The following is a 144,179-nucleotide window of genomic DNA, read 5'->3' as shown; positions in this document are numbered from 1 at the left end:
CATTTTCTTCTCAGGTCTTTCTCTTCTTATCTTTAAGATTCATTATTTGTTTTCAAGTCAGAATTACAGAGAAGAGAGTGGAGAGAGAAAAAATGTCTTTCGTCCTCTGGTTCATTCCCATGATCACAACAGCTGTGACTGGACCAGGCTGAAGCCAGGAGCTAAGAGCTTCTTCCAGGTCTTCCATGTGGATGCAGAGGTCCAAGTACTCATGCCATTCTCCACTGATTTCCCAGGCACATTATCAGGGAGCTGGACCAGAAGTGGAGCAGCCAAAACTCAAACTCATGCCAGTGCCACACGTAGTGGCTTAAGATGCTACGCCACAATGCCATCCCTGTGATTCCTCTTCCAAAATGACACTAATTCCATTGCTATACAACTCTATCTAGCATAAATTTGGGGATTGAGTTATCAACATATAAACTTTTGGGAGACTCATTCAAACTGTAATAGACTGCAGCCCATTTCCTTCAGACCCATCATCCTGTAGTCTGTCACTGATGTGACAGACCACCCAGGCCAACATTTTCTCTTGATGTTACATTTTCACACTAGTTTGATATCCAGCTTCCAAATACAACCTTCCATTTAAGAGCAGTATTTGTGATCTCTGCTTCATCTCACTTGCCATCACAGGAGAAAGCAGCTGGCTAGAGTGTTGAAATGGCCAGCAAGCACCATCCCACCTGAGTGAAAGGGACTGTACTTCACCCTGCTTTGAAACTCCTTGTACATAAGTTATGCCGAAGCTCCTTGTCTGAAGCTAAGTTTGAAACTCTTTGTATATGAGTTATGTTATTAATGTAATTTGAAATCTTTTCATACTTGAACTCTGTATTACTTGTAGTAGAACTGATTAGGAATGTCAAAAACAGAATATTTCCTCATTCTCTGATCAATGGAGCAGTCCATGCAAGTCTATATTTTCTTCCTCTTCTGCAATCTCGTCTCCGTTGAGAACTTGTCATAAGCAACCTATGCCAAGTCCATTACATGTGAGATTCAATTTCTCTCATTAAAAAAAAATCAGACACTCAGGGTGGGCAATTCACTGATTTATTCCTCTAATAGCTGCAAAGACCATAGCTGTACCAATCCTAAGCCAGGAGCCAGGAGCTTCTTCCAGGTCTCCTATGTGGATGCAGGGTACCAGGGTTTTGGGTCATGCTCTGCTGCTTTCCCACATAAGAAGCATGGAGCAGGATTGAAAGTGGAGCAGCCAGGATTGAAACCAGTGACTATATGGGGTACTAGTGCCACATGCAGACACTTAGCCTACTGTGCCACTGCTGCGACCCCCTTTTGTGTATTTCTGAATCTATTCCCCATTGTGCTTTATCTGATTTATTTGTAACTCCTGATTTTAAATCTTGGTAAGAAGCAGTATGATTTATTTATTTATAATCTGTGAGAGTCCTTGGAATGAAATCAAGATTTATTTATTTTTATTACAAAGTCAGACATACAGAGAGGAGGAGAGATAGAGAGGAAGATCTTTCGTTCCATGATTCACTCCACAAGTGAGCGCAACAGCTGGTGCTTCACCAATTCGGAGCTAGGAGCCAGGAACCTCTTCCAGGTCTCCCACGCGGGTGCAGGGTCCCAAAGCTTTGGGCCGTCCTCGATTGCTTTCCCAGGCCACAAGCAGGGAGCTGGATGGGAAGTGGAGCTGCTGGGATTAGAACCCGCACCCATTTGAGGTCCTGGCACATTCAGGGCGAGGGCTTTAGCCGCTAGGTCACGCCACCAGGCCCTATAATGTAGATTTAAAAAACTTAAAAAGAAGAAAGAAAGGGCAAGACAGAGAAGGTGGAAGGAGGAGAATATATCATAATATTCTTAGAACTGTATTCGTAAACTGTATTGAATCTGCTAATAACTAAATAAGAATAAAAAGGAAAAAAAAGGTAGAAGAGCAGTCAGCATCATGGCATTGCTGGTTAAGCCTCTGTCTGTGGTGCCTCATCTCATCCTGACTGCTTCACCTCTGGTCTATCTCTCTCCCTGTGACCTGGGAAAGCAGGAAAGGGTAGCCCAAGTCCTTGGACCCCTGCACCCATATGGGAGACCCTGAAGAGGCTCCTTACTCCTGGCTTCGGATTCTCCCAACTACAGCTGTTGAGGCCATTTGGAACATGAACCAGTGGATGGGAGATTTCTCTGTTTGTGTGTAATTCTGTCTTTTAAAAACAAATAAACCAAGGAAGGAAGGAAGGAAGGAAGAGAGAGAGAGAGAGAGAAAGAAGGAAAGAAGGAAAGAAAGAAAGAAAGAAAGAAAGAAAGAAAGAAAGAAAGAAAGAAAGAAAGAAAGAAAGAAGGAAAGAAAGAAAGAAAGAAAGAAAGAAAGAAAGAAAGAAAGAAAGAAAGAAAGAAAGAAAGAAAGAAAGAAAAGAAAAAAACAAGCTGAGACCTAAATTTATTGCTTAACAGTTTCATGGCAGGAATGAGGAAATTTTATTTCTTCATTCTTTAAATATTTTTAGAAAATCATTTGTTTGCTTTTATTTTCACTTTACTTGAAAGGCAAAGATGTAGAAGCAGAAAGCACAATCTCCCTTTCACCGGGTCATTCCCCAGAGCCTATAACAGTCAGGGATGGCCACGCTGAAATCTGGAGCCCAGGACCCAATACAGACCTTGCATGTGAGTGGCAGGGACCCAAACACTTGAGCCATCACTTGTTGCCTCCCAGGGTATATATTAGCAGGAAGCAGGGTTAGAAGCAGTGTCAGAAGCTGTGTGTATGTCCCTGCTCCCAATTTGCCTTTTTTAAGTAGTGTGATTTGATGATTATGTACCTTGAAAAGAGAAAAATCCTATGAAAAAATGTTATTGAGAGCAGACCCCTTACACTCCCTGAAGAAAAAATATAACTTGCGAATAAAAAAGGGGAAGAAGAGTCCTCCACTTGGTCTTTATTCTGTTTTCCTTTCCTTTTTCTTTTATTCTGTTTTCCTCTTTTTATCTAAAACTGCTCTCTTTTTTGTTGATGATTTTTGGATTATGGGTGTGTTTTCACAATACATCACTTGGGCATGTCTGAAGGCCAAAGAATTTTTTTTTTAAGCTGAGCAAATACTCTCTCAGCTTTGCAAAAACAATAGTAAAACAGAAATGTGATCAAATGGCATCTTCCTCATACTATTTATTGGCATTAACGTAGCAAGAGGGAACTGTTAGCACCTGCTAGAGTTCTTGGCCAAGATTTATCTTAAGTGAGGTTTTTTATACTCTGGATCTTCAAAAAAGTTTACTGAAATTCTGTCTTTCAGAAAATAGAATCTGCTTTCAAGATTTCTTGCATCAAAATAACTATCTTTTAATTCCATTTTACAGAGCTTTTAGAGTTTCCTTTTATTTTCTGTGTTATGATCCTTTACTTGTTTCTAACACTTAGTAAAGAATTGTAGTACTACCTTTACATTAGGACAAATAAAAGTTGTTATCCTCAAATCTATGTGCTTAATATTTAGGAGGAGAAAAGCACAATAAAATCATTTCCGCTGTGTCAGGTTCGCTGGTGAGTCATGGGTCTGCGGAGCCAGATAAATGTAACAGGACATCCTGCGGTCACTGCGCAGTTTTTCCAGTGCTTCTAATTTTTTCTTTTCCTGGCTCTGCTTGAAATGCAAAGACAATTGTATTTTAGCCAAAATTTTAAACTTGTTATAATTATAGTTCCCATGTTATACACATAAAACAAATTTTAAAACAGTCACAAAATCATTTTTATGCTATTTATATTATTTATATAATGTCTTGGTTATTACTTGTGGACCTATTTTCCTGCCGATCTAAGGATGATCATTTTATTTTTTGTCTTTGTTTGCTGAAGCATTAAGTCATTGGCTATCACATAAATTTTTAAAAAATAAGTTATTTCAGATAACGTAAATAAAATACTAATTTGAGAAAAAAACAATATTGGAAATCTACCAACCATATTTCTGATAACTTCCCTATCAAAGAGAACCCTCTTAAGGCACAAATCTACTTTCTACTGAGTTAAATTCATTCTATTCTCTTCTTTTTTTTTTCACTCTTCACATGTGTTCGGTTTTGTCTATTATTTTTTACTTTTAATGGTGAAATAGACACTTATTTAGAAGGCTAAAGGACACAACATGTTGTTTTCATGACATAATGTTTTATACAGAATGAATCTCTCCTTTCTCAACAATTTTATTTCTTGCTAGTAGAATGATGAATCATTAGCTATTTTGATCATTGTATAAGAGTTGAGAATTTGAAAAATAAATAGTTAACTGATAGGCATAAGAATAAAACACAATTAGCAAGTTAATAAATAGTCTATTACTTAGATTTTACTTAAAGAATGAAATTTGTGTTTCTTTAGATATTAATGATTTCCTTAGCTATTAAAAATGACAAACACCATTAGTGTAAGTGTTAACAAGTTATAGTGTTTTGTATTCACAAATGTTCTCAAGTGGAAAAGGCCACTGCAGTGTGCAGTGACTCTTGAGGATCTAAGCCCAGTGCCCGCAGACCTCACTTCCCACCTCTGAGCTATAGACACCTGTTAGGCAGGTTCATCTATGCTTGCCAGACCTGGCTTGAGTACAGAAAAGAAACCGGTGCCCCCATCTATTTTTTAAGTTTTATTTATTATTTTTATTGGAAAATCAGATTTACAGAGAAAAGGACAGATCGAGAGAAAAATCTTCCGTCTGCAGCTTCACTCTGCAAGTGGCCACAACGGCCAGAGCTGAGCCAATCCAAAGCCAGGAGCCAGGAGCTTCTCCTGGATCTCCCAATTGCATGGTCCCATACTGATTTCCCAGGCCATATGCAGGGAACTAGATGGGAAGTGGAGCAGCTGGGCCATGAACCGGTGCCCATGTGAGATCTCAGCACATTCAAGGCAAGGATTTGGTACTGAGCCATTGCACTGGGCCCTATCTCATACTTCCTGACAGGAGAGTTTTGCCAAGGATGGTCTTAGCCTTAATACCTGGGCTGTGCAAAAGCAACCTGAATCCTGCGGCAGCTGTCACTTCCAGGAATACACCACGTATATGTCATAATATTGGCCATATATATATATAACACAGCCATATGCACAACATACACATAGGCATGGACAGTCATTTGCCACATAACGTTTCAGCCCAAGATTATAATGCAGCTGACAAGTTCCTACCACCTTGTAATGTCACAGCCATTGCATCACTGTATTGCCACATATGGCAAGTTTCTGAGGAGCCTGAAGAAACAAACTCATTGTACTGAGTACCACATATAACCGTATCCAGAGCAGGATACTTGATAATAATATTTATGAACTATCTTATTTGTTTGTTTATTTATGTATTTATGTACTCTGCTTTTAATAGTATTTCAATATTTTTAAAGTGATGCAGTTTACTCACTATGCCATTCACTTACAAAAAAGTTTATTTCGGGGCCCGGCGCGGTGGCGCAGTGGTTAAGGTCCTCGCCTTGCACGCCCGGGATCCCATATGGGCGCCGGTTCTATCCCGGCAGCCCCGCTTCCCTTCCAGCTTCCTGCCTGTGGCCTGGGAAAGCAGGCCCAAAAGCTTTCAGATCCTGCACCCTTGTGGGAGACCCGGAAGAGGCTCCTGGCTTCGGATTGGCATAGCATCGGCCGTTGCGCTCACTTGGGGAGTGAATCATCAGACGGAAGATCTTCCTCTCTGTCTCTCCTCTGTGTATATCTGCCTTTCCAATAAAAAAATAATAAAAATAAATCTTTAAAAAAAAGTTTATTTCCATCTACTGGAAAGGCAGAGCAAGAGAGAGAGAAAGAGATGTTTTTCTGGTTTGCTCCTCAAATGCTCACAGCAACCAGGGCTCGGTGAGGCCCGAGGCCCAAGCCAAGAGCTGTGAATTTTATCCAGATCTCCCTCCTGGGTGGAGTGACCCAAGCACATGAATCACGCTGTGCTTCTTCCCAGCGTTGAGTCAGCAAAAAACTGATCGAAAGTTGGGACTTGAACTGGCACTGTGTTACGGGATGCAGGCATCTCAAACAGGAGCTTAACTCACTGCTAAAATGCCTCTACCTATTTTGATTTGAAAAAGCTAGCATTTATTTATTTCAGGGACAAAGAGACAAAATTAAAGTGAGAGACATCCTATCCACTGGTTCACTCCCCCACCTCTCCAACCCCCGCAAATGTCTGTAATTGTCAGGCTGATCAGCGCTGAAGTTAGGAACCAGGAACTCCACCTGGGTGTCTGGTATGGATGACAAGAACCTGATGATTTGAGTGAATGCCACTGCCTCACAGGGTCTGCATGAATATGAAGCTGGAATCAGGAGTTAAAGCTAGAAATCAAATCAGGCTTTGTGATGTGGGATCCAGACATGTTAATCAGCATTTCACCACTAGGTTCTATGTCCACCTGTGCTGTTATTTCAGAATATGAGCCTTCTGCTTGTGTCTTTTAAGGAAGTTCACACTACAGCAGAATGCCATTTAGGACCAGCAGCAGTCTCATAGACTTTGTGTTTACCAGGTTTCTTAATTTCATCATTCTCTCTCTCTCTCCTTCTCTCTCTCTCTAAGGTTTGTCTTATATTTGAAAAGCAGAGTGACAGAGATAGAAGGAAAGGGACAGAAAGAGAAAGAGATCTGTTCATCTGCTGATTCCCTTTCCAAATGATTACAATGGCAGGGAGTGTACCAGGCCCAAGCCAGGAGTGCAGAGCGCCACCTGGGTCTTACATGCTGATGGCAGTGACACAAGTGCTTGGACCATCTTCCACTGCCTTCCCAGGTGCCTTAATAGGAAGCTGGATTAAAACTGGACTTGCTAGGTCTTGATCCAGCTTTCCAATATGGAATGTTGGAGTGGTAGGCAGAAGCTTTACCAGCTGCTCCATAATAATAGCTCCATCACTTATTCTTCTGTTGTGTTGTTCACCAAGGCCCTAGGAGTAATCCACTAATCTAGAATACATACACTATATATATTTTATAGCCTAGGCATGTAGCAGGTTCTATTGCCTTTGTTTTTTCAAGTACATTTTATGATGTTTGCATAATGACTAAACTAGCCTAGGTGAATTTTTCAGAACCTATCCCTGTTGTTAAGTGATTCATAGGTATATAAAGGCTGTATATGCTTATGGAATTAACGCTTCGTCAGCAATTTACTAAGTACTCTAAGATTTGAATTTGGGGCAGAAATTTGACGTGGTGTTTAAAATGCCTCTTGGGGAACCAGCAGTTTAGTGCAGTGGATTTAGTCACTACCTGTGATGCTGGCATTCCTAGGGGCACTAGTTTGTATCCCAGCTCCTCCATTTCCAAACCAGGTTCTTTCCTAATGTGTCTGGGAAAACAGTGGAATGTGGCACAGGTACTTGAGTTACTATCCACATGGGAGATCTAGATGAAGCGTGTATCTCCTGGGTTTGGCCTATCTCAATCCCAACCATTGTGGCCATATGGGTAGTATGAATCAACAGATGAATTCTCTCCCTTTCTCGCCTTTTTTTCTTTTTTTAAAGATTTATTTATTTTTATTGGAAAGACAGATATACATAGAGGAGGAGAGACAGTGAGAAAGATCTGTCCGATGATTCACTCCCTAAGTGAGTGCAACAGCCGATGCTATGCTGAGCCAAAGCCAGGATCCAGGAACTTCTTCCAGGCCTCCCACACAGGTGCAGGGTCCCAAGACTTTGGGCCATCTCTTACTGCTTTCCCAAGCCACAAGCAAGGAGCTGGATGGGAAGTGGAGCTGCTGGGATTAGAACCAGCGCCTATATGGGATCCTGGTGCGTTCAAGGCAAGGACTTTAGCCGCTAGGCCATGCTGCCGGGCCCTCGCCTTTTTTCTGTGTGTAATTCTGTCTTTCAAATAAATAAATAAATCTTTATTTAAAAAATAGAAAGGCGTGGGCCGGGCGCAAAAGCATAGCAGATAAGGTCCTTGCCTTTAATGTGCCAGGATCCCATATGGACACCAGTTCTAATCCTGGCAGCTCCACTTCCCATACAGCTCCCTGCTTGTGGTCTGAGAATGCAGCTGAGGATGTCAAGGACAGCCCAAAACCTTGGGCCCCTGCATTTGCGTGGGAGACCCGGAAGAGGCTCCTGGCTTCGGATTGGCTCAGTTGCAGCCATTGTGGCTGCTTGGGGAATGAACTATCGGATGGAAGATTTTCCTCTCTGTCTGTCCTATCTATATATCTGCCTTTCCAATAAAAATAAATAAATCTTAAGAATAAATAAATAAATAAAAGCGTCTTCTGAGATGCCCACATCTCCTAACAAGAGTGTCTACGTTGGAGTCCCTCCTCTGTTCCTGAGTCCATGTTCTGGCCAAGGTATACCCCGGGAGAAAGATGCAACTGGCTCAAGGACTTCTTGCCACCCACATAGGAGATCCAGATGGAGTTTCAGGGCTGACTTTGCCCTGGCCCAGGAGGCTGCTGCTCTCGTGGGTGTTTTGAGAGGAAAGTGAATCAGTGGATGGAAGATATCTCTCTCTGACTCTCGCTTTCACGCTTGCTCTTTCACACTCTCTGTCACACTGCCTTTCACATAAAAATCTATAAATGGATGATCAGATTAATTCTCAATTGCTTGCTGGTTAATATCTCTTGACCATTTTGTGAGACTTAAAACATTGAATATTGTCAAAAGAATAAATAACAATGGGAAAAAATCTCATCTCAGAACTATTTGTACTGAATAAGGAGTGGGCCTTCCTTGGATGTGTACTTCAACAGCACAGCATTTTCTATACCTGAAGATTCAGAAGATCATAGCATATCTTTACTTAGAGGAATGTGATGTGGGCAGGTGTCCATGTGCCCTTGCCCTTTGGCTTTCCTTCTTTTCATTTAGGAAAAGACTTCTATCTGGACCAGCTGGTAGAAATACAAGCTCCTTGATGTTGATGATCTTCTTAGCATGGCTATTATGTACAGGTGCCCTTCAAATGTCTTTACTTAGTAAAGTAAAATAGCTGCTCCTGAGTTGATCTAAGCCAAAATCCTGCCTTACCTGTTGCTCCAGATCAGAGTAAATTGTTTTCTTAGGCACAAAGTTTGGGATTAACAGCCACCATTCTCATAGTAATCTCACTGCAAAAAGCATAGAATCTGAGACCTACAAGTTACTACGGTTGCCATTGCACCCAATTCTCTTTTTAAAAAAATGAACCAATTGGGGTAGGCATTTGGTACAACAGTTAAGAGCTGCTTGGAATGTCTAGGTCAAGTGCTTGGGCTCAAGTCCTGTCTCCCTTCCAACTCCAGCTTCCTTGTTATGGACAAACTTGAATGATAGCTCAGTCCCATCCTCCTAGATGAGAGGCCTGGATTGACTTCCTAGTGCCTGGGCCTTTGGGGAGTGAACTAGTGGGTGGTAGGTCTCTCCCTCTTTTTCCTGCGTAAATGAAAAAGTAAACACATAAATTAAAAAGTGAATAAGCCAAGGTTTCCATGCTAGTGAATGGTGGAGTTATGATCGGCATTAACATCTTACAATTTCTTCACAATATTCTTTTCCCAAATAAAAGAAACTTTTATTGCCAGGTAACATCTTGGAGAACTCAGGCTACACTGATTCATGAGAGCATAAAATTTTAAAAGGCATTTACTCATTTATTAATTTGAAAGGCAGAGTGACAGATTCAGAGGGAGAAAAAGAAACACAGAGAGATCTTCCAAATAGCTGTAACAACCAGGGCTGGGTAAAGCTGAATCCAGAACTAGAACTCCTATATGGGGTTCCCAGGTGGGTTTCTCCTAAAGGTATTTGGGATATCTTCTGTTGCTTTTTCCGGTGCATCAGAAGCAGAGCAACTGGGACTCAAATTCACAGTTTGATAGCAGATACTGGCATTGCAGATGTCAGCTTAACTGGACAGGTGCTACAATTCTGGCCCATATAAGAATACACTTTAATATAGTGAGTGATTCACTAATCTAACAGATATTCACTATTTAGCTCCATGTTACTGGACTTGCTAGAAATTGGAATATAAAAGTGATCTAAGCAACTTTAACAAGATCAGTATCCTCTTAGGTTATGCCTTCCACATGAGCTGGGAATGTGGGCAAAGGCCCCCTCATGCAGGCAGAGATCGGACTACTGAGTAATAGTCATGGTTGAATGAGGACATGGAGTTCAATGGATAACACCCTGCATCTGGTACAGGAAATCTGGATTGCAAGCCCCTCCAAAGTCATTGGGTTGACCTTGAAAATGTCTCTTAATTCATCTGTAAAACTGAGAATCAGAGTTGGCGCAATGATATTACTTTGTGGATGAAATGTTGTAGCATATGAAATGTACCTTGAACTACACACATATCACATAAAACATGTTAGTGACTTTGATGAAAAATCATGGTGGAAATCACATCTAGCATCTCTGCTTTACAGATTTCTTGTCAATATTAATGAAATGATGAGTTCTAAAATAATTAGTGAAGTACCATAATGTGTCTGCTGCCCAAGTATAATCACAGCTATCATTTTATACCTGTTTCACTTTCCAGACCAAGCATTCCAACCACTTAATCAAAATCCATCTACATTATCCTAGGCACTCTATAGAACTCACCCAAACCAGAGTCAGTAAGGTGGAGAAGTTAATATTAATAACAATAAGAAGAAGACAAAGACGAAGAAGGCAGTTCAGGACACTTATTCCGGTCTTAATTGGTCTGGTTATTTTTTCATTTATTAAGCTTCTATGGAGGTTATACATAGTAATCCCATTTCTTCTACAGTCTTCAATTTTAACAGTATTTTCGTTTTTGTTTTATTTCTCAGGGAGCTTAGTGAAAGATTGGCCCATAAAAACATGCCCCATAAAGACTGTTAGCATAAGTACAATATTTGGAATTATGGGAAGCCATGTTGCAGATATTCAGCCATTTTTGACCAATAAAGTGACACTGCAGGTGTCTGCCACGTGCCAAAGCAGCTGAGTTCTTAAAACATGTCACTGAGGCCTGTTTCTCAAGCCGTTATGCCAGTACAAACGGTCAACACTATGTAACTGTGTAGTGCTGCTTGGAGCCCAGCAGAGAAGAATCCTGGCCTGATTTCGTGCTCTGCCCCACGCCCTCCTGCTCTAAAGGTGAGTCGGTAGATTCCCCCTCTCCTAAAGCCCACCCATGATCATTTCCAGACTATACTTTAAGTATCATAAACTCTAATGTTTTTTTTTTACATACAGATGAGATTAGCATTTAATTCAGTAGATTCTAAGCAAAATAGATAACTTTCATCATATATATGCTGGGTGTTTTGAAGTCAGTTGCAAGCATTAAGAAAAAAAAAGGATTGATGTTCTATAAAGAAGAGAGCATCCTGCCAATAGGTTGTTTTTGGGCTCGAGCTATAGCATTAACTCCCTCCTGGATGTCCAGTCTTATGCCATCCCTGCAGATTTCAGCCATGCCAGCCCCCATGACACAAACATATGAGTCAGTTCCTCAACCTCTGTGTCTATCTGTCTGTCTCTTCTCTCTTTCTCTGGAGGTGGAGCTTTTCTCCTATTGATTTTGTGTGGAGGACCTTGATTAATGCCCAGGAAAAGGATAAGCCATATTTAATTATTTGCTACTTGGTTTATATGGACAAGACACATGATGAGGAACTCCATTTGCCCTCTCTCAAATAGACCTACAAATATTAGGGATGAGCTGGAATACTTCTTTTTTACGAATTAAAGATGGCCCAGAGCATGTGTTCTCTGGTACCTACCTACGTGATCATGGTTATAGCAGGTTAAACATGCTGTAGGATGGTTGCTATGAAAGCTACATAGGAATTTTTGTGCTGGAAAGAGATAAAGAGAGGCAGTATACTACAGTGAGGTGATTACTCATTTGCTTAGCTAAACATAAAGTCAAATCTTGATACTATTGCTACCTTGCCATGAATAACCTGAGAGAACTTGCAAAATGTTCTTCCTTCTAAAAAAATTTGTGTTAAAAGCAGAGCTACAAAGAAAGAGGGGGAAACACACACACACACACACACACACACACACACACACACACACCACAGACAGAACTTCCATCTGCCAGTTTACATCCCAAATGACTGCAATGGCTAGATGGAACTGAGCCAGGACAAAGCCTCAGAATCTAAGAACTCCATCCGGGGCTTGCACATAGGCTTCAAGGGCCCAAGTACTTGGGTAATTATCTGCTGCCTTCCCATGTACATTAGCAGGAGATAGGTTGGAACTGTAGCAGCTGTAACTTAAACCAGTATTCTGATGTGAATGCTGACATTGCAAGTGGCAAATTAACCCACTGTACCATGAGGTTGGCACAAAAAGAGGTTAACGATAATAACAGAATAAAACAGAATCATTATACCAATATGCTGTAAAATCTTACATGAAAATGCCCTTTCCTTCTGAGCTACCAAGAACATATATCTATAGTGTGGACACAGCAGTCATAAGGGCAATTCACTTGTGGGGCAGGACAGGGTGGGGTGGCCCAAGATTTCATTATGGTACTCAGAATGGAATTTAAAATAGTGGCTAAATCCTAACCTGGCATGCACTAGGATCCCATGTGGGCAACAACTCATGTCTTAGCTGCACCACTTCCCATCCAGCACCCTGCTTGTGGCCTGAGAAAGCAGTAGAGGATGGCCCAAAGCCTTGAGACCCTGCACCCACATGGGAGACTTGGAAGAAGCTCCTGGCTTCTGACTTTGGATCAGTTTAACTCTGGTTATTGAGGCCACTTGGGGTGCAAGCCAGCAGATAAAAGTTCTTTTTCTCCATCTCTCCTTTTCTCTGTAAATCTGCCTTTCCAATACAAATAAATAAATCCAAAAAGGAAGAAAGAAAGAAAGAAAGAGAGAGAGAAAGAAAGAAAGAAAGAAGAAAGAAAGAAACAAAGAAAGAAAGAAAGAAAGAAAGAAAGAAAGAAAAAGAAAGAAAGAAAGAAAGAAAGAAAGAAAGAAAGAAAGAAAGAAAGAAAGAAAGAAGAAAGGAAGGAAGGAACGAAGAAAAAAGGAAGAAAGGAAGGAAGAAAGAAATTTGGTATAGTGGTGAAGATTTTGCCTTGAAGGTGCATATCCGATATTAGAAGGCCTGGGTTTAAGTCTTGACTTTTCTCCAGCTTCTGGATTCCTGTTATGCCATTCTCTGAACATCAGCAGGTGATGCATCAAGTAGTTGGGTTCCTGCCAACCATACGGAGACCTCAAAAGAGGTCCAGGCTCATGGTTTCAGCCTTGCCCAGCCCTAGCTCTTGTGGCTATTTGGAGAGTAAACTAGTGGATGGGAGATTACTGTCTGCCCCTCTGTCTTAGATAAATCAAATAAGCAAAGAAAAATTCAACAATGAGTATATTTCAGGACATGGTTGACTGCAAGTGACTAAAATCGTGGGGAATGAAGCCTTGGGTAAAGAAGACTATTGAATATATGTCAGTGACTTGTCCAGCAGATTGAGGATTCAGTTATCATTATCAGCTTTTCCCCTAATACTGAAGCCGAGTGTTGCCTTTGTAGCAATAGTAATACAAAAGCAATAGTAACCTCTTACATTACATTCATTCTGTACTGAGCAAAGTCATGCCAGCACCTTCTGATCCATATATTGTACTCAGATTGACAATCAACAAAGAAACAGCCCTAGGGCCTTCTACAAGAAATCCCTGTGTGATTCAGGAGCTCTGCACAAGATCAGAGTATATTTATAAGGTGACAAAGGTCAACAAGGTATAGAGGAAAAGTCCGTATGGTTTTCAGGAAAGGGGAAGTGAGATATATGGAAAAGTTATCTTCGATGAGGAAGCATTTGAACTGGTCCTTAACTTCAGACTTGGCCATGTGAAGGGGGCAGCATGGGAAAACAGAAGGTGTCTGTCAGCAGTGCATCCCACACCACACAAAATACCGCCCAAACCTTCAGCATCCAAATTATTTGTCAACCTACTTCTTTCCCTACACTAGACCATCTCCCCTTTATTCTTCCAACAAGACAAATTGTGTCACTTGACTGCCTTCACAGCATTTACACAGGCTAGCTGTCATCACTTGCTGGAAGACTGAAATCAAGCAAAGAATAGTATGACTGCTCATTACAGAAAAGGAAAGAAGCTCTTCTGACAGCCTTGGGCCATGTAAATGAGTGATTCAAGTTCAGGATTATATTAGATTAATGAAAGCAAGGATAGTAAGGCAGATTCTAAGGTTATGAATGCAACTTTTATCCTCTTCTACATATGAATATTCCTTACACTCAGACATGAAGACTCCCTAAGAGACAGATAGTATATATTACAGAAGAGTTGTATTTTTTAGGAGGGTGGTGCTCTCAGGATTTAACAATACTGTCAAAACAAACAGGACTTCCGAGGAACAGATATACCTCAGCTGTTTAGATCAACAAAAGTCACACCCAGAATCAGAGAAAAACAGTAAACCTACCCTGAAATGAGCTCCATCTTTGAGAAAGAATGGTTGAGATTATACTGAAAGACCTACAACAAGTCCTACATTTTCAAGATGTTTCTAGTGGCGGAGGAAAACTGCTGTGATGAAGCCAAGGGACCTTCTCACACATGGTTTGTTGCTTTGACCTGTCCTAGTCAGAGAAGGCATGAGGTTCATAGTAAACTATACATGTCCTTCTTCACACATGATTAGAATCTACAAGTTGGAGAGAATCAAGACTGTGGAAGGAAAGGTTTAAATATACAGAGAAACATTAGACAATATGAAGCAGAAAGGGCACATTCCAGGAAACAGGCGAGGTCAGAACAACAGCAGAGGGTTACCTGGAGACTGACAGACATGGGAAAGCAGCAGACACAACAATGTGCTGTTGCAGTGACCAATACTCCAGCAGCATTCGGCTAGTGGCGGTCCAAATTGTACCAGCAGCTGGAACTCCACCAGCAACAAAGTGGGAAGGGACGTTCACTGGGAGCTCAGGAGGTGAGCCCAGACAAAGAACTGCCCATCCTGCTGGTCTATTTGATTTGATCAGGAGCAGAGACAGAGAGGAAGATCCCAGATGGGCAGCATAGGAACAGGGCCAATTTCATAGCTCAGTCTTCCTCTAGAGCTGAATCGGGCACCATTTAGCTAGAAAGACAAAGGCTATGGGACAGGACTGAGCATGCACTGAGCTGGGAGTGAACTCGTATTTGGCTCAGTGAACTGCAACAACATGGCATCCTACAGGTTCCACTCAGACCTGACTGCCAGCAGATCAAGAACTCTAGTAGTGGTACATCAAGCACCATTTTGTACAGTGTGGCAAGGGCATTAACATAGCAGGGACAACAGGGTGCTGCACATGCGTTGAGCTGGGAGCAAACTCAGTGAGCTCAGGGCATTGCACTGGTCCCACAGGAAAAATAGTGCCATCTTTGGCATCATAATGGTCAAAACAGATCTGTGTGGCCCCTAGATTGAACAGCCAACAGGTTCCATTAAGAACAGCACCACCAACAACCTAGCTATATAGGACACCTGGTGTCACCGTAATCCTGAAGACTGCTTGAACCATAAGTGGGAGAAAGGTTGTATAGACAATGGTGCAGCTTCAGCAAATTGCACAGGAGGTGGAGAGTGGCGAGCCAGGAGCTGGGGCTAGGGAGACCATGGTGGAAGTCTAACATAAGAATTCAGACCTGGTATTCACTGGAGTGAGTGGCACACATGACTGCAAACAAAGAGCCATGTACCAACTGCAATAAGTAAAATCAAACTGTAGACCTGTGGATAACAGAGCTTAGAAACCTGCCCCAAGGAGAAGACTCTGCTAACCAGAAGTGCAATGACCAAGAGCAAAATAACAGAAAAAGGCACAATGAATATTCTTGAAGACTCCCCTGCAAAGAAGCAAAACCCTTTACCAACCTCAGAGTTAACTGAGGAAGGCACCGAGACAATGGGAGATAAAGATTTTAAAACACTTATTATAAAACTTCTTATCAACAATGAGAAGCACACAAAGCAGGCATTGAAGGAATTCAAGGATTATGTCACACTGAAAATGACTCAAATAAAAGCTGAGATATCAGAAATGAAGAATACAGTGGAACAAACTAAAGCTAGAGTGGAGAGGAGAGTCTCCAAAATAGAATGAAGGAGGCAAAAGAAAGAATCTCAGAATTGGAAGATATTTCCTGTCACCAGAGGTAAACAAACAAACAAAAAAAGCTGGATGCAGAGCTGGTTCAAGCTAAAAAAAATGCAAAAATTAACAGACACTATTAAAAAGCCTAATATAAAAGTTATGGGAGTCCCAGAAAGTAAGAAAGAGAAACTGGAATTAAAGGTGCATTCAATGAAATAATAACGGGAAATCTTCCTAATCATCCAGGAGGATGATTTCCTAAATTTTCCTAATCATCCAGAAGGAAACATCCAGAAGGGGCACAGAACTCCAAACAGGGTTAACCAAAAGTGATCTTCACCATGACAAATGATAATCAAATTCTCTTCAATCAAACATAAGGAAATGATCCTTAAATATGTATATGAAAAAAATCAATTGACATATAAAGGAATGACAATTAAACTCACTGGAGATCTCTCACAGAAATCCCTACAGGCCAGAACAAAATGGAGCAACATATTCCAGATTCTTAAAGCAAAAAAATTGTTGGCCCAGAATAATGTACCCAGCAAAGCTTTCCTTTGTCTTTCAAAATGAAATAAAATTCTTCCAGAGTAAAAAAAAAAAAAAAAAGGTTAAAAGAATATGCCTCTTCCAAACCTGCCCTACAAATGATATTTAAAGATGTTTTCTTGACAGAAAGGAGGAATAGCACCTACTAAAATCAAAGGCAAATGGGAAGAACATCCCAGTAAAAAGATAACAGAAACCAATGAACAAACCATTCCTAAAATGACAGGACCAGATAGCCACCCATTCATATTAACCATGAATATAAATGGCTTAAACCCATCAATCAAACATCATAGATAAGTAGACTGGATTAAAAAACAAAACCATCTATTTGCCTACAGGAGACACATTTCACCAATAGATTAGCGGAAAATATATCTCATGGATTTTGATGTTTTTTTGAGTCTTTTTTTTTTTAAGTTTCATCTCTTCAAAAACTTTTTTATTAAATTCTTCACTGACTCATTGATAATACAGCAGCAACATTTTCTTCAAAAGGTTCTTGATTTTCTTCTTCATTTCTTCAGCAACCCATTAGTCATTCAGTAGCATGTTCTTTAACTTCATCGCATTTTTAACTCCTTTTTTTCCTCCTGCTGTTGATTTTGTGTTTTGGTTTTTCATTTAAGGGAATGTATAGTAACTATATAATGGAGACTATCATATCCAGATGTGAGGATACAATGCAGTATGCATCTCTACTTCCAGACAAAGATGGACTCCCAATGAAACTGTTAGCTGTATCTTTTTTTTTTTTTCAAAGTCAGATATACATAGAGGAGAGACAGAGAGGAAGATCTTCCGCCTGATGATTCACTCCCCATGTGAGCGCGACAGCCGGTGCTATGCCGAGCTGAAGCCGGGAACCAGGAACCTCTTCCAGGTCTCCCATGTGGGTGCAGGGTCCCAAAGCTTTGGGTCATCCCTGACTGCTTTCCCAGGCCACACGCAGGGAGCTGGATGGGAAGTGGAGCAGCTGGGATTAGAACTGATGCCCATATGGGATCCTGGCACGTTTAAGGTGAGGACATTAGCCACTAGGCCATGCCACCAGGCCCCTGTTAACTGTATTTTGACAATAGGATGCTAGATTCTCTGTCATTGTCCATGCCCACAACGATGGACATATGACTGTGTATGAAGAACTATACTATATTAATAATACAGGGGAACTCAGTGGAGGTAGGGAGGGGATTTGAAGCGGGTATCAGGGAAATCCCAGAGCCTATGGAACTGTATCATAAAATGATAATAATAATAAAAAATAGCATGAAGTGGGGGAAAAATAATCTGTAAGTTGCTAAAAGCAGTTGTCTTACAGCAATGGTAATCATGTCCTAGAAATGATAAGAACCAAACCATGTAATCAGGCTGGATCGTCAGAGAATTAGTGGGGATTCATTTGATGCCTCCAAAATACAAGTAAATGTGGAATTAAATCCATTCACACACAGCATGGGCTGGGCTGGGCTGGGCTGGCATTGGGGAGCAGCAGGTTAAGCTACCATTGTGATGCCAGCTCAAGTTCCTGCTACTTAGCTCCCTGCTGATGCACCTGGGAAGGTAGCACATTACAGTCCAAATACTTGGGCTCTGCCACCCATGTGGGAGTCTAGGATGAAGTTTTTGAATCCTGGCTTTGGCCTGGCCCAGACCTGACTATTACAGCCACCTGGAGAGCAAAGTAGGGTGTGGAAGATGGATCTCTTGCTGTCTCTCCCTTTCTATACTCTGTCTTTTAAATACATACATACATACATACATACATTTTTTTAACAAGTAGTGTGGACTGAAACAATGAACATCCAAGATGGTCCACAAACCAAACACTAATACACACATACATACATATATCCATGAAATGATACAAACTAGCCCGGAGAGGTAGAGAACATTACCAGAATATGAAATCATCATTAACATCACACAAGCATTCCTGTTTGGTTATGTCTTCAACAACAGCTGCTACTACAACAGTTGTGTGGAATTGAATAGAGCACCCACCCTTGTGCCTGGCACTGATTAAATGGGAACAAGGGATCACGGGGTTGATGGAGGAATGAGAGGCGATGCCATTGGTTGCTACACAAAGGGTAGCTAAGAGTGATAGACAGCTTGGGAGCCCTGTAGCTGAGTGTTCACAGAGCCACACCACGTCTCTGTCCCCAGACCCATCTGCCTTCACAGGATTGCCTCAGTCAGTTGTGGGCTGAGGGTGACAGCTTCTGCTTTTTGACAGATGTGGAAGTTGTTATGAACACCAACAGTGACCAGTGGAGATGAATGAAGTAACACTGCCAGCTTCTGGGCTCAGTATCTGCAGAAGCAGCACAGACACCAGAAACAGGCCAAGGTTGTGATGGGGGAGCAAGGTCTCTTTCTGAAGCTCCCTGCTACTAAGACTCAGCACCTGCCTCTGCTCCAACACCTGGGACAAACCCATTTTCCTCCCTCAAAATTCACCTTGCTTTCTGATGTCCAGGGCATCCATGACCCCATGCCCCCTTCATTCCAGTACTCACTGATGGAAGTCACTGAGAATGTACACTAAACAAATTGCCTTGTGAAAATACTCTGAAAATACTCTGAAAAAAGTGATTTTTGTATTTCCTTCCTTGTTTCTTGACACTTAGCTTTCTAAAATGCTCTACCTTCTTTGGCTGATACACGCCAATTCCAGAAAATAATTTTCATTCAATAGTCATGGGATACCCCTTTGGCAACCACTGCAGTAATAATTGAGTCCTGCCAGAACCATCACAGGCATGAGGATTTGTAGGTAAGAGTTTACTGAAGGACAAGGAAGTTACAACATTAAAGTCCCTCCTTCAAAATTCTGATTCATTTTAAAAGGAAAAACAGTGACTGTTGAATGGAGAAACCAGACAGACATAGCCAAAATCATGTGATCAGAGCTAACCTTACCACTAATGGGAGAGATCGACCTACCGTGTCTTCTTAACATCAAGGCACCGAATCTCATTATGAAAATCCCCACACTAAGGGAGTTCTGACATCACTGCTCGTGTGTGTGTGTGTGTGTGTGTGTGCATGTCTCTGTATTTAATATTATGAAGCACAAAAAAAGGTGAAACGTTATTTTCAATTGAGACAAGACTAAAGAAGTATGAAGGTTAAATGCAGAATTTTACTTTGCTATTAAGTATATTACTATTGTAGAAAGTATATTTGCTGTTAAGTGTATTATTAGCAGGGTTTCCAATGTTTAAATATGATTTATATATTCATTAATAGTATTGTATCAATGTTAGTTTCCTGATAAGAGAATGGCTCTGCTTTTAGAAAACACCACTAAAGATGGTTTTCTTGTAATCCTGCAAATGACAGAGAGAAGGAAAGAAGGAGAGAGAAGCAGAGAGAGTGCGCTGGTAAGCACAAATATGTGGTTAAATGTTAACAGTTAGAGAATGTAACACTAAAGGAAATATGGTGACTTTTTGAGCTATTTTTGGAACTTTCTTGTAAATCTAAAGAATAAAAAACTAAAAACCCCTAAGGACATCTAGAAAACAGGTTTGGCAGTCCTAATTTTAGAACTCGATCCAGGGTGAGGTCAGCTTGATTTGAGGAACTAGGCATCCCTGCTTAGCAATCAGAAGGGAGAGAGGGCTGGAGGGAAACATGGCACTGGGGCCCTCCCAGAGAGACTGAAGTTTAGTCAAAATGATTCTTTTTTTCACCTTCTGGACATTCCCTAGCTGACCCCCAAGCCCCTAATCTGACTATAAGAGACAATTTCTAGTTTATTGGTTCGATCTAATGACTATGTCTCACAATTTTGTATGTCATTGTATGACAGATTTTTTTGCTGTGGATTTGATAAAATTCTATACCTAATTATGTCATTGGCATTATCAACATTACTGTATGGCTCAACGTTAGTACTTTATTATTTAGGCAGCTTGCTTCTTCCTTTATAGTATAAAGGAATTAAAAAGGGCTTGGACTAGATTTTCACCTATTTGACTTAGGGAACACTGTGCAATGTCTGTGACATTCTAGGCTGAGAAAACCAGACCGTCTCGATGTCATTGTCATCTTGGATGCCCGTCACTCAGTCAGAAAAAGGCACAGATCCTGCCTGTTTGCCTCAGCAAAATGAATTTGGGCAAGACACTTAACCCTTCCGTGTTTTTTTTTTTCTCCATAGAGAACTGACCGGGAGTCTTTGACGTCAAATGACTTGCTCAGCTCTTGACCTGTGGCAGTTCTGAGAGAAAAGCTTAGAAATGCTTCTCAGCACACAGAAGAGGCACCATTCCTGCTTCCCTTCCCACACTGCTTCTTCATTCCTCCAACCTTCCGCTCTCTGGAAAATGTAGACAGCTGTTTCAGAATGTTTTGAAAAATTCAGATTAAAAGATAAGTTTATGGCATGAACATTGTGGCACAGGGAGTGAGGTTGCCACTTGAAACAACAGCATCTCACACATGAGGACCTGTTTACGTTCCAGCTTCTCTTTCCCATCCAGCTCCCTGCCGATAAGCCTGGGAAAGCAGTAGATGATGGCCATGTGCTTATAGGAGATCATGATGGAGTAAATGGCTCTGGTTGCAGTTTAATCTAGCCTTGGCCAATGTAGCTACCAGGAGAGCGAACCAGTGTATGGAAGATCTCTTTCTGTCTCTGTCATTCTGCCTTTCAAATAAATAAATACAACTTTAACTTAAAAGATAAGTTTATTTTGATGCAAAAATCTTTGAAATCCATGCATGCTCTTTCACAAATTTTCTTCTCTATGTGAAGAGAGAAAGAGAGTGCCCCTCTACTGGTTCATGTCCCAAATGCCTACAATAGGACAGGGTTAAGCCAGAACTCAGTGTAATCACTTTGCTATGAAATGTAAGCCAATTCAACCAAATGTTCATCTTCCATGAACTGTTGGACTTTTTGGTTTTAAGATTTGTTTTTTTTACTTGAAAGTCAGAGTTTAAAAAGGAGACACACACACACACACACACACACACTTTTTCAGCCATTGATTCACAGGGGTGAAGCACTTGGGTCATGCTACATTGCTTTTCTGCAGCTCATTTAGCAAGGAGCTGGGTAGGAAGTGGAGCAGCCAGGACTCAAACTGATACTCACAAGGGATGCTAACATTACAGCTGGTGGCTTCACCCACTATACTGGGCCTCCATCATGAGCTGTTCTAAGATTCCCAACTAGACCCTTTTCAAAAGCCCATTGTTTTAATGCCAATTCTGACTGGGTTGCAAATATACAACTTAATTAAGAAAAAACATAAGTGAAAAAGGCACTTCTATGTAAAACTAAGCTGACTATTCGAAAAGAGGGACAGGTAGCATGACAAATGTAAGTTATTCCCCTGAATGAAGTGTGGATGAGCAACTGCAAATGAAAAAAGATGGATCTGCAGGCCCTTCCTCTGTTTCAGCAAAGTTGTCACTGGAAACCAGCAAGGAGGCAGCCTGCATGTGCTTAGGAAAGCATGATAGCACAGAATGCAGACGAGCACATCTTGGCCTTCCAGGAAAGATTGGCAGCGAGTGAATGACCTGGTACTGAAGATCAAGCAAAATGCTTACGACACATTTCCAACATTTTAGGATTTCTCTACTTTAAATGATTCCTCCCCCGCATATAGGGCTTGAAATTGGATTCCTCTCTCACCCCACAATTCAATGCATGTAGGTATGACCTACTAATGGAACATTTCAGCTGTACAAGAGATTTCCATCTGTCACCAGTATTGAGCTTCATTACCCAGTAGTATTTGTTACTTGAGTCTTCAATCTGTGGTCACGTTGGCCAGTCAGATGAACAGTTCTGGTGTTTAATCTGCTGAAAACCTCATTGGAGCCTTGGGCAAACAAGCTGTGGCAGTCCCTGAGTTGGGTTGAGGAGTCCGGATGCCTGGAATGTGGCTTCCAGGAGAGTCCACACCATGGCAGCAGGATGGACTGCACATCAGATGACCAATCTTGATAGTAAGCACCATGATCAGATGATGATGAGCTGAGTTGAAGGAGGATTTCCTCAAAGGCACACAGCTGATTTTCCTGTCAATGGACGGTGTCCTTATAGATGTATGATTCTCATTATTCACAATAGTTATAGTCTCTGCAGCTACTGTGAATATTGTATTCATTAGCTAACACAGACTCATGTGTTAGGTAACGGGGCAAATACATAGTTAGTGCCGATGAATCTTTGGCTACAACATTTTCTTCAACTGATCAACACTGATACTTCTTATCATACACTTTGGTTCAACAACACTTTATTCAGTGTGTTATTGACACTGAATCCACAGACAACCAAAGAATGACTCATGCTTGAGGGACGCTTCTCTAACATTTTCATTTTCTCCACAAGGCACCTTATATCCTCTTGCGCTGAGGATCACTAGGCAGCACTGTTTTGGGAAGTGGTTTCAAATAACAGAATCACCAACATAAAGCAAAAAGTGTACAAAAGATAGCACTGAATGGACAGCAAAAAGTGCACTGCTTGTTGTATGAAGGTTGAGCATAGGAAACACAAACATAAGGCTTTGCATTGTGGCATTCCTGTATTTAAAGAGAACATTATGTGATAAGAATTTTTCAGTTCCATTAGAATCTTACAGCACGACCCTGATAGGCCTGGTCTGTGGTTGACTTAACTGTCCTCATTTAGCATGTGACTGTGGTTTGTAAACCTTAGTACTCTTTTATTAGTAACAATGACTACTGTATCTGATTGTGTTACAGTATGGCTGCCTTGACCTGTTGGAACATAGCTGGAGCAGCCACTTAAGAACACTGGTAATGAAAAAAAGCAAGTGCTTAAGAGTATGTTTGGTGCCAGCAGGCCCCTATCTAAGCATTTGATGTTAATACAAAGACCGAATCTCCTACCTTGTCCCATAACCAGTGGCCTGGTAAACTTGACTGGGTAGTGCTCAGGGATCCGAGCGCTGGCTTTGAACAAGTGGGAGTCCCTCATGACTTAAATGTGTAAGTGGCATTTACTGAGTCAGAACAAGAACTTGAACATGTGGTTAGTCTATCTTTGAGCAAACACTGTTAGGCACCTGTTATGTGCCATGCACTGTGCTGCCTATGGGTATGTAGAGGGAGAGACAGTGAGAGAGACAGGGAGAGAGAAATGAAATAATAACAGCCATCATCAGTGCATGCCAAGTTAATAGGCCAAAGCTTTCTACAGAAGGCTGTCAGGGGAGACAGGTATCCAACGCCTTGAACTCCAGTGTGTCTTTGAGGATTAAGGGCACAGTGAGACCCATAGCATCAAGGACAGCATTTCTCACCTTCCAGTTTGAAATGTTGGGAGGGATCAGAGGACAAAGCCTACCAGGAGCACCCAGCTTCCTACTTGGAGAGTATATGAGAAAGAAAGAAGACGTTTCCTCCATATGTCCAGACACCAAGGCCTGTTTGGGTTCTCTGGAGACCTCTCACTCCTCTCTACCGAAGGACTTGGGAACCCAACCTGCTCCCCAACCTGGAGCCATAGGTAGGGTCTAGCGTCGATAGGTTTCTTTGACTGTAAAGCCCCAGCGACAACCGGAGCAAACACCCAAACCTTGGGCTGGGACCAAACGGTCACTTCCCCCGCCCTCTGGGCGCAGTATGCAAATCCCAGCACCAGGAAGTAGCTGGGACCTCACGGCCGAGCCCGGCGACAGCCAGTTCCTCTCCCACCGCGCCGGCCGCTTCGCCGCTCGTTCTCTGCCCTGGCGCTCCCGGACCCCACGCGCGCAGACCCTCGCCACGCGTCCCTCCTGCTGGGTCCGCTGTCCTTCCCCACGAGGGGCACCCGGGCCACCCAGTTGCGCCGCCTCCTGTGAACTAAGTCACCGTGGAGCTCCACCGCCACCGTCCCGAAACTTTCACCGCGAGCGGGTGAGTCCCTGGCGCTGGCCCCACGGGTGGGCGCGGGTGCCGGGCCGAGGCCTGCGGCTGTGCCACTGCCGGGAGTCCCCAACGCCGGCTCGGTTCGTTAGGGAGGCTAGGGCGCAGGCCGCCTCAGCGGTCCCGCGCGCCGCTTCCTGGCCGCATCAGCGGCCGGTGCTAGCGGTGAAGGCACCAGATGACATCAGCCCGTGGGTGACCCGCGAAGCGAAGGCGCACGGGGGCGGGAAGATCCTCAGGTGTCGCGGTGGAGGAGCGCAGGGGCGCAGTGGGAGGTGCTGGCACTGGCGTTCTGTAGCTGGTTCTCTAGCGCGGCGGGGAAGCCTTGGTCCACGCGCAGCTGGCTTGAGGAAATTCCTAACATTGCGCAATCTGGTCTCTCCACTGGGTCCTGGGTCCCCACGGGCAAGGGAAGGGGTTCGGCACAGACCCTCTTCCAGGCGGGCGAACAGTTGCGCTTCTCGGTGGCCCAAGCAGCGACGTGACGTCGAGGGGCCACAGCGAAGGTGACAGCCCAGCCTCCCGCTGAGCGGGCGCCTCTTGGCTGCAGACGCTTCTGGTGCCTCGGCAGATCGAGAGGAAACCGGAGTTATTTTAAGAATTCAGGGGTTGCCTTTCCTTGGCCTTTGGGGGAAGGGTGAGAGCGTCAGTTCCCACTTTTCCTGCCTTATCTAGGCCAGTTGGGGCCTTTTCAGACGCCTGCCGTGCATGCATTTGTGAGTCTACATCTTGTAGCCAGCCTGTGATCCTGTGTCTCCGTGTGAGTGTGTGAGTGTGTGTGTGTTAATGACCCCAATCCCAACAGCCCCTCTTCGCCCCACCTCCCCTGCTCAATCTCCTGGGCCTCAAAGGTTTGCTTTGGAATCCAGGCCTCAGCTATCTTAGGTAGTGCTGGATGGTCGAAATTTCCTTTTTGAATGTTCTCATCCTGGGGGAGAGCCTGTCTACCTTGCACATTCATGAACTTCATACATGGTGGTTAACTGTTGTTGATGGAAATAAATTCCCTAATCTTTGCCGGTTGGTGATTTTAAAGCAAAGATAGCATGTCTGAACCATCGGACTTTCCTGACAAAACTGCTTAATAGATACTGGAGGAGCTGGCTGGCCTAGAGCAGGTTCAGCTCTCTGAGTTGTCCTCAGAAGCAGCCGGGGAGATGTTTGGTCCATGAGCACCTCTTTCGGCCCCTGGCAGCGTGTCCAAGCCCCACTAACCCTGCTCCGAGTGGAAGCTCAGAGACAAGGAGTCTGCCAAGTGCTTCCTGGGTTGAGGTTAAGGTCTACAGGCGAAATGTGTGGTGCAGTTATTCCTTCGTTTCTCTAGAGGTAAGGTTTGTGCAGCTCTAAGAAACATAGCTAGATCACAAGCGCTTTGGTGATGCCTCTCTTTGCATGTAAATGAGGCCTCTGGATGAGAGGACCTAAGGGGAGGAAATGTAGGGGAAGAAAATAGGAGAGAATACATCTAAATTGTAGTTTGTCCTGTCATTTGCTAGAGTTGGACTTCAGAATAAGACATGGGGGCCATCCAGGCAGCCAGCGTTGCCTTCATAGTTGCAATAGACTTAGGTTACAGTATGTCCACATGGATACTGCATTCTCCACCACCATGGATACTGGGAAGACAGCTTAGTATGTCCAAAACCATAGCCCTGATGCCTAGCACATAGTGGAAGGAGGCATGAAGGCCTACTATGAGCCCTGTGCACAGCTAAGGACAGAGGGGTGACGCAGAATGGTCCCTGGGCAGTTGATGCCTGCATGTTTTTTCTGTCTTGGTTTCTAAGGCAGAGATTTGAGGGGCTCTGTTAGCCACAAAACTACTTAGCACTAGTGCTCTACACGGAAACCTCCACCCAAGACTGTCTTCTTTGCTGCTCTCTCCTGGGAATAGAGGACTTGCCATGGAGCTGTCTGCTTCTTGCAAAGGAAGCTAGCTCCATCTCTTTGTTTTGGGCTCACTGCTGCTGGTTGCAAGAGTGTGTGAAGACTTTGCAATATCTTCATCCCTGCCTTCAGTAACTTCCTTTTAGCAGGAAGATGGTCCAGGATCAATTATTTGTGAATCAAAGACTGTGGAAGACTTTTTATGCCACTGGCATTTGTATTCAGAAGCAAATGACCAAATGTCTGAGATTCCAGATCATTGATAGAAATATATAGAGTTGTAATGTAACAAAATTAAATATGACAATATGCAAATCCACATGAGTGTTACAAGTAAGAATGCAATGTGTTTTTGCCCAAAGCAGGGGTCCTGTTTGTAACTCACCACTACTGAAGGTCTCTATGCTGCGTAGGTTATTAACATTGGAAGGACCCGACAATCAGTAGTAAGGACATTAGTCAAAGAGCCACTGGATGAAGAGATGGCTTCTAATCTTTCATAGGCAGTCATGACCATTTGCTTGTCTAGGGCCCTGGAAGCTTCCTGCTTCTACACAGGATAGGCAGAAGAAAGTACAGAAGTACAGGTATCAGGGGCTTGTCTGAGGCCACAAGCTAAGTGGAACGATAGACATAGTTGTGATATCTTTGACATTTTCTACCTGTAGTAAGTACTTAATTACTTAAAAGAAAATGGGCTATTTTTAAAATGGGTAAACACATATTTTAAAAATAGCGAGGTGAACTTCTTTTTGTTGCTTGGCAGTTTTATGAACCAAATGGCTGCTGTTTGGGATGTGGAAACAGATGCCTGTTTAAGCAGGGCTGCCTGGAAAGGAGTTTCTGTGTCTGTAGTCATGGCTTCCTGCTGGGGGAGTGGATCTAGAGGTTGATCTACCATAACTGCTGTGGTGACACCAGCACTGGCTGCTTTTCAAGGAGCTTCATGGCAGCCTTGGGTCCCATTGGATGCTTATGGGTTAATACAGAAGTTTCCAAGGAAGGTGAAGCTAAAGGACTCCCTGCAGCCAGGAGTCCTATCCAAACCCCTCTGTGTGGTTGTTAAAACAATGAGATCATCTAAAAGGTGAAAACAGAAAGTAAGGGGGCTGAGGGCACAGGCCCCATGTTAAGCCCACGTCCTGTTTCTGATCACCAGCAATGGGCAAGGCAGCATCTGTCGCCAGTTTTCTGATGGCTGGGCATGCATTTTCTCATGTTCTTGAACGTCAGTAATGAAGAGAAGCACATGGAAGAGGAAGTTGGTTTTTTTTTTCTTCACTCACAAATACTGAAAGATTTCTTGTAGCTACATAGTTTCCTGGTACTTAAGTTGCGAAAATCTTGAGCTCACTCTGTCGACATTTCTAAAATGTCTTATAAGTTTGTAAGTTCTCGTTTGGGAGAGATAGCCAAGCCTAGACAACGCTATGGAAATCTGCCAATGAAGGAATTATAAGTTTGGCTTAAGGACTTTTTAGCAAATTTAATTGCTTGAGATATTACTAAAATAAAGTGTCAACATTCCTTATTTGCCACGAAGCTATTTCTTGAAAGCGGTCTACGTTGATGTAGGATTTTCTCAACATGCCATTTGCTTCACTGTGCTTTATTAACCCTCATGTATTTCCATCCTCTCCCTCACCTCCTTTCTAAAGCTCTTTCTCTCCCTATGTTACAAAGCCATCTCTATTTTTTAAAAAAGATTTATGTATTTATTTGAGAGGCAGACTTTACAAAGAGAGAAAAATCTTGCATCTGCTAGTTTACTCCCCAAATGGCCACAGTGGCTATTGCTGCGATGGTCTGAGTCAGGTGCCAAGGGCTTCTTCAGTGTCTCCCAAGTGGGTTCAGGAATCCAAGTTGTTGGGCCATCCTCTACTGGTTTCCCAGGCCACAAGCAGGGAGCCGAATGGGAAGTGAAGCAGCCAGGACATGAACCAGTGTCCATGCGGGATGCTGGCATCACAGTTGGTGACTTTACTTGCTATGCTACAATGTTATTTTCAAAGCCATCTTTAAACCAGGGGCTGATATGGCATGTGTTGACCATGGATAGGAAGAGATGAACTCTTCGCTCCAAGTGGTAACAATGGACAGGCTCCGTTTGAGTTGCTTGTTCATAGCCCAGGCTCTATGTGTTGAGTTTTAAAACATTGGGAAGAAGCATTCAGATGTGTAGCTCAGAGTGTTTTTTAATTTGTTTCACTTCCTTTTTACAGTTCATGCATCAGACAAAGTCAAATATTCACTACCTACCTACACCCTCATCCTTCTGTTAGTATCTCCGCCTCTCTCACTGCTCATTACTGACCTGAAGTGTACCTAGTGCCCTCCTCTCCATCTTGGTAAAACAAAACAAAACAAAAAAACCTGGTGGAAAACCATGAGGGTGGGAGAGAATACCAGGGAGGTTGGGGACAACACTGATTTCTTGTACCTCCACCCACGAGTAACGGCATGTTCTTGGGGGTTGGCACTTCTGGGTGGCTCCACTCTTCCTGTAAATGTTGACCTCCATGAGGGTGAGGGAAATGGAGAAGCAAGTCTCAGAGAGGCCCTCTGGGAGAGTGAGGACCACTTCTGCTTTCCACAGGGAAGCTGTGTAGAGGACAGCAGAACTGTAGCTGGAGGCCCCAGGGTGGAGGCTGAGGGAAGAGGCAGGCGAGGAAGTGATACTTCTCCGGATCATTTGCCTGCAGCCCCACCTTCTTGGTTGGCCCGAGCTCCTTTGCTCTCAGAGCTCTTTCTTCTGTCTTCCGGTCTGCCCATCCTAGGATTGTCTGGGTGGAGGTGGGAGAGTTGAGAGAATGGGAGGCAGGTGGTGAATCTACAGTCATCAGTGCAACACAACTCCTTCTCTGGGGAAGAATTACTGTGCAGTGTCTGGCTTCTTTAGCAGAAAGACGCACATTTTTAAATTACTATGTTGGAAACCTGTGAAATACTATGTATATTTTTTAAAAATCTAATGTCTAGGCAATATTGCCACTTCTTACTCCAAATTCAGTTGTTCAGAGCTACTTTTTTTTTAAAAGATTTATTTATTTTTATTACAAAATCAGATACAGGGCCCGGCGCGGTGGCGCAAGTGGTTAAAGGTCCTCACCTTGCACGCCCGGGATCCCATATGGGCGCCGGTTCTAATCCCGGCAGCCCCGCTTCCCTTCCAGCTCCCTGCCTGTGGCCTGGGAAAGCAGTCGAGGACGGCCCAAAGCTTTGGGAACCTGCACCCGCGTGGGAGACCCGGAAGAGGCTCCTGGCTTCGGATCGGCATAGTATCGGCCCGTTGCGCTCACTTGGGGAGTGAATCATTGGACGGAAGATCTTCCTCTCTGTCTCTCCTCTCTGTATATCCGCCTTTCCAATGAAAAAATAATAAAAATAAATCTTAAAAAAAAAAAAAAATCAGATACAGAGAGGAAGATCTTCTGTCCAATGATTCACTCCCCAAGTGAGCACAAGGGCCGGTACTGCGCTGATCAGAAGCCAGGAACCAGGAGCCTCTTCTGGGTATCCCACACGGGTGCAGGGTCTCAAAGCCTTGGGCCATCCCCGACTTCTTTCCCAGGCCACAAGCAGGGAGCTGGATGGGAAGTGGAGCTGCAGAGATTAGAACTGGCACCCATATGGGATCCCGGCATGTTCAAGGCGAGGGCTTTAGCTGCTAGGCCACACTGCTGGGCCCAAGAGCTACTTTTTAAAACTGCTTAAGCTATAACTTCTTGAATCTTGCGATGAAGCAGTAGCTGTTAAAAGTTACTTGGCCACAGCCTATATAAAGAAATAGGAGTGTACTTTGTGTGTGTGTGTGTGTGTATTTGAAAGGCAGAGTGACGAAATGAGAGCTTGTCCTGATGGTTCACTCCCCAATTATCCTCAACAACCCAGGCTAGATCAGGCAAAAGCAGGGAGTCGGGAACTTAATCTGGGTCTCCCACATATATGACAGGAACTCAAATACTTGAGCTATCACTTGAATGGTCAAAATTACAGGAAGTTGGACATAAAGACAGAGCCAGGACCTAAACTCAGGCACTATGGTATGGGAGCCTGCTTTCCAAGTTGTATTAGCAGGGAGCTGCATCGAAAGTGGAGCAGCCAGAACTCAAACTGTCACCCAGGCAAGATACCAATGCTGCAGGCAGCAGCTTCACTCACTATGCCACAGTCCTACTCCCCATCTTAATGAGATTCTTAAATATCCCTCCTAGGACACCACTGTGAAACAAAAAACAAACGGAAGCAGACAGGATAATAATGTGCCTGTGGACACAGAGCTGACAGTATTTAATTTACCAAAGCTTTCTGGATTGCCTCCTGGGAGACAGACACAGAGTGAGGAGCTGAGCTACCAATCAGCATATGTTGGGTCCAGCACAGTGCCTCAATGGCTAATCTTCACCTTGCAAGTGCTGGGATATCATAGGGGCCTTGGTTTGTATCCTGGTTGATTCACTTCCCATGTAGCCCCCTACTTATGGCCTAGGAATGCAGTGGAAGATGGCCCAAAGCCTCAGGACCCTCCTGGCTTTGGATTGGCTCTGTCCTAGCTATTGAAACCATTTGGAGGGTGAACCAGTGAATGGAAGATCTTTCTCTCTGTCTCTTCTTTGTGCCATAAATCAGATATGACTTTCCAATAAAAATGAATAGATCTCTTTTTAAAAATCAGCATATTTTGTTGGGAAATTTAAAGGGAGAGGACTGTACGTAATAGAAGGGGGGGGGGACTTGCTGAGAACTGACAGGATCTGACAGTGCAACAAGGATCTCTTTGTCGCCAGAACTCACTCCAGGGGGCTATGTCAGCCTAACAGGTAGGCAGGAAGGGCACTACTATAATAATAAATGATGGATTTAATTGTCCAAATGAAATGGGAACAGAAGCCTTTTAGTGAGAAACCATCACAGGCAACTTCTTACCTAGACTTTTTGATCTAATAAGACACTGATGATGTAGCCAAGAATGAGCACTCATTTACTGTTTTGAGTAGGTACATGATTAACACTGGTGGGAGGGGCTCAAAAAGACCTCCCCAGAGATTAATTAGGTGCCAAGAAATAACATTTTATTGCTGTTTTTCATGACAACAGATGGCTTTCCCCTGTAATGGTCACTGCAAGTAAACCCTCGACACCTGTCCTCAATGATGTTGCTCCCCTCAGATACTCACCTAACTGCTCCCGGTGATGGATGGTAACATTGTGGAGGACATGAGCAGATGGCAGTGGCAGTCTAAGTTGCTGTGCAGATATCAGTATGTCCTGTTTGATTTAAAAGAATGAAATCATTGAAAAATAATGTTTTAGTGTTGGGATTATTTTTGGAATATATGAGCAGTTTTCTTAAAACCGTCACCAGGGTGGGCATTTGTCCTAGCTGTGGAGAAATGGGCTGAGTTGCCTGTGTCCTAACTCTAAGTGCTCGGATTTGATTCCCAGCTCTGACGCCTCACTTTGGCTTTGTGATGATGCATACCATAGAAGCAGCAGTGATGCCTCAATTAATTGGGATCCAGCTGCCCACATGGGAGAGCTAGTTCCTGGGTTGGCTCCAGACCAGCAATTGCAGGCCTGTGGGATTTAACCAGTAGGTAGAAGTGCTTTCATTCTACTTCTCCCTCTGTCTTTCCCACTCTCAAATATATATATTAAAAAGTACAACTGTAACTGGGCATGAAAATATTTGGTCAATGACAAGCAACCGCCTCCATAATCTTGTAGAAAGTTGGTTGTGTTCAAGGTGCCTTTTTAGTGTGAGGAAAGGTGGTATAAATGGGAAGAAAATGAGCTTCTACATTCCCATCTAGGCTTTACCACTTGTGACTTGGGCCAGTTACTTATTCTCACTGCTTTTTCCTCTATGAAATTCTGGTAACACCACATCTCGGCCTAGTGCTGACAGTCAACAGAGCTCATGACTCATCCTGAGCATTGTTTCCCACAGTAGGTGGGTAACAAACGGAGCTGTTCTTATTGCTAGGGTATGTACTGCCATCTTAGAGGGTAGGCATGTAGTTCCTTTCTTATCGGCAACAGAGACCAGGTATGTTTATACATCGTCCCAGCCCCAGAGGCTCACAGTGGAGCACACAGTGAGTCATAGGCCATCCAGTTAGCCCGTCATGTGATGGGGCTTAGGTGTTTGGCGAGCCAGATTGATCTGCCTGTAAGGTCTCCAGAATGGCACTGAGTCCTAAGCCGTCCAGGGTCAGAAGGGTGGCCTCTGCTTCCCAAGGTGCTGAGTGGGAGCACAGTTCTCTTTGATGTACCAACAGTTCTTCTTGATGTACCAACTGCTCTGCATTGCAGATAATGAGAAAGTGCTGAAGCCAGGATGTTCAGAGATAAGATTTTCACTGTGGAAAATCGTCAGAGCAGGGCAAGATGTGATAGGACCGAAAACTTGAAACACACGAAAACCTGAGGAATTCCTTGACCTAGGGTGCATCTTTAATGATGGGGGGCTTTGTAACCTGGAGAGTGACAAACAAGCTTGGTAGTGGACACAATCCTTGCATTCACAATTTTTTTGGGGGGGGATGACAGAAATACAGAGAGGCTAACGAGGACAGAGAGCTCCCATCTGGCTTGTTCTAAAGTCAGTAGCTAGGAGCTCAGTCCAGATCTCCCGGGTGGTCACATAAGGAACCATATCAGCAGGAAACCAGAGGCAGGAGCCAAATGTGACTGTCAAACCCAGGCTTTCTGATGGAGGAAGTGGGCATCACAACTTTAAGGTTGAATGTCTGCACTGAAAATGTTTTTTCCCCAAAGATTTATGTATTTCAGAGAGTTGTAGAGATAGAGCGGTCTTCCATCTGCTGCTTCACTTCCCCCAAATGGCCACAAGAGCTGGGGCTGGGCCAAATCAAAGCCAGAGCCTCTTCCAGGTCACCCAGATGGGTGGCATTTGAACCATCTTTTGCTGCTTTTCCCAGGCTTCTAGCAAGAAACTAGATCAGAGCTGGATTCATTGCCTCTATGGAATGCTAGCATTCAATATGATGGCTTAATCCACTATGCCATGACACCAGCTTCATGAATTTTTTACATAGGAAACTTCAGAACACTTGTGGAAAAATAGAATGATAAAATAAGTTTATTATTTAATATGATAAAGAAATGTTTATTTTAGCATAAAATATTGGAGCCCTTACATAATTTTTTCATAAAACTCATTTCCACAAAGTTTTTGAAGATTAAGAATTTATAATAAATATAATCATTATGACAGAAATTAATTTTTTGAAAGATTTTGCTTTTATTTATTTGAAAGGCAGAGTTACAGAGAGAGAGAGGGAAAGATAAAGAAACACACACACACACACGCACACACACACTCATATACCCTTCATCTGCTGGTTCACCCTGCAGTGGCCATGATTGGTTCAAGCTGAAGCCAGGAGTCCAGAACTCTGTCCACATCTCTACATTTGTGGAAGAGGTTCAAATCCTTGAGCCATTTCCTGATGGATTCTCAGGATTGGAAGGGAGCTGGATCAGAAGTAGAGCAGCTGGGACATGAAGGACTGTTTTTCTATAGGATGTTGGTCTTGCATGCAGTGGCTTGACCTGAGCTGAAATGCCAGCCTGCAGAACTGATTTTTCTTTTGGGGGACCATATTGCTTTTGTGAATTGTTTCAAATTCAATCTTAAGGTACATTTTGTGACTATCTACATATGTATGACTATGATATTTCATTATTTTTGAAGTTTTCAGTAATTGAAGGCTATCATTAGTGGAGGGATTGACTAAATTTTCTTTAGATTCTGTTATAAGTAGGTGATTCTGAAGGGCCAGATAGAAAAAAATGTCCCACTGCTTTGGTGAATGTCCCTCGGATATTGTGTTTTTCTGCAGGCATGACACAACTTTAACTGAGATGCTGCTGTGAATTCTACATTCTTAGGTGACCTGTTGCCTTCTGGTGTCAATGGCCAGCCATTGACCTATTGATGTCTCCTGTCTTCCTTGATGATTGTTGCTGTTAGAGTCCTCAATGGGTAGTCACTTTCTTTTGCACATAATAGCAAAATGTTATTGCTTACTCCAGGTCATTTTAGCACAAGTGGTAGAGGTCACCTCGTGAGGCCCTGTTGACAGGAATATCACTGGGATTGTTCATTTGTGGACCATTGCATAGGTAACAATTTTTTTTCTCTTCACTCTTGTCCCTAGCTATTCAGTTGCTAGAATTCTCATGTGTGACTTTGATCTGAGCCTTATTTAAATACCTTTTATTCATCCATTAATTAGTAGTGTAGTTGGCAGAATCACATATAACTTGTTCCTCTTTCCATGTCTACAAAGCTAAGTAAATTCTTAAGTACAAATGTGTGGGTAGCATAAGAGTGGTTTCTACTCAGCTGCATGGGCTCAAACATCCTGTTCCAGGGCACCGTGCCAGTGCACATAGGCATTTCTCTGTCCTGGTTGGTTTTAGGGATCCAGCCGTACTACTTGTAATTAAACGGAGCTCATTTTGCTGATGTCAGGGAACCTACTGCATTGATTATTAGCTTCCACTTGTGCTTCACAGAGTTCTAATATTTGTTAGAGGGAGAGAAAGAGTGAGAGTGAGAGACAGAAGACTGGGGGACAATTTGGCCCAAGGAACTTGTCAATCTAAGAAGTAATGCTTTTTTATCCATAATTCATAAAACATCTCTTGGATGTTTGCCTGCTCATGAACGTGCATGCATATGGCGTGCAGTCACATCCATTAGTTCTCAGTAGCAGAACTGCCTACTCTACACAATCAGCCCTTAGTATTCTTGGATTCAGTCAACCTTGGATTGGAAATATTTAACAGAAAATGGATTTTGTATTGAATATGCACAAGATTTTTCCTTTTTGTTACAATTCCTGAAACAATACAGTACAATGCAGATCACTGCCATTGTTGAGGTTGTGTAGATATGATTTAAAGTGTACAGGAGGGTTGTGTAGATCCTATGCCACACCGAGTCACAGGAGGGATTTAAGCATCTGAGAATTTTGCTGTCTCTGAGGGACCTTGGGACCAACCTCCTGCAGATAAGTGAGGGGAGACTGTATTCACAAACAGAAAGGTCTTCCTTCTGGTTCACTCCTGAAATGACCACAATGGCTGGGGGCTGGTCCAGGATGAAACCAAGCTCTTGAGACTATTTCTGAGTCCCCCGCTTGGGTGCCAGGGTCCAGGCAGGTGGAGCATCCATCTTGTGCTGCCTTCCCTGGTGCATTATCAGGGAGCTAAATAGAAAGCAGAGTAGCCAGTAGCCAGGACTCAAACCAGAGCTCTGATATGGGATGATAGCACCAAAAGCAGTGGCCCACCCCACTGTTTCATAGAACTCAGCCCCTTGAAACATCTTTTACATGTATAAGAAAGAATGCACATTTCTGTTTTAACACAAAATATGAAAAGTACACTGATATTGGAGTCCCAAAGTCACAGAGGTGGCTTGGGTCAAGACAAGCCAGGAGTATCCACACCCCAGGAGGAGATCTGAACCTGAGTTTGATTATCTACCATTGAATTCTCCCAGCAAGGGTTTCTGATGGATGGTGGCCAGTTTGCATCTTCACTGTGAGTTCTTTCATTACCTCAGGATCAATAGAGGTTTGGAATGAATCCACGTATGGAGGGAAGTGTTGAACTAAGGAGTCTGATCAGGGTAGAGCAAATTCCCAGTGGAGAAGTGAGCTGCTCGGTTGGAAGTGGAAGGAGGAAAGATGGGGAAATAACCGACTGGCTGCTCTTTTATGGTGAGGAATGTAGGTCATGGATCAGTGACAGTGCTGCAGTCCAGGAGACACCCTGTGGCGTGTTGGGGAGGGATGTCACGGCGACAAATCGAGTCATGCCTGCTTTGTTCAGTGCTTGTCTGGACATTAGATGGTGTTTCTTAAACTTTCAGGCGTCCTTTTCTGTAACACATAAAATGGTACTAATGAACTGCTTGTCTGATATCTTGGCTATTTTTGTGAGGATTAAATGAGTTCAGGTACTTGAGAGCTCTTTGTTGAATCTGTCCCACAAGCCACTTTAGGCTGCTTCATTGCATTGAACTACAATACCGCTTTCTTGATTTCAGAGGGTACCTCTCATCCTCTGAGTTTATCACGCCTGACCCTGGCCTGTCAAGATTGGAACCCATTTACCCGTCATTGCCAGCTGGGGGTAGGGAGGGGAAACAGATTTGCTGCACAGATCAGATGCAAAGTCAGTTTCTGAAAATGCTATGGTAAAGCCAGAGAAAAATGCTTTGTTGCTTCGTAATAGTGCTCAAGCATCCTGTTAAAAAAATTGTATTCAATTAAATGGAGTAAAAATCATGTCTCATTTGGTAGAGGTGCGACCTCAGGCCTCCCATCTGTTTAGCTTGCAAAGAAATGCTACAATCTCATTAAGCGAATGGAGAACCAGGCTCCTGCCCAGAGAGCTGCTCCAGGCAGGTTCAATGCTCTCAGAGGTCTCCTGTTTGGCCACTTACTGATCTGGGGTTGAGTTCTCCTGACACAGACAGGATAAACAGGCATGAAAGTTTTCATTCCCTTGGCTCCTCATGCTGCTTATCTCAAAGGATACCCCAGGGACTTGTGTTTGTATGAGTCCAAAGACCTAGTAGCATTTACCTGGTAGCCCCCTCTTCTCACTGTTCAAATTTACCTCCTTCATATTGTCTTTCGCCCACTTTAATGGAAAATTTATTACTTTATACATGTTATGAAATACCTCAAAAATTTTAGTAAAGCAATATAGCACTTTAAGCCATTAGAATAGCTTTTAAGATTAATAATAAACTTATCTTCTGAAGAAAGTCAGAAACATTAAAATAGATTTAGACTTGATTTTAGGAAGCAACTTTCATTTATTTTTTTAGTTGGAAGGAAAAGTTACAGAGATAAGCATAAAAAGAGAGATCTTTTATCCAGTGGTTCAACTCCTCCAATGGCCACAGTGGCCAGAACTGGACTGATCAGAAGCCAGGGCCCAGGAGATTTTTTCTAGGTTGTCCACATGGGTACAGGGGCCCAAGCACTTGAACCATCTTCCATTGCTTTTCCAGGCACATTAGTAGAGATCTAGATTGAAAGTGGAGCAGCTGAGACTTAAACCACGCTCAGATAGGATTGCCAGTGTCACAGATGGAGGATTAGCTTGCTACAACTTGGCACTGGCCCCAAGAAACTATTTTTTTTTTAAATGAGATTTGTTTCATTTATTTGAAAGACAGTAACAGAGGGAAGGAGACACACAGAGAACTTGAACTCAGGCACTTCAAAATAGCATGTAGGTGCCCCAAGTAGGGTCTGAAATGCTGTACTGAATGACGCACACTGTCACTTAAATCCTATTCTTTATTAAACTGCTGTACGACCCCACCTTTCTGTGCTCTTCAGTTATTGTTGTTTTAAGATTTATTTATTTAAAATGCATAGTGCAAAAGAAAGCAGATGGAGAGAGAGAGAGACAAAGAAAGAAAGTTCCATCTACTAATTCATTTCCAAAATGGCCACAATGATTGTTATTGGGCTGATCCAGGAGGTCAATACAAGAAGCCAGGAATTGTATCTTGATCTCTCACACGGGTTCCAGGTCCCAAGCACTTGAGCTGGGTTCTGTTTTCTCAGAAATTTAGCAGGGAGCTGGATCAGAAGTGGAGCAGCTGGGAGTCAAACCAGTTGTCACATGGGACACCAAGAGTACAGGCATCCACTTAGCCACTGTGTCACAAAGGCAGCCCTGTGTATGTTCTTGTTTCCACGTGTCCACTTGTTATTGGTGATTAATAACAGAAGGTCGTTTCGAAGTTTCACTATGATTAGTTATGTGGATTTACTCCAAGCATAACAGAGGCTTAATGAACATTTAATATTTGCTTTTCTTTTTGTTAAGGTCATCATTTTTAAGTCTTAGAAGTATTTAAGAAGCTATTTCAATGGCAGTTTATTAAAATTACTGAAAGGTCATTTGCAAACCAACCTCCCCCCCTTTTTTTTTTTACTTGTAAAAAAGAATTTTGCAGAGGCTGAGGCCATCAGGACCTTGGTGCTGGCCTGGACCTGAGCCAGCACTGTATTTTGAAACATTGGTCAAAATGCAAAAGCGAAGTATGTTGCTAACGGCAACAATGGACAAGCCACACGGGGCTGATAAGCTTGCTGTGCGGGAAGCTGAAGCAGTTCACAGACTTAGATCACGCACCCACACAGCATCTCCCTCAGATAAACCTACCCACACTGCCCTGTCTGAGGATGCCTGGTCCCCGTGCTGTGCGTGGTTCCTTCCTGAACAGCAGCAGGTGGTGAGCCACATCATCCCATCTGAACTCGGGTTTCCTTCAGATAAAAGACTATCTATTCGGAGCAGCAAGAAAAAGGAGCTGTGAAATGATCCATTTGGGCCCAGAAGGGAAGGCAAGTTAGCTGCTTAGTTGAAAAGGTTTTCTGATATTGCCAGTGCAGTAATGACTTGCATATCATCCAATAATTACATTTTATAGAAAATATAATAAAAAATACCTTATTAATTGTGTGTCCTGTGGTAGGGAGAAGTTCTTCTGAAGGGGTATTTTTGATGTTCTCATTATTGATGAAGTTCAGCTATCACCACTAATTCGCTCATTTAGCTATTGAGTGGCACCCACATCAGCCTGTTTTCCAAACTAATGTGTTCTATTTAACTTTGAAAGTCTTTTCAAAAAATTATTTGTTTATTTGTTTGTTTGTTTAAATGTCAGCGTTACAGAGAGAGGCAGGGGAGACAGAGGAAGAAATCTTCCAACTGCTGGTTCACTCCTCACCTGGCTGCATTGGCCCTAGGGCTGGGCCAGGCCAAAATCAGGTGCCAGGAGCTCCCACATAACATGGCCAAACAACTGGGCCAACCTCTGCTGCTTTTCCTAGGCTATTAGCAGGGAGCTGGGTCACAAGTGTAGCAGCTGGAATGTACAAACCATTGCCCAAATTGGGTACTGACATTGCAGGTGGAGGCTTTATTCTCTATGCCACAATGTTGGCCCCTGAAAATTTTGTTTTTCCCCAAAATCTCATGGTTATAATATGCAGAAGGCAATATCCTTGACTTTGTTTATCAAATTTTCTTCAGTAACTGAAATGTTTTAGTCTTTTCTGAGACTAATAAAAATGATGTAGTGAAAACTTATTTTTTGTTGTTAAAATCTCCTTTAAAAATCTTAATTTCTTTGAGAGACATAGAAATAGGGAGACCAATAGATGTACAGTAAAAGAGAACCCAAGAACAAGATTAAGAGATAGTCTTCCATCTATTGGCTTACTCCCCCAACTCCAGGAACAGCTAGGACAGAGCCGTATATTCTCTTACCTCTGTGCTTAAAATGCTGCTATGGAACCCTGGGCTTTGAAATGACATAGGGTAGGCCCGGCGTGGTAGCGCAGTGGTTAAGGTCCTCGCCTTGCACGCCCATGATCCCATATGGGCGCCGGTTCTATCCCGGCAGCCCTGCTTCCCTTCCAGCTCCCTGCCTGTGGCCTGGGAAAGCAGTCGAGGATGGCCCAGAGCTTTGGGACCCTGCACCCGCGTGGGAGACCCAGAAGAGGCTCCTGGCTTAGGATCGGCATGGCATCGGCCATTGCGCTCACTTGGGGAGTGAATCATCAGACGGAAGATCTTCCTCTCTGTATCTCCTCTCTGTATATCTGCCTTTCCAATAAAAAAATAATAAAAATAAATCTTTAAAAAAAAAAAAGAAATGACATAGGGTTTTGATTAACAGTGAAAGGAAGGATACGTGGGGCTCATTCTCCATTGAGTATCTGTGACACTAGAGACAACGCATCCACAGTGCCTGGGAAGTGGTATCAGCTGGACAGCCAGGGCTCTTGCTCAGCCCTAGGGCTCTGCCTTGCTGGATGTCTTCTGTGTGGTATTCATTTCCTCAGCTGGGTATTTCTATCTGTGAATGATGGCTCCCTGAACAGAGTATGGGACATTCACATTCCCTTCTGGAGTGCCTGCTGAAATCCTTGCCTCACTTCCTGCTACTGTGCACCCTGGGAAGCAGCAAGCGATGGCTGAAGTGCTTGGGCCACTGCCACTCACCCAAAAGTCTTTTCTCCTGATTTTGGCCTTGGCCGCAACTGCCTCCCACCCCACCCCGACCTCCCGACTCCTGCACCACCTTCTCCCGTCCCCTATCCTGCTTTCCCTTTCTCGCAATCTCTGCACTGTGACTTTCACATAAATAAAAATAGTAAATGTCTTTTAGAAAGGAAAATGTATTCAGATTTCTTTATTTCCATTCATCATCGAGTCTTTATGTAAAACCCTAATAGTTTCATCTCTCTGAAGTAGGTATAAGTGGAAGTGTTTCACATAGACCTAATGCAACTGTTTAATTGAACTGTTCACCCTCAAAGGTAGGCCTTAGTGTCAAGCACAGAATTTATTTGTGGTGCACCTGTGGCCTGAAAGAGACAGTTGATGTTCTACACTTCATCACTGCAAATCAAGGAGCTCAAGCTTCACCCCAGACAGTGGAGCCGAGTGCTCTTGTTTTCTGTTGGGCTGTGAGCAGAACTACAGAGTCTTATCTATGCAGAAGGGACATGGGGCAAATAATTAAATAAACCTTCCAACTCACAGTGTGAGCCTGGTGCAGGACCTGTAAGAACCGTGAACCGTGGAACCACGGCTTCATCTTCAACAGGTTGCTTGGACCTTGTCCAAGTGGAGCTGGAGAGCACAGCACAGCAGGGAAGGCTCCTGGCATGTGCTAAGTTAGTGTAGGTTACACTTGCCAGAGGTTAACAGGTGAGGGAACCTAAGCCCAAAATGCCATTCAGACTCTGACTAGGACTAGCGGGGTAATGACTGACAGACACAGGAAGGATTCTGGTGGAGAAAGTATGTTGAGTCCCCAGAATCATTGAATCGTCTGTGCTTACCTGCACTCACAAACCTAGATGTTTTGTCCACAGCAGAGCTCATGAAAGAATGGAGTTCCTTCTTGGAAGTTACCCTCTGCTTCTCCCCTCTTTTTTCCCTTCCACTCTCCTTCCCTCCCTTCCCATCCTTTCTTACCTTCTAACCTCTCCAATCTTCTTCCTTTCTTTCATCCTTTTCCCCTTCTTGCCTTCCTTCTTTCCTTCTTTCTTTCTTTCCTTCCTCCCTCTCTCCCTTCCTTCTTTTATTTGTGAAGCAATCCCCATATGACTGCAATGACCTGAGCTGGGCCAGTCTGAAGCCAGGAGCCAGAAGCTTCTTTCAGATCTCCTGTGTGGGTGCAAGGGCCCAAGTGCTTAGGCCGTCTTCTGTTTTCCTAGGCACATTAGAAGGGGGTTGGAGGGGCCCAGAGCGGTTGCCTAGCAGCTAAAGTTCTCACCTTGAATGTGTGGGGATTCCATATGGTTGTGGTTCTAATCCCAGTGGCCCTGCTTCCTCTCCAGCTCCCTGCTTGTGGCCTGGGGAAGCAGTTGAGGATGGCCCAAAGCCTTGGGACCCTGCACCCGCATGGGAGACCTGGAGAAAGTTCCTGGATCCTGGCTTCAGACTGGTGCAACTCCAGCTGTTGCAGTCACTGGGGGAGTCAGTCATTGGACGGAAGGTCTTCCCTTCTTTCTCTGCTCCTCTAAGTATATCTGACCTTGCAATAAAAATAAATAAATCTTAAAAAAATAAATAAAAGGGGGTTGGATTGGCAAGTGTAGCAGCCAGGACTTGAATTGATGCCTGAATGAGATGCCAGTGCTGCTTGTAGCAGCTTAACTTGCTATGCCACAGCACCACCGCCAGCAGAAGACTTCTAATCTGCTTATTCCCTGAAAGACTGGTAGTCAGAAACATTCTTAGTAGTTCAAGCCATTGTCCTCTTTATGACATATATGCCATCTTTTCCTATTTTCTTTTCTCAGCCCTGATACTGATGACTTAATGATTTTTCACTGTTCCCACTAGATCATTTTTTCCTTTGTATACTTTAAATAGACATCTTGCGGCAAGAATTTGACCTCAGAGTTAAGATGCTCATGTCCTATATTGGCGTGTGTGGGTTTGACCCAGCTCCCACCTCTAGTTTCCTGTTAATGCGTACACAGGGAGACAGCAGTGGTAGCTCAAGTCATTTGTTTCCTGCTCCCCATGTGGGACATTTGGAAAGTTCCCAGCTTCTGGCTTCTGCCCAGCTCAGATTCCATCTCTGCAGCGTGGACCAGCAGTTGGAGTTTCTTTATGCCTCTGTCTCTCTTCCTCTGTCAAATAACAACAACAACATTTCGTAGTTAAGATCTGTACCTTTTGTCATATATGCAATTTTTGTTTTGGTGGAAAAGTCTATTTTGATTATTTTTAAATGATTTTAAAATTTTTATTGGAAAGCTAGATATACAGAAAGGAGCCGAGACAGAGAGGAAGATCTTCCATCCATTGATTCAGTCCACAAATGGCTGCAATGGCCAGAGCTGTGCCGATCCGAAGCCAGGAGCACAGAGTCTCTTTTGGGTCTCCCTCGCAGGTGCAGGGTCCCAAGGCTCTGGGCTATCCTCAACTGCCTTCCCAGGGAGTTGGATGGGAAGCAGGTCACCAGGATTAGAACTGGTGTCTATGTGGGATCATGGCACATGCAAGACAAGGACTTTAGCCACTAGGCCACCACGCTGGCCCTTGTTGTGTGGGCTGTGACGGAGAACATGGAACTTTTCTCACTGTGAAAGTTCCCGTTGAGGCTGTAGTAACCCCACATTGCTGGAGGCCTGCTTTTCCTTCCCCGGGGAGCACAGCATCATAATTCCAGGAGTCGCCTATTGTTCTGGACTTCTGCAGGGCAGCCTGTGGATGAGACAGGAGTGCACAGTAGCAGCCAGGAAGTGTGGCAGAACTCCCTGATCAGTGGTTTGGGTACTTGTGTTTTCCTTGCACGCACAGACCTTTGAGTATGCTCAGAAATGGGGCACCTTGAGTCAGAGGGCCAGGAGGGTAAGGCCACCTGTGAACTCTGACAAAAATCCCCTTTTCTCAAGTGCATGTTCACCATCTGTTAGCATTTGTATGAGAATGGAAGGAGGACCACTTGTGAAAGAGTATGTGAAAGTGCTTAGTTTAAAAAGCAGTGAAGCTCAATGAAGTAAGTGCAGCTGGGGAGGGTGGGTATGAAAGTCCTCTGGTTGGAGGTGAAAGAAATGGATAACCCTGTCCTCCTCCTCCAGAACTGTTTTCCTCCTTCTGCATCTTGAAAGCTTGCCGTGCCCCTTACAAAAGAGAATGACCCGAAATGCTGCCAAGGATATCAGGAGAAGGGAGAAGAAACTGGTCCAGCCAGCATGGGAAGCCCTTCAGCAGTTCCTTATCCTTACAGCCAGCACTCCTACATATTTATGATAGAAATATGAAAACATAATCTGTAAAAAGATACCCTGGGAACGTTACCAATGTCCATGTCACAAGAGTGGTTCAGTGGATTGTGATAGATGCATAAAATGAGCTGTTCCTGAACCAAAGAGAGGGAGGGAGGAAAAGAGAGACTGATGTTGGTTGAATCTCTGGAGTTCAGCAAAATAAGTGAGACAGAAGAGGATTTCTGTTGTATTGTTTTCATTTGTGTGAAGTTCAAGAACAGTGGTCATGGCCAGAGAGTGACAAGGGGACTGTGAAGTGATAGGAGTGCCCTGTGTCTTGTGCAGTGAGCTGCTTTGTGGGTGGCTGCTTCCATCAGCCCTGATCCCAGAGGGGAGCTGAGAGCTTGGTTCTGCACTGTGCTGTAGATGGTCCCAATTATCCACTGCTTTCATTAGTTTCAGTTATGTAAGGCCGATTGCACTCTGAAAATATTAGAGAATTCCAGAAATAAGCAGTTGGTAAATTTTCAGTGTTAGTACAGTATATTGTTATGATTGTTTTTGTTTTATTGACTGTTATTGTTACTGCTTTATTGTGCCCAGTTTATAAAGAAAACGCCATCAGTGGTGTGTCTGTACAGGACAAAGCAATCTGTGGAGGGTTTGGTATTATCTGTGGTCTCAGGCTCCACTAGGTATCTTTGGAAATTAACACCCCATAGGTAATAACTACTCTGTATAATTTTTTTTATGAAGGTAAACAAAATGCTTAAATTTTCAATTGTAGAATTCATATAGTATAGAATTTTCCACTTTCACCATTTTTCAATTTGCCATATTTAACCAATTTTAAGCTTGCCATGTTAGCATTTAAAAATATTCTTGATATCAAGTACACCCACACAGTTCTGTAACGATCACTGCCATCCGAGTCCAGAATACTGTATCTAAATTTTACAACTGTAAATAAAGCAAGCTAAAAATAATGGTAGACAAGGAGGTTCAATTAACCTACAACTGAGGCATTAGGCTTGTACTTGTGGGACGCCAGCTCTGACACTCAGGCCATCTGTTTTTGGCCGTGGCCCGACGGCATGTCCAGCACACCTCTGATGCTGCACCTGCTGCGACTCAGTGTTCATGCTGATTGGCAGGTTTCTCTCACTCGTTCCTGAGCGTGCAGCACTCTGAGGGCAGAGATGGTGCTGCTCAGCCTCTTTTCTGGAGATGTACTGAGTGCCACATGATCCTCATGGTACTGCTTGGCTCGTTGTGTTTCCAGGGTTTCCTTAAGGAAAAAAAAAATGTGCCTGTATTTTGCGTCTGTGAGAAGTTAAACACACTATGAGAATTTAGAGTCCTGGAGTCAGGACCGTTTGGCATTGGCATTCTTGGAATGATTTGTTTATGTTCAGCATATTGGATTTGTTCTTTTTCTTTCTTCTTGCTGGAATCAGTCTATGGGCTAGCACCCAATATGGAGATGACTGCCCTGTCTTACAGTTGTCAATCTCAGCAACAGAAAGGCCTGCATGACCATCACAGGCATTCTGTCTCAACAGCTCATGAGAGTAGAAACTAAAGCTTTCATCTTTTTTTAAAGAAAGCCCAGCAGTTCTCAGGAATAGGAGACAATGAAATTTTGGGGAAGTGAGCAGGAGAAATCAAGAAAGACTTTTTGGTTTCCAGACATCCGTGTCCAGAACACTGTGTCTAAATTTTACAACTGTAAATAAAGCAAATGAAAAATGATGGTAGAGAAGGAAGTTCAATTAACCTACAGCTGAGGCGTTAGGCTTGTGCTTGTGGGAAACCAACTCTGACACCCAGGCCATCTCCAAGCTGAAACTAGGAGAGAGGAGTTTCATTCAGATCTCCCACATGGATAGCAGGTGCCTAAGCATACAGGCCAAACTTTGATGCTTTTCCAGGTGCATTAGTAAGCAGCTGGATTGGAAGTGGAGTGGCAGGGACCTAAAACCATGCTCGCATGCCGCTGGTGTTATAGATCATGGCTTTACATGCTACACCATGCCAGCCCCTCCATCAGGCTCTTTTTACAAAGAATTTTGCTAAATAATTTCCCTTGAGATATGAATAGAAAACAAATCTGAGTACACTACTTTCTTTTCTTGCAGGGGTGGGGAACATCTGGTGCCTGCAAGCAGTTTGAGACCTGTGACGTCATTTGACCAGGCCCTGCCGAGGCAACTGCATGCAGGACTCAAAATTTAGTATACCTAAAACTGGCTACTTTTTAAGCTGATGCTTGTGTATGGCCTGCAAGTGGTGTTATGAATATCCAGAGAGTCCCTGGCAGAATAAAAAGATTCACATTTTACTGGGAGACAAAATGCAACTTAAATTAAGTCCATGTAAGAATTACCTGTATTTGCTGTGCATGCAAATATCTGCTACTCAGACACATGGAGTCTAATTCAGGGTTCTACCAAGTGCAGCACCCAAGAATCAGTATTTTCCTCAAGTCATTTTTGGCCACTGGCAAATCTGGGAAGCACTGATGTAAGCAAAAGGATGGAAAACGTGATGATTGAACGTCAAATATATTAAAGGTAGCAGCAAAAGAGATTTTTTTCAGCAGCTAGAGGAGCAAGAGGAGGAATCCTTTCATCTGCATTATTTTATCAATGAAATAATTCAGTAAGATATACCGAGTTCTTCTCATGGATATGACATGTGCTGAGCACTGAAGATAGTAAAAGGAACAAAGTACAAAATAAGCGCTCTGCCTGAAATCCATGAAAAGCTAGAAGAGGTGTGTTATTTTGCTGGGGGTAAGGGAGGAGTTAGGATAGTTTTTACAGAGCATGTCCCAAGTAAACTGGGTCACCTGAAAGAAAAAAGAATGATGTTTATGGGGGCGGTATTCAGCAAGCTAGCAGGTGTCAGGGCTAAGAGGAGATCTGAATGCTTTGGACTGTACAGTCCTCCAAGTGGCTGGTGTACAGGGTCTGTTGGAATGAGAGGAGCAGTTTAGGAAGCCAGGTTGATGCTAGGCTCTGTTGTCTGATCCACGAGCTGCCAGGAAATGGGAAAGATGAGCTGGGAGTTGTTTTTGGGAGGATAAAAAGATCACTGAGGTATGTGCATTTGTTAGCATTTAGACTGGGTCAGAGGATTTTCAGCATCACTATGGTAAAATATGGCAGGTCCTGCAGTAAGTCCACAGGATGGGGAAGTGGATGGGGAGGTGGATGGGGACTCCAGCACTGAATTGGAAAGGCATGGGAGCATCGTTGGTATGTACGGAGGAACCCAGACCTGCTGCTCCTAATACGGATTGTATGAATTTGCCCCAAAACATGCTGAGATGATTCCCATACTTTCAGATGGAACTATATCAAGTGAAAAAAGAGAATATTTTCACTTGCTAATATAAGTGTTGTTCCTCCAGCACTCAGAGAAGCTCCCTGCTATGGGTCTGGCCAGATCAGCTGCCAATCTGGGTCCCTGTGCAGGGACCTTGCTCTGATGTCCTCATTTCCAGGATTTGGGTGGACATCTAGACAGCGGCTTGATTGTGCTCCTTGTATCCTTGTCTTTCAACCTTACTGTCAGCTTCCAGATGTGAGCAAATGCTCATAGATTCAGATGAACAATAAGAAAGGCAAAGGAAATTTTTGTACTCTAAGCTCCCTCTACTTCTATTTGTTTTCTTTGTAACCTTGGAGGCAAGTTTCAAAGAAGTGTAGAAAAAGATGGATGGTGCTAATGTGTTTGTTTCTAATGGACTTCAGGATGCACTACACTTGAAGTCGGCTCTTGGGAGAGGGTATATAGCTTAGTGCTTAGGAAACTTGTGTACCACTTTCAAGTACCTAGGTTTGATTCCAGCTCTGGTTTCGGACTCTAGTTGTTTTCTAATGCAGTCCTTAGGAGGCAGTGGTGATGGCTCAAAGTGTTGGGGTCCTTGACTTGCATGTGCATTCCCACCTCTGCCCCTGGCCAAGCATTGGCCATTGTGGGCATTTGGGGAGTGAACCAAAGGATCAGAGTCCTTTCTGTCTATCCCTCTGTCACTCAAATAGATGATATTTTATAAAGTCATCTGTTTAATGTGCCTAAGGTCTCACCTATATTGAATTAGGATAATTTAATTATTCTATGTAGACTGGGAGAGTACAAATAGTTTCATTAATTAGATGAGAAAGCTAACGTTTTAGGATAATTATCATATTAACCATGGATCAGCAACTGTGACTGTATTCTGAAGTTTCATCTTTGATCTGTTCTTCCTTTTGAAAATCAGTCTTCTTATCTCAGTCTCCATCTTACTGTACTGCAGCTGCCCTAGCTTGCATTCATTATGCTGCCTGCCTTTTGTAGCCTGTCTCTTAAGTTCCTAACCCCATGTTTTGTGAGCACACATACTGAAATTCCACATATCGTCAAACCTTTGCTGTCAGGATTAATTATGTTAACCATAATTTGTTTGATATAGTTTATTAAGTCTGAAATCTTGGAAAATAGCTACTTCTGTGAATTCAGACACAACCTACAGAGGCATATTGGAGAGCCAAAGACCTTGGTGGCTGGAGTTGTGTGTTGCTCATATCACGGGACCGTGGCAGTCAGTCTTCTGAAGGACACTGCAAGAGCACTCGTCACATTTCCCTCAGGGATGACTGTACCATCTGTTGCCTTCTTCAACATACACCAAACGTATTCTATAATTTCTCCTTCTTATTCCTGTTGGCCTTCATCTATTTTCACTCCTGCAATCCTGTTGCTCTTTGCCAACAGCTAGACTCACCCACTGGGATGCCCACTCCCTGTTAGTGTCTGCCATTCACCTGTTGGAGTGGGTGGCAGTGGATATGATCTTCATTTCCACTGGGCAGCTTAATCTGTGGCCTGCTGTGTTTTTCTTCTTGCTTACTATATCATACATGTTCAAGGTCATGTGGTACTCACTGAAGAGCCCACATCCAGGGGGAGCATTCATAGTATGAGTTACGCCCTGTTTGGGGCATCCATACTGGAGTGTCTGGATTTGTATTCCTGCTGCGCTCTCAATCCAGCTTCCTGCTAATACACACCCTGGTGTACTTGGATCCCTAGACCAAGGTGGAGTTCCTGGCTGATGGCTTTTGGCCTGCCTTGCTCCCTGCTGTTGCTACCCAGGAGGTGATTACTTGAGAAGTGAACTGGTGCACAGAATATCTCTCTTTTCTATCTGAAGGCGTTTCTAGATAGAGATGATGATCTCTCAAGTAAAGGAATGAATGCTCAGTAAGCACTTTCTTACTGTATGTCATAGTCTCTAAGATGTGACTATTTTTATGTCCTAATGTCTTTGAACTCAGCCAACGAGACTTCAGTATTATAAAGAATAACCATTATTTTTCTTTATTAAAAATGATCCATAAAATAATGCTATAGTAACACTGGTCTCTTAGGTTCAGTAAATATTGAGTAGATCAGTCTGATAATTCAAACTTATAATAAATTATCTCTTAGATTATTCTCATTTGTAAGCTAATTCTTCAGAAAAAAATACTGAATTGATCATTGGATTTTTAAAAAGTACTATTTTGTTGGTTTTAAAGACACATTTTGTTTTGTGAGGATAGAAAATTGAAGAGAAACCATGGGTGTGTTCAATATTAACATACCTTTGCTGGAATTCAATCGGAGCTGATGAGCTTACGTTTCCCATCGTCTCCAGTCCCTTTCTCTAACTTAAAAGCAGGCTATATCATTGGTTTCTGAACTTTGTCAGATGACTTTGGGTGAGTGCAAAGGATGAAGCCTTGTTTCCAGACGCAGTGCAGTCAGGGAGGGCGAGTGGTCATGTGGACCACAGCAACAAGGAGGATGCGTGTTTACCTCCCTGGCAGTCGTGAAGATTGTGACGTGGGCACAATTGTTCTGGATGCGCATCCTGTCTTTGATGATGATTCCTGATGGCCAGATGTGAAGGAAGAGATAAATCCCTCATCGTGTTCTGCCTTGCGCAATGAGGAAGGAGAGAGCAGGCTGACCTCTCTCTGGCTGCCCTCTAGAAGTGTATGGGAATGGGTACAGTGCTCCCAAGCCCATGAAGGCCGTGTGTGTCCATCAGAATGAAAGCTGAGACTCCAGATCTCTGTTCATTTGGATTGATGATTGAGGTTCATGGAAAATTATTATTATTTTTAAATTACTCCTTAATAGTTCTTTTGTAAATTGTATTTTATTTTTTATTACTTGGAAGGCAGAAGCTAGGAGAGATTGAGACAGAGAGAGAGAGAGCCGTCTTTCATCTTGAGGGTCAGGGAGGAAAGGGTAGTGCTAATGAGCTGTGACTAGGGCTACCAAGAAGTAGCCCTGAGAGAGTTCCCTGAATGTGCACGCACTGGTGCCTCCATAACAAGGACGTCTGATGAACCCAGCACCTGCTCATGGTGCCTCTATAGGATCTTCCAGTGTCTGTCTCACACAACTCCCCAGAACTTGAGACTGAAGGATGGCTATTTTGCTTGACCCATTTGTGTGACCACTGGGAAGAAGCTGCAACTGCAGAGAAAGTGCAGGGGTGTGAGTGGGACACTCAGTGCTGGGGGCCACAGTAGATCCCTCAAGTTTCCTGACTGAAAGGGTCCAGATTTGGCAAACATAATGGTGCTTGAAAAACTTCATGGAAAATGTATTCAAAGTGTATTTTGGCACAAAACATTTTTTGAAATTGTTGTATGGCTTTCTTGAAAGCTTGCTTAACTGACCTACTGTGTTAGTAAAGCTCTTGGGGTAGCTAAGGAAACCTCCTGTTGCTGGTCTCTGCAGAAGTGGGGAGTTTATTGGGAGGAAGTTGAGATATTGCACAAAGTTGAAGGAAGAACTGACCCAACAGGCAGCCATGGTAAGGAACCAGGGTGGTGTGGGCTGGACAGAGACCTGAGCTGACAGTTCTCACCACTCTGTCTCTGATCCAAACGGGAAAGTGCGTGAGACTGCTTCCCTGCACAGAGGGACAGCGAAAGCCAGACAGTCTGAGACTTGCTGTCTTGTTGTCCTTGACTTTGTTGCATCTCTCACCACGCAAAGTTTGTATTTATTTGTTTTTCTGTAAGCTAACTAGCAGAAATCCTGATTTAATCATCCTGCAGTCGAAGCTAGGGCAGGTCTAGCTGCCTTACAGGTTCACATGTTGTTCTACTGTGCAGCCAAGGTGAAAAATCATTGCCTTCTACTGTGGAAAGCAAATACAGAACATGCTGTTACAACCAGTGCAGTTTGAAATGAGTTTAAAAGGACAAATGTAAGAAGGATTGTTAAGGAACTCTGAGACTTTTGTGATGATGACTAGAAAGCACCTCCAGCCTGAGCACTTGCTAGGTACCCAGGGTGTCATCTCTTGATCTTTCCTGAGATCTTGGTGTTGGTCAGCAGCCTCTTCATATCCAAAAGAAATCAGCTAATGCCAAAAAGCTCAGTACCTCTCAAGGTCAAATTCAGCCTTTGTCCACACTGTTCTTTGGCAAACAAAACCATCAGGTCAGCTGACTGTGCTGGGGATTCTGACCCATTCCTGGCTAAGGGCACCCATGAATGGCTGTGCACAGGCCCTGGCATGGATTCTCTACCTGCAATGGAGGCGGGAACCAGTGGGGTGGACTCCAGATGAAAGGATGCCAACCAGTCACTCTCAGCAGGAAGTTGCCGCTCTAAGTTGGGATTGCTTTCCTAAGGGTGAACATTTTAACGGAAGCAATGGGTGAGAAAGGCAGAGCTGGCTGTGCCTTCAGGGCTAATTAGAGGAAAGCTTAATAATGTAGGCGTGTCAGAGTGCAAAACTAACAACAATTCATTTAAAAGAAGAGAGAGAGAAGAGGCAGAGGAGGGGAAAATGAAATTTCGACTTTTCAGAAATGTTTACACTTTGGGAGTTCATGTGAAAAGAATGAGCAATGTGTAGCAGACAAGATCTGGAAATACAGTGCTACGGTGAAACAGCGGGCAAGGAAAGCAGGCTGGCCATCCTCTCCTCTGTTTGGTGATGTGGAAATGGACTGAGTTTCATACTGAGAGGAAAGTAGGGGGAAGGACCACAGGCCACAGCTAGGACCTAAAGAAAGAATCTGTAATCCTTTTGGGCTTAACCATTAGGCAAATGTAGCTTCCTGGTTTCAGAAAGAGAAAACACACTCACTCAAAGAAAAACTCAGGCTCGTGGGAACAAGTCATTTCCCCCTTCTGGGGCTGCTTTAAAACCCTGCTCTTCCCGTCCTGGGGCCAAGGCCTGTCCCACCCAGCATGAGGCTGGCTGCAGAGGCGTCCGACAGGCCACAGGGTGCCTTGGAGGGAGAACTGTGGATCTTCACATAGTGGCTGCAACTGAAGGTTTACAAAAAAGGCTGAGAGGGGGCCTGGGCCCTCTCTATTCACCTGGGAAAATGGGGCGCCTGCATGGCTATGTCTGGTGTGTGTCCCCACTCTTACCTTCTTTATCTTTTCTTTCTCAACTTCCAATATGCCTTGAACCTGAAAGGTTGAATTCTTCGTTTCTTTGCTTGTCTTGTGTGAAAGTTCTTGGAGACAAAAGTCAAAGTCCAATGAGAAGGAAGAAAATCTACAAATATGGAACTCCTTTCCCAGCCGTTGTGTTGGGGACAGGAAAACCATGCGGGGAGGCCATGGAGAGCCGAAGAGAGATCAGACACTGGGAACACGTAACTGATGACAGGGAAAATGATGAGAGGGCTAGAATCGAAGTGCAGATGGCAGGTGCATCAGGGGCCTATGGACACTGCAGACCGGTAGCACTTCGTTTGCTAACAGTGCTAAGACTCCTAAAGCTTCCTAAGCATATTTTATCTGACAATTTTGTTTGTGCAAAAGGTCACATGATCCTTTTCTTCTCCGTTAACGTCCCTCTAATCTGGCTTTTCCTTGTTTCAGGGTGGGGATGTGGGAGGTAGCACGTTGTTTACTTGCTCTGGGTAAAGCATTTAACATCTGCTATTTCATTTCATCCTCCCAGTAGCCCTTGAGGAAGGAGTATTGTCTACATTTTATATATGAGGAAGTTGGAGTTGAGTAACTGGCTGATGTTTACATGGCTGCTAATGTGGAGAGTTGGCTTGCACCCAATCTCCCCATTCCGAAAGTCTCCATTACTTTTCTTCAGGAAAAGCATCTTTTTTTGTTTTAAGTGACAGATTAAGTCCCAGTTCTTTTACTGATCATAGATGTTCAGTCAGTTGCGGCAATATTTTGTTTGTTTGCTTGCTTGTTTACATAGTCCAGATATGTCCGAAGCTAAACAATTTTGGTAATTAAGACTTACTGTTGGTCTGCTGTAGACATAAAATTGATTTTGAATAGTAAAAATAATGTGCCAATGACCACAAAATACAGCCCAAAGGTCTGGGTTTACTTTAATTCCACAAAAGGTGCTCTGTTGCTGACTTGGTAACTGGGTAAGTGTCTTATGGGTCAGGGGACTTTGAGAAGTGTGTAGGAAATGGAATTAAAGATCAATATTTTGGTGCAAAAAAAAAAATTGCACCTAAGAGTGGTCTTCAAAAATTCATAGAAAATGTATTTTAGGAAAATTATGGATGAATTTAAAAGTCGTTTGCATCAACATGAATCAATCATTTTTTATTATTATTTTATGATACAATTCCATATGCTCTAGGTTTCCCTTTACTCCCTTCCCAAGTTCCCTTCCCTGCTCCCTACACTGATTTCCCCATTGTGATTACAATAGTATAGTCTTTCCTGCACAATCGTAAGTCTGTCATTCTGTTCTTTAAGTATATCTTGACATTGCAGGTGTGGACAATGGCAGTGAGTTCAGCAGCCTTGGTTATAATCCTTTAATTCAGTTTCCATAATCTGTTTCCAGAAAATAAGATTTTTTTTTATTGGAAAGGTGGATATACAGAGAGGAAGATCTTCCTTCCGATGATTCACTCCCCAAGTGAGCGCAACGACCAATGCCATACCAATCCAAAGCCAGGAACTTCTTCCGGGTCTCCCACACGGGTGCAGGGTTCCAAAGCTTTGGGCCGTCCTCGACTGCTTTCCCGGGCCACAGGCAGGGAGCTGGATGGGAAGTGGGGCTGCCGGGATTAGAACCGGTGCCCATATGGGATCCCGGGCGTGCAAGGTGAGGACCTTAACTGCTGTGCCACCACGCCAGGCCCAGAAAATATGATTTTGGAGGCCTGGCATTGTGGTGCAGTAGGCTAAAACTGCTTGCAGTACCACCAACCTACAAGGTCACTGGTTTGAATCCCAACTGTTCCATTTACAATCTAACTTCTTGCTTATGACCTAGGAAGGCAGTGGAGGATGACCCAAGTCTTTAGGACCCTGCAATCATATGGGAGAACCAGGAAAGCTCCTGGCATCAGATTGGCCCAGCTCCAGCTATTGCAAACATTTGGGGAGTGAACTATTGGAAGATTCTCTCTCTTGCTCTTTATCCCATTTATCTTTCTGTCTCTCCTTCTCTATATATAATTCTACTTTTAAAATGTTTTTTAAAATTAAATAAACAAAAAATAAGAGTTTGATATTTATTTTGAGAGGCAGAGAGAAAAGATGGAAAAAGAAGTCTCACTCATTGGCTCACTACTCAAATTCCTACAATGGCGGAGGGCTGGGTTAGGACCAAAGCCAGGAGCTACGACAAAATCTCAGTCTTCCATGTGGAGGCGCAAGTCCAGCTCTTTTCACCAACGCAGCTATCTTCCAAACTCTGTATTAGTAGGAAGCTAAAATAAAGAGCTGAAGCTGGGAATCAAACCCAGGCTGTACCCAAAGTGAGATATGGGCGTCGTGACCCACATCTTAATTGCTGGATTAACGGCTCATCACTCCATGAGGTGTATTTTTGTTTGTTTGCTTCTTTGTTTTGTTTTTCTAAGTACATTTTTACATTTGAAATGGAAACAAATTGGAAATTAACACCTATCAATTGTCTGTTAGGAACATGGAAAAGACTGTGGCAACTGAAAATAATGAGTTCTACTTACAGACTTAGTGTTAACCATGAGATACAAAGCATGGAATTTCCTTTACTTTCATCTGCAAATGGTGCTCTATCACTGACATGTAACGGGATCTTCGGTTTATGTATATTTTGGTAGCAGTGGCTGGTGGGCTGCAGAATGGCGTGTGATAGACAAAGTCTGTCTTCAGGATTCTAGCTGAGGAAAGAGCTATATGTGCCTTCATATACAGTATAAGAGTCCTGACAGGGCCTGGCACATTGGCTCAACTAGCTAATCCTCGCCTTGCATGCTCTAGGATCCAATATGATAGCCAGTTTGTGTCCCAGCTGCTTCACTTCTTGTCTGTCTCCCTGTTGTGACCTGGGAAAGTAGTGGAGGATGACCCAGGGCCTTGGAACTCTGCACCCACATAGGAGACCCAGAGTAGGCTTTCAGCTAACTTTGGATTGGCTTAAGTTGGCAGTTATGGCCATTTGGGGAGTGAACCAATGGATGCAAGATCTTCCTGTCTGTCTCTCCTTCTCTCTGTGAATCTGCATTTGCAATGAAAATAAATCAATCTTTAAAAAGATTCCAGACGGATGTAAAAGCATCCTATAAGATAGCTCCTGGGGCTTGTGATTAAGTTTCAAAAAGAGGTGAAATCAGAGGGGGACAGGCATGGGGGCTGCAGGAGAGCAGGCAGGGCCATGTTGGAGTTAGACGGAGAGTTGATGGAACTACCCTAAGTGAGAAAAGCACCTGAGAGTCAACATGCCAAGGCAGAGTGATCTACTGTGTCAATTAACAAACATGTCTGTCTGTGACAGAAGTATTATGGTTAAAGCATATGGGGTCGTGAGGTGGATGGGGGATGACTAGAGAGGGAGTATGACTGGCAGACTGAATATTTGAGATTTTTATCTAACTGGCGATGGCAGTGGTGTCAATGCAGTATAAGAGGTAGTGGTATAATAACTAATAATAGTAGCTAACACTGATTGAGTGTTTATCCCCCTGAGTGCCCTCTCCCTTACCAGAAACCAGTTTATTTTTATTTGGTATTGTTGAGAGAGTTGTCAGGTAGATGGACTCTGAAGCTTGGTTCTAGAGACATTAGCTTCCTTCTTCAGCACCACTGTGCTGAAGTCTGTTCATCCACCCATCCATCCACCCATCCATCTACCCTCCCTCTGTCCATCAGTTCATTGCTCCATCCATTTATTCATGTATCCATCTATTCTTCCCTCTGTTTATCCATCAGCCCATCTATCTCTCCATCCGTCTTTCCATCAAACATCATCCATCTGCACATCCACCCCTCTATCCCTCCCTCTGTCCATCAGTTCATCCCTCTATCCATTCATTCATGCCAATGTTTATTCTTCTTTCTTCAGTGGTGATCCCTTTTCTTCGGACAGGTGTCCCAAAGGTATGTGAGACTCTGGGATAGCTGCCTTCTGTGGTAAGAGCTTGTGTCCAGCTGGTCCACCCATTGGAGCTCAAGTGTCCTATTGGTAATCACGTCTGAGGGGTGTGTCCTGTATCTGGAAACAGTGCTTTTGAAAAGCCTCTACAAAGGCAGCCAGAGCTTCCACCAAGATCAGCGCACACACAGATACACAACTGCTGTATCTCATTTGGAGAGCTGGAATGCAGGTGCTGTTAGATATACCTTGACAACAGGATACTAGATTTTCTACCATTACTTACATCTACAATGCCATAATACACTTAAATAGCAAAATGAGGGACTTGTGACTGTTGCTGAAGGACTATATTATTGTAATAATATGTGGGAAAATAGTGTTTGTGGGGAAAATGGAGAGGGAGGAAGGGAAAATAGAGGAGGGAATCCCTATTCATGCAAAACCATATCATGAAAAATAATAAGAAAGAAAAAATAAGTAAATTCTATTAAGGCTATAGAGAAACAGAGGATAAGAACTGGGTGGGAAGTGTTCAGAGAAAAGGACATCACAGTCTTACAGTATGTTCTCTGTATGTCACTGTACTTGAATACATAAAGACAAACTTTGATCAATTCTTAATCTAAAGTGATATGATGAAAATATTATTCATGAGGATGAGTGTAGCAAAGGGTGAGGGAATGCTGATGCCAGGGGGTTCGCCATTGTGGCACAGTGAGTCAAGCTGTGGTTTAGGCATCCCATATTGGAGAACCAGTTTGATTCCCATGTGTTAAGCTTGCTACTAATGTGCTTGGAAAAAGCAGTAAAAGATGGCCCAGGCTTTTGGTCCCCTTCCACCCATATCACAGATCCAGAGGGATTTTCAGCTCTCCCTCCATCTTGGCTCCTTTTCTCTTTAAAATCTTTTACCCCAGTTTAAATTATTGCTTGGTTTTTAACCAACATGTGTTGCTGCAAGCTCTTACATGGGCCAGCTGTGAGGGATGAGAGCTTTCTGTGCCTTTATTGTCTTTGAACACATTCACACTGCATTACAATCCCACACGGATGCATGGTGTTAATAATCCCTATTTATCTAGGCATTGATGGAAAATATTACCTATAGGAGTCACTTACCTCCTAGTTCTTGGGGATGTCTGGGATAAATAACTGACACATTGGGTTTCACTTTTAATTTTTCTACTTAAAATAATCTGTTTGAAAGATGCATATACCCAGTGCCTGTAAAACTGTGTCTCATGATGCAATGTAATAAAAAAAAAAGATGCATATAAAGAGACAGAGACAGAGAGATCTCTCATGTTCTGCCTCACTTCCCGGTGTCTGCCGCAGCTGGGGCTGGGCTCAGCTGAAGTGTGGAGTCTCCCTAATCTCAGTCCTGGTCTCCCATGTCCAGGCCAGGAAGTGTTCGCTTGCTGTCTTCCAGGGTGAGCACTAGCAGGAAGCTGGAATGGGAAGCAGCACTGGAAGGCCAACCTAAGGAATTCATAGGTGGAATGCAGGTGTCTCCATTAGTGTCTTAACTATTATGCCAAACACCCATCCTTACTTTCCATTTTCATTGTTTAGATTTATTTGTTGTACTTGAAAGTCAGATTTACAGAAGTGGGACACAGACACATACTCACATAGATCTTCTATCCACTGTCAAAAAGTCTATTCATGTTTGGTACTGATGTATTTTTATTCTAAATATTCTTGAGCTTTGAGTGGTTGCCTCCTCAGATACAAAGCTATGGGTGTGGAGGGTTGACTATATATAAATATACACATTTGCTTATTTGAATAAAAATAATTTGATTTATAAAAATAAATATATATATCAAATAAATATATAAATAAATGTACACATTTATTTATACTACAGATAGATGCTACACTCCCCAGATGACCACAATGATCAGAGATAGGCCAGTCCAAAGCCAGGAGCCAGGAGCTTCTTCCAGGTCTCCTGTGTGGCTGGAGAGTCCCATGGATTTGAGCCATCCTCTGGCACTTTCCCATGCCACAGACAGGGAGCTTGGTCAGAATTAGAGCAGCTGGGATATGAACCGGTGACCATATGGAATATCAACATTCGCAGGTGGAGGATTCATTTACTATGCCACTACACTGACCCCTATTAATTAGATTTTAGTAGTCCTTACATACTTGTCAATTGTATAATCATCATATATGTGAGACTTTTAATCTTGCTTTTTGCAAAATTTTATAGATATTTTTCATTCAGTTGCATAGTTCTTTCAACCATTCTTTAAAAATTCTTACTACTTTCAAAAGCATTACTTGCGCACAGTCTATTAATATTACTATTTAAATTATTTATTTGAGAGGCAGAGAGACAGAAAGATACAGATGGGACTGGGAGAGAGAGAAAGCAAGAGAACACTCCTGCTTGCTGGTTTGCTTCCCAAAAGTTTTCAAAAGTCCAGGCCCATAGTTGAAGGCAGGAATTCAGGTGTCCCTCACGAGGCCCCAACTTCTTTGAGAAGTTAACCCCGCATTCCAGGATCTGAATTGACAGGCCAGAGCTGGAGAATGGAACTCATATGGGATGTGAGTGTCTTAACCAGCATCGTAGCCGCTAGAACAAATGCCCACCCTACCCAGGGTTTGAAAACCACAAATAACCCCAAAGTCTTAAAATACATCAGCAAGCTCCTCTTCCTGCCAGGTTGTCTCATCAGATCCAGCCACTTTTTTTTAATGGTCTCTTTATTTTTTTATTTGAAAAGCACTTACAAAGAGGAAGAAAAGAAGACACAGAGATCTTCCATCTGCTGGTCCACTCCCCAGAAGGCTACAACAGCCTAAGCTGGGTCAGTCAAAAGAGCCAGGAGCTTATGGGTGCAGGGACACAAGGACCTGGGCCATCCTCCACTGCTTTCCCAGACTACTAGCAGGAGGCTGGATCATTAGTGGAACCGCTAGGGCTCAAACTGGTACCTATATAGGATGATGATGCTATAGGCAGAGGTTTAACCTACTATACCAGCTCACAATAACCCAGTTACATTGAGTGGAACCACACAGTTTGTGAAATTGGTGTCTATTTTACTTAATTGAACTGTCAATGGAAAAGGATGGTTCTGCAGGATTAACTGCTGATAAAGGCCTGGTTACTATGCAGACAAGTGCTGTATATGTAAGTTCAGAGCTATATTATCACATGAACTTTGCCTTGCAATTTTTATCAATATGATTGCACATATCATTTACCAGAAATGACTACCCAGAAATACTGTCAGGAATAATGACGTACTAAACATTAATAGATTTTCTGGATCTTGCCAGGTATTTTCCAAGCTATTCTCATAGAAGTTTCAAAATTAACCCAAGAAGATTAAATGAAATTCTGTTATATATTTTTTTAGGGTTAGAATTTTTAAAAAGGCTTGTTTATCTAATTTGAAAGTCAGATTTACATATATAGAGAGGGATAATCTGTCTACTGGTTTATTCCCCAAATATTTCAATGGCCAGAGCTGAGCTGATCTGAAACCAGGAGCTTCTTCTGGATCTCCCACATGAGTTCAGGACTTGAGCCATTCTCTGTTGCTTTCCCAAGCCATGAGCAGCGAGCTGGATCAGAAGTGTAGCAATTGTGACACAAGCCAGCAACTTTAGGGCATACTGGCACCGCAGGTAGAGGAACAGCCTATTATGCCATTGCATAAGTTAAGTTACAATGATAACAACCTGCCTTGATACTGGAAAGACTGTTGGGTGTTCAGAGGCATATTGTGTGGATATGTACCATTTTTCCTGATTGAAATATTTTAAAGTAACAGATTTTGAAAAAATGAGGATTCATTTTCCTCTTAAAAATAGTCCATTCATTCGTTTGAAAGGCAGAGTGATGGAACGAGAGACAGAGAGAAGTCTTCCATCTCTGTGTCCACTTTCCAAATAGTTTCAACAGCTGTGGTAGGCCAGGCTGAAAGTAAGAGTCTCAGTCTCTTTCTGGGTCTCTCATGTGAGTGGCAGAGGACCAAGTACTTGGACCATCCTAGTACTACCTCCCCAAGTGCCCAAGCATGAAGCTAGTTTGAAAGTAAGTGCATCGGAGGTTTGAACTAGCACTCAGCTATGAGATGTTAGTAGTGTAAAGGGTGACTTAACTTGCTTTGAGACTATACCAGCCCCAGGATGCAGCTTCTGAAATACTAAGAAATGTGTGGGTAGGTGCCAATTCTGGCATAATATACTGAAATAAGTTAATAGTCTGTATCTTTAGAGCAGTTTTCAAGTTACAGTTACATTGACCAGAAAGTAGAGAGTTCCATGGAGTTTAATTGGTCATGCCCCTCCCCTTACCTATTGCTATTACATCTGGCAATTGAAAGGAAGTTACAGAGAGGGGAAAACAGGGAGAAAGAGATCTTCCATCCACTGGTTCATTCCCCAGAGACTACAAATGGTCAGTGCAGAGCCAGGAAATCCATCCATGCCTCCCACATGGTGGCAGCAGACCAAGCACTTGGACCATTTTTCACTGCTTTTCTGGTGCATTAGCAGGAAGCTGGCTCAGAAGTGGAGCACTGGTTCTTGAATGCTGGTGTTGCAGGTGGTGGCTTAATCCCCTGTTCTACAATGGTGGCTGCCATACATTAGCTTTCATTAAGGTTCCCTTTCTCTGCTGTGCATTCTCTAGATGTTGACAGACACGTGGTGATGGACGTGTGTCCACTATCAGCATCACACACAAGAATTTCACTACCCTAAATATTGCCTATGTTCTGACTGTTCATTCCTTCCTCCTTGGCACCCTTGGCAACCACTCATTTATTTCCATGTTTCTACAGTTTTGCCTTTTCTAGAACATCCTCTATTTAGAATCATGGTTTGGGCTTTTTCAAATTGACTTCTTTCACTTATTAGTATGTATTTAAGGCTCTGTCCTGTCTTTTTAGCATTAAATGATGTTCCATTGTTTGGGTATCTCACAGTTCATTTATCCATTCACCTACCAAAGGATATTTTGGTTGTAGAGCTGCTATAAATATTGTATGTGTAGAGTTTGTGTGGAAACAAACAGATGTTCAACTCCTTTGGGTAAGTCTCAAGGCTTATCATTGTATTGTATGGGGTTAGGACTTTTTAACTTTTTCCCAGCAGTTAAGGAGAGTTCCTCTGGCCGCGCATCCTCGTCAACATCCCATGTTGTCAGTGTTTTCATTTTGCCATTTGTGTGGATGTGTGATGGGATCTCATGCCGTTTTCATTTGTAATTCATTGGTGACCTGTGCTCTGGGGCATCTTTTCATGTGCTTCTTTGCCATCTTCTTTGGTAACGTTTCAGTTTAGATCATTTACTCATTTAGATCATTTACTCAAATTAGTTTTTTTTTTCCTACAACTGACTTTAAAAAGTTCTTTGTGTATTTCTAAAAACAGTCGTTTATTAGTTGTTAGGCAAAGATTCTCTTCCAGGCTGCTTTATTTTTTCATTTTCTTAATGGCTCGTTACAACATGAAGGTCTCTAATTTGAATTAAGTCAACTTACAGTCTTTTTTCTTATAAATATGTCTTCTGGTGTTATACTTAAAAAGCCATCAACAAACTCAAGGTCTACTAGGTTTTATCTGAACTTCTAGGAGTCTTACAGTTTTCCATCTTCCTTGGAAGCTTGTAACCTGTTTTTGAATGAATTCTTGTAAAAGAGATAAGAATTTTGCAAAAGGTGTTCTAGCTCCATTTCATTTAATTTCAGTTGTCTGTATTCTATGAGTTTTATTTTCCTTACTTTCAATTAAAAAAATCCATTGTTGTTCACTAATTTGATTTTGTTGGCTTAAAAAGGTCATGTAGCATATAATTTTACTTTATCTTGTGAAGCTAAACTATATGGAAGTATATATCAGGGTGGTCATTTTCTTAAATTTCCTGATCTATTTCAACAGTCTGTTTCAACTCTGTGTATATGTCCTTGTGTGTCTATATATCTGTGTGTGTGTGTGTGTGTGTGTGTGTGTGTACAAGCAGAGACGCAGATATAGCAGCCAGTTGTATATAAACTAAAATTGAAATGTCAATGAAATAATCACAAGATGTGGTTAAGAACTTGCATTTTCTAACATATTGGTTACTCAATACCATGTCATTTAACTCCATAAGGTTGTAAAAAAGTAGTTGATGTTATGTTGTGGCTTTTAATTGGTTGGAATTATATTCTGCCAGCTCTGCCTTCAGACCAGAGATGGCCTGCCCAAGAAACTGTTGCACTTATCTGGACAATAAGATGCTGGACAGTATGCAAAGTATATGCTTACAATGAAAGAATGAGGATTGGATTTGAGACTATAATACTGCAACTAGGTGGAGAAATCCACCATGGGGGGAGGATACTGGGAGGAGTTGGGGAAATCCCAGAGCCTACTAAACTGTGTTATAAAATCAAATGTAATAAAAAAAGATAAAATTTCTTATTGTGCCCCTCACATTTTATAATGGGATATTAAGCCTATCTTCCACTGATAAGTAAGAAAACGTATAGTGGTGCTCTAATCAATTAAATCAAAGAAAAAAATCAATGCTAGGGATTATTACCAGCAATTAGAACATCAGATTTCCTGGTAAACAACTTTCATCAACAACATTCAGCAATGTTCGAGGAGACATTTCTGGTGTCCCAACTTTTTGTGGAGGTAGCAATTTATTGGCATTTAGTGAGTAGAGGTTACAATTAATGCTAATACCCCACAATGCAAAGGACAGTCTCCTACAAACTGTAAGCTTCTGTCTTGAGATGTTGATGGGTTCATGTTGAGCTCTCCTATTGTAGTAAAACAGGTTTATTCTATGGAGCTATGGACTTGTCTTTACCTTAGCCTCTGGGTAAGCTGGATATTTGCAGATTGACCAGCTGTAGGAACAATTGTGCGGAAACCCATGGCGGAAACACACAGCTGTTTTACAGTCTTGAGTTTTTTTTCACTTTTTCCTGATATCATTCTAGTTTCTGTTACGTTATGTGCTTTCACATAACTGTCTTAACTCTTAAAGTGAGACACAAGTACACAGTTTATTCTATTTCTTAAGTTGGGTGGTTGGATTGTTGATCATAAAAATATGACTCTGAAAACTCAGTTGCTGTTTAGTAAGTCCTTTGGTTGGTTGTGCACACCCAATTCAGATGCTGCTTTTAATTTCCCCTTGAAGTTTCTAACTGGCCTATTGCCTACCATACATAAGTTTCCATGAGCTCATCTTGTTTTCATGGTGTTCCCTTTTATTGTTAAGAGAAACAAAACCAAAAACCCCACTTGTTTCAGTAATCTGTTCTTGTCTTCCTTGTGTGAAATTGCTCAACCAAGAGTTATGCAAATAGAGATGAGCCTTGTGGTAGAAGCTTCCCCCTGCGTTTTGATGGGGGGTGCCCGTGTCCAGGGCTGTGATGTGCTTGCTGGTAGCTGCACCTATCACGTGAGCTCCTCCAAGGACTGGCCAACCCCCAACTACACCCCTTGCTTACTGCAGTCCAGCCACGCCTCTGCTTCTCTGCCCCTCTGTTTGTATCAGTCTTTTGGTCTTTGCACAGACTGTGTGTTCTGCGTTAGACTCCCTTGGCCCCTCCTGCGGCAGCCAGTTGAGCTCCTGGCATCCCTCCAGGCACACTCAGATTCATCTCTGCATGTTCAAAAGTTGTCTTTATGTCTGATAAACTTTTCATGACTTGCATTTCATTTCTTCCCACTGCATCTTTTTCAAGCTCTTTTGTCCCACAGACCAGCAGCATTCAAAGGACATTAGAACATGAATTCAGATTCTCTTATTTAAAAAACAGAAGTTTTCCAAGGACAAGCACAGCAATTAACTGCACTTGGAACACCTGCTTCCCATATTCAAGTGCCTTATCCAGTCCTAGCTCCTCTTGTTCGAGTCTAGCTTTCTGTTCATGTGCATTCCGGAAGGCAGGAGTTGATGATTCAAGTACTTGTGCCTCTGCTGTCCACGTGGAAGCCCCAGACAGAGTTCCTGGCTTGTGGTCTCAGCCTGTCTCAGCCCTGGCTGTTCCAGGCATTTGGGGAGAAAAATCAGATCTCACTGTCTCTCCACCTCTCAAGTAAAAGAAAATTAATGATTTCTTAAGAACTCAAATTTTTTTATTTCCATGTAACGTGTAACTTGTTTAAATTACATGTTATATGATTTATAAATTGTAGTTTTGTATCAGGATGCTTCAAAGTTTATGAAAACTGTATTATGACAAAAATATATTTAAATTTCAAAATTCTTTAAACCAAACTATATCTACTTTACCTATTAATTTCATTTTCCACAGACTTTTATATAATGTCAACCTATATTTAATATGATGTAATTATACAAACAACTTGCATATACATGTGTGCTTGTATATATTACACTGCATATATAAAATAGATTTTATATGTATAATTTATAAAATGAAAACCATTTTTAGAACTTTTGTCTTCAAACTGTGAGTGTGTGTGTGTGTGTGTGTGTGTGTGTGTGTAAAATCCAAAAGTTTAGAAAGGCAAATCAAAATTTATGTAGTCACCATAGATTTTTTTTTATGAATATTGTGAAATTTCATGTTACTCCTAGGCTTTTTCCTATTCAGTTATATTTTTTCCTTCCCCTCAACTGGTATTAAAATTTATGAACTGTTTTCACCCTTTTTTCACTGAGGTAAATCCTGAGTATCTTTTTACTATATCAGTAAATGCAAGAGTACTTCACAAAGTCAATGGAGAGACTGAAGTGAAAGGTGTTCATTTAGGCACTGTTTTGAAATACATGCAGTTTTTTCATAATTTGCATTTTCCAGGAATTTTCTGAGGACCCCCTCATACATATGTACACTGCTTACATTGATATACAGTACTCTTTTTGTTGATGTCACATTCTAGATCATTTTCCAAAAGCCAATTTCCTGAAAGTTTATTTATTATCAGGTATTACAATTTGTCAGGAGAGTCATATCTTTTCATTACTTCGATATCATTTCTACTTAAAAAAGAACTGTATTTGTTTTTATTATTCTTCTACCAGTTGTACCAATGGCTTGCCAACACTGATGTTCCTGCGCTTCAAAAAGTCAAATTTGAATTGAGGTATAAATTTAAATTTGGACACTTGTAAATGAAATTGGAAGTGATTGTGGTACTCCTGATGCATGATATCCTTGAACTTAGTCTCTAAGGAAGAGAAGCTAGGATGTGTTTGAAAAAAGCATTTGACACAAAAAGATAGAAACATTCTGAGTTGCAGAGAGGAAGTGAGGAGGATGTGGAGGACTCCAAAAACATCCAGAAGACTTGAACTTTAAATCTAATAAAGAGATGATACGGAGGTGGAAGACCACTTAAAAATTTGTTTAGAACCCTAAAAATGTAAGAGTGAATAAATGAAGAAATAAACGAAGAAATCATAGAAACATCCACATCTTGCACTGCACTTAAGTTACTAATTATTGTTAATGTAGCCCTAAGAAAACTTGACACTCCTTAACTCTTAGCAACAAAATCTTCCCCAAAAGGCTTTATACTAATTTTCAAAAGCTTTAAAAACAATTATGTAGGATAAGAATTGCTATGCATTTCAGCTATTATAGTAGCTCCAATCAATACAAATTATTGTCAGTGTAAGCTAGTAACATCAACATTAATGTTACTGTGTCAGCAATGTTAACAGTAACAGTGTTAAGCTAGAACCATCTCATCTAATAAGCAAATAATAAGAACCTTACAAATTGTTAAAAGATGAACATTTTGGTGAATTGGTCATCTTGCATATCGAAAGCCTTCAGAGAATTGGCTCTTGGTGTAATTGATTTTTTTTTAAGATTTATTTATTTATTTCAAAGGCAGAGTGACAATGGGGTAGTTGCTTCCAGAAAGAGAGAGATCTTAACAGCCTCTGTTTTTCCTCTCAAATGGTCACATGTTAGGCTAAGCTAGGCTGAAGCCAGGAGCCCCAAACTCCATCCTGGTCTCCATGTGGGTAGCAGGGCCGTCATCTGTTGCCCTTCCATGCACATTAACAGGGAGCAGGAGTGGAAGGGGAGAAGCAAAGACTGAAACCAGCACTCAGGTATGTGACATGAGCCTGCTTTGCCACAATGCCGTTTGTAGGTGAAATGAATTTTGGAAGCTGATCTGCATTTATTCGAGCAGTGACTTAGTATTTGGCAAGCAAGTGTATTTCTGTACGTTATTTCCAACAGTTTTCAAAGAAGCATCCTTTTACACAGAGCTTTCATATTCCCTATTTATTTTCTTAGAAATAATGTATTCCTAGAAGTACAAACGTTGGGCTTAGAAATGCATGCATCCTAAAGACTTTACTGTGTGTTGCTGTATTAACTAACAATTGCACTGTTTATCCTCCCGTGCCAAGCCCAATGACTTGACTTTACAGTGGGAAGATTGGCTTACTGAGAAGAGAGTGGTTGTGTTGGCACCGTCACCCTGCCGGGGCTGGAGCCGAGCCAGGCTTCCTTGTTCCTGCTTCACCGCATGCCTGCATTCTCCTCTCTGCCGCTGTTTTCAGGCCAGGCTAAATTGCTCTTACAATTTCCCTGCTCCCAGCATCAAGTTTCCAGGTGTTTATTCTTTCCATAGCATTGTCTTGCAATTACTTTCTGCTCTACTCTAGTGAATGCAATGATTAAAATGGTTTGTTGTGCTGTATTGTGGCTCTGTGATTTTGATTCATTGCTGTTTTGGGATAGCTCTCTATCTGGTTAGCTTTCCATGTTCCTTGAGCACATTGACGTCATAGGTAATTCCATAGCCCCTTATCTTCCCGTGACTCTGCTCTGCTTATGTTCCATAACAGTAATAGGGTAGTTTCCGCTGAGGAAACATACGAGAATGCTTTTTAAAGTTTGTGAAAGCTAGAATTAAAGATTCCTGCCATACCTTTTTATACCATTTTTTAAAGTTAAATTTTATCTTATTTGAAAGACTGAGAAAGATAGAGATAGAGCTTTATCCACTGTTTCATTTCCCAAATGCCTGTAACAGCCAGGGCTGGGCTATCAAAATGTTAGTGAGGCTCCTGAGAGTGGTGCAATGGGGTAAACCATCTATGATACCGCCATCCCATATCAGAGCATTAGTTTGAGTTTCAACTCCACTTTCAGCTCCACTTCTGTCCTGCTCCCTGCTGATGTGCTTGGAAAAGAACAGGTGGTTACCAAAGTACCTGAGACTCTGCTACCCACATGAAAGACCTGGGTTAAAGTTCCTGACTTCTGGCTTCAGACCAGCACCTAGCCCAGACACTGCAGCCATTTTAGGAGTGAACCAGTGGAAGGCAAATTGCTCTCTCTCATTGTCTGTGTTAACCTGCCTTTCAAATACACAAAATAAAACTTTTGCAAAAGTTTGTGGAAATGTATATTATGAAAGGAAGATTCATTTTGCATCAAAGTAAAATTTATTTATTTATTTGAGAGTCAGAGAGAGACAGACAGTGTTCCCATTCGCTGGAGTGCTCCCCAAATGCCCAGGAAGTAGAAATCTAATCCAAGTCTTGCATGTTGAGTGGTGGAACCCAGCTGCTTCAACCATCACCCACTGCCTCCCAGGAAACAAATTAGAAGTTGCAATGGGAACCAAGCTGGACCTGTACCCGAGAATTCTGTGGAATTCAAAATAAGATGCTAATATTCTAACCATGAGGCTAAATGTCATCTCAAATTTACCTTTAAAATTGATTGTTCTATGGGCATTTTAAAGTTTCTTATAGCATCAATTAAAATCCAGGTTTGAAACAAATATAAAAATGTAAATAAAAGTTACCAAAAAACAAATCAACTGTATTGCATTACACCTCTTCCTGAGGGCCGGGGCACTTTTAGGCTTATTTTTTTTTAAATAAGATTTATTATTTATTTGAAAGGCAGAGATACAGAGAAAGAAGGAGAGACACAGAGAAAAGCTTTCTGACCAATGATTCACTCCCCAAATGACTGCTATGGCCAAGACTGCTCAGGCCAGAATCAGGAGACCAGTGGCTGGAGCAATTAAAAGACAAAATAGTATCCAAAATACATGTTATAGTCAAACCCAAGGATGTTTTTCATTGTAATTTCCCCCTCCCCCCATCTAACTCCATCTGAATTATGGAGCTACACATATGTTTACATGCAGGATGTATGACATAGAGTGGTGCGATAAAGCAGGCATCTTGTACAACGAAAGGAGGGAGGGATTGGGGGCGGGAGGGGTGGAGGGAGGAGGCTCAGTCAGCAGATGCAGGAGGCCTGGGTGTGTGGACCTGACCATGAGACAGGAGCTGTGCCTCACCAGTCCCCTCTTTGGTGCAAGGGATTTTGAGAGGTTGTCCTGGGGCTACTTATTGTGGGACTATTTCTCCTCCAGTGTCAAAGAAAAAAGTGACTGCTAGGTGACGTACATTTATTTGTGTGTTTAACAGACACATGTATAGCTCTTATTGTGTGTAATTTTTTTAAAGAATATTTATTACTTTTTATTCAAAAGACAGATTTACAGACAGAGGAGAGACAGAGAGAAAGATCTATCATCTATAGTTCACTCCTCAAATGGCTGCAACAGCTGGAGCTGGGTCAATCTGAAGCCAATAACCAGGCATTTCTTCTGGGTTTCCCACACAGGTGTAGGGTCCCAAGACTTTGGGTCATCCTGTACTGCATTCCCAGGCCACAAGCAGGGAGATGGATGGGAAGTTGCAGCAGTCAGGATGCAAACTGTCACCCATAGGGATGTTGGTACTTGCATGGGGTTGGCCATTTAGACATCCCACAAGACCCTATTTCATGCTATTTTAAGTATTTTTCTAGGCACACTACAGATAACTGCTTTAATCTCATCATTGCCTAATGAGCAGACATCAATTCCACTTTTTCTAGAAGAAATCTCAGGTACAGAGGTGGCGAGTAACTTCCCTAAGACCACACCGTAATTGCCATACGCTGGATTCTCATTCAGCAATCCAACTGCACAGTCTTATTCCAAAGTATTTTTGCACTCTAGCGTCTTCCTTAGGAGTTTTCAGGAAATTTCTATAAAAATTTTGTACTCTTCAACTGCACTGAAGAACCTAGCCAACAGAGTGGTAGGTCTCCTTTCAGACTTTTCCTCTACACATTGGATAACACGCTGTGGTGAACTGTAGTCAACTCACGGTGTTGTGGAACACCAGCACTGCTACTTCTCCATCATTCAGTCTCCCTCCAGCCACCTCTCTCTGCCCTCGCCACCCTTTCAGCATCTGGTAACCCTTATTATCAGCTCAGATCAACTATTTTTTAAACATCCACATATGAGAGAAAATATGCATGTTTGTCCTTCTGTGCCTGACTTATTTTACTTCAGGTAATGCTCTCCATTTCCATCTACTTACTGCAAATGTCAGGACTTCATGCTCTTTTTTTGTGATTGCATAATAATATTCCACTGTGTCAATTATTTTTTTTTAAATTTCCAATTACTGCTAGGCAAAAATGTGCACACAAACGCACTATGTGTTAACTTACCCTGATTTAACGAACTGTCTGCTATCATGGACCCCCTCAGTTGTTTCTCTTTGTAATTTAAATATAACTGAAGTGAACATCCTTGTGCCCTTATGCAATGAATATAACTGAAGAGCAGATGCCCAGAACAGAATTGCAAGTGTATGGGTGTTGTTTGTGCCGCAGGTATGCATTGTTCCAGACTTTGCCAGTACAGTAAAGTTGTAAATAAGTGGGAACCATAGTCTGTTACCTCGAGGCCTGCCTTTTAGTCTTTTTAAAAATCATTCATCATCTTTTATTGTTTCAAGACATTCTAAGTGATGCAAATAATTATGCCTCTGATGATATGGTCTGATGTTTCTATACATGGATACAACATGTCAACATCAATTCAGGGTAATTAGCATTTCTCTCTCTTCAAGCAGTTATCATTTCTGTGGGTTGGGCACCTTCAGACTCTTCTGGTTATTTTGCAGTACATCATACACTGGTGTAGACTCTGCTCACCCTACTATGCTATCAAACACATTTCTTTTATTTAGTTTTATTTTGATACCCATTATCTTTTATTGATCCCTTCAGTTTACCACACTTCTTTATTTCTGGACAATTCTGTCATTTTATTCTTTTCTTTTTAAAGATTTCTCTGTTTGTTTAAAAAGCAGAGTGGTAGAGAGAATGGAGGAAGGAGGAAATAGAGGGATCTTCCATCCACTCTCATTCTGCAAGTGGCCGCAGAGGTTAGACTCTGCCAAGCTGAAGATGGGAGCCTGCAACTGATTCAGATATCTCATATGACTAGCAGATATCCAAGTGCTTGGGACATCTGCTGCTTTTCCGAGAACATTAGCAGGAAGTTGGTTGCAAATAAAGTAACCAGAACTAGGCCAGCACCCTGATACAGATGTTGCTAATGCCTTAATTTGCTATAGCACAAGACTGGCCCTCTATGTTACTTGCTTTTTCTCTAAGATTAATTTTTCGAGCATTTTTATCTAGGTAAGAATATGTGATCTTTCTGTGCCTGGCTTGTTTCACTTCGCATAGTGATCCCCAGTTCTGTCCATGTTGCTGCAAATGACAGGAATCATTTTTTCTGTACGTATATTCCCCTTGTAGGTTTTCCTTACCCATTCATCTGTGGACACCTCTATAGATTCCATATATTGGCTATTTTCAGTCATCCTTTTAATATCCTAAAGCCCTTAAATAATTATGAGCCACCCTGATGCATAAATATACATGTATCTTCCAATGAAACAAAAGATTTTGGAAGCAGAAATAACCAGCTTTTGTTTGCTGTAGGTGTTTACAGGTTTTCTTTCATGAGGCAAGCATTGCCTGGCTGTTAATATCTTTTCTGATCATATCTAGTTAAGTTTTTGGAATAGATATCCCATTGCTTACTTTTAACTAAAAATATCTACTGTTTGTTGTGGAGACATGGTGCAGTATATCTCTCTATATCTAGAGCAAAAATGAACTCCCAGTGAAAGAGTTGGAAATATCCCGACAGTGGGAAGCTGGGCTCTCTGACACTGCCCATGCCTACAATGTCAGGAAACACTTCAATAGCACAACGATGGACTTATGACTGTTCATGAAGGACCACCCACTGTAATACTAGAGAGGAAATCAATAAAGGGAGAAGGAGTTTGGGGAGGGGGACAAGAAATCCCATACAGCCTATAAAACTGTATCATAAAACAATAACAAATAATAATTTTTTATAAAAGTATCTCGGGCCCAGCAGCGTGGTCTAGCAGCTAAAGTCCTCACCTTGAACACGCTGGGATCCCATATGGGTGCCGGTTCATATCCCAGCAGCTCCACTTCCCTTCCAGCTCCCTGCTTGTGGCCTGGGAAAGTAGTTGAGGACGGCCCAAAGCTTTGGGACGCTGCACCCGTGTGGGAGACCTGGAAGAGGTTCCTGGCTCCTGGCTTCGGATCGGCATAGCATCAGCTGTTGCACTCACTTGGGGAGTGAATCATTGGATGGAAGATCTTCCTCTCTGTCTCTCCTCCTGTCTGTATATCTGACTTTCCAATAAATAAATAAATCTTTAAAAAAAAATAAAAGCATCTAATGTTTTTAAGAAAGTAGTATTGGAAGCATTGCTAGTTGTGTCATCAACAGTGTTTTATATATGAAGTTCATTTCAAGCAAACTTAGTCTTCCTGATAGGGACACACTTTCCCATCGGGGCCAGGGTTGTTTCGTCTCTCCTACTGTGATTCACGTTGTCCTTTGGCCCTTCCTGGAAGCAAACCCAGGACAGACATTCAGTTCAATGACTCAGAATCTGTTCCCCATCATTATCACCACATCTACAGTCTCCTCTTTTCTTTGGCTCTGGTTTTCTGTTTCGATTTAATTAACCCTGTTATTAACTCTTTTGTGGTAGAACCTTTCCTATCCTTTTGAGAAAGCAGCAGGCAATTACAAACTATGTCTTCATTTAGTAATCTTAATAAATTGGTAAAACGAGTTTCAAAATAACCATGTGTGTGGTGCTGTGATTTTGTTGTTGCTGTTGTTGTTGTTGCTCTAATTCATTACTGATTGTTGACCTTTTTTGTGGCTTCTCCTTTGAGGCAATGTATAGTGATGGAGTAATAGAGACTACCATATCCAGATGTGGGGATATAATGCAATATGTATCCCTGCTTCCAAATAAAAAATGGACTCTCAGTGATACTGTTGGACTTTTGTAGACAATGGGATGCTGAACTGTCTGACATTATCTGTACCAACAATGTCAGGACGCACTTAAATAACAGACTGATGGAATCATGACTCCTTATGAAGGACTATACTATTGTAGCAACATGGGGAAACTCAGCTGGGGAGTGGAAATTTGGGGGAGGGTATTAGGAATCACAGACTCTATGGAATTGTACCATAAAATTCAACAATTAAAAATTAAAAATTAAAAAGAAACTAACCATGTATGGCCAAGTGATAAGAGTACAGACTTCACACCTAACTTTATTTCTGTATGAGTTTTTTTTTCTGTGAGTAGAGCACACAATGTTTTCATTAATTCTATAAAGTTGCGCTACTTGATCCAAAAAATAATCACTAGGTTAATCATAAAAGCTTGACAGGGAATGTTTGCTGACTTTTGTTCTCTTTTTGTTCAGTCTCAGAGTGCACATTTGATGTTGAAACTCTGAGTGTAACAACTCCCTAGGATTGTCAAGTACAGAGTGAAAAAACCACCTGGCAGTCACAGTCAACTCTCAAGATGTCTCATAACAGGAGAGTCTTTGTCCTCCTGTCTGGAAACTGGAAAGCAGCTAACTGTGAGCTCAGATCTGCCATTCAGCACTCTCACAAAGACAAATGACCACCCCTGACTCGGAAAGTTCTGTGAGGGCAGCCTGACCCAAACAAGGCGGGGAGGAAAAGTGTTCTGGCCACAGCACTTCCACCATCCCCACAGAGCCGAAATGTTCAGCCACATTCTGGCCGTTGGCCACCCAGCGATTAAGAAAACCCACCTCACTCATATCAGATGATTGTACAAATTCGATAACTTTAGAAGCAGTCAAGACAGTCTTGATTGAAATCTGTTGCAGAGGTGAAAGTACTATTATCATGGTTATTTACTACCTTGAGGCTCCTAGGATTCTTGGTCCTGTGTTTGGGAAGGTCTTCAGAAATTGATTAGAGGACCCAGCACAACAGCTTAGTGCTTAAATCCTCACCTTGCATGCCCTGGGATCCCACATGGACCCCGGTTCCTGTCCCTGCTGCTCCACTTCCCTTCCAGCTCCCTGCATATAGTCTGGTAAAGCAGTAGAGGATGGCCCCAAGCCTTGGGACCTGCACCTGCATGCAAGACCCAGAGGAGGCTTCTGACTCCTGGCTTTGGATTAGCACAGCTCTGGCCATTGCGGACACCTGGGAGTAAACCAGTGAACGCAAGATTTTTCTCTCTCTCTTTCTCTCTCTAAATCTGACTTTCCAATAAAAATAACTGGTTTCTTCTCTGGACTGCAGCCAGGTTTGACAAGCATGGATGCACCTGCCTAGCAGGTGTCTGTTGCTGAGAGATGGGAAGTGAGGCCTGTGGGCACTGGGCTTAGATCCTCAACAGCCATCGCATACTGGAGTGACCTTGTGCTCACCTTGAGGAACAGAAAAACATCCTTCAGGGGCTGGGAGTGCAGTCCTCAGAAAACCGGGATAAGCTGTCCTGTCTTCACCAGACCAATGCTTGGACTCATGCTTGTTATAAGGTGGGGGGACAGGGACATGGAACCTGTTGAGCCAGAGACATCTTGACGCAGCATGCCAGAAGGGTACCCTGAAGAGTGGGGTTCAAAGCTGGGCTGCTCATGAGACAGGGTACCTAGACTATCTTCCAGTTGAAACCTTTAGATTAAAGCAGTAGATGTGTGAATCCAACTCCGCCATTCTGAGCCTCAGTTTACTGTTCAGTAAAGCAGGGGTGGTAATATTTTGGTTATAAAATTTTGTGGAAGATTTAATGAGATCCTCAGCACATTATCTACACTTAATTTGGAAACATGAAGAGGTCACTTATTGTTAGGTGTAGCACATATCCTTTGGAACTATCTCAGTTTTGCCAAGAGTGGCTGTGTTTCTACTTCCCTGAAACCTTAGCGCAGCATAAGGAGTCACAAACCCTGCTCCAAGTTCGGGTTACACATCCCCAAATCCCAAGAAAGTACTCATGGAGGATTCTAACTGGAGTGTGTCTGAAGACCAACGTATCTGAACTACAAGGTCATGCTAATACCCTCAGTTGAGTGGCGCTTTCACCAGAATGCACAAATTTGGTTTTCAGCTATCAATAGTGATGGCAGGAAGGAAAGCCAAAAGATAAAATGTACATAGGTAGCAGTCTGCTGACATGGTAACTTTTTAAATTCTTATGCATTTATCTTTATTTAATATTTTTTTGAAAGACAAAAAAAAATCATAGACAGAGATCTTCAGTTCTCCGGTTCTCCCCCGCCCCACCCCCAGCTGCCTGCAGCAGCTGGGCCTGGGTCAGACCAAAGCCAAGAGCTAGGAACTCCATCTGGGTCTTTGCATGTGTGTGGCAGAGACCCGAGGACTTCAGCATCACCTGCTGCCTCGCATGGTGCACATTAGCAGGAGGTGGGATTGGGAGCAAAGCCGAGGCTTAATCCTGGGCACTCTGGTATAGGATATGGACATCCCAAGCAACGGGAACCACTGCAGCAAATGTCCACCTTCCCACCTGCGTTTTGTTTTCTCTCTTAAGACCACAGCTGACACAGTCTCTTCATCTCTTGTGTTGGATCCCTGTGAGGACAAGGGTATAGATTTCTTCTTCTGAGATGAAATCACTCTCTCTCAGTGTTTCCTACAGAGTTCACTATCAGCTAGAAACCTCCCTGGCAAATCCCACTGGCAAATACTCCATGACTTCCTGCTGAAGTAAAGGCCACAGTGCTTGGCTGGCCGAGAAAGCAAGCTCCACAGGCGTCACTCTGATCCCATTCCCTGCCTTCCTGAACACAGGCGAGGGCACCACTGGAGCTGCTAATATTTTGAGAAGTGTTTTTTGTAGGCTGTTTAGAGAATCCTCTTAGGGTCTTCCCTTCATCTTCTTACTTAGAAAATCCCAAATCTATACAAAAAAAAAAAAAGAATATACTCTCTCCAAGATTCACTAATTTTTATTGTATCTTTTTAAGAAAATATTTATTTATTTACTTAAAAGGCAGAGTGACAGAGAGGATTTTCCATCCACTGGTTCATTCCCTAAACGGTTGCAGTGGCCTTGGAGCTGGGCCATCCTAAATACAGGCACCAGAGTCCCAGCTAGGGACTCCCAACGAGACAACAGAGCCCCTGAGCACATGGACCATCTTCCACTGCTTTCCCAGGCACTTCAGCAGGGAGCTGGATCAGAACTGGAGCAGCTGAGACTTCACCCAGGGATCCAATTGCAGATGCTAGCCCAAGTAGCAACTTCCTCCACTGCCCTACAATTCCGGCCCCTTGATTCACTAATTTTTAAATATTTTGACACACTTGTGCTTCCTCTTTTTTTTTTCTTTCTCATTTTGGCTGAAGTACAGGAAATTGCAGACACATGAATCTTCTACTTGCCTCCACGTGCTTTTCTTAAGGTAGAACCTCACCACAGCACCTTAACACTTTGTGGGATTATCCCAGTCACACAGCCCTCGCTGCTCCAGGAACTAATCAAGGTTCCCCCCCTCTTCAGCCTCTTCTCATAGCTGTGCTTCTTCCGCTTTCTCTCTGTAGTTCTAGTATCCAGGCTAGCAGCACACCACGACTTCATCTCAGGCTCTTGTTCCGTGCTCCCCTGTGTTTCATGCATCCAGTGCAACAGAGTGTAACTAAAGAATCAAAGTCACAATTTGATCAGCAAGTCAAAATGAGCCTTCAAATCATGAAACAGTCTGAATTGGCTGTGTGGGAAGACGTCTGTTCGATTTGATCCTTTTCTGCCAGGGTGGGGATGTGCACTGACTCAGGTTTAAGCAAGGCAGATTTCCGTGTGGTTGTAGGTCACTTTCAGAATCAAAAGGATGCCTGGAAATAGTTTACAGACTTGATTATTGATGAAGGCGGCTTGTGATATTCCTGCACTGGGTGTTACCTGCAGATAAGAGGGGCCAATGGTGCAGTTATTAATCATTTTTTTCTTGCCATGGGTCTGAGGCAAAATGCTTACTCCTTGATGTCCTGCAGATGGTTTCTGGGTCACAAGATTTGCTGGCAGATCAGACTCCCTGGGGGGTTATGTACTCACGGCAATAACAGTGTCCCACCTGCCGGTCTCCACTGCCGCTATTCCACTGCAAAGCTATCCTATTAGTTCTATCAGCCGCTGTCTCTTAAGAACAACAGGTTGAGGTGGGCTTCACTTTCTGTTCTTTCCCCTACATGTCTTTAGTGAGAAGGACCCTGAAGACCCAGTCTGGGCATCCTGGCTCCACTCATTCTTTCAAGGACCAATCTTCAAGCTCCTTCTCTAAGCAGTGTCTGCTTTCAGCCCAGAGGCAGTGGGGAAGCTGCCCCAGTCAGCTTCCTTCCCAGGAGGAGCGACCCCAACCCTGCCACCCAGGAAGTGCTGAGGTTGGGATGCTGAGTGTGCTTACTGGTCCCGCTGGAGTGGGCAGAGCTGTGTCCCTCCAGAGGGTCCTTCCGCTGAAGCTTACACAAAGATGTATTCCTTCTGGAGTTCCCGAAGATGGTTCCTGGGTCACAGAGTTTGTTGATGGGTCAGACTATCTGGGGAACTGCCTGAGTGTGTGTGTAGCAGGGGCTGGGGGCGGAGCTGGTATAGTGGGGAACGGTTCTACCACCACAACTTCCCTATTACCCTGTTTCCCCTTGCTCAGCACTACACTTTCTGGATGGATCTACTGGACGTAGCTTTGGAAGTAAAGGAGAAGGCTGTAAAGAAAAAGAACTCCCATGCTGATTTCCAGGCCAACTTTACCAACTGTCTCCCTTTCAGAACTTTTAGCATGTTTTAAAAAAAAAAAAAAGTGCTATTTTGAATCAAAGAAGTACTTGCTTCCCCTTTATTTTGGGAACTGCAGCTTGTGAGTTTCAGAAAGGGGTGTGGCTGCCCTTTAGCAGCCTCAGAGCACAACGAATGAAATGCTAAGTGGATGATGTGGTGTCTGGGCAGAGTGAAGACAAGGGAGGTTTCCTCCAGCCATTCCTCCGGAGAGGTATTGCCTAATACTCTCCACCAAACTTCCAAATGCTGAGGCTAGGCAGTGGTCCCCAAATCCAATGGCACTTCCAAATTACACAGATCATGTTGGGAGCATGGTGCCCCCACTGAATCCCAGAATTTCCTGGAGTGAATCCAAGGAATGCATTCTGTGGGAACCACTGTCCTTGTAGGTTCTACAGAGGGGAATGGAGAGCATAGTAGATTTAGTTTTGTTTTCCATATTCAGATTGGACTCTGAGGCTACAAGGTAAGGCAAAAGCCACACCTAATTCAAACTTTCCAAATCATCTTCTTAGACCCCAGAGTGCTTTGTGTCATGCTTTGCTCAGTCTGCTATTATTGGTTTAGTGATGGAATGAAAGCGCTCAACGATTAGAAGCATATTAGCATGCACTGGTGGGGCTGCCCCCATGAACACAAGCCCCCTCTCACCATGGTGACTATACCTTCCCATTCTGGCCCACCGTCAGGGCTAAGGAATGTCCCATTTGCCTCCAGTTCTGCCACTTCTCCTGGTGTCTTACTGAGCAGCCTAGAGGATTTGATCACATGGTTATTCCTTTCCATCAGGAAGCTTTCCCTGAACACTTACTGTTCCTCTTGCCTGAGTTATATGGCCTTTCTGAGGCCCTGTGCAACCTCTGCCCATGATTCGCCACATTGTACTGTGATTTGAATTCACACATACTCACCAGCACTACAAACTGGTTAGAGAAGGATTTCTGTCTAGCTGATGCTGAGCAGTTTCTCAATAAACATTTGTTAAATGAACAAAGGGATGAAAGAAGGCATGAATGAGTAGCCAAGCAAACCTGATTCTGAGCAGTCTCTATATTGGCATTTATCAATCCATATACGATGAAGAACAAAGTATATTCTTTCACTCTTTTTTGATGGAGAGAGTGTGTGGTCTGAGGCCTGTTCTGGAATGGTAAAACAATGTCATTGCTTTTATATCCAACAGGAAATATGGGATGTATAAAATCAAAAAGGAAAGACAATCTGAATGACGATGGAGTAGATTTGAAGACTCAACCAGTACGTAATACTGACCGAACTATTTATGTGAGAGATCCAACGTCCAATAAACAGCCAAGGCCAGTAAGTAGATTAGTCTCAGGGGAGAATTCCCACAGCAGAATCAAAGCATGGCTGCATGGTGCACACCAGTCTGAAATATATACATGCAAAAATTTATGTTGATTCCTTGGACCTCAAATGATTTCTGATATGCTTTGCAATGTCATCCTTTGAAGATCGTGCAAACATTTTAAGGATAACCAGGCTATTTACTGTGTAATAAGCAGACATTTTGTGATTCTCACATGTGGAGAAAATCCACCTTTTGTATTACCAGTGCAAAGGCCCTGCACTACATCCACATAGATATAGGCTTGTGTAATTTAGGCCACTTATTGAGAATAGCCTGGTTGCCTGGAAGCAAAAGGAATTACAAGGTCTAATTAGAAGCTGAAATAGCTGTTAATATGTCTTTGGCAAAACATCCTTTATCATGTCTTGTCATTTCTTCACTTCAAGACAGTTGATATATTTAAGTTGTCATGATTTATCACAGTGAACTAAAAGATTAAAGAAAAAGTATCTAATTCTACCCCTTAACCTTTACAAAATATTTTCACTAGAATTTTCATTTGATAGACAAAGAGATAGAGGCATAGAAAGAAGGAGGGACACAGAGAGAAAGAGAATATGAACATGCATATCTGTGGGTTCATTTCCCCAGCCACCCACAATGAACTCCAAACAGGGGCCAAAGCAACAGTGTAGAATTGAATCCAGGTCCCCCATGTGGGTGACAGGGATCCAACTGCTGAGCATCACCACTGCATTCCAGGAAACATATTAGCAGGAGACTGGGATCAGGAGGTTGACGTGCATCAACTCAGGCACTCCAGTGCGGATTGTGACATCTTAACTGCTAGGCCAAGCCTGAGCCCCTGCACTAGCAACTTCATTCAGCGCATTTGGGAAATTCTTGGCACTAATACCACATGTTATAGACAGCAGTAACAGTGCTTTAGATAATTGTAATTTTAAATCCATTTTATTTCAGATTTGTACATATATATGCATATATACATACATACAAATACATATCCTCCTATAGCCTAGTGTCATGGAATACTGCAGTTTTCAAGCTAGAAAAAGCTTATTTCATGATAGCTGAAGCGCCTTCACGAAGAATCCCCAAGCACTGTCTTTCTGGTGTAACACATGAAAGCAGCACTTGCAAGGCCAGCATCTCATATTGGAATGCTTCTTTGAGTCCAAGGGGCTCAGATTTCTATCCAGCTGCTAACTTAGGTGCCTGGGAAGACAGTCAGTCATGGTCTGAGTACTTGGGTCCTGGTTACTCATCTGGGAGACCCAGATGGAGTTCCAGGCTCCTGGTTTGACCTGGCTTTAGCATCTGTGGCTATTTGGAGAGTGAAACAGCGTATGGAAGGCCTCTCATTCTTTCACTGTGCCTTTCAAATACATAAATAAATCTTTTAAGTTAAAGACTTGTGTCGTTTTAGTCTGACATGTTTTAAAATGACTTATCATTTTACAAGTGTATTCTGTAATCAGATCCTTCTGCCTGCCCTCCCCCTAGCTTTTCCTCTTTATCTTGCAGGTAGGACATGTTAATCCTGCATTAGGGTCACATGTCGAAGTCACGTGTCTTCACTGAGTTAGTCTTCTTGAAAGGAGATGAAACATCAGTGCATCATGCTATTAAGCTATCGTATGATTCTGGGTAGATGCACAGTATGACTTATATACTCAAAGTGTGTAAGAATATCAGTAACTAACAATTCAGTGACAATGAATGCATAGAATTTTTTTAAGATGTATTTATTTTCATTGGAAAATCGGATGTACAGAGAGAATGAGAGACAGAGAAAAAGATCTTCTGTCCACTGGTTCATTCCCCAAGTGCCTACAATAGCCGGAGCTGAGCCAATCCGAAATGAGGTGCCAGGAGCCTCCTCCTGGTCTCCCATGTGGGTGCAGCATCCCAAGGATTTGGGCTGTCCTTGACTGCTTTGCCAGGCCACAAACAGGAAGCTGGAGGGGAAGTGGAGCAGCTGGGACAGGGATCCACATCCATATGGAATCCCAGCATATGCAAGGCAAAGACCCTAGCCACTAGACTACCTTGCCAGGTTCAAACACATACAATGTAAAGCAAATGTGTCACAAATGCAAAGCTATGTATCGTATAACTGTGATTAATAGAAATTAAAATGAGAGGAAATAGAGTCAAACAGTTTTCTTATAGTTTCAAAGTTCTCATACATGGAATTTTTTTCCTGATATTCTTTGTATCATTTACATATTCTTTAAACCCCAAGTATTTTTTTGTTGTTGTTAGTATTTAACTGATACACCAAGGCATTCTTTATTCAGAAAAGCAAAATGTAGTACAAATGGACACATCCTTTTTTTTTCTCTTGTTCAAAATGATTAGAAATGAAGTTAGAAAGCAAAAATAGTAAACACACCTAAATTCCTTCAGTTCCCTTATCTGTACTGTAAGTATCTTAGTTTATGCTTTCTGTAGTCACAGAAGCCCTTGATTCATGTGCCTGGTAGTTTGACATCATTCCATGGCTACAAATAACACCCTCGGGCCCAGCCAGCTGGCTCTAAACAGGAGTCATGGATTGCTGACAGGGAGCCTGATGAGACAGTGAGGGGAACTTGAAGTGCATTCAATGGCACTCAAGCAAAAGCCAATGTAAGGGGCAAAACTGGAGCAGTGGTATGGAGTCACCCAGATGTGTTCTCGTCGGTTGTCTAGAGGCTGCTATGATATTTATAAATTAAGGGACTTTAATATTAGAAACTGAGTTTGCTGCTTTTAAAATTATTCAACTTCTGCTAATGATTTTCTCTAAATCACTTAAAATAGATTGTCCATCCTAATTATGCACATTTAACTGATTACAAGATCAGTATAAAATTTCCTGGAGTACTGAAGGATGGTATGGAATGAATTGTCCGATCCCACAGTATAGTAATTATCCCCTTTCCCCACCTCTGACGAATTGGAGATAATTAACTTTGACCAGAAATTTAAACTGTGATTTCAGTACAAGTGATCGATGAACTCGCTTTGATCCATGAAGAACAGAAATGTTCCATGGTTTGTGGTGGAGGCCTCTGAAAGTACCTTCTTCAGAGGAGCCTCACTGTGACACTGCAAGAAAGAGGAATTTGAACTAAACAGAATGCAGGTGGATTTCTGTGCCAGCAAGCTCCTGCCAGTAACTTCCACCTCCAGCGATAAGTGGGTGCCGTCTGTGCATACGGCAGAGTCAAGGGCAGCCCAGGAAAACCTGGTGAGACTTGCTCTTAATCACTGGTGACCGAAGTCCTGGCCATTTGTATTCAGGACAAGTCCCAGTCCTAGGCTGGCTTGACACTTGAGCAAGGTCACCAAGGCACAGGCCATGTAAAGTTTCCCTCTCTGTTGTTCCTGGTGTTCAGTCTCCATGGCAGCTGGAATTCATCTTTACGTAATTCTCAGCAGAAATAAGGAAGACACAAAGGGAGAGGCTTTGCCAGAGCCCTTCACAATCTTTCTCTCCCTCCTGCACGGAGGACAGGAACCTGAGAAGTGTAATCCCTGAGCTGGGCCCATCACCACCCACATCGTGTTAGAGTTCGGTTATCAAATAGAAGGAAGAATGAAGCTCAGGCGGGCACTTAGCAGCTGCCTACCTGAGCCCTGTTGCTGCCAACAGAGGTAGCCACTCTCTCAGGAGGAGGGGTCAGCCACCTGAGTTGTCTTGACCAAGCACTGCACTATTTTCTCTCTTAGCTCTCCCTTTTCCTGCTTCAGAAATCAGCAAATCTAAAGCTCATTTGCTACTGCTAAAAAAAAAAAAATCACAGCATGAATGTGCAAGAAAATTGAAACCCACTTTCTTTTTTTTTTCTAACCAATCTTCTCTCGTAGGTTCCAGAGTCTCAGCTTTTACCAGGACAGAGGTTTCAAACTAAAGGTATGTTTTCATAGCAACGCTGTTTTTTTTTCTTGATTGTGAAAACCTCTTACAGTGGTTTCCTTGAGTTTTGTACATACATTTTTGTTGTAGGAACATACAAATAACATAAAATTCACCATCTTAACCGTGTTTGAGCTGCTCAGAGGCAGAAAATACATTCTCACTGTTGTGTAACCATCACCACCCTCCATCTGTTGAACCTTCTCATCTGTCCAAACAAGAACTATGTAGCTGTTGAACACTGACCTCCTATGCCCATACCCAGCCCTGGCCACCTTCTACATCTATGCTGTCTGTGTGAATTTGACCACTATAGGTATCCTGTATAAATGGAATTATACAATATCTTTCTCTCTCTGCCTTATCTCACTTGGTGCAATGACTCTAAGATTCATCTAGTATATAGCATGTATCAGAATTTCATTCTTTTTTAAGGCTGAATGAGATGCCATTGTACACACACACACAGCCCATTGTTCTCCATTCACCCACCCATGGACCCTGGGCTGCTTCCATCTTTGGATACTTGTGAGTAATGCTGCTATGAACACAAGTATCTCGTTTCCTAAATACACAATTAGAAGGAATCACAGTTGTGGGTTTACATGGTTCATTCTTTGTGCCTGTTGAGAGAGTGTGTGAACATGTTTCTGCTGCTGAGTCCTCCAAGATCTTCCCTTGTGTTCTTGCTTTTTAGATCCAGAGGAGCAAGGGGACATTGTGGTAGCCTTATATCCCTACGATGGCATCCACCCGGATGATTTGTCTTTCAAGAAAGGAGAGAAGATGAAAGTGGTGGAGGAGTAAGTGCTCCCAAAGCTGTGTGATGCTTCTTCTCTCAGGCCATTGGGACCTGCAGTCTGTACCTCATTTTGCTTGCAATGGCAGAGTGACAGCCAGACTGTCTGCTTGAGGACAGGTGACCTCCCAGCCCCCAGTGCAGAATGGCTTCTGCCTTGGAGAGAGTAGGGCCAAGACATCTCCCTGAGGAATCTAGCTGAGAGCCTTTCAGCTTTATCTTTGAGGAGTCAATGGGTTTTTGTTTGTTTGTTTGTTTGTTTTTTGTTGTGTTGTTTTGCCTTATACCTTAAGAAATTTGGGTTTGGGGAATGATGTTGTGGCATAGTGGGTAAAGCTGCCAACTGTGTTCCCAGAGTCTCATATGAGTGTCAGTTCAAGTCCCAGATGCTCCATTTCTGGTCCAACTCCCTGCTAATACACCTAGACAAGCAGCAGAAGATGTCTGAAGTGCTTGGGCTTCTGAATCTACATGTGAGACAAGAGGAGGATCCTGGCCCATGGCTAAAGCATGTCCCAGCCCTGGCTATTGAGGCCATTTGAGCAGTAAACTAGTCTCTCCTACTCTCCCTCATCTCTCCTCTCTGTAGCTGCCTTTCAAAAATATTTTTTAAAAAAAAGTTAGGTTCTGAGTTCATTTAAAGATGGTCTCTTCTTACTGTTCTGATATACGGCATTGTTGTTAACTATATTGACTCTAATGTGAAAGCAAACACTGGCTCCCTGTCCATCCTACCCATCTCTGACTTTGTGCTTGTGGCCTGACCTAACCCCATGTCCCAAGCCTCTTCAAGGGCAGCTCCCCTGTTAAGACACTTGAATGTGGTCATTTGTTCCACCTTCTGTGCTGACTCACAGACAGGTGAGCCCTGTCGGATCACATAGGTACAGGGCAATACTAAGAAGAAGGAACTCTAGACTGGCACTTGCCACAGTGGCTGGGACACAGCTTGGGACACCTGCATTCCACATTAGAGCGCCTGGGTTTGAGTCCTGGCTCCACTCTTAATACCAGCTTCTTGATAATTCACACTGTAGGAGGCAGCGGGTGATGATGGTTCAGGAAGTCAGGTCTCCGTCGCCTTCAAGGGAGGCCCACACTAAATTCCCAACGCTTGGCTTTGACCCTGTGTAGCTTTGGCTGTTGTGGGGAGAAGACTTCAGTCTGTGCCTCTGTCTCTGCTTTTCAAATAAACAAAATTAATAGATAAACACTTTAAAAAGCGAAACAGATTCCAGCTACTACTTTTCTACAAGTTTCTATTTTTCAACTAAAAGTTTTCTTTTCTACTAATTTTGCATGGCATTGTATGCTAAGATAGCATGGGTTTAGAATAGGAAGTACTTGGTGTTGGTTTCAGATACCTTTCATCTCTCATAAACAAGGATCCTGTCTGCTTTCAGGCATTCAAAGGATATAGCTGAGATTCACAGGGACCCAGTTCTTTCTCTCTCTCTTACCTGCTCTTTCCAGTGCTGGCCCAGCCTCCTCCTGTCCTGACCTGCTGTCTCGTTGATGCTTGGAGCATAATGATGGGGCTTCCCTGCTTAGAATTGTTTTATGGTTTTCTTTTGTCTCATGGTGTCCATCTGTATGTTTTACTAACAAAGGGGTTAATAGCATATGAGTTATTGATATGAACTCCAGGTTCTTTGCTTTTCTTGTAATATCAAGTGGCAAGAGATCCATGTTCAACTCCTTCAAGGTTTATGAAAAGTGTCTGCTTAAGTGCGGGAAAGATAGCATGGCAGGAAGAGGTTCAGCCCATTGGCTCAATGACAGGAGCAGGGCAGTGGTTTTTACTGGAAGAAGAGACTGTGGAGTTTTCCCTTTGGCACCTAGCACTTTGATCTGCACTGACTCAGAGTGCTGACTTCGTTCCCTGATTACAAGGACACTTCACTTTGGACCTGCCTTGGTGTTCTGCCCAGGCACTGTTGTTTGGGTTTTACTTTTGTTTTGTACACAACACATTCAAAATGGTGGTATTGCTACCACCACATCAGGAAGGGTAAACTGGGCTATTCTGCAAAAGCCCATAGGTCAGGGATCCTTACCAAGGAAACTGGGTTTTTCATTGTTACTGTTGTTGTTTTAATATATTTATTCGTATTGGAAAGTCAGATATACAGAGAGAAGGAGAGACAGAAACGATCTTCTGTCCACTGGTTCACTCCCCAAGTGGCCACAATGGCCAGAGCTGTGCCAATCCAAAGCTAGGATTCAGGAGCTTCTTCCAGGTCTCCCACATGGATGCATGGTCCCAAGGCTTTGGGCCATCCTCTAGTGCTTTCCCAGGCCACAAGCAGGGAGCTGAATGGGAAATGGGACAGCTGGGACAGGAACCAGCACTCACGTGGGATCCCAGCACATGCAAGGCGAGGACGTTAGCCACTAGGCTACCTTGCTGAGCTCAGCAGTGGGTCTTTTGGCCAAAGGATTTGGATGCTCTTTGCCTTGTAGTGGTTTGGAGCTGGATGTGGATCCATGTCAAGTGGGGACAGCTTGTCTCGATCGCGTCTCACTATGGCCTATCATGCCCTTCACGGCCATTTCTGAATGGAAATTAGCTCTGTGAGAGAAAGTACAAATGCTTTGCTTCTGCAAGAGGAGAGCATTTTTACCAGTCCTTATTACCATGACCCACGCAGCATGTCTAGGTTTGGAGAGGGAAGCAACATGCAATCGAGAAAATAAGAAATGAGACAGACACAAGATGAAGATGATAAAAGTGGGTGGCAGAGGAAAGCCCCCTTTCTCTAAGAGAGGGAGGTCAACCCAGAAAACTCTCTGCCTCAGCCTCTTATTGGGAAATCAAATTACAGGATTTGGGTGGTACAAATATTGATAGTCATGCCTTATATTCACATTAATCAGACAATGTTTGATAATAAGGAGGCAACAAGGTGACCCAAGTACAGGTTAGTTCTGTGGCCTTGGACCACTGCGCATGTGGATGCTTTCCCACAGGCCTCAACCTTGGTCTTGAACTTTTGTCCACCTGTAGGCCATTGCCCTCAGACTTCAACCTTAAGCTCTGGCACCAGCAGTCTGTGAATTCAAGACTTAGTGTGCCCTGCCCTTCTTTATAAAGTGAAGCCTTTTTTTTTTTTTTTCCAAACTGGTTGTGGCACTTTTTTCTATAGCACAGAACACAATGACCCACATTTGTATCCTCAAGCTGTTTTCCTTTGCTCTAGCCTCCAAATATCTTTATTTCATCAAGAAATGTGAATTGTTCTCCTGGATTGGGGTTGCAGGGATGTTGCTCATCCACCTTCAGCAAACACCTCAAGAAAATTGCTGTTTTAATTCTTAGCGATAAATACAATTGATGTGCATTTCTCTTGTAGGCATGGAGAATGGTGGAAAGCTAAGTCACTTTCCACAAAGAGGGAAGGCTTCATCCCCAGCAACTATGTAGCCAAAGTCAACACCTTGGAGACAGAAGAGTGAGTGCTTGCATGTTATTCTCTTGCTTGGTGGTGTTCCCTGTGTTGGATTTCTTGTTGCTGTTCTTCATCGCGCTCCTTCCGCTCCTTCCGTGACTCATGCTACCCATGTAATATGAAAATGTCTCCGCAGGTGGTTTTTCAAGGATATAACCAGGAAAGATGCCGAGCGACAACTCCTGGCACCAGGGAATAGCGCCGGAGCCTTCCTTATCAGAGAAAGTGAAACACTGAAAGGTAGGAAGTGGTTGAAGGTCACTTGGAAGACACTATTTAGAAAACTATTTTCAGATGCTACTTAGAACTACTGAAAAAAACCCAGAAGGATATAATATATTCTGATTGTGAATGTTTTGAAAAAGTTTTTTGTTTATTTTTATTTATGAGATTTACAGAGAGAAGGAGCTATAGAGAAGTCTTTCATCCACTGGTTTGCTTCCCAGATGGACACACAGGCCAGAGCTGAGCTAATCCACAACTGGGAGCCAGGAGCTTCTTCAGGTCTTTCCTGTGGGTACAGGACCCCCAGGACTTGAGTTATCCTCTGCTGCTTTCCCAAGCAACAAGCAGAAAGCTGGATTGGAAGTAGAGCAACCAGGGCACCAACTGGCATCCATATGGGATACTGGCAGTGCAGATGAAGAATCAGCTTGCTATACCACCGTGCCAGTCCTGGTTGCGAATGTTTTATAATCTGATCACTAACATACAACTCAAATGATCATTTTTTCCACTCTAAGTAATACAGAAAACAGGCATAATTAAATTATGGCCAGTTCTTATGCCATATTTTTGCTGAACTTTTTGTATTATTGTCAGAATAAATCCTGAAATTTTAACAGAGAAAAAAAATCAAAGTAATTTCTCAAGTCAACTAAATAATTATTGAAAGGGATGGAGGTAGCCAGGCCTTGTGGTGTAGCAGGTTGCACAGCTGCTGCTGATGCCCGCACCCTGGATCAGAGTTCCCATTCTACTTCAGATCAAGCTTCCTACTATTGCATCTTAGAGGGTACAGGTGAAGGCCCAAGTTCTTAAATCCCTGCAGTGCAGGGGAGCTCCAGACAAAGTCCCAGGCTCCTGGCTTCGGCCTAGCTCAGCTGTGGCTGCTGTGGGCATTTGCAAAGTGAATCAGAAAAATGAAGGCTTGTCTCTCTGCTTTTTGATTAGATGGAAATAACAATGCAACAAAATCATTATTAAGAAGGACACAGCAACTTGGTCAACTGCTCAGTAAATAAAATGCTAGCCTCATTTGACAAGTAGAATTTTTATAGAACTGTTAGAACTGTGTGTTATATACAAGCTTAATTTATACTTTGTATATATTATAGCAAAATGTGTAATACAGTGCTATAAGATAGTACATAGAAAGTGGAATCAAAAGATAAGTTTATTTGGATACAAAAGTTTTTAAAATTCATATATACCAAGAATCTTCAAAAAATTCATTGAAATATAACTACATGGGTTTGAAGATTTTTTTGTTCCCAAGTAGTCCATCTTTCAGTTCCATCTGCCACATGTGCAATTTGCCACAAATTTTATGAATTAATTGTGTGTAAGGGTGATCTCATTTGTGAAATGTCCACACACCTTACTTGTTCATTTTCCCCATAGGAAGCTTCTCCTTGTCTGTCAGGGACTACGACCCTGTGAATGGCGATGTGATCAAGCACTACAAGATTAGAAGTCTGGACAATGGGGGCTATTACATCTCCCCACGAATCACCTTCCCCTGCATTAGTGACATGATCAAACATTACCAGAGTAAGTAAATGCGAAAAGCTAGAGAACACAGCATGTTTACAATGACCTTATTTTTATGTTGAAATGTTTTGTGTATTGTTATCTTTTGGATAAAATTGTCTTGTCATATTGTTCAGTTGTTTCTCAATAATCTGTAATTATATATGCAAATAGTTCTCCACTTTCCATGGGGTTGTGTCCCAATCAATCCATTGTGAAACTATCATAAATTGAAAGTGCTTTTAATACATTTGACATACCAAATACCGCAGTTCAACGCAGCTTACTTCAAGGACATTGGCTTAGGACACAATATAATAAGGTGTTGAGTAGCTCATGTAATTCACTAGAGGTAATAGAATGGAACTAGGGGTACAGTTTTGTGCTATTCTAAATTTAAAAAAATTTTTTTTCAAGACAAATCATTTTAAGTCATTAAAAGGAAGAGTTGACATTTGTAATTATTCCAGCCCTTCCTACATCATCCATGTTGTTTGTCATTCACTGTTCCACACTTAGCAAGAGAAGTTATATACACACATATGTAAGAACACACATACATATATATAATTTTTACTGTGCCCAAATATCTGGACTAGGAGTGCAAATTTGCAAATCTGTGTCTTTGTGTACAATGGTATTATGTGTGCACAAAAGCAACACATACTCTTCATAAAGGAAAACAGAAGTAACAGCACTCCCCCCACTGCTAAAATAATTCAAAGTCGTTGATCAGTGTTCTTGATATCAGCTGTTACATTCCAGTGCTGCCAAGCCTGTACCCATGACCTTGAGGTTTGCTCCTTAGTGAGTGAAGTCAGGTGCACCACCTGTTGTCACCTCTTCTTTTCAACACCTGCTTTAAAGGAATGTACAGGTTAGGTGCCAGTATGTGGAGGCAGCATGCCTCCAGTTTTATGCAATTCCTCTCCCTCTATCATCCCTATTCATTTATCTATTTGGCATTTGTGTTGAGATCATGCAGTGCAGTGTAGTGCTGTGGACATATAATTTGCTAAGTGTGCCAGCCCATGTTTCAAATTGTATTTTTCAAAGTCCTGTTTGTGCAAAGCACACAATCCCATCAGTGTTTTAGATTCTTAGACTGTGCCAAATTGGACATCCTAGGATTAAGAGTTTAACTTCTTCGGACAGAAGGCTACTAAAAACCAAGACTCTGCATTTCGTAACTGTCATTTTCCTTTTAAATTCAGAGCAGTCCGATGGCTTATGCAGAAGGTTGGAGAAGGCGTGCATTAGTCCCAAACCACAAAAGCCTTGGGATAAAGATGCCTGGGAGATCCCGCGAGAGTCCATCAAGCTGGTGAAAAGGCTTGGCGCTGGACAGTTCGGGGAGGTCTGGATGGGTGAGTGCATGACTCTGGGGTCAGTATCCGCAACAGAGGCCAGTGTCTCAGGGACCTCATCTCGTTTGCTTCATCTGCCCATCAGGGGTGACTGACCTGCAAAGTCTTTTTGTTTTGACTTCACTGTTTCTTGTAACATAGCAGTTCTCTTAATGTTTTCAAGGAGCAGAGCAATGGGAGCTTAGCCCAAGAGTTTTCTCAGTCATGATTTGCTCAGCATCTGAATCTCTGGGCACACATTTTAAGTGGAAACTTGCTTTTGTTTCAGAGAAAGGTGCACCTAGGTTTGGGACCTACTGGTTCAGTTGGAAATCCTAAACTTCTAACAAAATGAGGATTGCCAATAAAGTTTCCAAAGCTACTTGGCGGACTATCAGAGCGTGCACCCAAGTGATCTCCTCTCAAGGGATCCTTTATGTCCAAAGTTGTGCAGTCAATCTAAGTTGCCTTATGAAAGCAATATGAAAACAAAGCAGATGTTCTTTATGTTTTTTCACATACTCTTTATGGCTCTAATGGAAAACGCAGCTCCTGTGGGGAAAGCGTGTGAAATCACTCACATATGATGGCCACTTCGTTAGTGTCAGCTCTGCATCATTGGGCATGAATGTGATTTCTTAATGCAATGAGCAGCTGGATTTTTCTGAGCAGGAACTGGGTGTGTCCAGCTGGGGTCAGGCCCACTTTGAGCAGCGCTCAAGTGAGGCACATACTTGTCCAGTGTATAACTGATTCTGACCAACCCACCAGTCATTGTGAACATATGTTTCAAATTCAAGTACTTTGCAGTTATGTGGTCTCACATTGTCCTTTTGCGTGGCATATTTCAAAACCCGACTGTGGTGTCTATAAGGGATTCAATTTCCTTTCCTGTTAGCACATGTGTGAGCATGAAACACTACTGGTGGGCATTTAGGCTAGCAGTTAGGAACCCCAGCTAAGACCTTGTCCTGTATTGGTGCATCTGGGTTTAACGATCAGCAGTGGCTCCTGACTCCAGCTTCCTGCTAACGCAAACGCTAGAAGGCAGCAGTGATGGCTCAAGGTACTGAGTTTCTGATCAGCTATGTGGGAGATCCGGATTGAGCTCCCAGCATGTAGCTTTGACCTGGCCATGTAGCTTAAACGCGGCCATGGAGTGCTTCTGAAGCGTGAACCAGCAGAAGGCAAGCCTTGTTTCTCTCTTCTTGCTCTTAAAAAAAAGAAAAAAGAGAGAGAGAGAGAAAAGGATAGATAGAAAGACAAAGAAAGATGCCATACCATCATCCAACAACTCTTGGATAACTGCCGTGTTCGTTTCTGCCTCTTGAATGGCTTCTCTAACTGCCTCATGAAAGTGGAATCATTCCACATTTGCTTTGTTTGCATTTGGCTTGTTTCAGCAAGCATAAAGTTTTCAAGGCTCATCTAGACTATGGGATATATCAAAAATCCATTCTTCATGTCTGAGTAATATTCCATGATATGGCTAATGGATAGTCTGGTTGCTTCTATATTTTGGCTCTTGTGAATAACACTGCTTTATTGTTCCCCTTCAAGATATTTACATTAGTTTCTTAATATTTATTATTTTCAAACCCATAGAATAGGGCAGGAAAATTAGCAAATGGTCAGGCTTCACCCAGACTGACCATTTGCCGATATTTTATTCTATTGACTTCATCCTTTGTATCTACACATACTTGTTGCAGAAGTGACAGAACTCCTGCAGTGTAACTCTTAGTTGCTGAATGTTTCTGTCTCCAAGAGCGAAGTCATTATCTTACACCATGCAAGAGCCATCATTCTGAGGAACTGAACACTGGCACACACCATTACCTCGAACAGAGGTCATATTTGAATTTCATCCAATTGCCCCAATGATGTCCTTGTGGTTTTTTCCACTGCCTGATCACGTACATGACACATCTCAGTCACCTTTGATCTCCAACAGTCATTTGTTTTGTGGCCTGTCCCACCACTGGGATTTTTCCAAAGTTTCTGTGATGTTGCTCAGATTGTGCCATTGACCAGGTTGTCTAAGGAACTACATGATTCTTTGCTTTCTGTACACCCCTTGAGAGTCACTCAATGGCAGTTGGTTCCATTCCTGCAGGTGTTGGTTCCATTCCTGCAGGTGTTTGAATTTTTTTTAAGGTTTTATTTTTATTACAAAGTCAGATATACAGAGAGGAGGAGAGACAGAGAGGAAGATCTTCCGTCCAATGGTTCACTCCCCAAGTGAGCCGCAACAGCCGGTGCTGCGCCAATCCGAAGCCAGGAACCAGAAACCTCTTTTGGGTCTCCCACGGGGGTGCAGGGTCCCAAGGCTTTGGGCCATCCTAAATGGCTTTCCCAGGCCACAAGCAGGGAGCTGAATGGGAAGTGGAGCTGCAGGGATTAGAACCGGCACCCATCTGGGATCCTGGCATGTTCATGGCAAGGATTTTAGCTGCTAGGCCAAGGCGCTGGGCCCCAGATGTTTGATTTTTAAAGGGAATCACCAGACTCCTCTATTTTACACACTTTCATCGTTAACAAAGAATCTGTGGGAAAATTATTGAAGACAGTATGAAGAGAGCTTTCCCCAGATGGCTTTGGCGTGAACTACTGGTCATGAATTCTCTTCCTCTTTAGAATCCATAGCTTCTGCAGAAAACTGCAGTGCTTCCTGTGCCTGTACACTCCCTAATCTGGTCTGCTTGCTACACAGGCCAGACTTCTGCCTTCTCTCCCTGGCCTTCCCTTTCAGGCCCTGTATCTTTGCTGGAAGGCTCATGCTTTAGATTTTTGTGTCCAATCGAGTGTTCTTTGCTTTACCATGCCATGAGTGGGAGGAAGCGGTGGGTGTAGAGGGGTAGGAAGAGGAGGGGACAAGGAGACCAGAGAGTGCACCAGCTATACAACCCTGCCCTGCCTGCATTTTCATGGATTTTCTCATGTGCCTTTCACATTGGCATTCTTCTTATCATTTGATAGATGAGAATGCTGAAAATCTGATTAACAGCCTGGCCAATTTTATTCAAAACAGTGAGAGCTAGGCTGCTGCTGCTGCTTTTTAAAAATTTATTTATTTATTTGGAAGCATTAGAGAGAGAGAAAGAGAGATCTGCCATCTGCTAATTCACTCCCCAGATGGCCATAACAGCTGTGGCGGGAAAGACTAAATCCAGGTGTCAAGGGCTTCTTCCAGGTTTCCCATGTGAGTAGCAGGGGTTTAAATCCATGGCCTGTCTTCCAATGTTTTTTCCCCAAGTCCTCATGTGGGAGGATCAAAAGTGGAGCAGCCAGAGCTCCAACAGGTGCTCATATGGGATTCCAGTGTGGCAGACATTGGCTTTACACCATGGTGTCAGGCTCTGCTCTGGCTTCTTCAGAACCCTTGGTTATCTGCAAGTGCATTTGACTTCCCCAGCCTCAGTTTCCACATCACTGAAATGAACAATCAGCTGTCTCATTGGTTGTTGAAAGGAAGAGTGAGACTACGTGCCTGAAGTGTTTCCCACACTGCAGTCCTGTGTGCTCTAATTTTCCTATTATTTGCATTTGTCTGTGTTTGACTGCAGTCACTGGAAGCTATTTTTGGATGATGTTTCCCCCATATTAATCATGAAACTGAACCATAAATAGTCCAATGAGATCTTCTTATGGATGTTTGCCTGTAAAGGAATTGCCATGTGTTATGAAACTTTGGGGTGCTTAACCAGGATGTTCTTACTTACGTGGAAAGAGATGGCTTGAAATCTTTTAACCTCCCTGAGGTCAGCTGTGCAGTATCAGCAGACTCAGTCAAACCATAGCAGTGGATTGTCTGTGACATGTGCTTTCTGTCTAGGTGACATTGTTGCATGGCCTCAGAAATGCTGCGATTAGCAGGGTTGGCAGTATCTCTTCCAGGGCGGGTGGCGAGGGCAGCGCTGACTTCATGTTGTGCTTCTGTCCTGACCAAAGCCTAGGGGCATAATAATAGTGAAACAGGAAATTAGTTAGGCTGTGCTGCTGATTAGGGAAGTTATCCTTTTGAGGAGGAAGAGATTTTGATGGTCCTGTTGCATTTTATTTTTTTTAAAAGATCTATTTTTATTTGAACAGCATATTTTACAGAAAAATAAAGAGAGAAAGAGGTCTCGCAGCCACTGACTCACTTCCCAAATGGCTACAATGGCCAGAGCTGAGCTGAGCTGATCCGAAACTGGTAGCTGGGAGCTTCTTCCTGTTCTCTCAAATGGGTAAATGGGCCCCAGGACTTGGGCCATCCTCTGTTGCTTTTTTAGGCCATAAGCAGAGAATTGGATCAAAATTGGAGCAGCTAAGACATGAACAGGCACCCCAGATGGGAAGTCAGGGCTAGCAGGCAGAAGATAAGCCTGCTATGTCTCTGCTCCAGCCTCCTTTTATATTAGGATCATGAGTGAATGGAGGGGTAAGCTCTTGACCAGTTCTGTGGCGGTGATGTGCCAAGGCAACCAGCTGCTCACCCACCCTCAAGAAACTGTTGCAAGAACTAGCAGCCGGAGGGTGGAGACAGGTTGCCCCCAGCGGAGACCTGCATAGAGCCCCCATGCTCTCCAAGGCTCATACCCATGCTGAAATTGTGACTCGGGGGCTCAAGCCTGTTGGCCCCTTCTTAGACTGGTAAACCTCTCAAAATCCCCCTTTCCATTCTCTCCTGTCCTACTTCATGGGCTTCACTGGCCCCGCCTGCACTTGGGCTGTAGAGAATGTGTATCTGTTATATACCCAGAAAGTGCCTGGGAGAATCTGGGGTTTAGAAGACAGAATATGTTCTGAGGGTCCTCGAAAGACATCTATTGAAAAACTGGAGAGGAGAACAATGAGAGTGGGTGGGAAGGGTGAAGGGAAACCCTAATGCCTATCAAACTGTGTCATAAAATAAAGAATAAAAAAAAGAAGAAGAAGACAGAATGTGACTTTGAAAAAACATGTGGGTGTTTAATTCTCTTGTACTGTCTGAGATAAGATCAAAGATTTGTGAAAATGAATCACGTAGGGAGCTCGTCTTGTGATGTAGTAGGTTAAACCTCTCCCTGCAATACTGGCATCCTATATATGTGCTGGTTCAATTCCTGGTTACTGCTCCACTTCTTTTTTTTTTTTTCTTTTTTAAGATTTTATTTTATTTTTATTGGAAAGGCAGATATACAGAGAGGAGAGGCAGAGAGGAAGATCTTCCATCTGATGATTCACTCCCCAGGTGGCCGCAATGGCTAGAGCTGAGCCAATCCGAAGCCAGGAGCCTCTTCCGGGTCTCCCACACGGGTGCAGGGTCCCAAAGCTTTGGGCCGTCCTCGACTGCTTTCCCAGGCCACAGGCAGGGAGCTGGATGGGAAGCGGGGCTGCCGGGATTAGAATCGGTGCCCATATGGGATCCTGGGTGTGCAAGGTGAGGACCTTAACCGCTGCACCATCGCGCTGGGCCCAACTGCTCCACTTCTGATCCAGCTCTCTGCTAATGGCCTGGGAAAGTAGTAAAAGATGACTCAAGCCCTTCAGCCGCTGCGCCCACATGAGAGCCCTACAAGAAGCTCTGGGCTCCCAACTTTCATCTGACTTGGCCCAGTTATTGTAGCCTCTTGGGAAGTGAACCCCAAAAAATCTTTCTTTTATTCTCTTTCTGTAACTCTACCTTTCAAATAAGTTTTTAAAAAATGAAATAAATAAAATTTTTAAAAAGGAAAAATGCAGAACTCAGATTCACTAATGATTATTTTTAGTAAAATACATATAATGTGATTTATCATCGTAAATATTTTTAAATTGACAGTGTAGTAACTAAGTACAGTCCTACTGTTGTGCTCTCAGTTTCCAAGACTGTTTCAATCTTGTGAAACTAGGACCGTCGTTGTGATGCAGTGAGTTAAGCCACTGCTTGTGACAGCAGCATCCCATCTAGGAGAACCAGTTCAAGTCTCAGTCATTCTGCTTCTGATTCAAGTCCCTGCTAATGTGCATGGGAAGGCAGGGGCAGTCTCTATTTGCAGGCAGTGGGGGCCATTTGGTTGCTGGGTTTTTTTTTTTTTTCCTGTAAGCATCCTAGCAGACATGGGGTAGTATCTCATCATGGTTTTGACTTGTGTTTTCCCTATGGTGAGTGATAATGAGTGTCTTTTCATGTCCTACTGGTCATTTCTGTACCTTCTATTGAAAAAAACACAAAATTTTAAAAAAAGAAGAAATATATATTTAAGACCTTCAGCTATTAAAAAAAAACAAAGTGCATATTTCTTCACTAAAGATGCTTTGAAAAATCTCTGAAATTTGAGTCTTACAGAACCCAGGTTGTGAGGACACTGTAAGGAGTGAATGAAATGGTGCAGGCAGGAGGGAGGATGGGGCAGAAAAAAGAGAAATGGAAAAGAAAACTAGAAAAGTCTGACGTGAGGTCTCTGGTCCACCTTGTCCATGGGTTTGTCAGTCAGCCAACGAACTGCTTCTCAGCTATTAGAAAGACTTGCATTTGTTGAATAGATTTAGCAGAGGAATGCTGAGACTAAAACCGAAAGAACTGTGATGGTTCCAAGTCAGAGCCTGAAGGATGCCCCCTCTTCTGCTGCAGGGATATCTTATTCTTCGTGACCTAGAGCTGGTGAACAACAAGATCTGTTCAAGGTAGAGCTGCTGGAATTTGATTTTTATTTCCCAGTGAAGAGCAGACTGGCAGGGGTTGGTATTGTGGTATAGGAAACTAAGCTTCCACCTACACCACTGGCATTGTGTATCAGTGTACTGCTTCTAGTCCTGGCTACCCTGCTTCGGATCTAGTGCCTTGCCAATGTGCCTGAGAAAGCAGAGCAGAATGCCTGAGTAACTGTGCCCCAGCCGTGTTTCGGGGAGATGTGCATGGAGTTCTCAGCCTCTGACTTCAGCCTGGCCCAGCTCTGGCTTTTGTAGCTATTTGGGAAGACAACCAGAAGCTAGAACACTCCCTCTTTCTCTCCACTGTCCCTTTCAAATTAAAAAAAAAAAAAGAAAGAAAAAAAAGCCGTGATATTCTTGCTTGCAGATATAAAAATTACATTTGCTTGATCTTAGTCAAAAGGTGGAGAAACAATGATAGGAAAATGAACCCAACAGGTTAAAAATATGTCATTGTTGATTGTTCATAAAGTAAGTTATTGTTTTGGTTACACATGAGGAATTACCACATACCTGGCACATTTTGTGCTCTGAATTTTTCTGATCTAGAACACAGGGAACAAATGCTAGGAAGTAACCGGTTCATTGGGAGGAGGGGTAGGAGAAAGTGCTATCCTTGCTACCAGCTGCTTCCTCCTGGCTCACCCACTCCTGACACCTGCCCTGGCTGCATTTCCTGCAGGAAATCCCGAGGAGCCAGCAGTGAGGCAAATCCTAGGGTTTTCTCTTCTCACTTGGTGTAGCAGGAGATTCAGGGAAGAGAGGAAACTGGGCTTAAATTGAATTCTGCTTGATCCATTTTCCTTTGAGTCAACTGCAGTAAAGTTAACCACCAGCCAATGTGAACTGCCTGGCCACTTTTTAAATCATCTCTATTTAAAAGACTTGAGCACATTTTAGAAATCTGTACCAGCTGTTTCAAGTTGTCACTGTAACTTGCTAGCGTTTTTTTCTTTCCTTTTTTTTTTTTCCTTTCCTTTTCATACTTATAATTGATTGATTTTAAATAAATATCTACAATTGCCAGAGCAGGGCCAGGATGAAGCCAGAAGCCAGGAACTTCATCCAAGTCTCCCACATGGATGACAGGGGGCCCAATTATCTGATCCATTTTTCACTGCTTCGCAGACATTGATCAGTGGTTAGCTGCATTGGAAGCCAAACAGCCAGGGCTTTGAATCAGTGCTCTAATATGGAACGTTGGCTTCGTTATCAGCAACTTAACCCTCTGTGGCACAAAGCCAGCCCCACTCCAGTGTGCTTTGATTGTAGCAAAATGTCCTTGCACAAGAGGTCCCTCACTACCTTGGAGAGATTATTTGAAAAACCATTTTTCATCTGTCCTGACAACCCAGCTCTTGGTGTCAAGGTTAATTAAACCCTCAAAGGCAAGGGAGATCTCATGGTAAAGTTGATCTGGTGTGCTGAATACAAGCCAAGTCTCCAGTGTAAGATGAAAACTGCCCCATTGTCTACGTGGCTCCGCCCTGAGAGTGCCTTAGCAGCAGCAGCTGCTGTCCCTGCGCTGTGATTGACATGGCTGTGTTAGTCCTGTTCATCTTTATCAGCGTTTTAAGATCTTCAGCAGCTGTGATATTTCCCGGTAACTTTTTTGTCCCCTCTCCTTGACATGTTACTCTTTACTCAAACTTTTTTATTATGTAAAGGTCTCCATGCCTTCCATTGTTTTTATAATGACAAAAGGGGACTATTTTCCCTTTAACTTTTATCACTATGCAATTTAGCAAGCCAACAGAAAAGTGCACACAGCCCAGGTATAAATCTGACAAGTGCAGGGGAAACCTTTGTGGCCACCACTGAGATCACACAAGTGGAACCCTGCCAGCACCCAGAGGCACCCGTGTCTCCTCCCAGTCACACCTGCCTGTACCCCGAGACAACGGCTATGCTGACCTTCACAGAAATTTCCTGGCTTTTCTTCACAGTTTTACTACGTTTGTGTATGGGCCTATAAGTACCCTAAGCAGTATACCCAGTGCCCTTGAACGTTGTATGAATTCATCGTACAGAAACAGTTCTTTTATATCTTGCCTCTTTAACTCGGTCTGTGATATGCATCCATGGTTTGGATATAGCTAAGGCTCAATGGCCTTCATTACTGTTGAATCTGTTGTTGGTATCCAACTTCTGCAGCAGTCTATTCTCATCTTTACTGATGGAATTGCATTTGTCCCCAAGTTCAGACTCCTCTGAACAGTGTGCACTAAAGTTTTTGGGTTGGTACAAGTATAAGTCTCTCAAGGCCAAAGGCGGGAACACCTTGTTTCTGCCTAGAGCCATTTGGAGATTTAAAACGTCATTTATGGGATATGTGAAATTATCAACTTAAAAATTACCTCAGTACAGCTTTGTTGGATTTCAAGACCCACCTGCAGTCCCCTTGGCAGGGCCAGACCAATGATTTCCCTGGATATTGCCTGTGAACTGCAAACAAATACTTCTTGTTAATTTGAAAATTTGGAAATAAAAACAGTTTATTGTGTCTTCAAATATAATTCTTTAAAAACACAAGAGAAAGATACATGATCATTGATGAGGTACAACAGAAGAACAGGTAGAGGTCATGCCAAATCCTCCCTCTTCCAAGCAGTCATTGCTGAAGAATCACCTTTTGGTGAGCACACTTCCTGCCATCTGTCTTTGCGTTGCTCATAGAGGTAGTATTGGGACCTTCCTACAAAGAAAGCCACGCTTCTGCCTCAGCTTTTCTGACACGATACACATCATGTAACAGCAACCGATCGGGAGAGTAGTGATGGGTTTTTTTTTCAAGTGGAATGTGGGCCCACAGAGGAAGGGAAGTGGGAATACGTTATTAAAATACTTTGCAAAACTGCTGAGAACAAACTTGTTCCCCCCAAAATCAGGAATAAATGTTTTATTAAGATAGTTCTCAAAAATTACTCTTGACCTTGGGGGGAACTATTTTAAAGAGTCAGGATTTCTCAGATTTTCCACAGGGTGTGAGAAAAAGATGCATGAACAAATGTTCTGTGGTCAGAAGAGCATGAGAAATGCCAAAAGAAACAAAATTAGGGGTTGCAATGCACTTGCTGCATCTCCTGGGCAGGAGTTGGGGGTACAGGTAGTGGGCCAAGACTCCTGTTCCTTTAGCAAGAACTCTTTTGCATGGGTCACCTATCCAGTGCTCTAGAAACTTTGAGAGAGATTTATTTGGCTGTAAAATAGTATGTTAAAATTATTATATATTAATACCATATTTATGTTAGAATACTAATTCTGTTAGTATATATTAAAATGTACATGGTTTTGGGGGGCTGGTACTGATGTGTAATAGGTTGGGCCTCCATCTGTGATGCAGGCATCCCAATTGGGTACCAGTTCAAGTCCTGGCTACTCCACTTCCAGTTCAGCTCCTTGCCAATGTGCTTTGGAGGGTAGCAGAGGATGGCCCAGATCCTTGCACCCCAGCTCCCACATGGGAGACCTCGAAGAATTTTCTACCTGGTGAAACATGTCCTGCCTTCTTTTTCCTCTCTAGGTTACTACAATAATAGCACCAAGGTGGCTGTGAAGACCCTGAAGCCAGGCACCATGTCTGTGCAAGCATTCCTTGAGGAAGCCAACCTCATGAAGACCCTGCAACATGACAAGCTCGTGAGACTCTACGCCGTGGTCACAAAGGAGGAGCCCATCTACATCATCACTGAGTACATGGCCAAGGGTGAGTGCCCCGCTGTGGCTAGGGCCCTTGAGTGGCTTTGATCTCACAAAGCTCAATGTTTAACTATTAAAAAACACTCAGTGAATTCTAAGTATAAAACTTACTTGTGTTGGAAAACTCAGTAGGGAAAGCAAACCATCTTCCTAAACCCTCTCCCCCAGGACAATTCCATGTTATGAAATGGACATACGATTTCAAATTCCTCTGCATCTGCCTTATATACTAATAGCCCCCAAAACAGTTCCTCATATCTAGTAGCAGTACACACCCCCGCGCACACAAAATACATGTCAAATTAAAGAACAGAGAAGTCAAAAAGGAATTGAAGCTCTAGTTGATTTGGTTTTAGGAGGGACAGAGATGGAGAGAGACAGAAAGAGCAGGCTGCCATCCACTAGTTACTCCCCAAGTGTCTGCAACAGCTGGGGCTAAGCCAGGCCAGAGTCTAAACTCAAGTACCTAACTACTTGTGCCATCACCTCTGACTCCAAGAGTGTGCATTAGTAAGAAGCTGGAATTGGGAGCAGAGCTGAGCCTGAAAACCAGGCATCGGTACGGGATGTAAACATCTCACCACATGGCTTAACCATTGCCAACCCAAACTGCCCTCCCTACCAATGAATATTTTTGTTACATACTTATATATGAGTTCTTAAATTCTAGGACTAATTCATTTCCCTCTGTACCACAAATCAAGTGTTCGGAATGTTACTCCAAAATGTAAATGGCTTTGAGACTTGCAGATGTTAAATTTCTGTAAAAATCACAGAATGGAGATCGGCACAATGGCTCAATGGCCAAATCCTTGCCTTGCACGTGCTGAGATCCCATATGGGCGCCGGTTCATGTCCCAGATGCTCTGCTTCCCATCCAGCTCCCTGCTTGTGGCCTGTGAAAGCAGTAGAAGATGGGACCCTACTCCTATGTGGGAGACCTGGAAGAAGCTCCTGACTCCTGACTTTAGATCAGCTCAGCTCTGATTGTTGTGGTCACCTGGGGAGTGAATCAGCAGACAGAAGATCTTTCCCTCTGTCTCTCCTCTCTATAAATCTGTTTTTCCAGTAAAATAAAAGAAATATTTAAAGAAAAGATGCAGAATGGCTGGATAAGAGGTTTTAAGCAAATTTCTATTCTAGTGCTGTAACCTGCAGATAAAGGACTTGAATAACCATCCTTCTTCATTTGTCTACTGCCAGTTCAGTAAAGACTCAGCAACTTCCAAATGGTTTTCCCTTAAAATTTTTAGAGTTATTTATTTTTATTGGAAAGGCATATTTACAGGGAGAAGGAGAGACAGAGATTAAGATCTTCCATATGCTTGTTCACTTTCCAGATGGCCACAATGGCCAAAAACCAGGAGCTTCTTCTGGGTCTTCCATGTGGGTGCAGAGTCTCAAAAACTTAGGCCATACTCCACTGTTTTCCCAGGCCATAAGCAGAGAGCTATACAGAAGTGGACCAGCTGGGACATGAACTGACACCCACGTGGGATGCCAGTGCTACAAATGGAGGCTTAGCCTACTATGCCATCATGCCAGCCCAGTAAAACAAACTTCTAGTTCCTCTTTCCCATGAACTCATTGAAGTCCTTTTGTACTATAACACATGTTGCTCTCAGACATCTGTCAAGAAAAATCAGTGTTCACTGCCCATCTAGCTCACCTGAATCACATGCCTCCATCAGGCCAAACGCTGTCCGATCCTGCTAAATTGAAAAGCGAATCATTTTGTGAGGTCTTACACCAAGAACAATGATCCTTTGAATTGTGTCTGGATGCTTTATGATGTCTGGGCAACTCCAAACGCATCCTTCCTCTATACACAGGCAGTTTGTTGGATTTTCTCAAGAGCGATGAGGGCGGCAAGGTGCTACTTCCGAAGCTCATTGACTTCTCTGCACAGGTAAGGCATTCCGAGCCCTGTGTGTGCAACCACAGGCAGTGACATCCCTGCTTCATGTTGTGGCAGCATGACTGTTCTGGGGAGAAGCCGTTTTTCTGTTGAGTGTTTCCCAGCAATGCCTATGAGATAAAGGCCTTCCAAGGATGCTCCTGTGGAGATGGGAGTTGCTTGTGGTGGCATGCTGATCAGGAAACTCTGGGTGCTTGTTTTCTCCACAAATCATAGAAACGGTTCGGCTGGATCACTTTGCTGTGCTGTGGGAGCAGCACAGTGGTTTTTAATTAAAGCGTATGTTTTCAACTGTGACTCAAATGTACCAATGTGTTTAAGTCTTTATGTTCTTGTAAGTAGGAAATGTATTCCTTTCCTGCTTTCCTCTTTCTCACTCTTCCGTATCAAGTGTGTCATTAGGAATCTGAGAAAATTTGTTGGTAATAGATCTAGCATAGCTCAGGAGTTGCACATTTGTTTACTTTGGAATCACATTATTTCTGGAAGTGCAATTAAGAGAAAGGTAGGTTTCCCAGAAATCCAGTACTGGGCCTGTTATGTCAAGGAAATATGCATTTGAGAGATACCAGCCCCTGACTATCAAATAGCTTCATTATGTTTATGATCACATTCAATAATTAACTTGCTTTTTGTCCCCATCAGTATTGATTATGGTGTTTTGTTTTACAGCCTAATATGTATAGCACAAGACTCTTTATTTTATTTTCAAAGACTAATTATTTATTCTTGAGAGAGAAAGAGAGAGAGAGAAAGAGAAAGCGAACACACATGCTCTGAAGTACTGGTTCTTTCCCCAAACGCCAGCTGTGTTTGAGCCTGAACTGAGACCAAAGCTCAGGGCCAGGAACAAAATCCAGGTCTCCTGTGAGAGTGTCAGGGACCCAATTTCTTGAACCATTCGCTGGTGTCTCCCAGGATCTGCATTAGCAAGAACCGAGGAGCCACAATTGGACATGAAACCCAGGCACTGTGATATGGGTCATGGGTGTCTTAACTGAGATCTTTCCTATGACGCCAAATACCTGCTGCAGCACAAGAAATTTATAGAGGTTCTAGGGAAAGGTGATCTTCATGATGTCCCTTTCATCGCCATTTCTTCTCCCAGACCTTCTTAGGTAGGAAGTTCATGAGGCATGAATGAGTACAAAGGAGCAGACTGCACACTCTGCAGCAGGCACAATGCTACCCTTAGCTCTGATTTTGCTTCCCATAGTTTCTGGTACTCATAGTTAGTTGACCATAGTCCTAAAATATTCAATGGAAAATTCCACAATAAAATCATACCTTTTAAATAACTTTCATTGCAGTGCATTATAATTATTGGTTGCTATTATCCTCTTACTATAATTAATTTCTAAATTGAACTTAATCCTTGGTATATGTGAGTATGTTAGGAGAAAAAAGTAGTATAAAAGATCTCAGCAACCTTTGATTTCTGAATCCACTTGAGGTCTTGGAACATACGCCTGCAGATAGGAGGGAGGTAAATATGGGCAGAGTTGGCACTCAGCATTTGAAGGCGGAAGTGTACATCCTGGCTCTGCCACTCGGTGGTCGTACTGCTTTGGGCAAGTCTGCTGCCTCCTTGATTGGCTTATCCACCTATTAAATAGAAATGGCAGTTTCTCCCTTATGTGTATGTCGGGGTTTAAATAATATGCACCAGCGTGGACACAAACGCTTCAAAGCGTGGATGCCGGGGACAGTGAAGGGAGGGCAGTTCCCATTGTTCCAGGAATGACATGTCAAAAAGTCTGGCTATTGTCTCATCGGCCAGAATTTCACCAGCGTGTGGATTACAGTGTCTAGCACAGAGAAGCAAGATTGCTGTAGTGGAACCAAAGGGGTGATGGGGAAGGGAGCCAGCAGCCCTGTCCATTTTCAGAGTTCTCCAACTCTGCAGCTTCGGAGCAGCTATGAGGCAGCCCAGGGGTTGCAGGAGCACAGTTTGGGGACCATGGTTTTACAGCAAGAAGAAGGGTAGTGTGGTTGGGTGCAGCTCTAGATGCTGTGCAGATAGCATGTCAGGAAATGGAGAAAGCACAGGTTTGATGAACTTGAATCACATTGACCCGAAGGAGGCCCTCTGTGTAGTGCCTTGGTGCCCGCTGTTGAGTGAGGGACTCAAGGGCTGTCATGACGGTTTGTCTCACCGGGTATGGAGAGGATGTGAAAACATGAGATCCTGGCAGGAGTATCACCGCCTATCCAGCCTTTGTAAGGGTCTGATCGGTTCCCATTACACATTGGAGTGGATGCTTTAGCTGGCACATGACTTCCTTTGGTCACCTGGGTATTTGTATTTGTTTCTGCATAGTTTATCCATAAAACATTGTCTTGACATCACTGAGTTTTTAAGAGTAAAGTCTACTATGTCTATCCTTTAATTTGTCTTTGTAAGCTCCTATTATTACTATAAAGGGAGTAGAATTGGAGGAGACTACTTAACCCAGCCTCAGAAGAGCAGGGGAATGGAGCAAGGGGCTGAGTGGGGACTTTTCCCATGGTCTCTGTCTGGCCTCCTCTTCCCTTTCCCCATCATCCACTTCCCCATGCTCTGCTTTCCCCACCCGACCCTCCCTTCAAGACAGGAAGTGGTGGGTTCTCATGATAGCCTTCTTGTTCACGTGCGAGCTGATTTCATCACTTCCTGTCAATGCTGAGCTCTGAAAGCCATGACTGAAGGGCAGTCCACGCTCCAGGGGCCTCCCCTCAGCCCATCCTCCTTCCTCTGTGTTCAGTGCAGATTAAGAAGTTCTGATGAGGGCAGATTCATTTACTGCATTTTGTCTTGTGTTAGATAAAGCAACTCTGTGCTTTCTGCAGTGTCATAGGAAAATGACCCCTTTGCAAAGGAAGGTTGGCAATTCAGAGCAGAGACTTTGCATAAGTCTCTTCTAACCTTTGCTCTGTATCAGAAAAGCAAATGAACTTGGAAAGAGAAGTGGTCGCCATTGGTGGGAGTTTCCATCAGCAAAAGTGGAGATGGAATTGTCTACAAGCAAAACTGAACAGAAAAAGAAATAGAGTTGTAGCATGGAGGCTGTATAAATCACCTCACCATGCAGGCCCAGTGAGTCCACACATTTTTTTTTCTGCTGTTTGGTGGCAACACTCCTGAAGTGCAAAATTCAGCTCACACGAGATGGGCAATTATCTGTTCACCGCAGTGAAAATTGAAGAGCAAAGTTGTATTCACGGCAGTAAGAAACAGCTCCTTCATCATCTATTTTGAGCCCAATATCCTTGAATGGTACAAATGAGGAAGTGAACTTGAACTTGTCCGGGATTATTGAACTGATATACAAAGTTACTTGAAAAAGTATACGGAAAGTAGAAATACAAGATTTGTAAGACCAAGACATTTTTGAAATCCATGCAATTTTTTCATGACACACATTCCCCGTGTGAACTTTTTAAAGACCAGCTAAGGTTAGAGTCGCTGGGACTGTGTCTGCGGCTTTGGGTCCAGGCAACTGACTCCTTCCTGTAAGTGCTGCTGTCACTCCGTGACCGAGCTGACATTGTTTAACAGTCACCACTGTCATACATACATTATGTGTTGTTCTGCCTTCGAGGCTTTTACTACCAGAATTAATAGTGTTTTTTTTTTTAATGTATTTTATCTGTGTGAATAGCAGAGCAACTGAAAGATAGAATGAGAGCAACAGCAAGAATAACAGTGGAATCCTCTATTTTCTGTTCACTCCCCAAATGCCCATGACAACCAGAGTCAGGCCCGTCCAAAACCAAGAATCCAAGCACTGCACCTCAAGTCAGAGTACTTGACCCCATCATCTTGTGTATCCCAGGAAGCAAAAAAACGGATTGGAAGTGGAACAACTGCGATTCAAATCTGCACTGTGTCCTGGCATGTGGCATTTCAAGAAGCAGTTTAACCCACTCTGCCAGAGCACCCACTCTAAAGTTCATGATTTCTTTAGTTTCATCTTGATTTTTGTCCAAAAATTTCATCTCTAAGAGAAAGGTATTTATTTTTTACATAAAGATTTATTTATTTCCATTTGAAAGGCAAAGTTAAAGAAAGAGAGAGGGGAAGATCTTTCATCCGCTAATTCACTGCTCAAATGACTGACAGCTAGAACTTGGCTGGTCTGAGACGGTAGGGGTATCACAGCCAGTCAAGAGAACATCTTGAAGTATCATTTGTAGGACAGGTTTGAAAGAGGCAAATTCTTTTAATTTTTCTTGACTGTGGAAGAATTTTATTTCATTTTCAAAGACAAAAGAAAGCTTTGCTGGATATTTTATCCTAGGCTGGCAATTTTTTTCTTTTAGATTTTGGAATATGTCACTCCATTCTCTTCTTGCCTATAGAGTTTCCTGTGAGAGATCTCCTGTGAGTTTAAGTGGTATTCCTTTATATGTCAGTTGATTTTTTCCACATGCACATTTAAAGATCTTTTCCTTATGTTCAATTGAAGAGAGCTTGATAATCATGTGTCTTGGTGAAGATTGCTTTTGATCAAGCCTGTTGGGAGTTCTGTGCCCCTCCTGGATCTTGTTTCCCAATTGTTTCTCCAGATTAGGGAAATTTTCCTTGATTATGTCACTAAATACATTTGCAAACTCAGCTTCTCTTTCTGCACCTTCTGGGACTCCCATAACTTTTATATTTGGCCTCTTAATAGTGTCTTTCAATTCTTGAATACTTTTTTTGGCCTGATCCAGCTCTGCTTCCTGATTTTTGTTTGCTTCCCCCTGATGACAGGAAATATCTTCCAATTCTGAGATTCTTTCTTCTGCTTGCTTCATTCTATTTTGGAGACTCTCCACTGTACTTGTAATTTGCTCTACTGTGTTCTTAATTTCTGATATACCAGCCTTAATTTGCTTTATTGCTTCCTTAAATTCTTTGAATTCTTGTATGTGTTTCTCATTGTTGAGCAGAAGCTTTAAAATGAGTTTTCTGAATTCTGTATGCCCCATATTCTCAATGTCTTCCTCAGTTAACTCTGAGGTTGGCATAGGGTTTTGCTCCTTTGCAGGGGAGTTTTCAGTAATATTCATTGTGCCTTCGTCTCTTCTTTTGCTCTTGGTCATTGCACTTCTGGTTAGCGGAGTTTTTTCCTTGGGGCAGGTTTCTAAGCTGTGTCACCCACAGGTCTACAATGTGATTTTACTTATTGCAGTTGGTACACAAGTTTTTGCTTGCAGCCACTTGTGCCACAACCTCCAGCGAGTTCCAGGTCTGGGTTCTTATGTCAGATATCCACCGTGGTCTCCACAGCCCCAGCTCTTGGCTCACCACTTTCCACCTCCTGTGATACCGTGCTGAGGCTGCACGGTTGTCTCTGCAACCTTTCTCCCACTTCTAGTTGGAGCAGGTCCCAGGATTAGAGAGACACCAGGTGTCCTATATAATTAGGTTGTTGGTGGTGCCACACGGACCTATTTTTACTGGTATGATGCTACAGTCAGTATTATTTTCCTGTGGGACCAGTCCAATTTGCTGAACTAAGCGAGTTCTTGCGAGATCAGCACATGCGCAGTTCACTGTTATCCTCTGCAATCCTAAAGCTATTGCCACAGTGTATAAAATGGCGCCCATGTGGGATCCCTCCACATAAAAGGTGAGAATTTTAGCCACTAACTTACTGCACTAGGCCTATATTCTGACATTTTAAATAAATTAGCATAAATATAACGCCCATATATTGAATACATAAATGCCCTACCTTTTTTAATTTAAAAAATTTCATTGGTACACAATAATTGTACATGTTTATGAGGGTACAGAGTGATAGTTTTGATTTTTAAAATTAATTGACTAATTCATTTTATTTGTTTGAAAGGCAGAACCAGAACTCCTGTCCCTGTTCACTCCCCAAACGCCCAGGACAGCCAGGACAGGGCCGGGCTGACACTGTGAGCAGGAAACTGGATCAAGGTCTCTCCCTGAGAACACAGATACCCAAGTATTTGGGCTACCACTTCCTGCCTGCTAAGCTACACGTTAGCAGGAAGCTGGAATTGGAAATAGGGTTGAAACTTGAACCCAGGCACTCCCATATGGAATATTGGTCTACCAAGCACTATCTTAAAAAAAAAAAAAAAAGTATGTTTATTTGAGAGAAAGATCTTCTTTCTGCTGCCTCATCCCCATAAATGGCTAAAATGGCTGGAGCTAAGCATTTCAGAAACAAGAAGATTCTTCCAGGTCTCCCACGTGGGTGCAGGGACCAACTTGGACAGTCTTCTGCTGCTTTCCCAGGCACATTAGCAGGAAACTAGATCAGAAGTGGAGCAGCTGGGACTCAAACCAGTACAAATTGGGATGTTAACACTGCAGGCAGCAACTTAACCTACTGTGCCATGGCACTAACTCCCCACATAGTATTTTAATTGCACTAACTCCCCACATAGTATTTTAATTGCTACTCCAAACACCTGCCCTTGGTGTGTTATTTCAGTATGTGTGTACAATGTGTGATGATCACATCAGAAAATGAGCACTTCTGTCTCCAAAAACAGTTATTTCCTTGTGTTAGAAACATGTAAAATAGTCTCTTCTAGCTACTTTGAAGCAATACAGTATTAACAACAATTTATTCTTCCTAAGTAATTGCATACCTATTCCTATTTGTCTCTTTTTTAAAAAATAATGGGTGAGGTTTTTGGAGAGAGATTTGCTTATTTATTTGTAAGAGTTATACAGAGAACGAAGATGAGACGGAGATCTTTCAGTCACTTGTTCACCCTCCGCATGACTGCAACGGTCAGGGCTGGACAGAGCTAAGCCAGGAACCAGGAGCAGATCTCTCATGTGGGCAGTAGGGGCCCAGACACGGGCTGTATTCTGCTACTTTCCCTAGGCACAGTGCCAGTGACCTGGATTAGACATGGGACATGCGGACATGAGCCTGGGCCCATATTGGATGCCAGCATTGCAGGTGGTGGCTTTACCTCCTGTGCTACAACACCAGCCTCTACACAACGAGTTATATCTGAAACTTGGACCTGGGCCATGAAAACTTACAGGGTAGACAAATAAAACAGGAACCAGAGTTAGAATTGCAAAACTGGATCATATGTAAATTTCCTGTGAGAATGTTGAAAGAATAGGGAATTGTCATTTATAATCACGTAAAACAGGAACTTTATTTTTCAGGATGTGAGAGAGGGATGTTTAGCATATATTTTTTTAAAGGTTTTTTTTTTTTTTTGCATAGTTAGATATACCGAGAGGAGGAGAGATAGAGAGGAAGATCTTCCGTCCAATGATTCGCTGCCCAAGTGACTGCAATAGCTGGAGCTGCACCAGTCTGAAGCCAGGAGCTTCGTCCAAGGACTCCCATGCAAGTGCAGGGTCCCAAGGCTTTAGGTCATCCTTGACTGCTTTCCCAGGCCACAAGCAGGGAGCTGGATGGGAAGTGGAGCCACCCGGGTTAGATCCGGTGCCAATATGGGATCCTGGCATGTTCAAGGTGAGGAATTTAGCTGCTAGGCCACTGCGCCAGGCCCAGTGTTTAGCATATTTAAGCAGAGGAATCATGCATGGCTATGAAAACACAGAAAAGTTTATTCTTGTTTGTTTTGTTTTGTTTTAAGCATTCTAGCACTAATAAAAAGCTTTGAGTGAATGCAAATAGTAGTGATACTTTGGCACCACTATGGCCACTTATCTTGACATTTTTCCAGGGGTGGCAACTGTCACTCAGCATTCCCTAAAGTCACAAAATAATTTCCTCTCTGGGTCCTCATCCCAGAAACCTGCCAGGCTATGATTAAATTGAAGTGCCTTAGGGGCAAGCAGAGTTCATTGCCAGCTGCTCACATCAAACATGGAGATTAAAACACTTTGAAGGGAACAGCAGGCTGTAAATTCCAGCTGACCTTGGCTGCTTGCACTTGGCTTTCTTGTCCCACATACCCACCCCCTTCCGTATGCTCCCTGTTTTTCACCAACAACTGTGTTCTAAGCTTAGTGAGGCACTAGACCATGGATGAGAGGAGCAAGATAGGTTCTAGCTTCCAGAACCAAGTAAATAAGATACAGGGACAGGAGCAGCAGCAGCAGGGACCATGAGGATGCCGGATACTTCTAGAGTATGTGAAAGAGAATGGAACCCTGGGCCAAGGTATCAGGGTGGGCTTCTTGGAGATGGTGACGCTAGGATCCACACAGTTGGGCCTGCCAGCCTAGCAAGGAGTGTGACTGTAGGAAGGGTTCTTCCGCTGCAGGAACTGAATGCTCAGAAAACGGAAACAAAGGGTGATACAGATATGAGTGTGTGGTGAGAACATTGGGTGAGACAGACGGGAGCATGTGGAATGACATCAGCACTGAGACATGGGAAGGACTTGGCTGTTATTTAGATAGCTCCGGGTTGAAAACACATTATAGCAATAAAAGCGATCATACTTGGCATATAGTCTCAATAAGATGATAGTTTTGCTCTTTTGTTGAATTTCACATCTTACCAATTGGTAGACTTGTATGTTTCATATCTATATTCAGGCTTTAGTAAGTTCAAGGAGAAAGCCAACAGCATAGCTACACAAGCTATTCCTCTCCCTTGCAACACTGGCATCCCTTTAGGGCACTGGTTCATGATTTGGCTGCTCAATTTTCCATTGAGTTCTCTGCCTATGGCCTTGAAGAGCAGTGGAGGATGATCCGAGCCCTTGGGCCCCTGTACCTGCGTGGAAGATCCACAAGGTTATGGATTGGCTCAGCCTCGACCATTGCTGTTATCTGGGGAGTGACCCAGTAGATAGAAGCTCTCTCTCTCTCTCTCTGTATCTCCTTCTCTTTGTAAATCTGTCTTTCTCATAAAAATTTTTAAAAGTCTTTAAAAAAAAGAAAAGAAGAAAGTTCAAGGAAAATGTGATTTATGAAAAACTACACATGGAGTTTGAATTTTTTGTGTTGTAAGTAATTTGATCTTTTACTTTCATGTTCCATGTTCTTTTTTAAGGACCCTCTCCTTCTGTCTTTCTTTTTACTATTTTTTTTTAACTTGGAAAATCATGGTTACAAAGAGAGGGTAGAGACAGAAAGAGAGATCTTCCATCCATTGTTTCATTCCCCAAACAGCTGCAATGACCAGAGCTAGGACAGTCTGAAGCAGGGAGCCAGGAGATTCTTCCAGGTGTCCCATGAAGATGCAGGGATCCAAGGACTTGAATCATCCTTGACTGCTTTCCCAGGCCATAAGGAGTGAGCTGGATCAGGAGGTGGAGCAGCCAGGATACAAATTGGCACCCTTATGAGGTGCTGTTGCTAGCAGGTGGAGGATTAGCCTGTTAGGCCACCATATCGACCCCACACTCTCTCTTGTCTCCCTCCTCTCCCACAGACACTTCAGTGTCCTCTTTAGAAATTGAGTCCTGGGGTCGAGTTTGATATTGTGGTCAAGATGCCACTTGGGATGTCCACATTCCATGTAGAAGTGCCTAGGTTCAAGACTCAGCTCTGCTTCCTCTTCTAGCTTCTTGCCAGACAGATCCTGGGAGACAACAGGTGATGGCGCAATCCTTGGCTACCTACTGCCAGGTGGGAGACCTGTAGGGGGCTTTCGGCTCCTGACTTTGGCTTGGCTGAGCCCCAGCTGCTGTGGGGTGTCTGGGGAGTAACTCAAAAGATGGGAGATCTTTCTGCCTTTATTTTTCTACCTTCATCTTCTTGTATTACTTTTTAGATGATTACAAATAAGTACTTTCATAAATGAATATAAATAAGTAAAATTGTAAACAAAGCAACAGCAACAAAAGCAATTGGTCCATTTTGACTATTGGAGAACCAGAGCTCTGTTTTGGCTCAGCTGAGATTTCATCTGTTGCTATTTGAGGGGTGGGAGTGAGGAGTGTTGTTGTTGCTGCTTTGTTATTGCTGTCTTTATGGTTTTTTAACCTGAAGCTGGGACTGGAGCATCTGCCTTGCAGTCCAGAGCTCACCTTTCACACGTTAGCCTGAAACAGGACTTACTGTAACATGTTTCAGTCCAGAATTAGATGCCGGCCAGCATCCCCTACACCCAACCAAGGAGCACCTTGATTTGCAAGGTTGCAACCTTCAGGAGAGAACCCAAGTTTGGAGCTAGTTAAACCTCTCAACCAAGTGGCTTCCTGGCCACTGTGAGCTCTCACACGAGGATACTGGAGCTGATTGCTGGGCTGAAATCTCACCTGGGAAGTGCAGTGATTGGTTGAACACTCCAGCAGGAGTGGGATGTGCTGGAATCTATGTGAGGAAGATTGCACGGGCCACTCTGTGCAAAAAAGAGAGAGAGAGAAGGGAGGGATGCTAGAGTCCTGAGTTTGGGGAGAGAGGCAGAACACAGCCTGCAAGCCTCACTGTCGACGTTAGAAGAGGAAAGTGAAGGAGGGTGCTGTGTGTCTGTGCAAGGCAAACAGTGATTGCATCAGGAACTGGGTGGTGGCTCCTGATCATTGGCATTTTTGAGGTGTCACAAGGCGTCGAGCAGAAGTGTCCTACGTGGTCCCATGCTTTCAATAAGGGACTGAGGCTTGGAACAGGGATACGAGCTAGAGCGATCTGGAGATGCATTGGAAAGGAGAAATTGATGAAGTCCCCAAGAGGACATACAAAGGGCAGGAGTGTGGAGAAAGAGCTGAGGGTGAACAGATGGTGGACGGCAGGAGCAAGGTGCCCTTCAAGGAGGAGACAGGACAGCCACAGAGCATGGGAACACGAACACTCTGGATTTTGTGACAAGGAAGTGGAGGGCCCATTTCAGTGTAATGTGTTAGCTGAAGCCCATTGCCTTTCCTGTCTCCCTTCCTGGTTCCTTGCCCTCCTCCCTCCTGATTCCATGAATCCTGCCATGTCTCCACAGCCATGCCTAAACCTGGCTCACTCTTCTTCCTCGTCTTCCCTTTTTTCTTCCTCCTCTATTTCCTCTTCCCTCCAGGCCCCTCTCCAGCTGCTCTCTGCACCGCCCTCAGAACAACACTTGATCTGCTTGTCAATGAATCAAACTATACAATCCATGGTTTTAATTTTTAAGGATTTCTTTATTATTTATTGAGAAGGGAGAATTATAGAGTCACACACACACATAATCTTATATCTACTGATTCACTTTCCAGATGTCAAGAACCAGGCCACACTAAGGCCAACAGCCAGGAGCTTCTCCAAGTCTCCCGCAATGGTGCAGGGTCCTAAGCACATGGATCATCCTCTGCTCCTTTCCCCAGGCGCATTGGCAGGGAGCTGGATTGGAAGTGGAGCAGCAGGACTCTAATTGGCGCTCTTGTGGGATGCTAGTGGCTCCAGCAGCCCCTATCCTTTCTTTTTTTTAAAACATAGCTTCCTACTGTTTTTTTCTCTTTGAAGAAAAGATGAAATAAAATTACTTAGATGCTTCTAAGCTATCAGTCTTCTACACAATAGGGTTTTGTAGACTACTACAGAAGAAACGTTTTTTCTTTCCCCACATTTAAAACAGGTGCTGTCAGAGATGTATGTATGTAGCTAGGTAGCTCATAGAATTTTTTAAAATATAATACAATGATAATTACTTTAAGAAGTCATAGAAGTAACCCTTAAGAAGAGTTTGGAGTAAATTTCTACTTCAAGGATTCTCATCTCTGTCTCACATTCTGCATTCTGCATCATTTGAAAAGCCCTTGTGTGTCTTTGAACCCAGAACTTAGTATAGCAGCTTGTATACAGTAGGTGGTCAGTAAGTCTTTACTGACTAGCTGTACTGACTAGCTACAGTGAGAGCAGCCTCTGTCTTCCATTTAAAATGTCAAATTCTTTGCTCTCTGCTTTGTTCGGTGGTGAACGAGCAACTCAAAGAAACCAGTCTTGGACAGGTTTTCTGAATTACCACTCAGCTGTGGTTAGCCATAAAGTAATTTCTTTTCCTTCTTTTATGGGGTTGTTTTTTTGTTTTTCAAAAAAAAAATATTCCTTAATGGTTGAAATTCAAAGGAGAGAAAAAAGGAAGTCAAATATAACTACCTGAGCCTGCAGAAAAAAACAAAGATTGGCTTTGTTCACACTCCTTATGATATAAAGAACAGCAGGAGAAATTATAAATGAAGTCCTTGACACTAGAGCCAGCTGCCAATGGGTGCATTTGGCTTCGTTTGGAGGGGAAAACCTCACCAGAACAGGTTTTTCCTCCTCAGTGTCACTCAAGGCCTCTGGCTGCCTCTCGGGGAGGCTGAACAGAGCCACTTCTGTGCACCTGCTGCCCAGGACCATGCTGGAATTCACCTTCCAGCAGGTGGATGGATTCTCTTCCCCTGAGAGTCGGGATTTCCTGCTCTTACCAATTTTCCATTGCTAATCCCACTATCAATAACATAATGATATAGGGCATGCTACATATTGCAGAACTAATGACTTGCACAGCTAGTGATTAAAATACCTATTCTATATGAGTATGAGGAGTCTTCAAAAAGTTCATGGAAAATGCATAGCCTAGAAATCTATACATGGATCTCAGTTTTGTTTTTTGTTTGTTTGTTGGGGGTTTTGGTACCAAAATAAATTGAATCTTTCAATTCAGTTTTGCATGAATTTTTAACTTAGTTGTTTTAAAAGGCAGAAGAAAGACAGAAAATGATATGTCATCTGCCAGTTCACTCCCCAAATGCCCGAAACAGCCAGGCCTGGTACAGACTAAAATCGGTCAGAGGTTCCCATGGAGGTGATAGTGACCCAGCCACCTGAGTCATCACGTGCTACCTCACAGCAACTACATTAGCAAGAAGCTGGCGTTAAGAATGACCTTGACCCCAGGCACTCCACCTGCAGGCATCCCATGATGTCACTTCAGTGTCCTGGGATGCTCACACATTGGCCCTCAGTGCTCAGCTCTGACACATACCTCTGTCACCATTCTGAGGGAACACAGGCCTCTGTGCTCTGTGAGCTCCTGTCTGTGCCCCGTCCCTCCTGAGCCCCTGAGTATGAGACCCTCACCTTGGCCCTCCGCTGTTTCCGTTTCTTTTCATCACCACCTCCAGGGTCCCACCTCACCCCCTTCCCACAGAACCTTCCTAATCGTCATGCTTCCACTCCTCTGTGCTTTTCTCTGCTTCCCTAACTCACGTGTGGCCCCTTGCCCTTCCCTGACTGTTATCTACACACACGCAGCTCTTCGACTGCGTTGCCTCTATGTTCACCCATCTACCACAACTAGTGCTGATGTGAGGAGCTGGCCCTCTGCACGCCTCGTCTAAGGCCACCATCTTGGAATAAGACTTCATGTCCCCAAACCTCTCCTTCTCACACCTTCACCTGCTCCCTTGTCTACATTGTCCCCTTTCCCCTTGCCCATCTCTCTCCATGGATGATCTTGCTTTTTCTTTCTCTGAGCAAAAGGAGATCTTTGCAGGGAACTCTGTGCCTCCACAGCCTGCCCCTTTTTCTGATGGGAAGCCACGTGCTTTAGACACTACATCCAAATCTATCTTGCTGTCCTAGAACTAACTGCGTTAGCATTTCCTCCATTCATGTACCCAGAGAAATTAGTCCTATGAATTAAATTAAACTGCCCTTTTCCCAACATCGTCTTCCAGCCAACCCTGCCTCTCTTTACAACACCTGAAAGTGCTTGCAGGATCACACACTTTGTCCAGATCACACATTTTCCTCCTACTGCCAAGCGTCCTCTTGACAAAGAACCAGCGGCCTCCAAGGTGTTACAGCCATGGGCATTCCCCAGCCTCTTTCCAGGTGGTTGGACACCAGGAACTAGTCTTCCTCCTCCCAAACCAGTTTCTTCATGTAACTTTTGGGAACTACATGCTGGTCACTTCCTCCCAATCATCCTAACATGTAAACCTTGGAATGCCCTTGAATTCGGTTCTTCTCTTCCTCTACCCTCACTTCCAAGGTGACTTCATTGAAAGCTTTGCATTACTGTCCTGGGGGTGTTGGAGGGCTTCAGCAATGGGAGTTCTTTCTGTCATCATCCAGGAGGCCAGAGCCTGAAGTCAAGGTATTACAGGACTAGACTGCCACGAAGCCCCAGGGAGGAATCCTACCTGGCCTCCTGCAGCTCCACATGGGCCCCGATGTCCCCTGGCTTGTGGCAGCATTGGTGTGGTCTCCGCCTCTGCTTTCATGTGGCCTTGTCTTCCGTGTCTTTGTCTCTAAGTGCTTTCTGCCCTTCTTTTACAAAGACACTAGTCGCTGGATTGGAACCCATCCTCAAGGTGGGATGGAATCTGATCTTGCGATCCCTTGTTACTTTTATCTTTGAAGACTTAATTCCAGACAAGCCACATTTTGTGGATGCAGGTGATTGTGAATTTCACAGGGCTGTGTTTGACCTACTGCATCTGTCAGTACTCTGACAACCCAGAATGTTCTGGCTCCCACTCAGACTGCTCTCTTGAATTCCCTGCACCCTCACACGCCCACATGGAGTGCACCAGGTGAGTTCAACATGCCCCCAGCTCAGATCCTGTTCTTCCTCCTCCAAAGCCTGTCACTGCCATCAGCCGTCTCTCCCTGCTGCAAGTCAGGACAGCCTAGTGACCGCTTGCCCACATGGATAGGCATGGATAAATTCTACCTGGTGAGCAAAACGCTTGATGGACTTTCCCAGATTCAGTCATTCCAGGTCTCACCTCTTCACCTCTTGCTCCCATGTCTGTTCTTAAGAGCTGGAAAACCCATAAACACACATTATTTTGAAAACTCACTTCAAAGGGATTGAAGTATAAATAAAGCAGCAAAGATGTTTTCAGCTGTATATGAAAATGTGCTAGAACTTTCTGCAAACTTCCTTCAAGTTTGTTGCAGGATAAATAAGGCAGGTATTGTTTTTCCAAGCTCCAGTTCTGGCTTGGAGTGGGAGTTCTTTTCAGCCAAACCAAGCTCACATTGTGTAAGGTGTTTGGTTTGAGATGGAAGAATGCACAAGTCCATGGTGTGTGTTTTCTTTACTTCGCTGTCTGACATGCCGTGTATTTATTTAGTGATTGATAACATTTGTCACCCTCCATTGGAAAGTAGAAAAAAAATCTTTCCCATTCCAAATGCATGGAAAGTGGGATTAAAGAAAAGTTAGTTGTTTGGTGAAAAAAAATCACTTTGAACTTACACATAGTTTTTTTCATAATATACATTTTTATGACCTTAAAAACATTTTTAAACTAATTTGTTTGAGAGAGAGAATTTATATATGCTAATTCACTCCCCAAATGCCTGGATTAACAGGGCACTGATAGGGGTTAGAGCCAGGAGTCAAGATGTTAAAACAGGTGTTGCATATGAGTGACAGGAACCCAATTGTTGGAATCCTCACCACCGCTTCAGGGGACTGCTTTAGCAGAAAGTTGGGTCATGATCCAGACCCAGGACTCAAACTCACACATTCAGTATTAATTTTTTTTTTAAAGATTTAACTTTTAATTGTTTGAGAGGGGGCGGGGAAGATCTTCAGTCCGCTGAGTCATTTCCCAAATGGCCACATTGGCGAGGGCTGGATCAGAATGAAACTGAAAGCTGGGTGTTTTTTCCAGCTTTCCCATGTGGATGCAGAGGCCCAAGCATGTGGGCTATCTTCTGCTGCCTTCCCCAGAACTTTAGTAGGGAGCCAGACTGGAAGTGGAGCAGCCAGGACTTAAACCTGCGCTGATATGGGATGCAAAGATCACAAGTGACAGTTTTACTTATTATTATGCTGTAGCACCAACCCCAGGGAATAGTAGTAGTCTCAACACACGATAAGTACCCTTTCAGTGAACTTCTTGACTACCTCTTAAGGCATCTCAATTGCTTACACTGAAGTTTATTGAGCTTTTTTTAAAATACTTATTTATTTATTTATTTATTTATTTATTTATTTATTGGAAAGTCAGATTTACAGAGAAAGAGATACAAAGATCTTCCATCCACTGATTCACTCCCCAAGTGGCTGCAACAGCCAAGAGCTGAGCCGATCCGAAGCCAGGAGCCAGGGTCCATAGGTTTTGGGCCGTCCTCTACTGCCTTCCCAGGCCACAAGCAGGGAACTGGATGGGAAACAGGGCCACTGGGATTAGCACCAGCACCCATATGGGATCCCAGCTCATGCAAGATGAGGATTTTAGCCGCTAGGCTACCATGCCTAACCTCCTGTGCACTTTTTTTAAACCACCCCTTCAATCCTCCTAGGGTGGGCCATGTTTTGTTGATCACTACTCCTAGAACAGGGGAGATCTGGAGGGAGTCAGGCAGGACTATGTGGGGGAATGCATGCCTGTGACTCCTAAAAAAATGGATTTAGGGCCTCCACCCCGCAGCACTGGTATTCCATGTGGGTCCTAGTTCTAGTCCCTGCTTCTTTACTTCCCATCTAACTCCGCTTGTGGCCTGGGAAAGCAATGAAGGATTGCCCAAAACCTGGGGATCCTGCACCCATGTAGCAGTCCCAGAAGAGGCTGGAGACTCCTGGCTTCAGTTCAGTTCAGTTCTGATCATTGTGGACAGTTAAAAAAAAGAATATTTATTTACTTGGAACTCAGATTTTACATGAGAGGAGAAGAGAGAAAAAGGTCTTCCATCTGCTGATTCACTCCCCCAAATAACCGCAATGGCCGGGGCTGAGTCAGGTCAAAATCAGGAGCCTGGAGCTACTTTCAGTTCTCCCACTTTGGCCATCTTTTGCTACTTTCCCAGGTGCATTGCTAGGGAGCTGGATCAGAAGGGTGAAAGGCAAGACACAAACTGAGGTTCCTCTGGGATGCTGGCATTGCAGATGGCAGCATTACTCACTTTGCTACAATAACAGTCCGTAACTGAGTATTACGAAGAGTTTTTCCTCATTTTGAAGATGCCCCATAAATATGCATATACCAGTCATGATATAGTATTATGCTGCTATGACCCGTATCATGATTCCATGAACATTCTCTTAGCAAGAGACAGCATTTGGAATATCTCCAATTTTACTAATATAAATAATGCCTGCTTATTTCACTGTTTCCTTGCTGTAGATCCCAGTAGCCAGTTTACCAAAGTCAGAGCATAAATGGGTTTAAATGTCTTGGTTTTCTCTGGGCAGAATTGTTGTTTGGGCAGATTTGTCTCTTGATTTGTAACATTCCGAGTCAGTTCACATCCCATCTCAGCGACGTGGTGATTGGGTTTGTGCCATGCTGCTGTCTTTTGCAGAAGCTAATGGCTTTTCTCTTGTTTCCTTTCACTGGACCAAGCTGAGACCTTGCTGCTTCCCTCTTGTCATTTCAAAATGATGCATGGCTTATTACTCACACATCCAAGGTGAGGTCATTTAGGTCATGGCAGTTAAAAGCAAAGATTTCTAGCCCCAAAGTGTCATTCACTCCCTGCCCTGTCTGGGTGTGTGGAGGTGGCTGCTGATTGATGGAAGCAATGGGGGCAGGGCTTTGGCAGATCAACCCCATCACACATTTGTGTGCTCACCATGTGGCAGGTCTGTCCCGCTATTAGTAGAAACTGAATCCAGAATGCAGAGTCTCCTGAGGTTGACAGGGGCCAGTTAGGAAAAGGGAGGCAGCAAAATGAACATGCAACAACCAACCCATGAGCTTCCCCTACAGCCTGAGGCTGTGCTGTGTTCCTGTGTGTGACCGCCCTCTGGGGTCTAAAAGACCAACTCAGCTGTTTGTAGTTTCAATGTTATGAACCACATTTGATGTTGGTTTTCCTAGTAATAATAGCATATTTATTATTGTGAATAACAGTACCTGTCTTGCATTCAACATTTTTGCACTCTTCTTTGCAAGCACATCCGCACTCTGCCAGGTTGATCTGTAATTTTCCACATTTCAAAGAGTAGCAAACCAAAGACCTTTGGAGCAAATTTGCCCCATTTTGTATACCCACAAATTAACTCACACCAGAGTCTTTGATCCACAGTCACAAATAGCCGCATCCAAGGTGTTATTGATAATTGCTCTACTGCATGCTGATCCCTGATTATGCATTGACCTCATGACCAAGTTCCTTTGGCAGTTTTGAATTGGATCAAGAGGCTTTCTGGGGAGAAATGTTGGAAGAAATCAGCCACTTCCTGCTTTGTCTTGGTCCTGCCCAGGTGTGCTGTGCCTCCTGTCCTGCTTATTTATTTATTTATTTATTATTTATTTATTCTTTCATTTATTTATTATGTTCATAGACTTGGAAGGCAAGTGAGAAACATCTTTCATCTGCTGGGACACTTCCCAAGTTACTGTCACAGCCAGGTCTGAATCAAACCAAAGCCAGGACCCAGGAGCTCCGTGCAGGTCTCTCACGTGGTCTTTCACATGGTCTCTCACATAGGTCGCAGGAATCCAAATATTTGGGACCTACTCCACCATCTCCCCAGACACAATTGCAGGGAGCTGGATCAGAAAGCTGGCAGCCAGAACTCAAACCAGCACACTCTTACGGGCTGCTGGCACCGCAAGCAGTGGCTTATGATACATTGTCAGTCCCTAGTTTTATTACTTATGTTTTCCCTCCATTTTTTCCTGCCAGTGTGGTGAACATTCTGTGTTTAAAGGAAAAAGCCATTCACCAGTTCATGTCCCAGCTGCCCCACTTCCCATCCAGCTCCCTGCTTGTGACCCGGGAAAGCAGTAGAGGATGGCCCAAAGCCTTGGGACCCTGCACCCACGTGGGAAACCCAGAAGAAGCTCCGGGCTCCTGGCTTCAGATCAGCTCAGCCATGGCCATCACAGCCACATGGGAAGTGATCCAGCAGATGAAATATTTTTCTCCCTGTATCTCCTTCTCTGTAAATCTGCCTTGCTAATACTAATAAATAAAGTCTAAAGGAAGAAGCCACTATGGCAGGATGGTTAAGAATCAGATGGTGGAGCCAGCTGGACTTGGATTCAAATCCTAACCTTCCTAGGAAATTCTTAAGCTCTCCAAGACCTTCGTCATTTTTACTTTGATACTGACTATTTCATTGGCCTGTTTTAACAGCACCCGGGCAAGTACGAGCTGTTACAGGGTGGCTGTCATCATCACTCAAGTATGTACATCGCTGTTACTTAGCACTTTGTCTGGGAAAGAATGTTAAAGTGATCAAATTAAAGTAAAATGTCCAACACACTATTACCCACAAAAAAGAGTTCACACCATTCCATTCCTTCCTCCATACACACAAGTTGGATTAAATTTTGAGGAGACTCATTTTGTGGGATCAGGGAAATACTTTTTTAAAAATGTTATTTATGGGCCCGGCGCGGTGGCACAAGAGGTTAAGGTCCTCGCCTTGCACACCCGGGATCCCATATGGGCGCTGGTTCTAATCCCGGCAGCCCCGCTTCCCTTCCAGCTCCCTGCCTGTGGCCTGGGAAAGCAGTCGAGGACGGCCCAAAGCTTTGGGACCCTGCACCCGCGTGGGAGACCCAGAAGAGTCTCCTGGCTTCGGATCGGCATAGCATTGACCCGTTGCGCTCACTTGGGGAGTGAATCATCGGATGGAAGATCGTCTTCTCTGTCTCTCCTCTCTGTATATCCGCCTTTCCAATGAAAAAATAATAAAAATAAATCTTTAAAAAAAAATGTTATTTATTTATCTGAAAGCCAGAGCTGCAAAGAAAGTGGATGGGAGAGGAAGAGGCAGATAAGATGGGGGTGAGGAAAAATATTGTCTCTCCACTGGTTCACTCTGCAGATGTCCACAATAGCTAGGGCAGGGCCAGATCAAAGCCAAGAGCTAGGAACCGCACCGGCTCTCCCACTTGGGTGGCAGGGGCCCAGGTCTTTGGACTGTATCCTGCTGCCTTCCAAGGTGCATTATCAGGAGCTGCATCGGAAATGGAGCAGCCTGCATGAGCAATGGCTCTCATATGGAATACCAGCATCACAAATAACAGCTTGATATGCAGTTCACAGTGCCAGCACCAAAAGACCACTGAATATTAACAGAATGAGCTCCTGTAATAATTATTGAGTGCTATCAGATAAATGTTGTCATTTTCAGAGTACAAAGATGTGTTATTACTTAAACTTTCTTTGTGCAACTACCTGTTTTCCTAAGGTTCTCTTTTGCTGTTGTCATTCAAAGCCCTTGCCATTCAGGTTTCTCTGGGACTAACTCCTGTTTCAAAGTTTTTTAAACATTCTCTTTGACTAACCTGGGACTAACCCTGTTCGAAGGATGCTTCAAAGGGACTATAGGTTTTACTCAACCTCTACTCATTTTTCCGTTCCAACTGATGAATATTATTTTGCAGGCTTCCCAGTATTATTTCATTTCCTCTTTCTTCTCAAGCATCACAGGCACATGCATCTCTAGGGAGGGAAGCAGGCAGACAGTGCCCACTGAAACAGGTGCAGCACCATGCAAGCCCGGCTTCATCCGTTGCTGCGTTCAGACAGCCTTCTTGTTCAGTTTCTCTCACTGCCTGTCTAGATGATCAATGTTTTCCAGCCAGCTGGTTGTACGACACGTTGCATTTTCAGTTCCAATTTCTCATTGAGGCTGGAATTTCCTGAGGGTCGGTGTTAGCTTTGCTTGAGAGATCACATTCAGTCTCTCCGTGAGGTTCCTTTGATTCCTTTCTTTCCCCTGGTCATCTGACTCAAATGTGAGTTCTCACAGAAGTTAAAAAAAAAAAAGAAAGAAAAGAAAAAACTCACTAATCAAGATGGCCTGTGATTGGCCAGTGTCTCACGCAAGCAACGATCATTAAAATGAACATGAGTGCTAGAGCGAGAGTCCGTGAGCGGGGGGAACCCACACTGTGCTTCAATATTTGTCCAGAGCAGCTCTGAGCTGCCCTGGGGATAGCAATGGGTCCATGTGCTAACTGCTTTGGTATGCCCACGCTGAGGTAGGAAGCAGAGCTCTATCTGCTGGGAGCTGCTCACACCAAGGTGTGCTGTGTTCAACAGACTCCTTTTGGGGTGTTTGAGAAAAGCAGGGGACAATCAATGACTTAGGGTGGACTGTTCCTACTACACTATGTCACAAAGGGCATCCTATGAGCTGTGTGTGACTTTGTACATGTAATTGAAATTTCCCTCCAGAGTGCAATTTCATAGGAAAGAAGCCCACGTTAGGTGTTTCTGAGGGCCTTGCTTCTCGGGTTTTTCCTGTTCAAGCCTACCTGTGCAGCGAGCAGCCCAGGCGGTCTCCAGCAACATGCTTCTCAGGGAGTGTGTTTGATGCCAATATGCAGCTAGGGATCCTGGGGCGGGGTGGGGGGTGTAGTCGAGAGCGCTTACACGAGAACTCCTTGTTTGGGCGTTCTGCTTCAGCATAGTTATTGGAGAGGAAACAGAAATGTGTATGCCTGATTCTCATGCTTCCCACAGCGCTGATCTGCTGCAGCATTTTGACCTGCTTCCCTCAGGGAAACTTACTTGCAAAGTAAATAGAGATTTTATCCCCACCCTGTCCACCACAAACATGTATATGTACAAGAGTGTGTGTGTGTGTGTGTGTGTGTGTGTGAGAGAGAGAGAGAGAGAGAGAGAGAGAATACACCCTGGACCAGAGACACAGGCAGCCTCACTGCCCTTAAGCAGCAACTGTCCACAGTGGTCCCCCAAGATGCTGAAGAGACTGACATCTGTACCTGATTTAGCTCGCCCGCAGCTGCGTGCCTTCACCTGGACAAAATAACCCTTTTTCTTACCTGCGGTGGGTCCTCCTGTCGCCTGGGTTTAGCCTGAGCCAACCCTAGCCACTGTGGGTATTTGGGGAGTGAATCAATGGACAGAGAATCTCTCTGTGTCTCTCTTTCCATCTTTCTCTGTGCATGCACGGTAAACAAAATCATGAAAGGGATGCAGGGAAAGAAGGAGGGAAATAAAGGAAAACTTCCCTGGATTACTTCCCTGTACAAGCTCAGAAATCTGTTTACCTGGTACCTAGCAAGATACGGCTGCCTCGACCCTTTAGGAAACTGCATTATGAGTATCTTCCACATGCCTGGAATATTTCCTGGGTAAAAGCAGCCTGCCCTTTCACCAGACCCCTTGTGGAGTCTCCTGGTTCCTGTGTCACCAGTCATTCTGCCCATCATACCAGGACAGTGGTGCTGCCAGTGTGGGTGATTCTGCACTGCTGGTCCAGTCGTGGGCAGGGGCAGGACTCAGTTTGCATGCACTGCAATGGGAGCTTCCTCCATCATGCACTGCTCTGGGCTCCCTTATCACATTGCTCAATAAATCATTTTTTTTAATAGAGATCTTAAAAAAGCAGAGGAACAAGAAAAGGAAAAAGTGTCATCATCATACATTTTCCCTGAAGCTACGGAAAGAGGAATTAAACAGCCCCCGGCCGCCCTGCTCTTTGAGCTGAGGACACACAAGCACATCGCACACTGAATCAGCTGCCTTGGAATCCCAAGGCTGCAGACTTCATCTTCCTACACGATTGTTCTCACTCAACATAATGAGGATGCTTTGCATTTCACGTTTCCAGTAACCGCACACGTAGAATGTGTCAGAGTAATACATGAGCATGGGAAAGCAAGAAACATTTTCAGTGACTTCAGAGTTGGCAGGTTACGTAGAGCCGAGGAGAGATACCATGTACAAGTTCCTGGCATGATTTTAAATACCCAGTCAGAGTTAACTAATACTTGAAAGATTAAACTTTTATTTAACTGCAAAGTACACCAAAGGGAAATTAAATTTATTTCCAAACCCTTGCACTAACCTGTGGTAAGACTGTAGGAACAGGATTTTCTTTTGGCTCCACCGAAGTTCCAAAGGGAATGACAGATACTATATTTGTTTTCTCCTGTTAACCACATAGAGAACGATTTGAATGAAAGGAGTGTTCACTGTCTAACTTTGTGACAGGTGTTCACCTCATCGCAGCCAAGAGTACACCATCATGCACCGAATTCCCTCTAAATCACAGAACAAAAATGCCTTAAAGCTGTCCTTTTATTTGCCATCTTCTGGACCACGTGGTTTGATCTGTTTGTGCTGCTTTGACAAAATACTGGTCTGGAGGTTTCTAAACAAAAGAAAATTTATTTCCGGCTGTTCTGGAAGCTAGAAGGATCAAGGCAGTGGCTGTGGGTGAATAGCGAGGGTCTTCTTGTGTCTTCACATGGCCGAAGGCACACAGGCAAGGAAAGTGCCAAAAAATCACATGCAGCATCTTTTGCGAAGGCCCTCGTCCTGGGATGGATGCTGTGGCGTGTCAGGCTCAGCCACCCCTTGGTGTGTGATTCTTGTCCTGGAGCGCCTCCTACCAAGTCCTACTTCTGCTTCCAGTTCCAAACTGCTAACATGCACTCTGGGAGGCAGCACATTATGGTCTAAATGCTTGACTCCCTGCCATCCATACAGGAGCCCTGGATGGAGGTCCTGGTTTAGCCCATCTCCGGCTGTTGTAGATACCTGGAGAGTAACCAGAAACTGAACTATCTCTCCTTCTCTCTGTCATCATGCCTTTCAAATAAATAAATATGCCTTTAGAAATAAATAGGGCCTGATGCGGTAGCCTAGTGGCTAAAGTCTTTACCTTGCACAAACCAGGATCCCATACGGGTGCTGGTTCATGTCCCAGATGCTCTACTTCCAATCCAGCTCCCTGCTTATGGCCTGTGAAAGCAGTAGAGGATGGGCCAAAGACTTTGATCCTGCACCTCCATAGGGGGTGTGGAAGAAGCTTAGCTTCAGATTGGCTAAGCTCTGGCCATTGTGGCCCTTTGGAGAGTGGCCCAGGGAATAAAAATCTTTCTGTCTCTCCTTCTCTTTGTAAGTCTGATCTGCCTTTCCAAAACAGGAAAAAAAATAATTTAAAATTTTTAAATAAAAAAGGAAGAAAAAAGCCCTAATTACATTTATAAAGGAGGAGCTCTCATGACCTCATTTCCTTTTTTTTTAAAAAAAAGATTTATTTATTTTTACTGGAAAGGCAGATATACAGAGAGGAGGAGAGACAAAGAAGATCTTCTGTCTGATGATTCACTCCCCGAGTGAGCACAACGGCTGGTACTATGCTGATCCGAAGCCAGGAGCCAGGAACTTCTTCCGGGTATCCCACATGGGTGCAGGGTCTCAAGGCTTTGGGCCGTCCTCGACTGCTTTCCCAGGCCACAAGCAGGGAGCTGGATGGGAAGTGGAGCTGCCAGGATTAGAACCGGCACCCATATGGGATCCCTGCTCGATCAAGGCGAGGACTTTAGCCAGTAGGCCACGCTGCTAGGCCCCTAATTTCCTAATTATCTCCTAATTTAAGTTTCAACATGGACTTAGGGCACAAATACAAACAGTACTATCCTTCATCCATGGGAGCCAAGATCATCCTCTATTAAAAGCCCAGACCTACCTGTTATAGTTGTTTCTCTTTGTTTCTGGTTTCTGCATTTGAAAATACACTAGACTTAATTTTAAAATTGAATATAACTTTTTTTTGCTCTAGGGGAGTGATAGTCCAAAAATGATTGCAAATGCTCCTCGATAGAGACCCCAGAGCAAGCTGTGCACAAACGTCATAAGACGGGATTCTTGCACTTGGCTTGGCAAGAGTACGTGATGCCCTTTCTGTGGGGGTGGGATTTGAGCTGAATAACAATGACTTTTTTTCTGGGAGAAAACCTCAAAATCATCCTCCCTGTGTCAGAAAAGGAGTATTCTATTAGTAAAGTTTGAGTCCAGAAGCATCTAGGTGTGCCCCGGCTGACTGTGAATGCAGAGCCCCATGCTGAGCTGATGTCCTGGTGTGTGGTGTTGGATGTGTGCAGCGTGAGGTCAGGCACACCTGGGGTAAATCCTGCTTCTCCCCTTCACTCTGTGCCTTTCAGAAGGTTCCTTAAATTTCCTAAACCTCACCGGCATTTGTATAATGGGAGTGAGATCCACCTAGTAGGCTTATTAGGAAGATGTAGTGTAGACTGGCTGTAAAGAACTGGCTGGTGTCAGTATTCCATTACTGGTGGGAGGAGTGCTTGCTTATCTGTTTACCTGCATGACTACCTACCGTCATCATCACAGTCATTCTGCAGGTACAAATGGCTAAGCCATTTTCTGAGTCATACAGGTCCTTTTTTTCATCAGACTCTGTGCCGCTTCAGTGTGAGTCAGTCTTTCCAAGCCCTGGGAACCCTGGGAAGTGGAGGCAAGTGGCCTTCACCCCAGGATTCCCCAGATGAAAAGAACCTTGGTATGATGTATTTCTCTGACAGTCTTCCAGGAGTGCTGAATGCCAAGTGGCCCTAGAAGAGGAAGTAGATGTTCCATGAAAGAGAAGTTGATCCTAGATTCAACTAGCCACAGAGGTCTCTGGTTTCCTCCTGCTGTTGTGGAAGTGAGCTGGAGTACTTTAGCCAAAGTGCATGCGAAGGTCTTCATTCGCATACATCTGAATGCATCCTTAAGAATAACTCACCAAAATAACACTATATATAAATGTGTGTGTACTTAAGGTATTTTTAAGAAGAAATCAACCCAAAAAATATACATGTAGACTAGGGAAAAAATAGAGAGAATGATCTAATTTTATGTAAGTGGAGAACTTTGGTGTTTATCATATTCAAAAGCAAACCACAGCTGAAAAGTCTTTATTTTGTTCTTGTATTTATTCTGTGTTCACCTGCACTATGGAAGTTGCTTCCCATCCTGTCTTGGCACACTTATTATTTGGAATTGGAGTTCCTTAGAGTACTCCAGTACGGAAAAGAAAGTCATAAACTAGGCTCGTTCAGGCCTATTATTTCAGAGAATCCCTTCTAGGAATACATCCAGCTCTATATAATGCAGACCCTGGATAGGCTGATGAATGCCTTAGTGGGTGCTTTTCTTAATGAGGTGATCACAGAAATCCACTCCCCAGCTCAAGAGTGATGTAAGCCATTGCCACCACCACGTCTGGATGCTCAGTCCATGCCACCCATACCACCAGCAGGGGACACTAAGCAGGTGTCAATTGCAATTTTAGGCCCAAGTTAGAATCTCAGCCTAACTTTGGTTCTTGGGGTTTCTGGCCAAAAATTTATCTAATTCTTGGAATGTTAGATAAGTGTTCAAAAACTAAGAATCATGGGATGTAGCCCGGAGTCTGGGGTGGGGTTGGCACTGACCCCTAGCTGCTTCCATTTTCTCTTGGCTCAGAGACAGTTCTGGTTCTGTCCAACCAGGTACTATTGCTCTGTCTCTCAAAGGCCAAACATTTGGTTCTATTTATTACAAGCGTGTGCCCCATTTGCTCCACCTGATTGTCACCATCTACTTCTCCAAGTTTCCTGGCTCTTTATTGAAGCTGAGGCACCAACAGAGAAAGGGTGTCCAAGCTGTCTTTCTCCCATCCTTCCCCAGAACTGCCTATATCGAGCCATCCCTGAGCTTAGTAATGACCTTTCTAGAAGTATGTGAGGCCCCTGAAGTTTCTGCAGCTGCCCCCCACCCTGCAGCTGCTTCCCACCCCTTTCCACCTTTGCTTTTGTTACAATACAGACACCTCAGTGCAAGCCACAAATCCGAGGTGTTTGATTCTCACCTGAGTTCTCACTGCTGCCACCCTGTGTTCATTTCCCACCAGGATTGCTTTATGTATTATCCAGCATCAGATCAGGGTTGCACATTTCCTGAATGCCAAGGATTCGTGAGGATTGGGGCAAAGGCCAGGAGCCATGCAGGAGCCATGGGCCCTGTCCATGTTCTGATGTCACCATCTCCTTTCTACTCAGCACCTGTCTCACTGTGATGGCTTATGAAGATAACCTCCTATGCTGTAGTGTTTTCTGTTGTGCTGAGAGCTGCGAGAGAGGAATGTGCAGTGATCACAGGCAGTAAATAGGGAAGAGCAAGAGCCTGGGGAGGCAAAACTTGGAGCAGAGGCAGCACTGGACAAGGCTCTGAAGAGAAGTGATATCTCTACTTAAACCTGTAGAGTAATTATGTCAGATGACAGATGACGGGGCTGACAGTGAATGCCCCGAGCAGAGCTTGAAGGAATGGAGGCTGCAGGTCATGAGGAGGTGGCAGGAGGGCCAAGAAGGGGACATACTGCCAGGCCACAGCATCGTTGTTAAGGAGTAGCAACAGCATTCCTTGGTGCCTGTCAGAAGTGAAAGAATGAGCTGAGTAAACTTTGAGAGAAACATAGGACACACTAATATACACTAGATCATTGTGACCACAAAAATGTCACCTACAGCAGCAGGCTAAGAGCGTGAGCCTCAGTCCTAGCAGAATTCCAGCACCTTGTCTGTATAGCTTTTTGTTTGTGAGATAAGATTTGATGACAAGATTGAAAGTTTCCATAGACTCAAGTTAGAATACAAAAGGTATAATGTGGGCTCTGGCCTTGAAGTGCTTATCATCAGGCCGGCATGATAACAAGTAGTAAATGAAACAACCAAAAAATATGACAAGGTTCTGATCAACAGTTGCAGGTGGTTTTTGTACAAGTGGATCATCTAGGTAAGTAAAGGGAAATGATGAAAGAATAATTCAGGGAAGGTTTAAGCCAACAGCTTGTCCTGGAGGGAAAGGAAAGCTGACCCAGTAATGAGCTGATTCCATGCTAACCAACAGAGGCTGGAATGTGGTTGGAGCTGCTTGTACTGAGGGAAAGTGGAGGAAGTTCAGATCCCAGGGCTGAGCTGGCGAAAGCTGAGGCTCATTGATTCCTGTGTCAAGTCATTCTATTTAGACTTCTCTTGCTGCCTACCAGATAGAGCTACCTAGTTTGCTGACTCCCATTGTCTTCCATTCCTTCTCCGTAACTTCATGGCTTGCCAATGTATTCCTTAAAAACCTGGCTTGGTCATGCCACATTGTTTGTTATTCTGTTTATATCTCCCACATTTCTCTGGTGTAATGCTTTGTGGTCAGAGTGAATCTTGTGATTGCCTGTGGGACTGGGCAAAAGGTACTTGGGGAACTTGTTCCCTTGGCCAGGGATCAAACCCACAGAGAAGATGCTGTTGACCAAGGACCAAGGATATCCTGATTCTTGATGCCCCAGTAACTCATTTATATTAACGTGTCATTTTCTCCGCACTATCACCTTAGTCCGTTCAGGCTGCTATAACAAAATGCCACCGATGGGGCAGCTTAATACCAATTACAAGTATTTACTTGTCACAGTTCGATAGGCAGCAAAGTCCAAGGTTAAGGTGGCAGAAGATTCAGTCTCTGTGCCATCCAGTTTCCTGGCTCATAGGTAGCATTCACTCACTGCACTCTCCATGGTGCCGGGAGTGCATTAGCACGCTGCTACCCTCCCCAAATCCTTTCCTTCCAACACCATCACTTTGGGGAATAGAATCTCAACCTCTGAACTTGTAAAAGTTACAAATAATGAGACCATAACATCTGTTTTCTTATTCGTAAATTGGGGATAATGACAACTGCATGTTGAAGTGTAAGAATTAGTGGAGTCTTAAGAGACTCTTCGCACATAATAGAAAATGTTGGGACCAGCATGGTGGTGTAGCACACTAATCGTCCACCTGCAATGCCCACTTCCCAAATGGACTCCTGTTCTAGCCGTGGCTGATCCATTTCTTTTTTTTTTTTTTTTAAAGATTTATTTTTATTATTTTTTCATTGGAAAGGCGGATATACAGAGAGGAGAGACAGAGAGGAAGATCTTCCGTCCGATGATTCACTCCCCAAGTGAGCGCAACGGGCCGATACTATGCCGATCCGAAGCCAGGAGCCTCTTCCGGGTCTCCCACGCGGGTGCAGGGTCCCAAAGCTTTGGGCTGTCCTCAACTGCTTTCCCGGGCCACAGGCAGGGAGCTGGAAGGGAAGCGGGGCTGCCGGGATTAGAACCGGCGCCCATATGGGATCCCGGGCGTGCTAGGCGAGGACTTAACCACTTGCGCCACCGCGCCGGGCCCGGCTGATCCATTTCTGATCCAGCTCCCTGCTTATGGTCTTGGAATGCAGCAGAGGATGGCTCAAGTCCTTGATCCCTTTCTCCCATTTGGGTGATCTGGAAAGAAGCTTCCAGCTTCCAGCTTTGGATCAGCTCAGCTTTAGCTTTGGGGAGTGAATCAGCAGCTAGAAGATCTCTCTCTCCCTGTAAAATGTACTTTTCAAATGAAGTTAATTAAATATTAAAAAAAATATTGAGACATGTTGCTAAAACAGGGATTCTTATTGGAGATTTGAAGGGGCAATTGTTTCACCAAGGACTCAAAGAGTGATGGACATTTATCTGCTGTGTTTAAAGCTTAGTCATCGGGCCCGGCGCGGTGGTGCAAGTGGTTAAAGGTCCTCGCCTTGCACGCCCGGGATCCCATATGGGCGCCGGTTCTAGTCCTGGCAGCCCCGCTTCCCTTCCAGCTCCCTGCCTGTGGCCTGGGAAAGCAGTCGAGGACGGCCCAAAGCTTTGGGAACCTGCACCCGCGTGGGAGACCCGGAAGAGGCTCCTGGCTTCGGATCGGCATAGTATCGGCCCGTTGCGCTCACTTGGGGAGTGAATCATCGGACGGAAGCTCTTCCTCTCTGTATATCCGCCTTTCCAATGAAAAAATAATAAAAATAAATCTTTAAAAAAAAAAAAAAAAAGCCTAGTCATCAGGTAGTGGGGACGTGAAAATATCTCTGGAACTGCCATGTGGTTCAGTTTTCTTTGATGACCTTTTACGGCTAATGTACTTGTTCACTTTGCAGTACTTTAACTAAAACACCTGAGAGGAGATTCTTGGGAAATAAAAGGTTTGTTTCAGCTCAGAGTAGGGAGGCTACAGTTCAGGATCGGGTGACCTGGTGTCTCTGGAAGGTGACCATACTGGGCATGGGGAAATGATCACACAGTAAACCAGGAAACAGAGAGAGAAGTAGCAAAACTTGAACCTTCGCCATGGTGCAAAGCCCTCTCACCAGTCCCACCCATCAGAAACCAAATTTCCACCCTTAACTTACCAACCTAACCTAACATGGAGATAGTGGAGTTTAAACATCTGCACCGATTTTAGGGAGACAAGATCTGCTTAGCCCTTATTTTAGCCGGTCCTAAAATGCAAATGAAAAGAGTGCATTTCAATGTTCAGATTGCAGAAGGAATGGCTTATATCGAACGGAAGAACTACATTCACAGGGATCTGCGAGCAGCTAATGTCCTGGTCTCCGAGTCACTCATGTGCAAGATTGCAGATTTTGGCCTTGCCAGAGTAATTGAAGATAACGAGTACACAGCAAGGGAAGGTATGTTTCAGTCACCCTGTTCAGGTGTTTTCTTTCTGTTTCATTCTCCCTGTTTCTCGTAAAAGCAATCCCAAGTCATCGCATGTGTGTATATTTGGGATGACATTCAACTTGCACCATTATTGTCTATTTGTGGTCATGTTCTCATGATTGTTTTTAAAGAAATGATCTCTTGATTAACTTTTGGCATTTTTCTAAGGTTTACCAATTTGGATTTCAATTTTCATTTGCATTTCAATTAAGCAAAGCAAAGCAAACATAGATTTGGACAAGGTCAAGATTCTTGATTCTGTTTTCATCATACCATGAAAGCTTTTCAAGGAAATACTTTCTCAGTGAGGGAGAAAATATTTGTAACATCAATTTTGCGTTCTATATCTTACCTTTTAATTCCAAAATATAGCATGGACATTGTCAGGATGACCTAGCAGTCTAAAGCACTGCGTTCAGGACATCAATCACACACATGGAGAACCCAATATAATGCAATAAAAACATTCCCTTTCCACAGTCCCCCATTCCATATTATATTTGCGAACCAGAAGTGCTGAGGGTATTGCCTCCAATGGCATGCCATCTGATGACCTGCAACACAGGGGCTGCCCCAGCCTTGCCCATGGTGGAATCGTCCAGGGGCTCCTGACTTGGGAATTCCCACAGCCTTGATGAGCAGGCTCAGCACGTGTTTTCCATAGTGCCCACTCTCTTCCAAACCACAGCCAGGCACTTGTACTTTTCCTCCACGATACATTTCTCTTTGCAGTCACCCTTCAGGACAGATACTCGTGTCATTATTGCTGCCACCATACAGATAAGTAAAGGAGAAATTCAAGCAGCTTTCCAGGGCTCCTCAATAAATGATAGAGTCAAGACTCAACTCGAGGAGATGAGGCCTCAGAGGATATGAGCTGGAATTGATTCCTGGAGTCTGGTTCCATTTAACAAGCCTAGGGCCTCCCAGAAAGAACTGCTATACAAACAAGTGTGACTTACTGCAGAGAGGTCAGTTTCCAGAACAGTCCATCACTTTTGGCATACGTTTGGACCACAACAATAATACAGACCTTTGTGTCAAGCACATTAAATCAACCCACTTAAGCCTTCCCGGCTACCTGTTTAGCTGGTTGGAGTGCTTGCCCAGTTTGCTGATGGCAAAGGCAGTAAGTGGCTTGCCAGGATCACACTAAATGGGAAGAAGCACATCCAAGATTCAGACCCAAGCTGCGTGGTGCCACAGCCAAGCTCCCCACCGCCATACAGTTCTATGTGCTGCTCCTGGCAGGCATGTGTGGCAGTGCCCAGGACAGAACAGCCTTTCCACAAGGCTTTCTCTTTTCCCTTCTTTTTGTTTTTTTTAACTAATTTTTATTTATGTAATCATTTTAGTAATTAAATAAGTTAAGTGGATTAAGCTAAACAGACTAGTTAAGAGACATAGAGTGATATTTTCCATCTGTTGGTTCACTCTCCAAGTGTCTGCATCAGCCAAAGCCAAAGCCAGAACCTCAGTCCAAGTCTCCCACATAAATCAAAGGAACCCAAGCACCTAAATCATCATTTTCTGCTTCCCAGATCAGGAAGAAGCTAGTATCTGGGGCACAGCCTGGGTTCACATCCCAGGCACCATGACATGGGCTGCAGGTATCCCAAGCTGTGCCAATGCCCATTCCTGATCCTTTCTGTTCTTATTTAGATCTCCTTTTTTTGAGAGGCAAAGAAACTCTCCAAATAACTGCCATGGCTTAGGTTGAGTTGGACTGAAATCAGGAAGCAGGAACTCATGTGGGTGTCAAGAACCCAACAGCATCAGCCATCTTCTGCTGCCTCCCGGAGTGCTCTGTGGCAGAACACAAGAATCAGGAGCAAAGCAAGGACTTGAGCCCCGGTCCTCCAAGATAGGAGGTGAACATCTTAATCAGTAGACTCCACATCCACTCCCAGATCACCTATTTTGTTCAAGTTGCACAACATTTTCTCAAGTAGAAACAGAAAAAAAAAATTCTGCAAAAACTGAGAGTAGCATTCTACTTGAGTTTTTTATTTCCTCAAGAAGCCACACCTGCCAGCCCAGTCACTCAGCCTGCCCAGCAACTGGTAGGAGAAGTCTGCATCACCATGTCATCCTAAGCAGGCCATCCTCAACATTCCTAAAAGTGAGATACTGTTTTTTCCTTTCAGACGGAAAAATTAGACATTCAAGTTTGCAGTAGCTTCCAAAATTCTTATTGGTTCAGGCTCAAAGACACTTATTCACAAAAGCATACACAAGAAAATATGCTTGGGCCCGGTGCGATAGCGTAGTTGTTAAAGTCCTCACCTTGAACGTGCCAGGATCCCATATGGGTGCCGGTTCTAATCCCAACAGCCCTGCTTTCCATCCAGCTCCCTGCTTGTGGCCTGGGAAAGTAGTCAAGGATGGCCCAAGACTTTGGGACCCTGCACCTGCGTGGGAGACCTGGAGGAAGTTCCTGGCTCCTAGCTTCAGATCAGCATAGCACCAGCCATTGCGCTCACTTGGGGAGTGAACCATCGGACAGAAGACCTTCCTCTGTGTCTCTCCTCCTCTCTGTATATCTGCCTTTCCAATAAAAATAAATAAATCTTTTTAAAAAAAAAAAAAGAAAATATTCTTATATCCCATATACCCATATAATAGCTTCATTCAGAAAATTTTAACACAGAAAATAAATGTTAGAGGTTGGTGTTGGGGGCAAGTGACAAGCTAAAAATAACTTCCTTTACATTGTGTATTATGTCCTTTGATGTTGAGGTTGGCTAGTTATAATAGGCCCAGTTGGATATATAACAAATTGCTAATACGGGGAATAATCCAAAGGGAGACAGGATAGAAGTGAATTTTTTGGTATAGTACTGTGTATTCCTTCCCATTTTGTATTACAGTATGTGTTCCTTACACAAAATAAATTGAAAAAGTATGAGGGTCCCACATCCATGACACTTGTGCTCAGAGTTTCATGTCGTCTTCCGTAGGTGCTAAGTTCCCTATTAAATGGACGGCTCCAGAAGCAATCAACTACGGATGTTTCACAATTAAGTCTGATGTCTGGTCCTTCGGAATTCTCCTGTATGAAATCGTCACCTACGGGAAAATCCCCTACCCAGGTACCATTGGCTTACTACTTTCCATTCCGTTGAGAAAAGAAGTCAGAGTTGCAGGAAGGTTTATCTTCATCTGCCCAAAAACCAGAGCTACATCTTTACTGTCTTTTGTGGAAATTGTTGTAAACTATACTTAGATCTTTGCCCCACCACGGCACTGCACCTGGCAGAGGAGGAAATGGGCGTGGGCATCTTGGTTGGTTTCTGTCATGAGTGCTGTGAAGCCCCTGCCTCTTCAGGTCCTGCCTCTCTAGGACGTACTGATGCCATTGGGACCGTAATTTACTAATCCTAGATTCCTGACACCAGAAGTTGGCGGGCATGGTTGTGGCCCTCCCCTCCCCACTTTCTCCAGGGTCTGACACACAGCTGAGAAGAGAGATCTTTCCCACTCCTTCAGCTTCTCATGGAAGTCTGGCTTTTAGCAAAAATCTGTACGCATAAGATAAATTTAATGTTGAATCTTTGATGTTTATATCATTCCTTCTTTCAAATATTATCCAAGAGTAAGTACCACATCCTCTTCAGGCACTAGAGCTATGATGGCACCTGCTCCTGACCCCCACAGCTGACATTCTAAATGGGAGAGGCTTGGTCTGTGGGGGCAGGGGTACTGTGCACTGTGTGAAGGGGTGAGAGAGCTGCTTGCTTTAACCCTGCACCCAGCTGTAGGACTCAGAGACCTAAGGGAGGGAGCCCTGGAGCTTTCAGGGAAGCATCTAGTCAGGGACTGAGCCAGCAGCAGCAGGAGCAAACATGGCATAGCCCAGCCACTGTTTGATAAATGAATGGGTGGTTCACCATCACCATTTACTTTCCATAGAATCCCCGTGCAATGGATGGTAGCGTGGAAGCCAAGAATCATGGCCACAACCTTGGAGCTGCAGCTACAGTAGCTCAGCGGGAGCACTGGTGGCCACATAAAAGCCTCCAGCTCATTCTGTGTGAGACAGAAGCCAAGAAAGGCTTTGGGACAGAGCAGACACAATATAACCTCTGGTACCCCATCACTCCCTCTCTGTAGGGACAAGGAGTAGGAGGCCTTGAAGAGGTATCCAGGCCATAGGCTAAAGTTTGTCTGGTGCCAACATTTCATATTCACCTTGCCCTATGAAGCTAATACATTTATGCTTGTGGAAAGAGGAAGAATACTTTAGAAATATGTAATTATTTTGTTTGAAAGGCAGAGTGATGGAGGGAGGAGGAAGAGAGAAATGTTCCATTTGCTGATTTACTTCCTCAATGGCTGTAATAGCTGGGGCTGGGCCAGACTGAAAACAGGAGCCTGGAACTCCATCGAGGCCTCTACCTGAGTGGCAGAGGACCAAGGACTTGGCCCATCTTCCACTTCTTTCCCAAGTGCATTCACAGGAAATTGGATTGGGAGCAGAGCTTCTGGCACCCAAAACAACACCATGTGGGATGCTGGCATCCCAGATTCCAGCTTAGCTTGCTATGCCACAACACAGGTCCCAAGAGGAATATTCTGATCAGCCCTAGTGTTTGATGTTCAATGTCTGTGCCTTCATCTTTGCCTACATCTGCAGAGAGAGGAGTTATGTACTCGGAGTATGTGCGCAGTGCCATACCTGATAGAATAAACACATAACCTCATACAATGACACCATCATATGTGTGTGCAACACAAAGAAAGTTAGCCTGGACCTCTGAGTCTCAAAAGAGACAGCTGAGCCCCTCACTGATGGCAGAACTGTTTCTGAACCCACACCCCATGCCTCCCAAGACCTCCCTTCATTCTCTGTGCTCAATGCCTGGGATTTGCAAATAACTTTGCTGAAAAAGTATTTAACACAAATAAAAACAAAACAAACAAACAAAAAACAGGATAATATGGTGAGAATCACACCCACTCACAAATACACAACAACACTTTGGTACTTTGAGAAGTTCACAGGGAAAATGGTTTTAAGGGCCAACATGGTGACATAATAGATTAAGCCAAAACCTGTAATGCCAACATTACCAAATGGGCTCTAGTTCATGTCCTAGCAGCTCTGCTTCTGATCCGGCTCCCTGATAATGCACCTGGGAAAGCAGCAGAAGATGGCCCAAGTGGCCATGCATCCATGTGGGAAACCTGGAAGAAGATCCAGGCTCCTGGATTCACTGTGATCAAATTCCAGTAGTTGCAGCCATTCGAACAAATGAACCACTCTCCTTACCTCTCTCTCTAACTCTGCCTTTCAAACAAATTAAATACATCTTTTAAAAGTGTAAGTAAAACAAGTTCATTTTGGTGCGAAAGTTTTTTGAATATATGCAAAGGGTATTCAGAACATTCCTGAAAAATGTGTATTATGAAAAGGCTGTGCATGGATTCCAACATTTTTTTGCACCAAAATAAAATGATTTTTTTCTAACTTTCATCTTTTAGTTATTTATTTTCATTTTATTTGAAAGGCAGAGACAAGGAGAGAGAAACAGGCAGAGAGAGACATATTCCATTTGCTGGTTCACTCTCCAAATGCCTGCAAGAGCTGGAGTTGGCCCAGGCCAATGCCAGCAGCTCTAACCAGGTCCCCCATGAGGATAGCAGGGGCTCAAAGAGCTGGACTATTTTCAGCAGCCTTCCTAGGCTCCTTAGCCAGAGGCTGGGTCAGAAGTGGAGCAGCCAGAGCTTGAACCAGCTCATATGGAATGTTAGTCCTGCAAACACCATAATGCCAGCCCCTCTGCACAAAGTTTTAAAACAGTCTTTATAGGGACTGGCAACGTGGCGTAGCAGCTAAAGTCCTCACCTTGAACGCGCCAGGATCCCATATGGGTGCCGGTTCTAATACCAGCAGCTCCACTTCCCATCCAGCTCCCTGCTTGTGGCCTGGGAAAGCAGTCGAGGACGGCCCTAGGCTTTGGGACACTGCGCCCGTGTGGGAGAACCGGAGGAGGTTCCTGGATTCTGGCTTCAGATCGGCATGGCATCAGCCGTTGCACTCACTTGGGAAGTGAATCATTGGATGGAGGATCTTCCTCTGTGTCTCTCCTCCTCTCAGTATATCTGACTTTCCAATAAATAAATCTTAAAAAAAAAAAACAGTCTTTATAGTCGAGTTGGTGGGAAAACATGGACTGGTCCACTCCTCAGTGTGTCCTTTGTAAGGCTTGAGGATGGTGGATGCTTTTAGAGATCTGAACGTGCAGGTTTCCAGTCACAAGAGCTATTTGCCATGAGAGCCTCCAGTGTTGTTATGACTGGAATCAAGAAGTCCTATTAGATATCCAAGGGCTTAATTTACAGATAGCATGAACACGGTGGAGAAATCATATGCTCAGCTTTGCAAAAATAAAGCAAAGAAAGAAAAATAAATAGAGCTACATATAAGCTAAAGACCTATTTTTAGAGGAAAAAGACTAAAAGAATGAAAAAATACTGATGTTGTGACGTATCAGGTTAAGCTGCTGCTGGCAATGTTAGCAGCCAACCCCAGGTTTGAGTCAAGGCTACTCTTTCCAATCCAGTTCCCTGGTGATGTTCCTGGGAAGCAATGGAAGATGATTGAAGTATTTGGGGCCCTGCCACTCACTTTGGAGACCCACATGGAGTTCTGGGTTCCTGGTTTCAGACCAGACCAACCCCAGCCATTGGCCATTTGGGAAGTGAACCAGCAATCAGAAAATGTCTCTCTTCCTACCTTGACTTTTTCCCTTCCCTTATGTGTCACTCTGCATGTCAAATAAATGGATATATTTTTAAAACCACCATTACAAACAACTCTCAAGAGATACAGATGGTAATAGAATTTGCTCGGGTCTTTCCATTTCCAAATCAAAGGTCCTTCCATGACAAATAAGCATGTCCTTTTTTTTTTTTTGGACATATTGCTAGTGTCCTAAGCTTTGTCTATCTCAAATGGATGATGATGACCCACAATTTGGCAAACACAGGATAAAGAATAAATTTTCAGATGGTTCTGTTGTAAATCCAGTAAAAGTTATTTTCCTTAAAGCAATCTTGTAGAATATTTCCAGTGACCACATGGTAAAATATATAGCTCCAGAGAGGAAGTTGGTTATGATGAATGGCATCTTTGCCTCTGCCAGGTAGCATATAGATTCTGCATGAAACACTAGCCCTCTGCAGAACACCTCACATTCCTGCAAATGGACTAACCACAAAATATGCAAGACATCCGGATGGTGGTGGGTGGGTGCTGCTAAAACTGCTAGCCGAGCACATCCCTATCCGGTTTTAATATTGAAGGAATCTATTGTTAAAACAATCATTTCTTCCTTCAGTGTTTCCTTAAATATCAGAAACTGCCAGGTCAGTTTCCCTACTCCTCTGGGACACACTGCCGTCCTGCAGCCTTTTCCATCAGTGCCCTTCAAAGCTCGGGAGGAGTAAGGGAACCTGAGCAGCCTCGCCTCGCCTCACCAGTGTTGGGAATCTGAAAGTTGCAGACTCACTCTGAGCTTTGCTCTGTCTAGGTCCTGGAGACCAGGAGAGCTCAGGGAGTGTGTGAAGGAGCTTGCTTGGAAGCTGAGACTTGCGAGTGTCTTGCTCTCAGAAATCAGTGGGTCCCACACATGGCAAGTTAGGCCAGGTGATCCAAAGCATCCTTTGTTTTCCCTATTAATCCTGAGTTTTCGACTATTTGTCAACCACATGAGGAACTGATTGATGATGATGATTTAGGCATGCTGACTTTAGATAAATAATGAAAAGCCTATCCTATCAGATAAAATGTGTGAAATAATTATTTGAAAATACAGTACAGAAAGATGCTAAAAAAAAATCACACCCTCCAAAATAACTTGAGATTAAAGGTTAGGATTGAATTGGAATGGTGCTCCCTGCTAAGGTGGCCTGGAAAACAGAGGAAGATGACCCTAAGTGCTTGGGCTCCTGCTACCCATGAGACCTAGATGAAGCTCCAGGGCCCTGGTTTTAACCTGACCCAGCCTTTTAGGTCATTTAGGTAGTAAACCAGAGAATGGAAAATCTTTCTCTGTCTTTGTCTATCTCTCACTGTAACACTGTATCTGTTAAAATAAATAAATAAAAAGAAATTGCCATGGCTTCTCCTTATCACTTGCCCATTTGTCGTTTGGTGAATTGAATGCCGTTTTGTTTCCCCTTTGAATTAAAACCTAGTTGTTGAATTACTTACAGCAATTTCCTCAGCCTCTGTGTTCTTTTCCCGGGGCTTCCATACCAAAGAACAGAGCTGGAATTGTTTAATCATCTGACATTTGCTACGTCACAGTTCTGGCATCTGGCATCCAGGTGTGTTGGCAGGTTTCTTGGTGGCCTGTCCCCAGGTTGACAGCCTGTGCCATTGCATCGTTGCCTTCCTGTGTGTGCCTGTCTTCCTATCACTTTTTCTAGTAATATTGAATTTGGATCCCCCCACCAGTCTCATTTTAACATAATTGCATCATTAAAGAGCAATTTCCAAATTCTTTGAAAAAAGTTTTTTAATTGGGAAGGCAGGCCAGATTTATAGAAAGAAGGCGAGCAGAGGGAAAGATCCCCTAACAATCCCCAAATGGCCACAATGACCGGAACTGAGCCCATCCAAAGCCAGGAGCCAGGAGCATCTTCTGGGTCCTTTGCAGATGCAGGATCCCAAGGGTTTGGGCCATCCTCTACTGCTTTCTCAGGCCATAAGCAGGGAGCTGGATGAGAAGTGGAGCGGCCAGGACATGAACCGGTACCCATAGAAGATCCTAGTACTTGCAAGGTGAGGAGTTAACCATTGAGCCATTGTGCAGAGCCACCAATCTCTAAATTCTTAGAACCTGTGGGCTAGTATTTCAAATTGCGAATTTAGAGAGGGTCAGTGGAACCCACTTCAGCCTCAGTAACACCTGCTGCAGCCAAGGGTCATAGGCTGGGAGTAGCAACACGACCTCTTACAGAGCTTGAGCTTCACCAGATTCCTAATGACATGGCTTTGTTTTCCCAATTTCAGGAAGAACTAATGCTGACGTGATGAGTGCCTTGTCTCAGGGCTACCGGATGCCCCGCATGGAGAACTGCCCAGATGAACTCTATGACATCATGAAAATGTGCTGGAAAGAAAAGGCGGAGGAGAGACCCACATTTGACTACTTACAGAGCGTGCTGGATGACTTCTACACTGCCACAGAAGGGCAGTACCAGCAGCAGCCGTAGAGATGTATCATCCCGTGGGGGCCACTGCCCATACTCCGAGAAGGGGCCATCCCGGGCTGCACCAGCCACCTCCTACATGGGACCCAGCTCCCGGAAGCCAAGGTTTCATCTCTCAGGAAGAGCCTCAGAGACAGATGCCCACTAGGGTATCAGATAACTCTCACCTGGTCATCTTGCTCTGCGTGATTGGCATCCGGATATTGCCTCATAAGAGACAACACCTGGTCTCTCCCCCAAATGCTTCCAGGCTGGCCCTAACTGTACAACTGGATGTGTGACTCAAAAGGCTCAGAGACCATGGTCACAAACCCTCATTAAGACAAGACTACACTTACTTACAAGGCAAAGATAACCAGATGTGTAACATGAACTTTCTTTGCATTTTCTTCTATATTTTACCTTCCTCATTTAAAAAAAAAATTACTAATCTAACCAGTTAGATTTTGCAAGTGAAGTCAGTTGTTGAAATGTCTTTCTCAAATCACTTTTTTCCTTATCATTTCATATCTGACGAGAACATTTCTCTTTGTGGACACTGCTCATGTGTGCTGCGCACGCAGCTGCTTCCCTACGTCTGTGATGCAGAGGCCCCTGCAGCACAGAGCCCCGCCAAACCTCCCAAGAAAGGAAGAAGAGCCACAGAACCTGCTCAGCCTGAACAAGGAGCATCTGTGATGGTCCAGCCTTTTCAGTCTCAGCGTTTCCTATGACAGCATAACATGGAACAACAGTTACGATTCGAAGCACTGCAGAGCCTGCTCAGGCCTTCTAAGGCATAAGCATTTTTGCTTTGTTGCTTTCACGTGATTTGAACATTATTTTAAGGATCAGGTGTTAATTTTAGTTATACTCTAGGAGGTAAGAATGCCACCTTTGAGGCTATTTTGTGATTCAGCGCTCTTTTCTAGCTTGTGCGAGATGTGTATGAGACTATTTATAACCAAGGATGTGAAGGAAAGGAAGTGGCTGTGGAGGCTCCCGTGAGCCACGAAGGTGATTAGTTCAACAAATTTTGTTTACTCAATTTTTCTACTGTAAGCTTTGAATGGAAATTGCTGTATCACTCATATTTTACTTAACCTGTTGTATATATACCTAATATTTCTATTTTTTTGATTTTTAATACACCTAGCCTAATAACATTTCAGTTGTATGACTTGTGTCTAACTGAATTTTCGATTGGGGTGAACGAGAAGGTGAGTTCTAGGTGAGGGTGGGGTTAAGAGGCAGCTGCCTGGTTTGCCCTGTGTGAGTTTTGTCTCCATCCTTTGAGCATTTCAGATTGGAGCTGAATATTCAGACATCAGTCAAATCTCATTGTGTGTATGCTGTGTAGGTTTCAGTTGCCTAGAAGAGAAAAACTAGTTTACTTCTCACTAACCGTAACTTCTTCTCCTGTGTGACTTTGGGAAATTTTCTCAAATTCTTGGTTCATAAATAGAATATCATCACTACATAATGTCAGCACAGCTGGTACCTGGCACACAGTGGCACATGCACCTCCCTGTTCACACTTGTTTCAGAACCACACGTGTTAGTACGTACTACATGGAGAGAACATGTAAAACATCTCTACAGCAGAAAGACATCTTGGAAAACTACCAGATCTGTCCTCATTTTTGTTTTCTACCCTCTGCCTTTCAATCAAGCATATGACCCTTTCTTCCAGGTCCCCTTTGTGCCATGCCTCAGACACCGGTGCTCTTGTCCCAAGAGTATGTAAAAGGGCAATAAAAGAAGGGGCTCTCTTTTTTGTCTTACATAGTGGGTAGATCAAAAACGCAGGAAAAATTACAATCATAAACTCGTTTCTAATTCTGACTGTGCTGCCTGCTTCCCCTTACTCTCACAAACCAGGTCCAGGCTGTTCTCTGGTAGGAAACAACAACTTCTGGTGCACTCAACTGAAATAAAAGGAATGCTCATCCTTTGGCTCATTGCTTCAGTTCTCCTAACCGCCAGGTTGTGTGGCCTGTTCATGAGTGTCTCCTGCTGCCAAGTGCCTCTCGCAGGTGAACTCACATCTCCACCTTTCCTCTTGCATCTTGCCTTTGCTGGCTGCTTCTGGACGGGAGCCTGCACTCCTCTGTCTCCTACGTCTTGACTACATGAAGTTTTTACATAGACCCAAGTTGAGTAAGGTTTGCTCTTCTGCCGGAAGGAAATGTTGATTATAGATGCATGAGGATACGTATGCCAGCCTTTGCTCAGAGCTCCCGTTTTATACAAACCATATCTAACTCACATGGCAACCCTGGAAGAGCTGGACACACTATCTGTATCTCACAGCTGAGCGAGATCAGGTGCATCTGGCACCATGGGAGGAATCAAACGGCTTGGCTTCACGTTCCTGTGAAATAAGACCAACAGAATACCTTTTTATACTCCTTAACTGTTGGGTGTTCTGAGTAAGCAAGGGGATACTACCTTTGAAATACTCCACCAGAGTCCACACAGATGCGAGAGGAAGCCTCTCCTGACCAAGCTTTTTTGTGGTTCAAAAACAACGCAAGAGTTCGACTTTCCCTTCATAGTTTGAGAATATTTATAGAAATAGAATAAAATGTTTTGATAATATTTATGTTCCGCTTTGTAACATGAAGATATACAAAGATCAGCATAATTTTATTCCAGAAAGTTCTAATTTCGTATGTATGTAAGAGGATAGCTGTTCAATTTTACTTTCTTTGCATTTATGAGTCAATGAAATACTTCAAGTGGAAATACATCACAAAGATCCCAGACAGCCATGGCGTGACCTTGAGTATTTCTCTTCAAAGTAGAAATGATGCAGAAATCTTAGCAACTTAGAGCTCTAGGTTGTTGGAAAGATGTTAGAAATATTCTGCTTGACGAGCATGCAAAGGTAACACAGAACTAATAGAAGCAAGTGTCCTCATATTCAGCCCCCAAAGTAGGAGCT

At 43.4% G+C, this 144,179-nt stretch overlaps 1 protein-coding gene across 5 annotated transcripts; it reads left to right on the top strand.

The window, feature by feature from the left end:
- The first annotated feature begins 24,308 nt into the window (after window positions 1-24,308).
- Window positions 24,309-142,398, top strand: LYN (LYN proto-oncogene, Src family tyrosine kinase). Of its 5 annotated transcripts, none has more exons than XM_040972553.1 (13): window positions 24,309-24,530; window positions 78,278-78,414; window positions 82,283-82,328; window positions 83,029-83,134; window positions 86,484-86,582; window positions 86,716-86,819; window positions 88,203-88,352; window positions 89,546-89,698; window positions 99,858-100,040; window positions 101,866-101,942; window positions 131,847-132,000; window positions 134,992-135,123; window positions 141,054-142,398. In XM_040972553.1, exons 2-13 carry the CDS (start codon window positions 78,283-78,285, stop codon window positions 141,254-141,256), a joined length of 1,539 nt encoding a protein of 512 aa, XP_040828487.1. In that variant the 5' UTR covers window positions 24,309-24,530; window positions 78,278-78,282; the 3' UTR covers window positions 141,257-142,398. The 5 variants fall into 5 exon arrangements, with proteins under 5 accessions (XP_040828487.1, XP_040828489.1, XP_040828484.1 ...); XM_040972555.1 differs by lacking the exon at window positions 24,309-24,530 and adding an exon at window positions 78,871-78,872 and having other exon boundaries at window positions 75,732-78,355; XM_040972550.1 differs by lacking the exon at window positions 24,309-24,530 and having other exon boundaries at window positions 75,732-78,414.
- Window positions 142,399-144,179: the final 1,781 nt, after the last annotated feature.

This window comes from Ochotona curzoniae, unplaced genomic scaffold (genome assembly GCF_017591425.1).
Source record: "Ochotona curzoniae isolate NIBS_2020 unplaced genomic scaffold, NIBS_Ocur_1.0 contig_2318, whole genome shotgun sequence".
Classification (NCBI taxonomy): Eukaryota; Metazoa; Chordata; class Mammalia; order Lagomorpha; family Ochotonidae; genus Ochotona; species Ochotona curzoniae.
Note: the sequence above shows the minus strand (reverse complement) of the source record. Positions and strands in the feature narration are given on the sequence as shown.

What these genes read in the sequence shown, in the direction of transcription:
- LYN (XM_040972552.1), top strand. Translation starts at nt 78,253, where the DNA reads ATGTCATTGCTTTTATATCCAACAGGAAATATGGGATGTATAAAATCA. An exon ending in AACACCTTGGAGACAGAAGA is followed by an intron (nt 86,583 to 86,715) that starts GTGAGTGCTTGC and finishes ATGTCTCCGCAG; the next exon opens with GTGGTTTTTCAAGGATATAA. An exon ending in CATGATCAAACATTACCAGA is followed by an intron (nt 88,353 to 89,545) that starts GTAAGTAAATGC and finishes TTTTAAATTCAG; the next exon opens with AGCAGTCCGATGGCTTATGC.